The sequence below is a fragment of the Canis lupus genome, chromosome 1 (assembly GCF_011100685.1).
Source record: "Canis lupus familiaris isolate Mischka breed German Shepherd chromosome 1, alternate assembly UU_Cfam_GSD_1.0, whole genome shotgun sequence".
NCBI classification, from domain to species: domain Eukaryota; kingdom Metazoa; phylum Chordata; class Mammalia; order Carnivora; family Canidae; genus Canis; species Canis lupus.
Genome location: NC_049222.1, coordinates 102,207,214 through 102,351,066, shown reverse-complemented (window position 1 = coordinate 102,351,066; position 143,853 = coordinate 102,207,214). Strand labels below are relative to the sequence as shown.

General features: G+C 41.0%; 3 protein-coding genes and 4 long non-coding RNA genes across 35 annotated transcripts; 4 read left to right on the top strand and 3 right to left on the bottom strand.

Annotated features, from left to right (window-relative positions):
- Nucleotides 1-1,801: 1,801 nt before the first annotated feature.
- On the bottom strand, nt 1,802-18,866 carry ZNF583 (zinc finger protein 583). Of its 9 annotated transcripts, none has more exons than XM_038527623.1 (5): nt 18,334-18,866; nt 16,970-17,064; nt 10,772-10,898; nt 10,386-10,484; nt 1,802-4,791 (listed from the first exon to the last, which is right to left on the bottom strand). In XM_038527623.1, exons 2-5 carry the CDS (start codon nt 16,976-16,978, stop codon nt 3,317-3,319), a joined length of 1,710 nt encoding a protein of 569 aa, XP_038383551.1. In that variant the 5' UTR covers nt 16,979-17,064; nt 18,334-18,866; the 3' UTR covers nt 1,802-3,316. The 9 variants fall into 9 exon arrangements, with proteins under 9 accessions (XP_038383551.1, XP_038383548.1, XP_038383554.1 ...); XM_038527620.1 differs by having other exon boundaries at nt 18,428-18,866; XM_038527626.1 differs by having other exon boundaries at nt 10,386-10,481; nt 18,428-18,866.
- Nucleotides 18,867-27,428: 8,562 nt separating this feature from the next.
- Nucleotides 27,429-43,351, top strand: ZNF582 (zinc finger protein 582). Of its 6 annotated transcripts, XM_038527632.1 has the most exons (7): nt 27,484-27,585; nt 29,461-29,614; nt 30,078-30,166; nt 31,413-31,539; nt 31,798-31,893; nt 36,822-36,875; nt 41,230-43,351. In XM_038527632.1, exons 3-7 carry the CDS (start codon nt 30,158-30,160, stop codon nt 42,549-42,551), a joined length of 1,608 nt encoding a protein of 535 aa, XP_038383560.1. In that variant the 5' UTR covers nt 27,484-27,585; nt 29,461-29,614; nt 30,078-30,157; the 3' UTR covers nt 42,552-43,351. The 6 variants fall into 6 exon arrangements, with proteins under 6 accessions (XP_038383559.1, XP_038383561.1, XP_038383560.1 ...); XM_038527631.1 differs by lacking the exon at nt 29,461-29,614 and having other exon boundaries at nt 27,429-27,585; XM_038527629.1 differs by lacking the exons at nt 27,484-27,585; nt 29,461-29,614 and adding an exon at nt 27,629-27,809.
- A 4,812-nt stretch (nt 43,352-48,163) lies between these two features.
- On the top strand, nt 48,164-50,309 carry LOC119870890. The gene is made up of 4 exons (XR_005354434.1): nt 48,164-48,301; nt 48,809-48,882; nt 49,688-49,782; nt 50,273-50,309. It is a non-coding gene; the product is annotated as an uncharacterized LOC119870890 (long non-coding RNA).
- Nucleotides 50,310-59,989: 9,680 nt separating this feature from the next.
- LOC111097313 lies at nt 59,990-65,709 on the bottom strand. The gene is made up of 3 exons (XR_005354432.1): nt 65,288-65,709; nt 62,901-63,391; nt 59,990-62,036 (listed from the first exon to the last, which is right to left on the bottom strand). It is a non-coding gene; the product is annotated as an uncharacterized LOC111097313 (long non-coding RNA).
- A 50-nt stretch (nt 65,710-65,759) lies between these two features.
- LOC111097308 lies at nt 65,760-92,604 on the top strand. Of its 6 annotated transcripts, XR_005354427.1 has the most exons (7): nt 65,765-65,867; nt 72,428-72,609; nt 74,206-74,291; nt 74,867-75,020; nt 77,344-77,537; nt 77,913-78,372; nt 78,588-78,649. It is a non-coding gene; the product is annotated as an uncharacterized LOC111097308 (long non-coding RNA). The 6 variants fall into 6 exon arrangements; XR_005354430.1 differs by lacking the exons at nt 77,913-78,372; nt 78,588-78,649 and adding an exon at nt 67,377-67,446 and having other exon boundaries at nt 65,760-65,867; nt 77,344-77,639; XR_005354431.1 differs by lacking the exons at nt 77,344-77,537; nt 77,913-78,372; nt 78,588-78,649 and adding exons at nt 90,352-90,437; nt 92,429-92,604.
- Nucleotides 92,605-94,038: 1,434 nt separating this feature from the next.
- Nucleotides 94,039-139,449, top strand: LOC119875988 (zinc finger protein 28 homolog). 11 transcript variants are annotated; one of them, XM_038527602.1, is made up of 8 exons: nt 118,435-118,731; nt 119,544-119,632; nt 128,020-128,146; nt 128,324-128,419; nt 129,993-130,156; nt 130,739-130,853; nt 131,637-131,732; nt 135,466-139,449. In XM_038527602.1, the coding sequence occupies exons 2-8, from the start codon at nt 119,546-119,548 to the stop codon at nt 137,163-137,165; spliced, it is 2,385 nt and encodes a 794-aa protein (XP_038383530.1). In that variant the 5' UTR covers nt 118,435-118,731; nt 119,544-119,545; the 3' UTR covers nt 137,166-139,449. The 11 variants fall into 11 exon arrangements, with proteins under 11 accessions (XP_038383534.1, XP_038383540.1, XP_038383531.1 ...); XM_038527601.1 differs by lacking the exon at nt 118,435-118,731 and adding an exon at nt 118,860-119,067; XM_038527610.1 differs by lacking the exon at nt 118,435-118,731 and adding an exon at nt 119,713-119,766 and having other exon boundaries at nt 119,114-119,632.
- LOC111097314 lies at nt 112,854-118,311 on the bottom strand. Its single transcript, XR_005354433.1, has 2 exons — nt 117,676-118,311; nt 112,854-113,038 (listed from the first exon to the last, which is right to left on the bottom strand). It is a non-coding gene; the product is annotated as an uncharacterized LOC111097314 (long non-coding RNA).
- Nucleotides 139,450-143,853: the final 4,404 nt, after the last annotated feature.

Sequence of the window (143,853 nt, the reverse complement as noted above, 5' to 3'; positions counted from 1 at the left end):
TACCATGCAAATCTGCAGAATATGCTGTTTCAATGTCCTTTAGTCAAATCCATCCATGTCAGTCAATATCACCGGTCCATTCTTTCCAACTGCTACTAATATCTCTAGTCATCCCTCATAGAAATTTAGATTTTTTCCACAGTTTCATTTACTAACCATACTGCCCTCCACAGCGACTATACTGAACATGTGAAAAAATTTCATTGCCTCCAAAGTGAGTGAGGAGTACTCATTGCTCCATACAGCTATCACTTTTTGATGGTACGTTATTTAAATTTGCATCTCAAATACAAGTGAGGTTAAGCAGGGACTTCTATTTATCAACCATCTGTATTTCTTCTGTGATTTGCCTATTCTCGTATTTTCTCCATTTTTATACTTGCTTAGGTGTCCTTTGTTTTTTTATAGGTGTTCTTACATCTTTCCCTTTGTATTATATTACAAATATTCTCTTCCTGTTTTGAATTTTAAGAGCATTTTCTTTTTTAGAAACATGTTCAACATGAGTTAGTAAACATATCCTACTATACTACAATACTTTTACTCATTAGTTTTACATTTAGGATTTTATTTAACTGGATCTTTTTTTTTTTTTCTTTTTTTTTTAAGGTTTTATTTACTCATGAGAGACACAGGCAGAAGGAGAAGCAGGCTCCATGCAGGGAGCCCGACGTGGGACTCAATCCTGGGTCTCCAGAATCATGCCCTCAACTGAAGGCAGCGCTAAACCGCTGAGCCACCTGGGCTGCCCTAACTGGATTTTTGTGGATGGTGTGATGTAAGGATCCTATCCATTTACTCACAGAAGAGGGTAGACTGAAGAAGCTGTTGGCTTCCAAATAGAAAAGCATTTAATAGTCTTGTCATTGTTTCTCCTTATTTCCAACTTCCCTTCCCCAGCCTCTATACACGACCAGCTTGAAGCCTTAACTTGTCTAGGGATGTTCTGTACACAGCATTTGGGCAGAGTAGTTCCTCTTATTGAAATCCCTGTCATTCAAACATTTCAGGTCAAAGCAGCCTCTGCTACATTTCATGAATGAACACTTTTCCTCCATTTTGTCTTTTACTTGCTCAATTCTTTTCATCCATTGATGACCCTCTCCTTTTTGATCTTTGTTATCTCTTACATTGTTTTATCTACTTTATGGGATATGGAAAAAAGATAAATTTGTATGCTGTTAAGTGCAAAAAAAAAAAAAAAAAATCTTGGGTTTCCCCAGTGAAAATTCTGATATTGACAAGTTGACTTTCTGAAAATTTATACAAATTCATACTCCTACACATCAGTTCATACATGTATCTCCTTTCCTGCTTTTGCAGGAATCAGTATCAATTTGATATTGACAGATGGATAGTTCATTGATTTAACTTGTATTTCTTCCAAGTCTAGTGAGATATGTATTCATCATATATTCATCAGTCACCTGTTGCCTCTTTAAATCCTTTGCCCATGGGAATAGTAATGTCATTTTCTAAGTGATTTGTAGGAGCACTTTTATGTTAAGGGTATGAATTTCATATATGTTGTAATAATCATCTGCAATACTGATATTTAAAACCTTGTTTATACTGTCTTTGACTATAGTCAAAGTATAGCATAAAGTATAGCATAAATCTTATGCAGTCCAATCTAAATCTGTGTGTGGCTTCTGGATCTCATGTCTTGTTAGGAAGATTGTTTTCACTCTGTGATTATAAATTATATTATTATGTCTTCTAATAATTTTTTCACATTTGGATAAAAGAATGGAGGAATTGGTTTTGTACAGGACAGAATCAATTTTACCAATACTGTGAAGCCAGTGACAAATTACCTTTATGTATTTTATGTGTTTGTATGAATGTATGTGTGTGTATATTCACATGCACACAATGTTTCAAACCTTAAAAAAAATATTCTTAGGATTTTGTTAAGTACAGAAAATCTGCAGATTAATTTTGGGCCTCCAACATCTTGAGAATAGTCTTCCCCTGCAGAAGGATAAACTGTCTATTCAAGTCTTCCTTTTTATCCTCCATTTCATTATTTTATTTGTACCTATATTTATATGTGAATTGGTTACTGAATTGATTGTGTATTCAAAGCCTCCAGGACTCAGGCAGTAACATAAAGCATAAAATAAGTCAGATGTAAGGGAAGGAGTGGTTTTAACTGGATAACTGGAAAACACATACCCACATAAAGATATATATATTTTTTGTATTCATTTTAAACCTGATGAGTACCAAATAAGACATGTTTGTGGGGCTCCAGTTTATGAATAGTTTTCTTTAGTTTTGATCTATAGTTTTCTTTTCCCCTGTAGTTTTGGAATTACAGATTAGGACTAGCTTAACACCTTTTTCAGTTTTAAACGACATAGATTTCATACAGTTCAACCACCTGAAAGAGAGGGCATCAAACTTATATTTTCTATTCTTTGGTGGTTGATCTTTTTCTTTTTAAAAATACCTATTTTGCCTTTGTGTAAATGTAAATGAATACATCTCAGTAAGTTCAACTTCTCACTAGTAATTTTTAAAATCTGGCTTAGAACTACTGAGTATCTAATGAAGTTGGTTTTTCTTACGAACAAAGATAATCTTACTCTATATCATTATGGACTTTAACATCAATGCTACTGTATTAGATACACTTATTACCCACCTTTAGAACAATAACTACTGTTCCTAATCAAAAATCTTTATAATCTCTTAAGTGTTGAACTGCTGCTTGTTTCTCAGATGAATCTTGCTGAGATGATCAAGTCTTGTTTGTATACCACAGTATCTTTTCATTTTATGGTAACATTTATTAACTTTATGCTAGGCACTGTGAGCAATTTACATGCATTCTTTCACTTAATTCTCCCATCAACTTTTGAGGTAGTACCATTATTATTCCCATAATATAAATAAGAAGACTGAACCTTAAAAATAACAAAATGTTTCCCTGAAACTAGAGGGCTAGAAAATGGAAAGAGCAAGGATTAAAAGCCAGATCTATTTGATGCTGGAATATGAGTTAATTCTGGATACGTATCCAAAGAATTTGGGGCAGAGCAGTCTTTTAGGCTATTTTGAGAAATATATTCTTCAACCCAAGAACTATGGGGGAACCAATGAAGGGTATCAATGAGGAAGTGATATTATCAAACTTTTAAAATACAAGTTTGACTGCTTCATAGGCAACTGACAAAGGAAATGGTGAATACAGGGAGACCAATCAGAAAGGTATTTCCATAGTCCATACTGAAATAGGACTACCAATACTGTGTACTGGATAAAGAGGATGGGATGGAAACGGATTAAAGGAATCAGATTTGAGGCATATTTAGGAGATAAAACCTACAGGTCTTGGTAACTGACTGGACATGGAGGGTAAAGGACAGGAAGGAGTCAAGAATGACTCCATAGTATGAATTCTCTCGTGTTGGGCAAGATGGGCACGCTGCCTGAAAGATTTCCTGCAATCCTTACATTCATAGGGTCTCTCTCCTGTATGAATTCTTTGATGTAGAGTAAGAGATCCACTATAGCTAAAGGCTTTCCCACAAACATTACATTCATAAGGTTTCTCTCCAGTATGAATTCGCTTATGTTGAGCAAGGCCTGCATTCTGGCTGAATGTTTTCCTACATTCCTTGCACATATAAGGTTTTTCTCCAGTATGACTTCTCTGATGTTGTGCAAGTGATGAACTATTGCTAAAGGCCTTCCCACATTCAATACACTCATAGGGTTTCTCTCCAGTATGAACCCTCTGATGTTGATCAAGATATGCAATCTGGCTGAAGGCTTTCCTGCATACTTTACATTCATAAGGTTTTTCTCCAGTATGAACTCTTTGATGTTGAGCTAGGTGTGCATATTGGCTGAAAGCTTTTCTACATTCCTTACATTCATATGGCCTCTCTCCAGTATGAATTCTTTGATGTACAATTAGGTATCCACGATGGCTAAAGGCTTTCCCACATACATTACACACATAAGGTTTCTCTCCTGTATGAATTCTCTGATGCTGAGCAAGAAATGAACCATTACTGAAGGCTTTTCCACATTCAATACATTCAAAAGGTCTCTCTCCAGTATGAACTCTCTGATGTTGAGCCAGGTGTGCAATCTGGCTAAAGGCTTTTTTACATTCTTTACACTGATAAGGTCTCTCTCCAGTATGAACTCTCTGGTGTTGAGCAAGGTGTGCATTCTGGCTGAAGGCTTTCCTACATTCTTTACATTCATAAGGTTTCTCCCCAGTATGTATTCTCTTATGTTGAGCTAGGTTTGCACTCTGGCTGAATGTTTTCCCACATTCAACACATGCATAGGGTTTCTCTCCAGTATGAATTCTCTGATGAAGAGTAAGGGATGAGCTCTGGTTGAAAACTTTCTCACATTCATTACATTTCAAAAGTTTCTTTTGTATATAAACGTTATGTTTCATTTCAACTGATTTTTTCTGGTAACTTCTCTTTTGTGGTTCATGCTTATGTACTCTTTCTTTGGTGGGACAGGTCTTTTTTATATCAAATAGTGCATCCTGATGGAAAGTTTGCCAAGATTTAGTATATTCATTACTTTGATCTTCAGTGAGGATTTCTTTATGAGTGATGATCAGTTGTCTGGAATGTACCTTCTGACTTCCTAACTGGTTCTTAAGCCAGTCCTCACTTTTACAGTCTTCTCTCAAACTGGGGCAGTCAAGGCTATAAGTAAGATGGCTTCTTCCCATTTTTACTACTTTGGATGTTTCTTCATAAATAACTTGCTTTGATGAAAATTCATTGCTTTTCAATATATACTCCCAATCTAAAAGATATCAAGAAAACAAAGGTTTTTTGTATTTGTTCATCCGAAGAGAAGAACTTCCAAACAAAAATTGAAAATAGGAAAGTTAGGGACTTAATAGTTGTAAGATGTAGTCTAAAAAGTATGAGATTATAAAGAATAAAAACTTAAAAGTTAGGATATAAATAGGAACTGAAGAAGTTACCTAAAAACAATAATTTTATATCTAATATTACAGTTTCCAAACAACTGTCCTGTCTTGCCTCAGGTTATCCTGAATTCAAGCTAAGTTCATTATTTTTTAAAAAGCCAATTCCATAATGTCAATGTGACTAAAAAACTTCCATATAAGATCCCTAGACCCAAAGATATACCAGATAATATTGGTTGCCTTAGGTTGTACATGCAACTATGGCTAAACTTTTGTAGCCTAAAAACTGTCTTTTGGGGGCACATGGCTGGCTTAGTGGAGCATGCGACTCTTTATCATGAGTTTAGGCCCCACACTGGGCATGCAGCCTACTTTTTAAAAAGTCTCTTGCCAGGCTTTTTCTATGTGATATATTCCAACCAAATGTAAACTTTTAATTGATCCCAAAGCTAAAATGCCTTCACATAAAAGCAATTTTGATTAGGGGTGCCTGGATGGCTCAGTCAGTTAAGTGTCTGACTCCTGATCTCAGCTCAGGTCTTGATCTCAGGGTCATGAAGTTCAAGCCCCACACTGGGCTCCAGGGTGTGGAGCCTACTTAAAAAAAAGAAAAAAAAAATTTTTTTTTTTTTTTTTGTATCAAACTGCTTGATTTTTATTAACCTGCCACAGGTCTTAATTTGTTGCCTTCTTTCCATTCACCAGTCATCTATTCTGCTCGAGACTTTCCAATGGTTTCTCACATTTATAATAAAGCCAAAATTCCTATTATGCTTTACAAAACCAATGTAATACATGAACATGAATGTAAAACCTTTAATAAAATTACTGTAAATCCAATCCAGGAACTATGAAAGAAAGCATCATGATTACCAAGTAGAACTTATCCCAGGAATTCAAGATTGGTTTAATATGTGAAAAACAGTGTAATCCACCACATTAACAGATTAAAGGTGGAAAATCATATAATCATTTCAATATATGTAGAAAGAGTATTTGGCTAAATTCAACATCTATTTATTATAAAACTTGTTAGCAAACCAGGAATAGAAATATATATTGGGACACCTGGATGGCTCAGCGGTTGAGTGTCTGCCTTTGGCTCAGGTCCTGATCCCGAGATCCAGGATCAAGTCCCACATCGGGCTCCTTGTGGGAGCCTGCTTTTCCCTCTGCCTGTGTCTCTGCCTCTCTCTCTCTCTCTCTCTCTGTCTCTCGTGAATAAATAAAATTTTTAAAAGAAAAAGAAATATCAAACTGATAAAGGGCATCTATGAAACATCAACTTAATGGTGAAAGACTGAATACATTTTCCCTTAAGATTGAGAATAAGCAAGTGTATCTCTTCTTAATCATTTGATTCAGCATTGTAGAGGATGTCCTTACTATTGCATTGAGTCAAGAAAAAGAAGTTATAAGATCAGAAAGGAGGAAATAAACTGTTTGCAGATAACATGATGGTCTATGCAGAAAATCCTCAGAAACCTACAAAGTACTAGAACAGCTATTAAATAAACCTATAAGATAGTAAGATACAAAGTTAATATAAAAATCAATTTACAGGAGATCCATGGGTGGCTCAGCGGTTTAGTGCCTGCCTTTGGCCCAGGGCGTGATCCTGGAGTCCCAGGATTGGGTCCTGCATCAGGCTTTCTGCCTGGAGCCTGTTTCTCCTCCCTCTGCCTGTGTCTCTGCCTCTCTCTCTCTGTCTCTGTCTCTCATGAATAAATAAATAAATAAAATCTTTACAAAAAAAGAAAAAGACTAATAAATGGCTAAATAAACCATATTCATGAATTAAATTCAACTGATGTTAATTTGGATGTCTGTTCTTCCCAAGTTGATGTATATATAGATTCCATATAATTCAAATCAAAATCCTAGCAGGTTTCTGGGTAGAAATTCTCAACTTCATTCTAACATTTATTTGAGAATGCAAATGATCTAAGTAGTTAAAGTGATTTTACAAGTTGAACTAACTGATATCAAAAGTTACTATAAAGCTACAGTAATCAAGACTGGTACTGTTGAAATGATAGGCATATAGATTGATGTGACAATAGAGTTCAGAACTAGACCCATATAGATAAAGTCAACTGCTTTTGGTACAGAGGTACCAACAAGGTGGTATAATGTTAAGTCTTTTCAAGAAAAGATACTGGAGTTGGGGTGGTTGGGTGGCTCAGCTGGTTAAGGGTCTGCCTCTGGCTCAGATCATGATCCTGCTGTCCTAGGATCGAGCCCCACATCAGACTCCCTGGGGACTCTGTTTATTCCTCTCCCTCTGTTCCTTCCCCCGCTGGCTCATGTACTCACTCTCTCAAATAAATAAAATCTTTAAAAAAGGGGATCCCTGGGTGGCTCAGCGGTTTAGCGCCTGCCTTTGGCCCAGGGCGTGATCCCGGAGTCCCGGGATCGAGTCCCACGTCGGGCTCCCAGCATGGAGCCCGCTTCTCCCTCTGCCTGTGTCTCTGCCTCTCTCTCCTCTCTCTGTGACTATCATGAATAAATAATAATACAAAAATTTTTTTTTAAAAATCTTAAAAAAAAAAAAGATACTGGAGTAACTGAAATATCCAAATGTGGGGGGGACAGACACCTAAAACCTCAAACACAAAACTTAGCTCAATGGGTCATATACCAAAATGTCAAAGCTAAAACTACAAAATGTATAGGAGAAATCAGAAGAAAATTTTTGTGACTTAAGGAATAGCAAGAATTTCCTAGATATGTCACAAAAAGTATCAAAGATGACAAATTCATTGGACTTTATGAAAATCGAAAGCTTTGGATGTTCAAAAGACAGTAGCAGAAAAACCAAAACATAGGCCAGAGTTGGCACATGTATATCCTAATATATATAAATGGCAAAAAAAAAAAAAAAAAAAAAAAAAAACTTATATGAAGACTATATAAAGAACTCTTACAATTCAATAGCAAGAAAACCAACCTAATAAAAAACATGGGCAAAAGATCTGAACACTTCATGAAAGAATGGCCAATAAACACACAAAAAGATGTTCAACATTACATCATCAGAGAATTGCATATTAAAACCACAGTGAGATACAACACCATTATAATGAATAAAAGTAAAAAACTGACAAAGATGTGAGGTTATGGAGTTAACTGGAAGTCTTATACATTGCTATTGGGAATTAAAAATAACTGAATTAAAATTCAGTTACTTTGGAAAACTGGCAGCTTCTTAAGCTAAACCTATTCCTATTGTATAACTCTTTGCACTTTTAGGTATTTACCCAAGAGAAATGAAAACATACATGCACATACAAAGTCCTGTAAATGACAGCTTCAGAGCCCCTTTATTTATAATAGCCAAAACCTAGAAACCCAAATGTGCATGAACAGATGAAAGGAAAAATAAAATGTTTACACAATAAACTACTGCTCAGCAATAAAAGGCATAAAGTATTCATACATGCAAAAATATGTATGGTTTTCAAAACTATGAGTAAAATAAGCCAGACATAACAATATATACTACATGATTCCATTTAGTTTAGATGGAAACCAGTCTAAAATGACAAAGATCATTTATTGTTTGGAGCCAGGAGTGGAGAAAAATAAACTGCAAAGAGGCAGAGGCAATCTTTCAGGGTGATGGAAATGCTCTATGTCTTGATTCATGGGTGTATACAAAGTCAGAACTCATCACATTTTATGATGTACATGGATCTGATTTACTGTATAATTCCTTAATAAAGCTATTAAGAAAAAATAGATGGAAATAAGAAAGATAAGTAAAGACAGACTTTAATAACAATAAAAAAGTAAAACTCATGTAACAAGCTCTTAACACTGAAAATAAAGACACCTTGGAACCTATGGAACATTTTACAAACACCAACTACATATTATGCCATACAAAATTCTAAGTTTTCAAAGAATTAATGCTAATTCTTATCTGATCAAATATAATAGTATGTTAATAAATCCCAAACTTTTTTTTTTTTTAAGATTTCTTTATTCATTGCAGAGAAAGAGAAAGAAAGTGAGCAAGTGTTGGGGGAAGGGCAGAGGCAGAGAGAGAGAGAGAGAGAGAGAGGGACATGCAGACTCCCTGCTGAATGGGGAACCCAACTCAGGGCTCAATCCCAGGACTCTGGGATCACGACCTGAGCCAAAATCAAGAGTTGGAGGCTTAACCAACTGAACCATCCAGGTGCCCGCATAAAACTACACTTTTAAACAACTCTCAAGTAAAATAAAATTTTCAAAAGTAGGTTATCTAGGAAAAAGCAATAATAAAAACATTAAATATTAGAATCTTTGGAGGATAGCTGAAGGTATATTCCGAGGAAAATTCGCAGTCCTTCAAATATTTAGTGAATAAGAGAATGAAATGAATAGATAAGCATTTATTTCAGCAAACCAGAGAACAAAACTTAAGAAAACTAGAATGATAGAATTAATGAAAAGCAGAAAATAAAGAATTGGAAAAGAGAATAATGGTAACACTAATAAATCCATAAGCTGGATTTTTAAAATAGAATTAATGACTAACTTACCTAATAATTTAAAAAATAGCTATCTAAATTAAAATTGGAAAGTACAAATATAAAAAAAATCACTTTTACTTTTACTTTATGAAAATAAATTTGATAACTAAATGAAACTATAATTGTTTAGAAAACTTAAAGTTTATAAAATTTCACCCAAGACAGAAACTGTAAAGAGATCATTTACCAGACAGAACACTGAGAAAGTTGTCAAAGATCGACTTTCCCACAAAGGCCCCAATAACCAGGGTTTATCTCAAACTATAAAACTAAGTGATCTCATCCAATCATACTAGCATCTCTAAATCAGACTTTTTTCTGAGCCTCTCCCCACCTAGTGGCATGCTGCATTTCTTCACTCAGAAGTCTCCATCTTGTGCACTATTTTCCCCCTACCAGTATATTCTTCTGACTTATTTCTATTAAACTTATTTTCAGTTACCCACACTTGAATAACTGGAAATCTTTCTTTGATGATTAATAAGCTTCTGAATAACCTCAAGAATTTAACAGAATGATTTTGTCAAAGTAAAAACTCACTGATCTTGGTAAAAGAATAAGTGAATAAATGAATCAAACCTTCACTCTAAAAGGAATGAGTGACTGAAAAGGAAAAAAAAAAAACTGACATTGCTGTCTAGATTTTTAAAAAATATGATGGAGCAACCCCTGCAAAACTAAAAACCAAGAACAAACAGACACTGACATCTTGGACCCAGAGAATAGGAAAAGGTTGTCAGAGAAGACAGTAATTTGTGAGAGAATATATACAAAGACAGTAAGTTAGGGAGTTCATGCCAATGGCACCTCAGTGCTTCCTACCAGACCTTGAGCCTTTAAGAAAAATTACCCACAAAATATCAATTATAAGCTGGAACCTCTCAGAATAGTTGAGTTTTTCCTTGCAATGTCCTCTTCTACCTCCCTAGGTCTTTCTCACTCACCAGGGCATGGGCCTCTTGTCCCTTCCTTCTTCACCATCCAGGGTTCTTTTCCTTGTTCCAATAATGAGATCACATCTGGCTTAGAAACTGAAACTCCTGCTTATAAGAAATAAAAAGGGAATTAGCCAGGCCCATAAATCAGATCAAGGTACTTGGTCATCAGAAAGTCAAGGGTATTAAGAAGGGAGTAGAGGAAGAGGTGAAGTAGTCTCAAGAATGGGGAAGATGAAGTTGTATGAATAGTCCAATGAAGCTGCCAGTTCTACAACACTCAACCTATTTTGGGGAGCACAAGAAGGGGAAATTTATTGAAGTACATCAGAGGCTTCCCCAACACTGGAAAGCAGCCCTATGTGCAGATTCTGAATTCTGGGGAACCTCCTTACCCAGTGATACCAGGCTCCTATAGTTCTCCAACATCACCTTTCTGTACAAATTCCTCTGACCAGGGTTCAGCCATTCCCACTCCTCTTGAGAGAAATCTACAGCCACATCCCCAAATGTCACCAAATCCTGAAATGACATAAACATATTCTTTTATGCTCAACTAGTGTTCTTCACCTCAGACTGGCATAGTTTGAAGAGTTAAACTGTACTTTTCGAGAGAAATATTGTATATAGCGAAATCTTCTGGCAGTATCTTAGGTTCTGTGCAACATATATCAAGCAGTTGCTAAAATGACTTCTCTGTGCTTAGTTTTAATATTGTCATGGAAAGTATGCAGTTTCTAACAGTCTCTACTGAGGGGGAAAAGAGCAAGCAAGTAAACAAGAGCAAAATAATTGTTATTCATACTAAATGCTAATGCATTTGTCAATATGGAAAATCAGGATAGACTAGAGCAGTGAAGAAAGGCTTTAAAAGAAGCAGCAGGAATAGGAGTTTAGCCCTATGAATTTTATATGGTCTAAATCTACAATTTCCAAACTCCTCAATGGAATGGCCAATGTTCTAGCTTTATCAAGTGGGAACATAAATAAATGTTTATAATATAGGTAATAAAAACACGACACTACACTACAAGTATAACAAACAAGTGTATGCCGTAACAGAACAATCGGGGCAATAAAAGATGATCTAACAGCTCCTGATAACTCTGCTGAGTTTCAGACAGTTTGGTAATTTCTCATGTAGAGACAAAATAATAGTATTTTTAAGCACTATTTATGAACATTTCAGATGGGCACCAAAAAATCCCTATAGTTCTCACTAGAGGAACATACCCAATTGTGCGGATCTAATGAGTGAGAGTTTTTGGTAAAGGACAGTTCACAAGTAATACTATGTTGAATTAAGGATCTTTATAACATAGAATAAGACCAAAAAAATAAAAAATAAAAAAATAGAATAAGACCTAGTGTAAAAATTCCAAATGTGTGCTCTTTCTAATGAGGTAAATCTGCTCCAGACTTATCAGGGCTTGCATGTGGTTTGCTATATGCTTCTTAGGTTTGGCATGTCACAGAGCAAAGCCTACTCTTTATTTGAGCTGATACAATAGATGCACTTAATGGTACACATCTGAAGAGCTGAACTGACTTGTTAAATATTAAACTACTGACACAGTGGTTGGGAAACAGCTAGTGCACTGAGCCCTTCTAGTGACCATTCCAGATCTCCCCACAACCCAGCAACTTAAGGGGAATGCCCAGCACAGCAGAAGCCTCCAGTATCCCAGCTAGGGTAAGTTCTGGTGTGTGCCCTTGCCCTACTGGTTATCAAATATGAACATCACTCCTATTAAATGTGACTCTGCAGAGTAATGGTCCTATTGAAGATTTATTTAAGCACATCAATGATACTATGCAGCAATATTTTTATTTTTTATTTTTTAAAGATTTTATTTATTCATGAGACACACACACACACACACACACAGAGGCAGAGACACAGGCAGAAGGAGAAGTAAGCTCCATGCAGGGAGCCTGACGTGGGACTCGATCCCAGGTCTCCAGGATCGCCCTGGGCCGAAAGTGGTGCTAAACCGCTGAGCCACCTGGGCTGCCCCTGCAGAAATATTTTTAATGGAAAAAATGAGTCAATATGTGAACTGCTAGTGCCCAAGTAATGGATAAAAATATTTAAGGAGGCTATAAGGGAAGCAGAATTATGCCTTCAAAGAATGTCAGTTATGTCATCAGCTTGATTCTTACAGGCCTCCATCTCTAAAATACTTAATAAAGGGAAATATGGAAAGTGAGTAAAGGCTTCAGGGAAGGAGGGGAACACAGACCGAGTCTTAAAAGATAAAACTTGTCCTAGATAAGGCTGGGTACTGTCAATCATCAATGCTATTAAACACTTCAAGGTGGCTTAGTCAGTTAAGCGTCTGCCTTTGGCTCGGGTCCTGATTTCAGGGTCTTGGGATCATGCCCCATGTCAGGCTTCCTGCATCTCCCTATCCTCTGCCCTTCCATACCTCTTGTGCTCTCTCTTTTTCAAATAAATAAATAAAATCTTAAAAAAAAATAAAACTCAAACACTTCAAACTAACATTTTATTCAAATGAAAGTGTTCTACATACCTTTCCTTTGTAAACAGAGGTGAGGCAGCTTTTGCTAGGTAAAGTTCTTTAAAGACCTTTTTTTTAGGTGCACACATAAACTAATGGTTTCAACTGTCTGACCTTTTCCTCTTGGCCAATGGGACTTGAATATCTTTCAAATACTTTAATATTTATTTTAATTTGAGCAAACAGGTACTTCATACAATTTGTAATCATTAAAGAAGCTTAGCAAATAATGTCCAGTATTTCTACCCTTAGTGATTTTTTTCCTTTTTATAAAAGTTAAAAGAATTGCAAGTCCTCCATCCCTACAACTATCCACCATGTCACCCCACTTCCTAAAAGCAATCTAAATTTATAGCTAGTATATATTTGTCCAAATGTTTCCTTATACAGACATGTTGATGATTATCCATATTCACTTTAACATTTTTGTTAGATGGATAGCAAACATTACATGGTATAAATATGCTATATCTTATATACTAATGCCTTGTTTATTTTCATTTACATGAATCTTAATTTTTCACTATGATGTAAGAATAGTTGATGCTATTTATAAACATTAAAGTGCAGTTCTCATATACTACTACTTTATGTTAAGAATTCAACAGAGGTCTCTAATTATTTCCTTAAAATAAATCCTAGATCTTCTCTCCACTTAGACTGAGATTTCCCAAACTTACTTAACCTCATAAAAAATTTAAAATTACACTATTTTGACCTAGCAAGAATAGGAGCTAATGAAAAGTTCGTTCATGCTGGGGAAAAAAGTGTTGACCTGCCCTCAAAGAAATACTAATTGTTTTACGAGTAAAAGGAAACTGGAAGAAAATGGAAATGAAATCAATATGAAATCAAGAGCCCCAAAGGAATAACTATAAATATAATATCTACTACTAATAATAAATTAGAGTTGACAGTAAGACTATAGGGGTCCCATCTTGCTCAGAAAGTGTAAGAATGCTAATTATAGAGGGAAGATTACAGAAGGAAGAGAGAAGATAATTACATAATGAGAAACAGGTAAATATCCTATAATGGTAACTAAAAGAATAATAATGTATAATTAACAAGATAATAAGGAGAAAGTACTTGATTTAACCAAAAGAAAGCAAAGAAGAAGAAATAAAGGAACAAAGAATGATGGAATAAGTAGAAAACAAACTGCAATATTATAGACTTAAACACAAATATTCAGTAATTACATTAAATGTACCAGGCACTAATTAAAAGACAAAGATTCTTAGACTGGATTTCTTAAAAAAATCAATGTTTGAAGGAGACGTGGGATTTTGGGAGGCACAGGGAATCATGGAAGGTACACAGGCCACTCAAGTGCCTTGCTAGGAGTATAGAGAATCATGGCAAGCATAGAGATTATGACAGGCACACAGCTAACAACCAACAAAGTGCTGTTTTTAAGAGGTGCACTTTAAATATAATCTTTAGAAACAAGAGGCTTTCAAAAGTGCTTTAAAAGTATACTTGGATTTAATAAAAATGCAGTTTCCTGGGGCCTACCATCAGAGATTCAGAAGGTCTGGGGTGGGGTCCCAGAAATACCATTTGGACTGATGGTCTCTGTCTATTCTATACATTAAATACATCTATATACATCTATACCTCTGCTTTCTCTTTTTCCATTACCAATTTAGCAGCAGGAGAAAAGAGGTAGGTGGTTCTTCCCTCTCTGGTCTCACTCATAGATGAGGAATTCACAATCTTGTTCATTTATATATTAATTTGACAACGATTTGCTGAATGCCTAGTACTTACAATGCTCCAAGCTTTGGGAACATAGAGGTGAACAAAATATAGTCCCTCTGCTTGTGGAGTTAATATTCTAACAAAGTAGAAAGACATTAAACATCAGGTATACAATGTCAGGTAGTGTTAAACACTAGGACAAAAAACAAAGTAAGGTGATTTAGAGTGACAAAGTTGTTTGTTTTAGATAAGATGGCCACGGTAAACCTCAATGAAGTAGTAATATTTAAACAACAATCCAAAAGTGAGAGATAAACCATGCCAATATCTAAGGGAAGAGAATTACAGAAGAGGGAGGACCAAATGCAAAGGTTCAGAGATAGGAAAGAGCTTAGTAAGCTTGAGGAACAACTGACCAGTGTGACTGCAACACAGAAAGGTAAAGACTTGGAGAAATGGGTTCAGGAGTAGGGTAGCCAGGAGCTGATCATACAAGGGCCTTACAAACTGTGGAGAGGACACTGGATTTCATTCCTAGTAAAATGAGAAGCCAATGAGGTTCCAGGCAAAGGGAAACTCATCACTGTTCCACAGTCCTTCATTACTTTCTACCACCCTCTTCAAATTATCATTCACCATCATCTATTTATACTGACCCTCAACATATATTACAACTTCCTGCATCTGATATAATCACTAACTGGTGACATAGGCATGTCCTTTTCCTCACAGGCCTGTTTGTCCTCATCTGTAAAATGAGTGACATGGACAAGATCACTGACCACTGACCACAAGATCACTTCCACTAGGAAGATTCCTGGCTATTATTTTATTAGCCTAGATCTGTGCTGCCCAATACACTAGCTACTAGTCACATGTGGCTATTTTTTTTTAATATTTTATTTATTGATTCATAGACACAGAGAGAAAGAGGCAGAGACACAGGCAGAGGGAGAAGCAGGCTCCATGCAGGGAGCCTGATGTGGGACTCGATCCCGGGTCTCCAGGATCACACCCCAGGCTGCAGGCAGCGCCAAACCGCTGTGCCACCAGGGCTGCCCTACATGTGGCTATTTAAATATAAATCAAATATTAACGATTCAGTTCCTCAGTCACACTAGTATATCCAAGTGTTCCACAGCCACAGGTAGCTACTGTATTGGACAGTGCAGATATAGAACATTTCTATCATCAATCATCACAGGAAGTTCTACTGGACAGAGCTGCTCTAGTGGTTTTCTGCTTCTGGTTCATCTTCCTCTTTACAGCCATTCTCTATATTTTCATCCAACAGTTCATATGGTTTTATTTTTTACATTTAACCTACAGAATATATTTAACTCAATGTGTGTTTTCTAAATGAATAATCCATTCTGTCTCCACTGATTTGAAATACTATCACATCATATAATAAATTAGTAGACATTAAACTACATGAAAACAAAGACATTGTTTGTTTTCATTTACCACAGTACTGTCTGCATTTAGTATATAATAAGTCTTTAATAACTCTATGTTCAGTGAATGAATAAATATATTCCATTCTTATTTATACTTGTATTTGTTTCTGGACACTTTATATTGATCTCTTCATTTGTTTCTTCTGCCTCCCATTCCATACTATGTACTTTTTTTTTTTGTATTGTTTTCATTATAGATGTGTATGCCACCATTTAAAAATGTAGATTCAAGTACTCTCTTGTTTTTTCAGAAAATGTCCTATTTTTCCATAAGTAATTCCACTAATCTTAGCTGGATGACCTAGAATATGCTAGCTGTAGCCTACTATTAATTCAGAATGTCCCTATGTCAGGACCTTATTACTCCCATGGATCCCTATTCTTCAAAACCCAGAGTATCTTGGAAAAAAATCCGTGCCCTAGCTGACCCTCACTTTAATACTCAAAACTCAACACATACTCTTCTTCAAGATCACCTTGAGCAAAGGATCTTGTCATGTGCTATGACCAGGACTGTCCAATAGCCCTTGTCTTGCCTTCCTCCCAAACTTAAGTCTGTGAAGAAGCTCTAAGCTAATGGTCACATCAGAATACACCATGACCTCAATAAATCAAATCCCTTACATTGAAGGCTATCATATCCCACTAAGGAGTGCATTTTTGCTTCCTGAGAGCTCCTGACAGAAAACCTAACCTGTAGGAGTGCTATTTCTTGAATGAAGATGAAAATGCTGATTGAGGAAAAAAAGCTCGCTGGGCTTTGGGGAACCTCCTTTACTGGACTGGGAGAATATGAGACAAAGTCACTTGAATGGGGCTTTATTAGCTGGGGAATTTCAGAAGAAAAGCAAGATGTTCTTATGAAACCTAAAAAACAAAGCAGAAGGGAGAAGAAATCTTTCTTTACCTTGGACATGGCTTTAAGAATTTAAGAATTTATGACTTCCTCTGTCCTCCTACTTCAGGCTCCTCACTGGAAAGGCAGTGTCTGGAAAAATAGACCTGGAGAGAGGAAGAAACCATAAATGGTACTATCAAGTAAGGATTATTTCCCCCCTTCACATATGAAAGTTGCCTATCAATGACATTATCGAAATTTTCCGAGGTTTTGTGGTAATAAATGAGTCCAACTGGAATCTAGATCTGACTTTTTATAGTCTTCCCACCAAATAATGATGGTAAAAGAGAATATGTTACCACCCTTACTACAAAACAAGATAAAGCTACAAACAATGCCTCAGAAAAAAACATCTTTACACAGGGTAGGCATCAGTGGGGTCCTGTGGTCTGGAGGACACTGAGCAAAAGAGAACGCTCTGCTTGAAGTCCTGATTTATGACAAACTGCACCTGTAAACCAATCTCTTAACTTTTCTGAGCAATTTCCTCAAAGAGATGAAGGAGGGGACTATGCATTAACAGTCACAGAAACCCCTAATCATGAGTTATTTTCCACTAAACCTCTCTGCCTTGGAGACTAAGGCAGAAGCAGCATAATGGTAAGAACCACTAGGTTCTTAGGATCAGAACACCTCCCCTCAGATACCCTGTCTACCACTCACTAGTTCTGCAACCTCCATGATTTAGATAACCGCTCCAATCCTCAGTTTCCTCATCTGTGAAATGGTACCCATTCCCTATTAATGGTTGGGAGGATCCTGAGATGATTCATATGAAGCATTTAGCATAGTGCTTAGCACATCCTTTGGGCTCAGTAAACACCAGTCCTGTGTTTATGTTCATAAATAGCACACGGCAGGCCTCTCTTCTTCCTCTTCAATTCCTCACATAGGGCAGAACCTAGGAGAGGAAGGGAAAGACCTTCCTTCTGTGCCATGGAGGGCTAAAGTCCTGCAGCCTCCTCTGCTGTGCTCCAGAGCTGGGGCGGCTGCTCCCCTCTCCTTCCCACTCAGGTGTTCTCCATCATCTCGGCCCCTCCCAGGCTCTCCTAAACGACAGTCTCCCCAGGCACCCAGCATGTCGCCCTCTCACTGCAGGAGCCACACAATCCTGGAGCTGGCATCCATCACCTCACAGTGGGTCGCACCGTCACAGAACATAATGTCACACAACCTCACGGGGTCTCACGACCTTACAGCCGCACACTCACCGCCGCTGTCATATTCTCAGACGTTCGCACAGTCACAGGGGCACGCACACGGTGACACACACGGCATATACACGGTGTCACACGAGAACACACACACGGTGACACGGTGTCACACACAGAAGCACGGACACGGTGACAAGGGGGTCACAGGGGCTCACACACAGTGACACCCTCTCCCACGGTCATAGGCCCCTTCGCATATCCGCTCTTTTCCCGCAGGCCCGCCAGGGCTCACGCCCGCCCGCGGCGTGCTCACCGCCTCCTCCCTGCGGGTTGGCAACTCCCGCCGCGCCGTTGCCTCCTGGAGCCCAACGCCCCGAGGGCCGGGGCGGGGCCTCGCTCTCGGCCTCACCGGCGGGCTCACAAAGGCGCCGCGACGCTCGGGCGGGCAGCGGGGCCGGCCGCAGGGGCCGCTGGGAAATGGAGTCCAGGCCGGGCGCGGCGCGGGGCATCCTGGGGCGGCCCTTCGGAGGCGCGGACCCGGCCGGTGGTTCCTGCTTCCGCCCGCAGTCGTGTGACGCGTTCCCCCAGCCTGGGAGCTCCCACTTCAGAACCAGGGCCGCGTCAACCCCGTCCAGCCGACCGAGTCCCGCCCAGGCTTGGACGGGACGGCTCGGAGTACGCGGGCGCAGCGGGCCGGTCCCAGTAGGCGCTCAAGCCTGGGTACGCGCCGGACACGCGTGCAGAGCGGGGCGGGGATGCGCAGGCGCAATGGGCGAGGTGGGGGGGCTGCGCAGGCACAGTGGGCGGGGTTGCGCGGGCTGGGCTGGAAGGGATGCAGGAGTGGAGCTGGCTACTCTGCGCGAGCGTCCCGATCCCCAGCTGCAGGGGGCGGGGGCCTCTGGAAGGTGTGCGAGTGGGTCAGAGCATCGCGTGCCGGGGTTCTTAACGCTCTTTCCTTAGCGTCTTTCCTCCACTTATTGGGCGCTTACTGTATGCCAGGCACTGTTAGAGGCTCTGGGGACACACCTGAACACGTAATAACGATTCTCCATTCTCAGGCTGACATTTTAATTCAGGAGAAATTAAATAGAAAAGGAAAAAAAACAGAAAAGATATATACCTGGAAATGATACGTGTTATAAAGAAAAATAGCAGTTTATGGGTCATACTTTCCGTTCTACCTACCCTATTGTTCCTGTATTTCAACCTTTGAAATATTTCATTAACTCCTAATAATGTTTCAACCCTTCCGAAATTGGGTTATGCCTTTATGTGCTTCCATGCAACTCGTCTCGCCAGAGGCACGATGACAAAAAGCATAGGAGATGGGAACTTTTAAACTGAGGAAATTTTTAAAACGCAACTACAGTCTCAGAAGATCTTTGAAACAATTATAGTAATAAAACGTTGACTATAAACAATATGGCTATGAGTAGAGTATGATTAACAGTACATCTATAGGTTTGAAAATCATACAACGTAATAAAAATTGTGCGGTGATGAAGCAATATCTCCAAATACTTGAGTTCTGTGTTTTTTAAAGGAGGAACAAAGCTGTTACAGTTGAACTAAGACAGCAATATTGGAAAAACGTTCCAGTGTAAAAAGTAAAAGGAGGGGATCCCTGGGTGGCGCAGCGGTTTGGCGCCTGCCTTTGGCCCAGGGCGCGATCCTGGAGACCCGGGATCGAATCCCACGTCAGGCTCCCGGTGCATGGGGCCTGCTTCTCCCTCTGCCTGTGTCTCTGCCTCTCTCTCTCTCTCACTGTGTGCCTATCATAAATAAATAAAAAATTAAAAAAAAAATTACTGCTAAAAAAAAAAAAAAAAAAAGTAGAAGGAACACAGTCAACGAAAATGAAGTCGGTTTTGTGTTTGAATTTTGAAATTCTGAATATCTTCCTCATTGCTTTTTCAGACCGTAGAGACAAACCTTATGTAAGTTAAGACGTATCAGTAAACTTCCAGGTTTTTGCAGCCTTTTCCACATTTCACAAATGTATAGAGATAGAGTATCTTTTTTTTTAAGTTTTATTTTATTTTATTTATTCATGAGAGACACAGAGAGAGAAGCAGAGACAGAGGGAGAAGCAGGGAGCAGGAGGTGGGACTGGGTCCCAGGACCCCCCGAATCAGGACCTGAGCTGAAGGCAGACACCCAATCACTGAGCCACCCAGGCGCCCCAGAGATAGGGTATATTTTATCCGGAAAATTTGTGGTAAGTTTTCATTCCAGCCATTATCTTTTAGGTTTCTTCTGTTGGAAAAAACCCTCTACAAAGCTTGACAGTAGTCACTAAGTGAATCAAATTTATTTTGATATAAGAAATACATTAATTTCAAACGGTAATCAACAGATGTCTCCCCAGCAACTAAATTTAATGTCCTAATCTAATCACATAATCTTCAGAAGCAGAAATAAATATAGACTACTGAGAGATGGAAGGACCTACTTATTTTGTCTTTAATTGTCACAATGAAGATGCAATATATTTATTTTTTCATTGGTGATTACTGGAGCAAATTTAAGTCTAATTTAAAAAAATAAATAAATCTAATTTTTTAAGAAGCATGAGGTTAAAGTTCTCTCTGTCTTTTTTTTTTTTTTTTCCTTTTTGGCTATGGATGTCTAATGGCTCCAGCACTATTTGTTGGAAAGTCTATCCTTCCTCCATTAAATTGCTTTTGTACCTTTGTCAAAAATCAGTTCAGGGGCACCTGAGTGGCTCATTCGTTTAAGTGTCCAACTCTTGATCTCAGCTGAGGTTATGATCTCAGGATTGTGAGATGGAGCCTCGCATGAGACTCCACACTAGCCGTGGAGCCTGCTTAAGATTCTCTCTCCCTCTCCCTCTGCCCCTCCTCCTCTGGTTTCTCTCTGTCTGAAAAGAAAAGAAAGAAAAGAAAAGAATTAGTTCAGATATCTAACAAGGATTTGTATCCATAATATGTAAAGAACACTTACAGATAACACAAACACAAATAACAGTTTAAAAATCCGCAAAGGAATTGAATAAACATTTCTCCAAAGAAGATAGACAAATGCTCCATAAGTACATAAAAAAGTGCTCAACAGGGATCCCTGGGTGGCGCAGCGGTTTGGCGCCTGCCTTTGGCCCAGGGCACGATCCTGGAGACCTGGGATCGAATCCCACGTCGGGCTTCCGGTGCATGGAGCCTGCTTCTCCCTCTGCCTGTGTCTCTGCCTCTCTCTCTTTCTCTCTCTCTGTGACTATCATAAATAAATAAAAATTAAAAAAAAAGTGCTCAACATTCATAGCCCTTGGGAAATACATATCAAAACCACATTGGCATACGACTTCACATTCACTTGGATGGCTAAAATCAAAGTTAGATAACAAATATGGGCAAGGATGTGAAAAATTTAACCCTCATAACATTGCTGGTGGGAAGTTAAAATGATGCAGCTACTTTGGAAAATGTTCTAGAAATTCCTCAAAAAGTTAAACATAGAGTTACCGTATGATCCCAGCGATTTCAGTCCTATGTATATACCTAAGAAAAACGAAAACATCCATACATGCAAAAGTTAGTAGACAAATGTTCATAGCAACATTATTCATAGTAGCTAAAGAGTGGAAACAGCCCAAGTGCCCATATTATTCAGCCATAAGTGATAAGAATAAAGAAGTGCCAGTATACATTCTACATGGATGAACCTTGAAAACATTATGTGAGAGGAGCCAGTAACAAAGGATCATGTATTGTATGAGTCTATTTATGTGAAATAACCAGAATAAGCAAATTCACAAAGACATAAAGCATTTTAGTGGTTAGTTAGGGCTGAAGGGAGTAGATAAAGAATGACCACTAATGGATACAGGATTTCTTTTTGTGGCAACAAGCATTTTACAGTTAGACTGTGGTGAGTTACACAACCCTATGAATATACTAAAAAAATGTTAAATTGTACACTTTGAATAGGAAAATTGCATGGTGTGTGAATTATATCTCAATACAATTGTTAGAAAATGGCTGAGGGGTGTCTGGGTGGCTCAGTCAGTTATATGTCCCATTCTTGATTCCAATTCAGGTCATGATCTCAGGGTTGTGGGGATCAGGCCCAGCATGGGCTCCATGCTGGACATGGAGCCTGCTTAGGATTCTTTCTCTCGCTCTCCCTCTGCCCCTGCCCCATTTGCACTTGTGCACACACTCTCTTTCAAAATAATAATAATAATAATAATAATAATAAAAAGTAAAAAATTAGTTGAGCGTATTTATGTGGGCTTACTTCTAGATTCTCTTTTGTTCCTCTGACCGATGTTTATATCCCTTTGTCTATGCTTCATGGCCTCGATTACATGTCCATTTATACATTGCCTTGTACCAATAGAGTAAGTACTTATATTGGGTAATTTCGCCCACTTTATTCTTTTTTGTCAAAATTATTTTAGCTATTTTTGAGCCTATGCTTTTCCATGTTAATTTTATTATTTTTTAAAGATTTCATTTATTTATTCTAAGAGACACACAGAGAGGGGATCGCTGGGTGGCTCAGCGGTTTAGCGCCTGCCTTTGGCCCAGGGCATGATCCTGGAGTCCCGGGATCGAGTCCCACATTGGGCTCCCTGCATGAAGCCTGTTTCTCCCTCTGCCTGTGTCTCTGCTTCTCTCTGTGTGTCTTTCATGAATAAATAAATAAAATCTTAAAAAAAAAAAAAGACACACAGAGAGAGGCAGAGACATAGGCAGAGGGAGAAGCAGGCTCCTTGCAGGGATCGTGATGCAGGACTCAATCCTGGATCCTGGGATCACAGCATGAGCAGGATTCAGTCCCAGGACCCAGGATCATGCCCTGAGCCAGAGGCAGACGCTCAATCTTTGAGCCATCCAGGTGTCCCAATATTACATGGGGCTTGTGATTGGCATGGGTGGGGAGTGGGGAGTCTGGAGTCTGTTGGGACTGAGCCCTTAGTCTGTGGGATCTGATACTATCTTTGGGTAGATAGCATCAGAATTTAGTTAAATTGTAGGACATTCAGCTAGTGTTGCAAAATTGCTTGATGTGTGTGTGTGAGGGGAACTCTGACATATCTGGTGTCAGAAGTATACTGAGATGTTCTGTGTGAGTAGTAAAGGAGAAATACAAGAGGAAGAGTGTAAGTTGCCTTTACAATAACTTAACAAAATATGTCTGATGCATTTAAAACAGTGTTAAGAGAACTTTATAGCACTAAATTGCTTACATTAGAAATCAGGAAAGGTCTCAAGTCACTATTCTAAGTTCCTACCTCAAGAAACTAGAAGAGAGGGATCCCTGGGTGGCTCAGTGGTTGAGCGTCTGTCTTCGGCTCAGGGCGTGATCCCGGAGTCCCAGGATCAAGTCCCACATCAGGATCCTTGCATGGTGCCTGCTTCTCCCTCTGCCTATGTCTCTGCCTCTCTCTCTCTCTGTCTCTCTCTCTGTCTCTCATGAATAAATAAATAAAATTTCAAAATAGAAATATTACAGATAACATTGATTCATCACACTTTGCAGCATAACAAATTGGAAAGAGATTGAAGTAAATGCATTTTTTAACACCCAGATAAAATTCTACAGAAAAATAAAGGTATACATTTATAATTTAGGGTAGAAAAACAACTTTTGAGCAAAAAAAGTAGAGAGGATGAATGAATAATATTGATTTGCCTCTACATAACAGAATATAAACTAGCTACATGATAAAAATATTTCCTAGCTTAATATTTTAGCCCAGACACTGCCCCTAAAATGGTACTCAATATTTGCACCTCTTTGTCTCATAGACACTTCAAACTATCATACTCCCAACCAAATCCCCAATCTTATCTCCAAAGATGTACTCCTCTCCAGCTGTTCCTATCTTGGTTAATGACATTTGCCCTTCCAGTTATTTTAACTAATTAATATATTTTTTTGTTCTTCCAGTTATTAATCTCAGAATTCCCTGGTGTGATCTTTCACCACTGCTCTTTCTCTAGCTATTTCACCCAATAAATCAGCCAATCCTGTTACTACACTTCCACCTTTAAAATATATACAAAATCCTGGGGAACCTGGGTGGCACAGTTGGGTAAATATCTGCCTTCCAGGCAGATCATGATCCCAGGGTTCTGGGGCCAGGCCCCAAGTCAAGCTCCCTGGTCAGCAGGGAGCCTGCTTCTCCCTTTCCCTCTCCACATTGTGCTAGTTCTATCTCTAATAAATAAATAAAGTCTTTAAAATAAATAAAATAAAAAATTCCACCCCCTTTCACCTCCTTAATTTTGTTCCCAGATTAGGCCTGAGGTGGACATTCAGGGAAAGAATGAGATGGTTGGCCTGGAGCAACAGCCGCTTATGGGAAATGTAGGTCTTGACCCCACAAGTCAGGACAAGCAGAGAAAGCAGCTCAGTTTATATAAACTACCTGATATCTGAACCCAGTCTGGCCATAATGGCAGGCTATTGCACCTGTCCTATGTGGTGATCTGGGGCTTCATGCCTTCAAATTTGTTCCCAGTTAGGTCATCCACCTGCCTAATGCTAACGGCCTCCAGAGGCCCACCAAACCATCCACCCTACAAGCCTGACCAAAGGCCCTGATGTTAATTTCATCCTCTATGGTCATTTCTTGGAAATGTCTGGCCTACCACAAGCCTGAAAGGGCCCAGTGATCTTCTTCTCTGGGAACCCTCACACCCTATCTCTTTCAGGTCCCAGCCCAGATTCTTTGGTTCTGTTTCCATGAAGAGTCGTGAAGCAAATGTCTGTCTCCAAAGATGCTTTCCTCTAAGGTTCCACCACATTGGCTCCTCCATAATTCAGAGGGCAGAGGTAGAGTTTCTTCCACCCGCAGGTACTGAGGTCTTGTTTCATGGAAATACCAACTCCTCTTCCACACTCTGTCCCATAAATATAGTCACTTTGGTTTCCTGAAACTATTGGTTTGTGTCAACTTAGCTAATCAGTGCTCTGTCTTGGTTCCTCCTCTCTACTTTGTGGAATGTAATATGTCTTCAGAGAGAAAGCCATTGCAATTATAGGATCTCATTTATTTCTCTTCTCTCAGGGATCAAAGTCTTGTACTACTTGTCCAATATCTGAAAAGACTTGTTTCCTACACATTATCTAGTTTTGTTATCATGTGCTTTCCTTGCCCCAGTCCTAGAATCAGATACTTCAAGAAGCTTTGGTTTCTTTTCTTAGAGAACGGTATTTAGAAACCAAGGTCTGGGCACTAGGTTTATGCTCATTACTTCAAGGCATCATTCACCAAATAGAAACAGAAAATACAAAACCACATTTTTTGAAAAGAAATAGTTAAGACTTTAATGAGGAAATTCAAGTTTTATTTTAAACGTTTTTGTTTTACAGAAAAGCTGCAAAGATAGTACAGAGTTCCCAATTACCCTGTACCTAGTTTCCCCTATTATTAACATCTTATGTTAGTATAGTGCTTGTGTTACAATTAATGAACCAACATTGATATGTTATTATTAACTAATTTCCATACTTTATTCATATGGAGTTTTCCTAGGTTGTTTTCTTCGTTTTTAGATTTTGTTTATTCATGAGAGGCACACAGAGAGGGGCAGAAACACAGGCAGAGGGAGAAGCAGCCTCTATGCAAGGAGCCAGATGTGGGACTCCATCCCAGGACTGCGGAATCACGCCCTGAGCCAAAGGCAGGTGCTCAACCACTGAGCCACTCAGGCATCCCATTTTTCATAGTTTTTAATGTAATGCCCTTTGTCTGTTTCAGGATCTCTTTCAAGATACATTATTTTTAGCAGTCACACTCTCTTAGGCTTCTCTTCATTGTAATGGTTTCTCAGACTTTCCTGGTTTTTAAAAACCTTTACAGTTTTGAGGAGTTCTGGTCAGGTCTTTTTTTTTTTTTTTTTCTGGTCAGATCTTATGTAGAATGTTCCTGAATTGGTATTTGTCTGATGTTTTCTTATTACACTAGGGTATGTGTTTTGGAGAGTGAGACCACAGAGGTTGAATGCCATTTTCATAATATATCATCAAGAGTATGAACTATCAATATTGATGTTAACCTTGAGCACCTGAGTTAGATAAGACACTCAAATTTTAAATCATGAGTTTATATCAATCCAACATCACAGGTTCTTCCTTACCTTCCATCACCTTTATTTATATCTCTCTTGTGTCACAATAAAACACTAGTTTCCATCAATATGTTTATTGATGCATACAAAATAGTTTTTAAATCATTACACCTATGTTATTATGAGGACAAATCTAATTTTTTTTTTAAGATTTTATTTGTTCACTCATGAGACACACAGAGAGAAAGAGGCAGAGACACAGGCGGAGGGAGAAGCAGGCTCCATGCAGGGAGCCCGACGCAGGACTCGATCCCGGGTCTCCAGGATCACGCCCTGGGACGAAGGCAGCGCTAAATCGCTGAGCCACCCGGGCTGCCCCAAATCTTCTAAATTAATTCAGAAGTTGCTTGAAGTTTTTTGGCTGTTGTCTTTATATGTTATCTGAGGGATCCCTGGGTGGTGCAGCGGTTTGGCGCCTGCCTTTGGCCCAGGGTGCCATCCTGGAGACCCGGGATGCCACTGGAGACCCCCTCTGCCACTCTCTGTGTGTCTCTCGTGAATAAATAAATAAATAAATAAATAAATAAATAAATAAATAAAAATTTAAAAAATATTTTATTTCTTTTTTCATGAAAGGCACACACAGAGAGAGGCAGAGACACAGGCAGAGGGAGAAGCAGGCTCCACGCAGGGAGCCCGACATCGGAACTGGCTCCCGGGTCTCCAGGATCATGCCCCGGGCTGAAGGCGGCGCTAAACCGCTGAGCCACCGGGGCTGCCTAATTTTTTTTTTCTTTTTTTTTTCCAAAATTTAAAAAAAATATATTTTGCTCATTCTAGAAGCTCTCTCCTTCCGAACCTACATTTACTTCAACATAGATAACGTTTAAAATTAGTGACCAGGTAAATTCCGGCTTTTTCCTCCTCTGAAAATTCTGATAAAATGGCTGCTCCGCAGAAACAATGATTTAATAAACGAGAAACATTTTCAGACACTGACCGTCACACACCAGAGTGGACTGGTACCAATTATACCCAAGACGGTCTGAACCGAACCGCATAAACGGACAATGTTCCTGCCACCAGAAACGCGAACACGCACACCTTCCCGGGGGACCAGCCGACTCCTACGCAGTCCGGGGGCCCCAGACTGCCTGCCACCACCCCTGAACACGCCTGGCTCCCTCCACCCCCCACGCCCAAGTATCGCGAGAGCCGGCCTTGAGGCTTGGCGACCCCTTAGTGCCTGGAGACTACCTTTCCCAGAAGTGACTGCGGCGATGGTCCACTCGCGAGGCTGTATCGGCGGTGCTTTGTGCGCCTGCGCCGTCTTCCGGCTCCAGGCGGCTGGTCCGCCGATACCGAGGAAGAAGCGCACTCCGGGCTGCGGGAAACGCGGCCACGGTGGCGCTTGAACTCGAGGAGGCGGCAGGTGAGGGGCTCTGGAGCTTGCCAGGCGCACCGGGGTCGGTGCGGGAGGGGCGCCACGCCCGAGCCGCTCTCGGGCCTGGCTAGAACCGGAACGTTTCGCCCAGGCGTCTGGCTGCGACTTTCCGGGCTCTGGACTACATTTCCCTTCGGGCTCCGCGGCGCGCGGTCCGCGAACGCCCCCCTTTCCGCGCTCAGGCGCATAGCCCCGGTCCATGGACCCGTTAGGTGGGTATGAAGGGGTCCCGACTCCCCAAAATGCAGGTGGATGTTTTAGTCTTCCCTATGCATGCCTTTTTTTTTTTAATTTGGGACGAAATCTTTTTTCAAAACCTCAAAAGATTTAGCACCACTATTTTAGAAGCAGAGACTCAAATTTGAGAACACTTTATTTTTATTTATTTTTTAAAAGATTTTATCTATTTACTCATGAGAGACACAGAGAAGCAGAGATAGGCAGAGGGAGAAGCAGGCTCCTCGCAGGGACCCCGATGTGGGACTCGATCCCAGGACTCTGGGATCACGCCCTGAACCAAAGGCAGACACCCAACCGCTGAGCCACTCAGGCGTCCCTTGAGAACATTTTATTTTTTTTAAAGATTTTATTTCTTTATTCATGACAATACACAGAGAGGAGAGAGAGAAGCAGAGACACAGGCAGAGGGAGAAGCAGACTCCATGCAGGGAGCCTGATGCGGGACTCGATCCCAGGTCTCCAGGATCACACCCTGGGCTGCAGACAGCGCTAAACCACTGAGCCACTGGGGCTGCCCCCTTGAGAACATTTTAGATGATCATGTAAAAGATGTGTGTCCAACAATGGGGAAATGGTTGAATAAATCATGGGCCATTCAGTTAATAAGATACCATAAAGCTATTACAGATAATGCTAGAGCAGTGGTCATACTAAGAAAAAAATTTCTATCACATGTTATTAAGGGACGATTCATTACTTTATATACACATTATTTAAAATTAAATATTTGCAATATGTCTGGCGTTGTTCTGAGTTCCTTTTTGTTTTTTAAAGGATTTTATTTATTTATTAATGAGAGATACGGAGAGAGAGAGAGGCAGAGACATAGACATAGGAGAAGCAGGCTCCATGCAGTGAGCCTGATGTGGGATTCGATCCCAGGCCTCCAGGATCATGCCCTGGGTGGAAGGCAGGCACCAAAATGCTGAGCCACCCAGGGATCCCCTGTTCTGAGTTCCTTTATAAAATACTACTTGTTTAATGATGAACTCACAAAGTGGTTAAATGACATCAGTCTTAATACTTGGATTTTTGTTTCCAGTTTTTTTTTTTTTTTTTTAAGCCCAAGTGCCAATAGTGGGAGGTTTGCCCTCTTTTGCAGAATGTTCTCATGTTGTATAAAGAGAGCACTTGTATCTTTTTTTTTTTTTTTTTTTTTTTAATGATAGTCACAGAGAGAGAGAGAGAGGCAGAGACATAGACAGAGGGAGAAGCAGGCTTCATGCACCGGGAGCCCGATGTGGGATTCGATCCCGGATCTCCAGGATCGCGCCCTGGGTCAAAGGCAGGCGCCAAACCGCTGCGCCACCCAGGGATCCCCATCTTTTTTTGTCTGTTAATGTTGCCCCACATCATTTTATTTTAAAGATTTATTTATTCACGAGAGACACAGAGAGGCAGAGACATAGGCAGAGGGAGAAGCAGACTCCCCATGGTGACCTTGATATGGGACTCATGACCTGAGCTGAAAGCAGACGCTCAACCACTATGCCACCCAGTTGCTCCACCTGCACATTAGCTTTCATAGTTGGTTGGTGTTCTGTCATATGACTGGGCCAAAAATGATTCAACCACTTGCCTATTTCTGGACTGTTACATACTAATTTTTGTTCTGTTTTTCAGTAAACTTTGTGTATGCGGCTTTCCTCACTGTTAAATCTGTCCATGGGCATATTTATGTGATGATAATGGAGCCAACTAATTTGCCCATTGTAACCACATCCCATTTGTTGACTCAAAGCAGAGTCCACTCAAAGTGGTGTCCACCAGGCTTTAGGTAGGGCTGTAAGTTTCTCGGTGAATTTGGAAGTTGAGTAAAGAGCCCGGGAGACCTCTGAAGGTGTTTCATTGTGGACTTGAAAGAGTTAAATGCTCTGTTTCTGGGAAGGTTTCATTGTGGGCTGGGTTGATGCTGATGAAGCAGGCTGTGCTCCCTGGCCTGGGACACCACGTGGTCTTAGTCACTGAACCAGGACTGAGCATCCCCATCACAGATTTGCATCAGTAACAAGGTGGGATTCTCTGGATTTTTAGGGGAAGTGAGAGAGAAAGGGCCACTGGTTCCCTGTCTCATTGCAGCAGCTAAAGCAGTGTTTCCTGGACTTGGGTAAGGGCCTCAATGTTCCAATTCACTAGTTTTTGTGGGGAGTGGGGGCTAGAACGGTGGGGACTTGTAGCCATGGCATTCTGGGAGCTATAAGGCAAGCCTGGCCTTTCATGTTTGCTCTTTCCTCTCCCAGCTTTGTCATCTCAGGACTCGGCCCTCCCTCAAGAGAGGAACCAGGAAGAAGACCCATCAGCCCATGAAGTTCTAAAAGTCATGTCCCTTGTGAGTTTTCAAATCATGTAAATATTTGCTTTCTTTTTCTTGAAGCCTCCCACCTAGGTTTCAGCCAAGAATCTGGTTCTTAGAGGTTCTCACTTTAGGGACTAAAAAGACCAGGCAGCTGGTACCCTCTCTCACTGCCCCCTCCACTCGGACCAGTGCCCATGGGTTCATTCTGTATAGCATTCGTTATCTTCTGATGGTATGGTATTCTTCCAGAAGCCTAGACAGAGCAGAAATCCATCTCCTTGTATAAACTGTCAACCAAGGTTTGATGAAATGGAGATGAATACTTATGAGGGATATGACATAGAAAAGCGTGGGAACTGGTCTTGGTCTCAGGCACGATCTCCTGCTTTTGGAGGGATTAATGATTGGGTGTGTAATTGAAGCTTAGCTGAGTATATGTGAGAGGTTAGATGCCAGAACTAAGGTCTGGTTTGAGGTCAAACAGAGCATTTGAATGTGGATCATCCTATAGCAGCTTCTTTAGCTTGAGAGTGAGAGGAGCACAGAGGTAAAAGGATTGTAAGCAACTGAGCAGGTGGATGAATTTTTCAGAATCTGTATAGTCAGAACTTGGAAGAGCCTTCAGAGATCTGATCCAACGTTTGTATCCAAAATAAGAGAATGGTTGAGTCATTTTTTCACTTGATAGAAAATTGTACAGCTAATAAAAGTAATCTTTTTTTTTTTTAATAAAAGTAATCTTAATTTAAGATTTTTCTCATAAGGAAATATGCTTTGATATGTTCTGACAAAATGATAAACCGACATCTTCAACAAATTCTCAATTTATATGAAAATCCTCTTTTCTAAGAAAATGTTTCTTTAATAAAACTTGAGGGTAAATCTAACAAAAATTGTTGGTTTGGTTTGTTGTTATTGTACAAAAGTAGAAATTATAGTTCTCTCATTGAGAATTTTATATGCCAAGGACAGTAGTCAACACACTTTATTATACTGCTTGTCATAATTGGGAAAAGTCCACTTTGCTGAATTTTAATTTTCCTTCTAGATCTTTGTACAGAGCTTTGGTTTGTAGTAAAAAGGAATGATCCAGAACATTTCAGCACTGTTGTACTCATGCCCACCCTCTCTTGTCATCTGCTCACATTGGAGGCGTCCAGCCCCATCCTTCTCTTTTACCAAACACTCCACTCCTACAAAGACCTCCTCTACCTCCTCTCATCCCACCAAGAAACATTTTCTTGAAATATGCAAATAACATACCTGCCTGTTGTTTCAGGAGTCAGACTTGTTCAGGGATGTGGCTGTAGTCTTCTCCCAAGAAGAATGGGAACAGCTGGTACCCACTCAGAGGGATTTGTACAGAGACGTGATGTTGGAGACCTACAATAACCTGGTCTCACTGGGTAAGATGACCTGGTATATGAGTTTGGATGTTACCCTCAGCATATCTGTTCCTTATCCATTTCTGAGTACCTTTTGAGAAGTCAAGGAGCAGCTCCATGGGCTGATAGTACATTTTCCTCAGTCCTTAGGTGACTGTCACATTGGGTCTCACATTGGATTTCTTCTGCAACTGCCTCTCCTGGTCAATGCCAAGGTCCTAGATCTGAATTCTGGGGACCTGCGCCATAACTGGGTGGTGTGTTTTTTCTCACACCCAGGTCTTGCCATCTCCAAACCTGATGTGATCTCCTTCCTGGAGCAAGGCAAAGAGCCCTGGATGGTAGAGAAAGCAGCTACAGGCGGCCTGTGCCCAGGTGAGTGAGGCCTGTGGGGGAAGAGAGAAGTCCCCACAGATAGCCATCTGGTACGTGGACAAGGAAACAGGATTTTTGAGTTAGAAAATCTTCCCTCCAAGATACCAAACTTAGAGGTCAGGTCCCAGTTACCATCTTTTGTAGCTTATCAACAGCATTTCACAAAAGTGGATGTTCCTTTCATCCCAAAACATTTCTGTGTATTTGGGTCATTACTACCCCCTCATTAAACCATCTTCAGCCTCCTTTGATTGGATTTTCTCACTTTCTTTAAATGTTGGAGCACCCCAGAGCTCAGACTTGAGTTTCTTCTTTTCTGTTTATTTTCATTCACTAGGACCTTCTCCGTTACCATGCTTTAAATACCATTTGTACCTGTGTTGTCCAGTGTGGAGCCATTGGCCCCATGTCTGTTGTAATTTAAATTAATTATAATTAAATACATTTAAAAAAGCAGTACCTCGGTTGCCCTTGCCACATTTCAGAAGTCCAGTAGCCACTTTGTGGCTTGTGTCTACCGTGTTGGACAATACAGATACAGAATATTTCCATCATCTTCAGCTTTTCCTTTAAATTCTGGATACTTCTATCTAACTGCCTTCATTATATCCACTTCAGCATTCATTGGGGACTTTGAACTTAACAAGTCCAGAAAGGAGTCCTTGGTCCTCCCTAACAATTTGCTCTTCTCTCTCTTTTATTTTATTTTATTTTATTTTATTTTATTTTATTTTATTTTATTTTATTTTATTTTATTTTATTTATTTTATTTTATTTTACTTTATTTTATTTTTTTATTTTATTTATTTTATTTTATTATTTTATTTTATTTTATTTTATTTATTTATTTTTTTATTTTATTTATGAGAGACACAGAGAGAGTGGCAGAGACACAGGCAGAGGGAAAAGCAGGCTTCCCACAGGGAGCCCAATGTGGGACTCGATCCCAGAACTTGACCTGAGCCTAAGGCAGACACTCAACCACTGAGCCACCCAGGTGTCCCTCAAGTCAAAAACTCATTCTTGAGTTTTCTCTCTCACATACCTGTTCAGTCTGTCAGCAAATCCTATTGGCTCTACCTTGAAATATGTCCAGAATTTAACCATTTCTCACTGGCACCACTGCTGCCATTCCATCCACGCTACCATTGTCTTTGGCTTAGACTATTGCAGTAGCCTCCTCCCCCATTCCGCTGCTTCTATTGCCCACTACAGTGTATTGTCCACACAGCAGCCACAGGGACCTTAAAACTTCAGTGAGGGTGTATTGTCTCTGCTCAAGACTTACTAGCACATTCCCATCTCAAGATAAAATCCAAAATCGATACCCTAGCCTAGGACCCTCTATATGCTATCCAACACAGTAGCCACCAGCCACACGTGCTGTTTAAAATTTAGCTTTAGGGGATCCCTGGGTGGCTTAGCAGTTTAGCGCCTGCCTTTCACCCAGGGCGTGATCCTGGAGACCCGGGATCGAGTCCCATGTTGGGCTCCCTACATGGAGCCTGCTTCTCCCTCTGCCTGTGTCTCTGCCTCTCTTTCCCTCTCCTGTGTATCTCATGAATAAATAGATAAAATCTTTAAAAATTTTTTTTAAAAATCTAAATTTTTTTTTAAGATTTTATTTATTCATGAGAGACATACAGAAAGAGAGGCAGACACAGGCAGAGGGAGAAGCAGGATGTGGGTCTTGAACCTGGGGATCTGGGATCACGCCCTGAGCCAAAGGCAGGCATTCAATGGCTGAGCCACTCAGGCTTCCCTAACTAAAATTAAATAAAATGTGACATTCCATTCCATGGTAGCCTGTAGCCACATTTCAAAAGCTGAGTAGACTTATGTAGCCAGTGGTTACCATATTAGGGCAGAATAGAACATTTTGGCATCATAGAAAGTTCTGTTGGACTGTGTTCTATGATCCACTTCCTGCTTCCTCTCTGATTTTCCCTCCTGCTACTCTTCTTGTTCATTCGGCTACAGCTGCACAAGCCTCTTTGCTGTTCCTTTAACATAGGGATTGGTAAATGTTTTCTCAAAGGGGCCAGACAATAAATATTTTAGGCTTTGTGGGCCATATATGGTCTCTGTCACAACTACCCAGCTATGCTGTAGTAGCATGAGAGCAGACAGTACAAGTTTACCCACCCTAGCCTTGGTACAGCAAGCATGTTCCTGCCTTGGGGCTTCTTGCTCTGGGTGAAGGGTTCCTCAAGCTCAGCAGTGTTGACACAGGGTGGGGGTGGGGGCATTGGGTAGGCATCACATGTACTGTAGGATGTTCAGCAGCCTCCCTGGCTTCTACTCAACTGGTTGCCTGTATACTTGCCTCTCCTTAGTTGTGACAATCAAAAATGTTCCAGATATGGTCAGGTGTCCTCCAGGGGGCAGAATCTTCCCTGAATGAGAGCCAAAGTCCAGGTGTGATGTGAGACCAAGAATGTGTGTGTTGATAAAAAGAGTTTCCACCATATACAATGTACTGTAAGGACTTAACACTACAGATGTGGTGGATTCTTCCACACTGAATTGGGAGTTGGCCCCTAGAAGTAAGTGAGGTCAGGTGCAGAGTGAGCATCCAGAGAGGAGATGTATGCTGCTGCATTACCTGACATCTGCACAGGTTCTAGGGATTAGATGTGGGCATCTGTGGGAGGCCATTATTCTGTCAGCCACACCCATGATACCATTTTTGCTTTGGTTTTTGTCATTTGAAGGCATGTGTGTGTTTGATTGTTTGAGGTCCTGAGTTTTATTTACTTCTTAGATGATGTGGGTTTACATCATAATCAAAGAGGACTACCCCCTTTGACATTATACATGAGTCTCCTGTGGTTTTTTGCTAGTAGTATATTTATGGTGCTGCTTATGATCCCTGTGGAGTTTACCTGTGGAGGATGTGATTTCACACTATTTTCCAGGTTCTTATCCATTTATTCAAACAGCATTAACTAATTTTATCTTTTCACCACTAATCTGTATAGCCACCTTTATCATCTACTCTTTTACCCCTGGACTTTTTTTTTTTTTTTTTTTTTTTTTTTAAATTTTTGTTTCTATCTCAATCTCTTTGTCAACTATGTGTCCAATACCATACTGTTTTAATTATTAAAGGTTTTAAATATCTGGTAGACTAGTTCCTCCTCATTCTTTTTCAGAATTTTCCTGGCTATAATCATTCAAGTTTCCATCTGGACTTTTTTTTTTTTTTCAATCTGGTCTTTAAAAAAGAATATCTGGTTTAAAAAAATCATGTAATTATTCTTAGTGAGATCACCACAAATTTACAGATTGAGGAGAAAACTTATTTTTTATTGATTTTATCTATTTAAGGACATGGTAGGCTTTTCTCTTCGTTTATGTCCATCCCCTGGTGGTTTTAAAGTTTTATTTATATGAGTCTTGTACATTTTTTAAAAAATATTTTATTTAATTATTCATGAGGGACAGAGAGAGAGGCAGATAAACAGGCAGAGGGAGAAGCAGGCTCCATGCAGGAAGCCCGATGTGGGACTCAATCCTGGGACCCTAGAATCACATCCTGGGCTGAAGGCAGGCGCCAAACCACTGAGCCACCCAGGGATCCCCTACATTTCTTTATATGTTTATTCCTAGGTATTGTATATTTATTGCTATTATTGGAAATGCTCTTTTTAATTTAAAAAAATTCAAAAATATATGTAACAAAATTCACCTTTTAACCATTTTAACGTGTATAGTATATTGGCATCTAGTACATTGACAGCGTTGTGCAATATCACCATTATCTCGTTTCAGAATATTTTTATCACCCTGTGGTTTTCACTCCTGTTTTCTGGCACATGGCTCTTAAAACCCTTGGAATCTCTAAAGTAATAAGTGTCTTCTTGTATGCTAATGAGATGACTGTGTTTGGGGGTGCCTGGATAGCTTCAGGATGAGCTTGGATTTTGTAATTAGAGAATTGGAACACTCAGCCCCATCTCTCAAACTCTGGAGAGACCTAAAGGTTGAATCACCAAAGTGCAATGATTTAATCAATCCTGCCTATGTAGTGAAGCTTCCATAAAAATCTCTAAAGTACAAGGATTGGAGAGCTTCTGGGTTGTGAACACATGGAGGTACTTGGCAGGTGGTGTACTTGGAAAGGAATCTCCATTCTCTTCCTCTATACCTTATCCTTTGCATTTCTTTAATGTGACTGATACTGAGTTATGTCCTTTGTAATAAACTGGTAATATAGTAAGTAAATTGTTTTCCTGAATTCTGTAAGCCATTCTATAAAATGATTGAACCCCAGAAGGGGTTGTGGGAACCTCCAGTTTATTGGGGTGGGAGGTGAGGGGACTAGAGGTAGTCTGTGGCCTGAGCTCTTAACCTGTAGGATCTGATGCTATCTGCAGAAAGATAGTTTGAAAATTGACCTAAATCTGTAGGACACCCAATTGGTATCCAGAGTTGGAGAATTACCTGGTATGAGGGAGAAATCCATACACATTTTGTCATCAGTAGGGTCAGAAGAGCAGTATGAATAGTAGAGTTGTGTTGAAAGGGGTGTTTTTCCTAAACACACCTCAGAGGAAACCCCATATATACTCATTAAATAGTCACTCCTCATGCCCTCTCTCCCTCTCTTCTCCCCCCTCCCCCAGCGCATGCCTGGCAACAGGTAATCTGCTCTCCATCTCTGGAATGTCTTATTATTGGATATTCACATAAATGGAGTCATATAATATGGGGCCTTTTGAGTCTGACTTCTTTTACTTAGCATGATGTCCTTAAGGTTAATCCGTGTTTTAACATGTGACAGGATTTCTTTCCATTTTAAGGCTGTATGTATGTACCACAATTTTTTAGCCATTCATTTGTCAATGGACATTTGGATGGCTTCCACCTCTTGGCTATTGTGGGTAATGTTGCAGTAAACATGGGTGTGTAGGTGTCTCTTTCAGATTCTTTCAGTTCTTTGGGATATATACTCAGAAGTGGAGTTGCTGTATCATATGGTAATTATATTTTTAATTTTTTAGAACTCTCCATGTTGTTTTTTGTTGTTGTTTTTTTTATTTTTTTAAATAATCTACACCCAACATGGGTCTCAAACTCATGACCCTGTGGTCAAGAGTTGCATGCTCTTCCAACTGAGTCAGCCAGGTGTCCCTCTATCCTGTGTTTGTTCCCTTTTTTCTTTCTTTCTTCCTTTGTTTACTTCTTTCCTTTCTTTCTTTTTTTTTTTTTTTTTTTTTTTTTTTTTTTTATTTATGATAGTCAGAGAGAGAGAGAGAGGCGCAGAGACACAGGCAGAGGGAGAAGCAGGCTCCATGCACCGGGAGCCCGATGTGGGATTCGATCCCGGGTCTCCAGGATCGCGCCCTGGGCCAAAGGCAGGCGCCAAACCGCTGCGCCACCCAGGGATCCCTCCTTTCTTTCTTTTGAGAGAAAGAGCACATGCATGAGTAGGGGGAGGGGCAGAGGGAAAGAATCTTTCAAGTAGACTCCTGAGTGAGGAGCCTGACTCAGGGCTCAATCCCACAACCCATGAGGTCATGACCTGGGCCAAAACCAAGAGTCAGACACTTAACTAACTGAGTCCCCCAGGCACCCCCCCCCCCCCATACTATTTCCTGTAGTAATTGCACCATTTTATATTCCTACCATCAGGGCACAGTGGTTCCAATTTCTCCCAATCCTCATCAACACCTGTTGTTTTGTTTTGTTTTGTTTTGTTTTGTTTGGATAGAGGCCATCCTAATGGCTTTGAGGTATGATTCATTATAGTTTTGATTTGCATTTCTCTAAGTGATGTGGAGCATGTTTTCATATGCTTCTTGGCCATCTGTATACCTTCTTTGGAGAAATGTCTATTCAAGTCCTTTCCCAATTTTTTAATAGGGTAGTTTGTTGTTGAATTGTAGTACTACTTTATATATCCTAAATAGTAAATCCTTATTAGATATATGATTAGGAAATATTGTTTCCTATTCTTTTTTTTTTTTTTTAAGATTTTGTTTGTTTATTCATGAGAGATACAGAGGGGGGGCAGAGACATAGGCAGAGGGAGAAGCAGACTCCCTGTAGGGAGCCTGAAGCAGGACTCAATCCCAGGACCCCAGGATCATGACCTGAGCCGAAGGCAGACACTCAACCACTGGCCACCCAGGTACCCCAATGCATCAAAGCTTTTAAGTTTGATATTGTCTCTTTTTTTTTTTTAATTAATTAATTAATTTTTTTTAATTTTTTAATTTTTTTAAAATTTTTATTTATGATAGTCACACACACAGAGAGAGAGAGGCAGAGACATAGGCAGAGGGAGAAGCAGGCTCCATGCACCGGGAGCCCGACGTGGGATTCGATCCCGGGTCTCCAGGATCGCGCCCTGGGCCAAAGGCAGGCGCCAAACTGCTGCGCCACCCAGGGATCCCTTTTTTTTTTTTTTTTTTAAGATTTTATTTATTTATTCATGAGAGACATAGAGGGGGAGAGGCAGAGACATAGGCAAAGAGAAGCAGGCTCCATGCAGGGAGCCCGATGTGGGACTCAATCCCAGGACTCCAGGATCACACCCTGGGTGGAAGGCAGACTCTCAACCGCTGAGCCACCCGGGCGTCCCTCATTTGTTATTTTTGCTTTTGTTGCCTGGGCCTTGAGTGCCATATCCAAGAAATCATTGCCAAATGCAATGTCATGAGGTTTTTCCCCTGTGCTTTCTTCTAGGAACTTAACATTTTTTGGTCTTACATTTAGGTCTTTCATATATTTTAGTTAGTTTTTGTATATGTGTAGGGTAATAGTCCTGCTTCATTGCTTTGCATGTGGATATCCAGTTTCTTCAGAACCATTTGTTAAAGAGACTGTCCTTTCCTAATTGTGTTGTCTTGGTGCCCTATCAAAGATCATTTGACCATGTGCATGGGGGTTTCTCTCTCTGTTCTATTCCATTGATCTATACGGCTGCCTTAATGCCAGTACAACACTGTTTTGATTATGGTGGCTTTGCAGTGTGTTTTGAAATCAGGAAGTGTGAGACTTCCAACTTTGTTCTCCTTTTCAAGATTATTTTGGCTTTTGGGATCCCTTGAGGTTTCTTCATATGAGGATACTAAAATATCTTAATGCTAAGACTGTATGTAAGATTTTTAGAGGTATTTCTTTGGTTATCCAAAACAGTGACTACTAAGCTAAATAATTAACTTTAAAATGCTCTGCCAGTCCCTGTCAGAAAAATACCAAGTTAGTATAGAAGACCTCACTATTATTATTGCTATATTGCAACTTCATAGAGTGTTGGACAGAAGTCAGAAAATTATTATGACTGTCAGTGCTATCTTTGGATGCTTACAGTGCAGTGTATAATTAGAGATGGCTTAATTTAGATCAGTGTAAAAGGGGTTATGTAATAAACAACACTGTACTCTGCCATCAATCAACAAAGCTGTGTCAGGGTCTATGATAGAAAAATAGAAAAAGTGGCAGTCTGGACAGAGAATTGTTTTTTTTTTTTTTTTTTTTTTTAAAGATTTTATTTATTCATGAGAGAGAGAGAGAGAGAGGCAGAGGCATAGGCAGAGGGAGAAGCAGGCTCCTTGCAGGGATCCTGATGTGGGACTTGATCCCAGGACTCCAGGATCACAACCTGAGTCAAAGGCAGACGCTTAACCACTGAGCCATGCAGGCATCCCCAGGGAATTATTTTTAAGGCATGCCCTTACAGGCAACCCAGATTCTTTCCACATTGCCCAAAAAGCAAGTAATGTGCCTGCCTTTAATTCTATAAACTAGATTTCCATTTAGGCATGTTAAATGTTCACAAAGTAGTCTTCTCTGTCTGTGAAGTTGACTTTAATTTTCCATGTTCCCCTTCAGTCTTATGGTTGTTCTATATGGGATGGCAGTCAGGTGTTGGTAACTTTTGAGTAGGTCAACCACCAATTCATAGTGGCTGTATTTGGGACCTGTCTCACTAGAATTATCAGACCATAACCTTCCTTCTGAACAACCAAACATGGTGTCTGAAAAAACATCTGCAAAATAATCTTGAATTAAAAGAAAAATTGGAAACCTTACATTATAAATATTAAAATTTGTAATAAATTCACAAAATTCAGAAAATGTGGTATTGGCAAAATAATTTTTTTAAAAGATTTTATTTATTTATTCATGAGAGACAGAGAGGCAGAGACACAGGTAGAAGAAGCAGGCTTCATGCAGGGAGCCTGATGTGGGACTCGATCCCGGAACTCTGGGATCACACCCTGAGCTAAAGGCAGACTTTCAACCTCTGAGCCACTCAGGCATCCCAAAATAAATTGATCACTGGAAAAGAACAGATCCAGAATCAGAAACACATGTATGATTTGATTTATGACAAAGTCACTACAGTAATTCAATCGAAACAGGAGGTTCTTTTGAAGATTGGGCTAATTCAGTTGGCTATTTCTTGCAGTTTGAATAAGCAGCAAAGAATGTTGCTCTGGAAGAAGCCACCCCCATTAAATTGGGGCCTAATCCTCCAAACAAGGAACAAGGCCCTTCTTTTTCCATAGCCACATTTAGGCAATGAAAAGGTCCAGGAGAGACTGGTTTAGTAGACACTAGGTCTAAGCCATAGTATTCAGCTAAACTTCAGAGATAGAAAGCAGAAGAGATAGAAGCATGTGGTCTTCATGGCAGAGGACCACAGCTGTGTTGTTACAACTTCCAGTGGACATGTGAGAGACACACACACACACCCCAACCCCATCCTACTGAATACCCTGGCAAGCAGATGCACCAACCCGTACCTCTGGCCAGCCACCCTTCACCATTGTTTTTTTTAAATCTGCTTTATTGAGGTATATTTATATTCAACAAAATGCATGCATTTTAAGTACAATGTTTTGATGAGAATGGACGAATGTTCACACTTGTATAACTGTCACCACAGACTAGAGAACATTTTCACCATCCTGAAAAGTTCCCTTGTGCTCCTTTCCCACACAATTGCTCATATACCCAACCCCCGGCAACCAGTGATTTCTTCTGTCACTCTAGGTTATATTTGTGTTTTGGGGGGGTTCATAGAAACCTTTATTAAAAAAAATATGAAAAAAATAAAATAAAATAAATATGGTTCAGAGGTGATCCTGATCTACACTAACATTTTAGAACTATTCTTATAACCTCTCTCTGACTCTTCATTTCAATTTATGGTATTTCCTCTGTCTCTTCTACTTACCCATTTTCCAATTGCTTAGCCACATTCAAGAGTTTATAGGTATAATCATGAGTATAAGTTTTCTGATTTTCCAGAAAAAAAAGTTCCTTTTTCTGGAAAAGGAAAAAACACATACTTGCTTTTTTGTTTTGTTTTGTTTTCAGTATTGGAGTCCAGGCGTGATACCAAAGTATCATCTCCAGAGCAGCACCTTTATGAAATACAATCACCACAGTGGGAGATAATGGAAAGCCTTACAAATTATGGTCTTGAGTGCTCCAGGTTCCAAGATGATTGGGAATGCATAAGCCAGTTTGACAGACAACAGGGAAAATCAGATGGACATTTGAGTCCAGTGATGATCAATCCTGAAGAAATGTCCACTTTCAACCAACAAGCATCATTTCCTTTTTACCAGAAAATTCATACTGGAGAAAAACTCTATGGATATAATGAATATAGAAAAGACTTCTGGCAGGAGGACTTCCTTATTAGTCATCAAGGAATTCATACTAATGAGAAACCCTATAAATGTAAGGAATGTGGTAAGGCCTTTAAATATGGCTCACGACTCATTCAACATGAGAATATTCATTCTGGCAAGAAACCCTATGAATGTAATGAATGTGGAAAGGCCTTCAATTCTGGTTCAAATTTCATACAACATCAGAGAGTTCATACCGGTGAAAAACCTTATGAATGTAAGGATTGTGCAAAGGCTTTTAGTCGAAGCTCCCAGTTGATTGAACATCAACGAATTCATACTGGTGAGAAACCCTATCAATGTAAGGAATGTGGCAAGGCCTTCAATAGGATCTCACATCTTAAAGTACATTATAGAATTCATACTGGTGAAAAACCCTACGCATGCAAGGAATGTGGGAAGACCTTTGGTCATCGGTCTCAGTTGATTCAACATCAGACTATTCATACAGGCAAGAAACTCTATGAATGTAAGGAATGTGGGAAGGCCTTTAATCAGGGCTCAACTCTCATTAGACATCAGAGAATCCATACTGGTGAGAAACCCTATGAATGTAAGGCATGTGGGAAGGCCTTTAGGGTGAGCTCACAACTTAAGCAACATCAGAGAATTCATACTGGAGAGAAACCCTACCAATGTAGGGTATGCAGTAGGGCTTTCAAACGGGTCTCACACCTTACTGTACATTATAGAATTCATACAGGTGAGAAACCATATGAATGTAAGGAATGTGGTAAGGCCTTTGGTCATTGCTCACAGCTGATTCAACATCAGGTAGTTCATACTGAGGAAAAGCCCTGTGGCTATAAGGAACGTGGGAGGACTTTACATCATGATTCAACTACTTTTCAGCATCAGAGAATGCATAATAGGGAAACACAAGTGAATATCATAAATGTAGAAAAGCCTTCCATCAGCACTTATCCTTTATTAATCATTAGAGAATTGATGTTAGCAAGCAACCATATGAGTGGAAGTAATGGGGAGAGCCCATTAGCTTAGGCTAGTCACAACTTCTTATGTTTTGGGGAAAGACTTGAAGAATGTAATGCAAATGGAAATGCCTTCATTCAAGCTATCCTTTATCTTGAGTTCTAAGATTCATAATGAAACATTTTATGAATATAAATTGTTGAGACCATGATTATGAAAGAAGCAAGGAAAAGTTGGAAAAAAATTTGTCTCTAACACAATATGGGATCACATTTTCTAACCATGCTGTAATAATTTTAGCAACAGCCAAAAGTTTTAATTTTCTTAGCAATTAAAAAGGGGAAAAAAAAAAACCCAGCCAAATTACTCTGGGCTCAACTTCTTTTTTTCTTTTTTCTTTTTTCTTTTTTTTTTTTAAGTAGACACCATGCCCAATGTGGGCCTCAAACTCATGACCCTGAGATCAAGAGTCAAGTGCTCTACTGACTTAAGCCAGCCAGGCACTCCATTACTCTTGGGCTAATAAGGAAATAAATCATGCACATTTTCGTGCTTGATTTATGAATGAAATAAAAATAACAATCGAGAGATTTACATTCCAGGAGTTGTAGGATGTGGGCTAAAGTTACTGAGAAGAATTTTAGCTTTTAAATGCATGCAAAGCATGAAAACCTGAAAGATTATTCTGGAGTATATTAAATGTACTATTCAAGAAGCCAGAAAAGACAATACCAAACATCAGGGTGATGAAAGACAAATTGGTACAAAATAAAAATAAAAAATAATGAAATTAGAAAGTGGTTATTCTTATAATCTCAGTTTTTATTTCTTTCTGACCCCAAAATAAAATTTAAGATAGTATTACTCAATTTCCATCTTGTTTTAGGTTATCTTTCATAAATTTTGTCACAAAAAGGAGTTGGTTGCTTACATAGCCATGCCCAGTTCCCCTTTCTACTAGCAGTATCTGTGTCTTGCCTTAGTCTCTGAAGATACCATATGCTAACTTTCCAGCCTCTTCCACAGCTCAGGATGGCTCATATGTACCAGGGTAAGGCCAGTATATTCCAGGGATCTGTAGAGGCTTCTGAGAAAGATTTCTCTCATTTAGAAGAAACATCTATTAGGAAGACTTCTTTTCCTCTCCTCTGCTTTTAAACATTCTCCTATGAGAACATAATGCCTGGAGCTGTTGCAGCCATGTTGGAACCAAAAGGAGAAAACCAAGGACCTCAGAGAAGCTGACCCAGAGCCACAAGGCCAATTCTGGAGCTCTCCGAAGCCTTGTGTAGGAAAAAATAAACTTCTATTGCTGAAATTACTTTTAGTTGGATATTTTGTAAACTTGAATCCAAAACCATCCTAATTATGTAACACCAAATTTTATTTTACAATTAACTAAGATTGGTAAATATGGCCTGAAAATATCTACTTTTTTTAATTCAACATTTCTTTTGGTTAAATACAGGATTGATTTTAGTATATATTCTGTAATGTTGAAAAAATATATATTCTACTTTTCTTGGGTACAAGATTCCATTTAAGCTGGTGGATTAGGGATCCCTGGGTGGCGCAGCGGTTTGGCGCCTGCCTTTGGCCCAGGGCGCGATCCTGGAGACCCGGGATCGAGTCCCGCATCAGGCTCCCGGTGCATGGAGCCTGCTTCTCCCTCTGCCTGTGTCTCTGCCTCTCTCTCTCTCTCTCTCTCTCTGTGACTATCATATATAAAAAAAAAAAAAAAAAAAAAAAAAAAAAAAAAAAAAGCTGGTGGATTATAATGATAAAATTCTCCAGATTTATATAATTTGGTACACTGGATCAGAATTTCCTAAAATGATTTTTTTAAGCCAAAATCTTGAATTTTTAGATTTTTAATTTATGTTGCTTGATTTACAAAGACCTACAACTTAACTCCTATTGATGAATCATACTTTTTATCATTCTGTAGTATCCTACTCTGCCAAGTGTAGGAGTTGAGAAACCAAATCTGGCCTGCTGCTTGTTTTATAAATAAAGCTTTATTGGAACACAGCCATGCTCATTTATTTACACGTCCACTGCTTTTGTGCTGCAACAGCAGAACTAAGTGGTGCAACAAAGTCTGTAGTCGCAAAGCCTATGTTGACTTGCCAACCCTGGGCTAGTGTATGTAACCCCTTTGACATTTTATTTTCGTACTGGATAACACTACTGACAATGATTTTTCTTTGTTTACCTGGTATATTTTTGCTCATCCCTTTATTTTCAACCCGTTACTTTTCTTTCATTTTAAAAATGCTTATTTATTCATGAGAGACACACACAGAGGCAGAGATATAGAGGGAGAAGTAGGCTCCCCATGAGGAGCCCAATATGGGGCTCAATCCCAGGACCCGACCTGAGCCAAAGGCAGATGCACAACCACTGAACCACCCAGGCGCCCATCTGCTTTTGCTTTTGTCTTTGCACTTGCATTTTCCCCGGGAAGAGGACTGTAGTTGGACCGATTCTCTGAGGTATCTTTGCCCTCCCCCTGTCTGTTAACAAAACCAGAGCTGGACAGAAGTTAAAGTAATTGAAGGCAAATTTATTTTGGGGTTCCATCCCAAATACAAGGACAATGTGGATTTGTAGCCCAGGACAATGGTGAGGCTCAGTGGATGGAAAATGAACATCAGGGATCAGAGAGGATCATGACTGTAGCAAGCACTGCAGTAAGTGCTTTGCATGGTTTTAACTGCAGTCCTCACAGCAACCCTTCAAGGTATATGCTGTCATCAATCTCATTTTATTTTTAATATATTTTAAAAAAATATTTAGAGAAGGAGCAGGGGGAAGAGCAAAGGGAGAGGGAAAAGTGGACTCCCCACTGAGCAAGGGGCCTGATGAGGGACTCAATTCCAGAACCCTGGGATGACGACCTGAGCTGAAGGCAGGTGTTTCACCACCTGAGCCACCCACATGCCCTCATCAATCTCATTTTAAAGACTGGGGAACTGAGGCATAGGTAAGTGAAGGATATTGGGGGTTCCATTCCAACCCCAGGCAGTCTCACTGAAGTTTGGACTCCACCTCCACCTGCCACCAATGAAAAATTTGGAAATGGTCTAGAAGCAGATGTCTGTGAAAGACCTTAAGGTCTTGTCAGAGAGGAGTGCCCTACAATCAGCAATGACTTGGCAAATCATAGGATCTCCTATGTCCATGTGGTAGAATACTATGAGTTAAAAAGAATATCTTTAAGGTTTTTCAGAACAAGGAAAAATGTCCATGATCTAATGGTAAACATTCATAACTATGAACGTATTTTTAAGAAACCATTATATTGGGGATCCCTGGGTGGCGCAGCGGTTTGGCGCCTGCCTTTGGCTCAGGGCGCGATCCTGGAGACCCGGGATCGAATCCCACATCGGGCTCCCGGTGCATGGAGCCTGCTTCTCTCTCTGCCTGTGTCTCTGCCTCTCTCTCTCTCTCTCTCTCTCTCAATCTGTTTGTGACTATCGTAAATAAATAAAAAATTTAAAAAAAATTTAAAAAAAGAAACCATTATATTTGCGGGGTACCTGGGTGGCTCAGTTGGTTAAGCATCTGCTTTCAGCTCAGGAAAGAATTTAGGAGGAAAACCTGAAAAGCCTTGACCTGCCAAATGGATGAGCATTTTTCCCCCACAATGCCTTTCCCCTCCTTGCTCACCTAGGCTGCTCTTCACCAGCAATGGCTGCTCCATTGCTCCAACAATCACATTTGGCTTAGAACTGCTAAGCCCTGCATATAGGAAAATGAGTCAGACCTACATACTATTGCTATTCAAAAATTCAAGTCCAGTCCCTTGAGAAGACATTGATGCAGAAAAGCAAAGAGAATGGCTGGAAGAATCAAGAAGGTAAAATTTCAGATATTCAGCCCAGTCTATTTCCAGCATTATAAATCAGAAACGATTGCTTTCAATATTCAAACACTAGGAGTTCCCCGGAGAGTCATGATGGAGAAATTATGTTGCTCCAAATGAGAGCCAATGAATTTTGAGAAACCGATCTGAACCAGCAATTGAGACTCCTGTCATTCTCCATCCCTCTGGATCGATATGTGTGGGGTTGGAGGAGAGAGCCAGGGACCAGCCACCACACTCTGCTCAAGGATGGCCACATCTCTGTACTATCCTGATCTGAAAAACCAACATTTTTAGTTTTAAAAGCTGAGCAGGGATCCCTGGGTGGCGCAGCGGTTTGGCGCCTGCCTTTGGCCCAGGGTGCGATCCTGGAGACCCGGGATCGAATCCCACGTCGGGCTCCCGGTGCATGGAGCCTGCTTCTCCCTCTGCCTGTGTCTCTGCCTCTCTCTCTCTCTCTGTGAGACTATCATAAATAAATAAATAATTAAAAAAAAAATAAAAGCTGAGCAATGACATGGCTCTGAGGGGAGAAGTATGTGAACGGAAGGAGGCCACTGTAAAGAAACTGCAGACAGCCTTAATGTATTGAGTCCAATAATATAAACTAGCTATAAATTATCTAACATTCATAGAATCACCCATTTAAAACATATTTGAATGTAATCTTTGCAAATTCTTTCTGACTAGATGCAACTCAAATATTATGATTTTTAAAATATTCTTCTTTCTAGTCTCCCAAAATGTGGCAAAACTGAACCTTCAAAACATCTGTTACCTCAGCCAGTCAAGAGGTAGAGGTGCAGGAGGCTGCCAGAGGAACCATCAGCTCCCAGTACACATTCCTTTACTTGCAATCCAGGGATCAGATAAGATGGTGAAACCACTACCCACTATTGTCACAAATGCGTGGACACTGGAGTCTGGAGGCCAGCTCTGCCATCACTGCCACTGCCTTCTGGTAGCCAAAGCAGCAGGAGATGTTGCCTCTGTCATCCAAATTTCACACAAGGGCAACTAAAGGGTGGACTTTTATTTCTGTCCAGTCTTTCATGCAAAGACCTGGAAAGGTAGAGGAAGTTCAACCAGGAGGATGTAGGAATGGACATTGAGTGCCAGTTGATAAAATTAAGCACAATAACTTAATTTTTCTAGAATTTCTATTTAGTTCTTTCTCAACATCCTTTGGTTGGGTTGGTTTGCTTCCTTTTTTTAAAAAAATTATTTATTAATTCATGAGAGACAGAGAGAGGCAGAAACACAGTCAGAGAGAGACTCTCATGCAGGGAGCTTGATGCAGGACTTGATCCAGGGACATCTGGGATCATGCCCTAGGCCAAAGGCAGATGCTCAACTGCTGAGCCACCCAGGAGTCCCGGGTTGGTTTGTTTCCATTCAGCAGTGTGATTTTTGTTTCTTCCTTGAGCTCTTCATATAGCTGAAGCCATGCTTAGTTTATATTCTCTGTTTATGCTGTTTCCTTGTTGTTGTTCCTGGTTTGGGCTTGCACAACTTGGCCAGGGGCAGCCAGCTTCATCCTGCATGCTGCTCTGATGAGGTTGTGTCCGGTGCTTGGACCCATGGGGACAGCTCTGCCTGGTGAGAGTCCCACCTAGTATCTCCATTAACATATCAGGCATGCATTGGTCGCCTGGCTGGATCCTTCCTGGTGAAGCAGGAACTCTGGGGATTTGGAGAACTGGAATGGGTGGGCCACCTCATCCCTGTTTCCTCACTGGGGCTGGTGATAGTTTCTCAGGATTGGGGATGGCTGAGATATGTCCACAGTCTCCCCATCAACCTCAACATATTAGTTTTCTATTGCTGTGTAATAAATTATCACAAGCTCAGAGGCTTATAACAATAATTCTTTATGATCTCCCAATTTCCATAGGAGTCAGCATGGCTCAGCTGGGTCCTTTGCTTGGGGTTTCACGAGGCTACAATGAAGGTATTTGCCACACTGCAACTTTACCTGGAGCACAGGGTTCTCTGTCAAGGCTACTAGTTGTTGGCAAAATTAATTGCCTTTCAGACGTGGGTACCCTTTTTCTTGCTGGATCCACCAGGGTCATTCTCAGTTCCCGGGGCCACACCTCTCCATCAGCGGTTCAGAACACCTGTTTTCTTCCTTGGGGGCAGCAGGAACACCTCTCTTTCTGACTTCTGTTTTTAAAGAGCTTGTCTGATTAGATCAGGCTCATTCAAAAATAATCTTCCTTTTGGTAACTCAAAGGCAACTGACTAGTAGCTTAATTATAATCATGCAGGGCATGTAACATGGGAGGAACAGAATTTGGGGGTGGGGAACATTTTAGAAGTCTGTCTAAAATGCTCAGTGTTTTCATGAACACTGGAAGGTTGGCACAAGATGAGGAAGAAAATTGCAACATGTCCTTCTGGGAGGTAAACCTGACCTCTCATGTTTTCTCCTCCCTCCTTGCTTCTGCCTTTTAAGGACTCATTCTTCTCCAGGAAGGGAAACTGGAGGAGGATTCATTGGTCCTTGCTATTCAGAAAGCTGTGGCCTGAGTGAGTCATACTTTCTTTCTCCTTCCTCAAACTGTGCTCATGTTATATATATGTACAAAAATTTTCCTGAGATTTCCTGCCTGAAACTCACCCATGCACAAAAGGATCAAAAGCCCTAAACTCTCACTAATGATCCATCTCTCTTTGACCTGAGTTCACATGTTCACATCTCCTATGGACTCAGTTTTGCAGGAGCCTTGATGGACCAGATATGCATTGTTTCAGGGAAACATGAAAGATTCCTATGTGAAATATAATTTAATGGACTAATCAGTGTTTAAAGAAACCACACATAATAATGTTTTAATGGTCATCTACAGACCAGGTTTCCCAGTTAGACAAGGTGGGCAGTGGTGGTGTTTGGTTTCTACTATGATCTAAATGTGTTCCCCCAGTTCATACGTGATGGTATTTGGAGATGAGACCTTTACTAAGTGATTAGGTCAGGGTGAATAGGATTAGTATCCCTATAAAAGAGGCTCTAGAGAGATCATCTTTCACCATGTGAGGATGTAATGTGAAGATGACCATCTGCAACCCATGAGAAGGCCTTCACCAGAACCCATTCATGCTGCCACCCTGATCTTGGACTGCCAGCCTCCAGAACTGTGAAAAACAAACTTCTGTTGTAAATAAGCCACCCAGACTGTGATACTTTGTTACAGCATCCAGAAGGGACTAAGACAAAAGGTCTCAGCCTCAGGATGTAATAAGAATGCTTTCTGAAAAAGAAAGCACTTTTTCAGAACTTTTGATATGAAATGGATATGAATCTGTGACTCTGCTGCATTCCTTGTGTACACAGGTTTTTCTATTGCCAAGCCAAATATGAGCTCCATACAGGAACAAGGGAAAGAATCCTGGTTGACAGAAAGAGATGTAACAGGAAGCGTGTGCCAGGTAAGTGAAGGATGATTAAGAACAATATTGGCCTAGGATGATTAAGAACAATATTGGCCTATAGGTAATGGTCAAGAAGGTCAGCAAGTTGGAGCTCCTTTGAGACAATGCCTGGGAAGGTCCTGTAGCAATCCCTAGTGTTCAGATTAGAGCATTACTCCCATCAGCGTGAGCTCCTGGGGGGGCCTCTCTTGTACTCACATGGACCACTCCCTGTGCCTGCCTCCATTCTTTTTTTAAATGTATATTTTTAAATTGGAGTTTGATTTGCCAACATACAGTATAACACCCAGTACTCATCCCGTCAAGTGCTCCCCTCAGTGCCTGTCACCCAGTCATCTCATCCCCCTACCCACCACCCCTTCCACTACCCCTTGTTTGTTTCCCAGAGTTAGGAGTCTCTTATATTTTGTCACCCTCTCTGATTTTTCCCACTCATTTTCTCTCCTTCCCTTATAATCCCTTTCACTATTTTTTATTTTCTCCGTAGGAGTGAAACCATATAATGATGGTCCTCCAATTGACTTACTTCACTCAGCGTAATACCCTCCAGTTCCATCCACGTCAAAGCAAATTGTGGGTATTTGTTGTTTCTGATGGCTGAGTAATATTCCATTGTGTGTGTGTGTATATATATATATATCACATCTTCTTTATCCATTCATCTTTCGATGGATACAGAGGCTCTTTCCAGTTTGGCTATACAGTGGACAATGCTGCTGTAAACATTGGGGTTCAGGTGTCTCAGCTTTTCACTGCATCTGTATCTTTAGGGAAAATCCCCAGTAATGCAATTGCTGGGTCATAGGGTAGCTCTATTTGTAACTTTTTGAGGAACATCCACACAGTTTTCCAGAGTGGCTGTACCAGTTCATATTCCCACCAACAGTGCAAGAGGGTTCCCCTTTCTCCACATCCTCTCCAACATTTGTTATTTCCTGTCATTGATTTTCACCATTCTCACTGGTATGAGGTGGTATCTCATTGTGGTTTTGATTTGTATTTACTTGATGGCAAGTTATGTGGAGCATTTTCTCATGTGCTTGTTGGCCTAGTGTATGTCTTCTTTGGTGAAATTTCTGTTCATGTCTTCTGTCCATTTCATGACTGGATTGTTTGTTTCTTTGCTGTTGAGTTTAATAAGTTCTTTATGGATCTTGGATACTAGCCCTTTATCTGATATGTCATTTGCAAATATCTTCTCCCATTCTGTAGGTTGTCTTTCAGTTTTGTTGAATGTTTCTTTTGCTCTGCAGAAGTTTTTATCTTGATGAAGTCCCAATAGTTCATTTTTGCTTTTGTTTCCCTTGCCTTCATGGATGTATCTTGCAAGAATTTGCTGTGGCCAAGTTCAAAAAAGGGTGTTGCCTGTGTTATTCTCTAGGATTTTGATGGATTCTTGTTTCACATTTAGTTTTTCATCCATTTTGAGTTTATCTTTGTGTATGGTGTAAGAGAATGGTCTAGTTTCATTCTTCTGCACATAGCTGTTCAATATTCCCAGCACCATTTATTGAAGAGACTGTCCTTTTTCCAGTGGATAGTCTTTCCTGCTTTGTCGAATATTAATTGACCATAGAGTTGAGGGCCCATTTCTGGGTTCTCTCTTCTGTTCCATTGATCTATGTGTCTGTTTTTTGTGCCAGTACCACACTGTCTTGATTATCACAGCTTTGTAGTACAACTTGAAATCCGGCATTGTAATGCCCCTGGCTCTGGTTTTCTTTTTCAATATTCTCCTGGCTACTCAGGGTCTTTCCTGATTCCACACAAATCTTAAGATTATTTATTCTAACTCTGTGAAGAAAGTACATGGTATTTTGATAGGGATTGCATTGAAATTGCCCTGGGTAGCATAGGTATGCAATCAATCAATGAATTGATTGCCCTAGGTAGCATAGATATTTTCACTCTATTAATTCTTCCAGTCCATGAGCATGGAATATTTTTCCATCTCTTTGTGTCTTCCTCAATTTATTTCAGAAGTGTTCTGTAGTTTTTAGGGTATAGATCCTTTACCTCTTTGGTTAGGTTTATTCCTAGGTATCTTATGCTTTCGGGTGCAATTGTAAATGAGATTGATTCTTTAATTTCTCTTTCATCAGTCTCACTGTTAGTGTAGAAAAATGCCACTGGTTTCTGGGCATTGATTTTGTATCCTGCCACATTGCTAAATTGCTGTATGAGTTCTAGCAATCTTGGGGGGAGTCTTTTGGGTTTTCTATGTACAATATCATGTCATCTGCAAAAAGGGAGAGTTTGACTCCTTCTTTGTCAATTTGAATGCCTTTTATTTCTTTCTGTTGCCTGATTGCTGAGGCTAGGAGTTCTAGTACTACGCTGAATAGCAGTGGTGAGAGTGAACATCCCTGTTGTGTTCCTGATCTTAGGGAAAGGCTCCCAGTGTTTCCCCATTGAGAATGATATTTGTGGGCAGCCCGGGTGGCTCAGTGGTTTAGCTCCGCCTTCAGCCCAGGGCGTGATCCTGGAGACCCGGGATCGAGTCCCATGTCGGGCTCCCTGCAGGGAACCTGCTTTTCCCTCTGCCTGTGTCTCTGCCTCTCTCTCTCTCTGTCTCATTAATAAATAAAATCTAAAAAAAAAAAAAAAAGAGAGAATGATATTTGCTGTGGGCTTTTCATAGATGGCTTTTAAGATTCTGAGGAATGTTCCCTCTAACCCTACCCTCAAGAGTTTTAATCAGGAATGGATGCTGCATTTTGTCCAATGCTTTCTGTGCATCTATTAGGAGAATCATATGGTTCTTGTTTTTTCTCTTGTTGATGTGATCTATCACGTTGATTGCTCTATGAATGTTGAACCAAACTTGCATTCCAGGGATAAATCCCACTTGGTCATGGTGAATAATCTTAATGTACTGTTGGATCCTATTGGCTAGTATCCTGTTGAGAATTTTTGCATTTGTGTTCATCAGGGATATTGTTCTATCATTCTCCTTTTTGGTGGAGTCTTCATAAAACGAGTTTGGAAATATTCTGTTCCTTTCTATCCTTTCATTTGGTAGAAAGGATCCCCAACCTTACATTTAGTAGAATAGGTATTATTACTTCTTTAAATGTTTGATAGAATTCCCCTAGGAAACCATCGAGCCCTGAACTTTTCTGTCTTGGAAGGTTTTTGATGACTGCTTCAATTTCCTCCCTGGTTATTGGCCTGTTCAGGTTTTCTATTTCTTCCTGTTCCAGTTTTGGTAATTTGTGGTTTCCCAGAAATGCATCCATTTCTTCTAGATTTTCTAATTTATTGGCGTATAGCTGCTCATAATACATTTTTTAAATCGTTTGTATTTCCTTGGTATTGGTTGTGATCCTTCCTCTTTCATTCATGATTTTATTAATTTGAGTCTTTTTTCTTTTTAATAAGGCTGGCTAATGGTTTATCTATATTATTAATTCTTTCAAAAACCAGCTGCTGGTTTTGTTTATCTGTTCTACAGTTCTCCTGGTGTCTATTTCATTGAGTTCTGCTTGAATCTTTGTTATCTCTATTCTTCTGCTCGGTATAGGTTTTATTTGCTGTCCTTTCTCCAGTTTCTTTCAGTGCGAGGCTAGCTTTTGTATTTGAGTTCTTTCCAATTTTTGGAGAGAGGTTTGTATTGCGATGTATTTCCCTCTTAGAACTGCTTTTGCTATAGATACTGAATGGTTATATCTTCATTTTCATTAGTTTCCATGAATATTTTTAATTCTTCTCTAATTTACTGGTTGACCCATTCATCTTTTAGTAGGATGCTCTTTAACCTCCACATGTTTGAGTTTCTTGCAAATTTCTTCTTGTGATTGAGTTCTAGTTTCAAAGCATTGTGGTCTGAAAATATACAGGGGACAATCTAAATCTTTTGGTATCAGTTGAGACCTGATTTGTGACCCAGTATTTGTTCTATTCTGGAGAAAGTTCTACGTGCACTTGAGAAGAATTTGTATTCAGTTGCGTTCGAATGGAAAGTTCTCTATATATCTGTGGAATCCATCTGGTCCAGTGTATCATTTAAAGCCCCTGTTTCTTTGGTGATGTGCTCAGAATATCTGTCATTGACAGAAAGTGCTGTGTTGAAGTCTCCTACTGTTGGTGTATTATTATCTAAGTATGTCTTTACTTTGGTTATTAATTGATATACTTGGTGGCTCCCACATTAGGGACATAAATATTCCTTATTGTTAGGTCTTTTGTTGGATAGACCATTTTAGTGTGATATACTGTCCCTCTTCATCTCTTACTACAGTCTCTGGGATAAACTTTAATTTATCTGATATGAGGATTGCTACCTCAGCTTTCTTTTGAGGACCATTTGAATGGTAAATTGTTCTCCAACCTTTCATTTTCAGGCTGGAGGTGTCCTTAGGTCTCAAATGAGTCTCTCGTAGACAGCATATAGATTGGTCTTGCTTTTTAATCCAGTCTGATACCCTGTGTCTTTTGATGGGATCATTTAGCCCATTCACGTTCAGAGTAATTATTGAAAGATATGAATTTAATGTTATCGAAATATGTATTCAGTCCCTGTTTTTGTGGATTATGTCTTTGGGCTTCCCTCTTCCTTTTTAAAAAAGATTTTATTTATTTATTCACGAGAGACACTTACAGAGAGAGACAGAGACACAGGCAGAGAGAGAAGCAGGCTCCTCACAGGGAGCCCGATGTGGGACTCAATCCTGGTACCCCAGGATCATGCCCTGGGCCAAAGGCAGATGCTCAATTGCTGAGCCACCCAGGTGTCCCAGGCTTCCTCTTTCTTTTATGGGGTCCCCCTTAATATTTCTCACAGAGCTTGTTTGGTGGTCACATATTCTTTCAGTTTATGCCCATCTTGGAAGCACTTTATCTCTCCTTCTGTTCTGAATGAGAACCTTGCTGGATAAAGTATTCTTGGGTGCATGTTCTTCTCATTTAGTACCCTAATATATCCTTCCAACACTTTCTGGCCTGCCAGGTGTCTGTGGAGCAGTCTGAAGTTAATCTAATATTTTCTCTTGTCTCTTGCTGCTTTAAGGATTTTTCTCTTTATCTTTGGAATTTGCGAGTTTCACTATTAAGTGTCGAGGTGTTGAGTGGTTTCTATTGATTTTTGGGGGTGGGATCTCTCTATCTCCTGGATCTGAATGCCTGTTTCCCTCCCCAGATTAGGAAGTTCTCATCTATGATTTGTTCAAATATGCTTTCTGGCCCTCTGGCCCTCTTGGCATTTTCTGGAACCCCAACTATACGTAGATTCTTCCTTATGAATCTGTCATTTATTTCCCTTAACCTTTCCTCATCGTCTCTTAATTTTCTCTTTTTTCCTCAGCTTCCTTCCTTGCCATCAACTTTTCTTCTTCTTCTTCTTCTTTTTTTAATAGCATCAACTTGTCTTCTATGTCACTCACTCTTTCTTCCACCTCACTAACCCTCGTCGTTAGGACATCCAGTTTGGATTGCATCTCATTTAATTGATTTTTAATTTTGGCTTGATTCGATCTAAATTCTGCAGTCATGAAGTCTTTAGAATCCTTTATGCTTTTTTTCCAGACACACCCATAGCTTTATGATTGTGCTTCTGAATTGGCTTTCTGACATCGAATTGTAATCCATATTCTGTAACTCTGGCAGAGAGTACAGTTCTGAATCTTTGCTTTCTGGTGAGTTCTTCCTCCTAGTCATTTTGCTCAGTGCAGAGTGACTGTATGAGTAGGCCGAGTCAAGAATATCAACCACAACCTAAGTAAATTTCACCCTAGATGATTCTGATGAGGTCAGAGACCAGAAAATGAAAACAAAGATCAGAACAAAATAAAACAAAAGGACCACTAAAGTGAAAAACAAATTTTAAAACAGAGTAATAAAAAATGAAAGGCCAAGATTCCCAAATAAGAAGAAAAAAGAGAAAAAATTAAAAGAAAATAGAGAAAAAAAGCAAAAGTAAAGAGGACAAAAAAAGAAAAAAGAAAAAAGAGAAGAAAAAAGAAAACAAAGGTGGGGCACTGTGAGATTGTGGTGGTGAAGAAGTTGTAGTGGAGGGAGAATGTAGTCTATGTGAGGGGTCGTAGAGGGTGATCCTCTTGGTTTTGAGTGTATTAAGTTTTGTATGTTAGAAGATACTCAGTCCCAAATATATGTAAACCAGCAATACTTGTAGATAGAAAGCCCCAACATTGACCACCAAAATATAAATGAGATAAAAGAGAGGGACAGAATGGGAATGAAAAGAGACTGTAATCTCACAAAAAACTAGCACGGTATTCCATTTGGTTCTGGGTGCATGCTGGTCATGTTTTAGAAGATATTAACTTGGGCAGACCAGGTGGCTCAGGCAGTTTAGTGCCACCTTTGGCCCAGGGTGTGATCCTGGAGACCTGGGATCAAGTCCTACGTCGGGCTCCTTGCGTGGAGCCTGCTTCTCCCTCTCCCTGTGTCTCTGCCTCTCTCCTCTCTGTGTATTCTCATGAATAAATAAATTAAATCTTTAAAAACAATAAAAATGACTTCTACTGGGGATCCCTGGGTGGCTCAGCAGTTTAGCACCTGCCCCTGGCCCAGGGCATGATCCTGGATTCCCAGATTGAGTCTAAATTTAAAAAAAAAAAGACTTCTACTAAAGGAGATCTCTCTGAGATCAAGTTCTATCATTCAGATCATGTATCTCAGTGGAAGAAAATGGAAAAATGCAGAAACAAAGATCCTGAGGAACTCACTTTCCAAGATGACTGGGAATATAAAGGCACATTTAAGAAGCATCAAAGAAAAGAGGAAGGAAATTCCAGTGAAGTAATAATCACCCATGAAGAAATACTTACTGTGAGACAGCAAACATCTCGTAACCTACATCAGAAAGTTCTAGCTGGAAATAGACCCTGTGTGTAGTGAATGTAGAGAAGGGTTTTGGCAGAAGAGATCTCATCTTAGTCATCAGAAAATTTATACTGCTGACAAATCTTATGAATGTAAGCAATATGTGAAGATTCTCAATCACTGTTTTGACCTTCCTCAACATCATACAATTCAAACTGGGAAAGACTCTATGAATGTAAAGAATGGGGAAAGGTCTTTGGTTCTGTTTTACTCTTTATCTGACATCAGAGACTTCCTCCTGGTGAGAAAACCTATGAATGTAAGGATTAAAAAAAAAAGCTGTATTCAGTTCTGGAGACTTAATGTATATCATAGAACTCATTCTATCAATGTACTGAATGTGCAAAAGCTTTTAGTCACTTATCACTAATTATTCAAGATGAGAGAATTCATACTGGAGAAAAGTTCTATGACTATAAGGAACATGGAAATGCCTTTAGGGGTATCACACTACTTAATGAACATCGAATAATACATACAGTGAGAAGCCATATAAATGTAATGAATGTGAAAAGGCCTTCAATCATCATTCATGTCTTCCTCAAATCTGAGGACTCATACTGATGAGATACTTATAAATAAATGTGAGATTTGGGGGAAGGCCTTAAACAGGGCTCATAGCTTTCTCATCACCAGAAAATTCATCCTAGTGAGAAGCCATATAAATATCATGAAACCTTCTGATTGGATTTCACAATTTAACAAATATATGAGCAACTATACTGGTGAGAACCCATATCCACGTACTGAATGTGGAAAAGTCACTTAACACTAGTTATTCAACGTCAGAAAATTCATACTGGTGAAAAGGCCCATGAATGTAAGGAATGTGGGAAAGTCTTTAGTCAGTGTTCACAACTTATTCAACATTTTAAAAAAAGATTTTATTTACTTATTCATGAGAGACACACAGAGAGAGAGGCAGAGACATAGGCAGAGGGAGCAGTAGGTTCCCAGCAGGGAGCCTGATTTTGGACTCGATCCCTGGACCAGGACCACGCCCTGAGCCAAAGGCAGATGCTCAACCACTGAGCCACCTGGGCGTCCCTCAACAACATTTTTTTTTTCCTCAACAACACTCTTTATGTATGTAGTAATGTGAGAGGCCTTCAGATATTGTAATCTTTGTCAACCTTAAGGAATTCATGCTACAGAAAATTCCTATAAATATGTGAAGGAAAATAATTCACTGGCATCCCTCCAATATCATATTTTTATATTAACATACATCTTAACATGTCTACAAACAATATACTAATTTAGTATTTTCCAGTATTTATTCAATAGTGTAATGTTGGTATATAGTCATTCCTTATAATTTTATTGATACAAATGTGTATCAAGGTATCTCATTGTGATTTTAATCTGCATTTCCTCAATGAATAATGATACTGAGCATCTTTTTATGCACCTATTTGCCATTACTTAGGTCTTTGGTGAAGTATCTGCTCAAATCTGTTACCCTTTAATAAACTGGTTTGTTTGCCTTCTTTTTTTTTTTTTTTTTTTTTTTTTTTTTTTTGCCTTCTTTTGAGTTTTTAGTGTTTGGTATATATTCCAGATACAAGTACTATTTGCATATGTGATATGTAATTTTCTCTAAGCTGTTGTCTTTTTGTTATTTTAGTTGTGGTTTACAAAGGATAGAAATTCTTAAATTTTTTAAAAAGATTTTTTATTTATTCATGAGACACAGAGAGAGAGAGAGAGAGAGAGAGAGAGAGACAGACAGACAGAGACAGAGGCAGAGGCAGAGGGAGAAACAGGCTCCATGCAGGGAGCCCGATGTGGGACTCGATCCCGGGTCTCCAGGATCATGCGCTGGGCTGAAGGCAGCACTAAACCACTGAGCAACCCAGGCTGCCCAAAATTCTTAATTTTTTTAAAAGATTCTATTTATTTATTCATGAGAGAGAGGCAGAGACACAGGCAGAGGGAGAAGCAGGCTCCATGCAGGGAGCCCAATGTGGGACTCAATCCTGGGTCTCCAGGATCACACCCTGGGCTGAAGGCAGTGCCAAACCGCTGGGCCACCAGGGCTGCCTCTTAAATTTTTTTTTAAGTGGGCTCCACACCCAGCACAGAGCCCAGCATGGGGCCTGAATCCATGACTCTGAGATCAAGACCAGAGCTGAGATCAAGAGTTGGACTTTCAACCAACTGAGCCACCCAGGCAATTCTTAATTTTGATGACATTATATTTATCATTTTTATATTTTATGGATTACTCTTTTGGTGACATATCAAAATATTTGCCTAACCTAAGGTCACAAATACTTTTTCCTGAAAGTTTTGTAGATTTAGGTTTTACATTTAGCTCTACTGAAGAGTTAACTTTTGAATATGGTGAAAGAGATGGATCAAAGTTGTTTTCATATAAATATCCAGATGTTCAAGCACCAATTGATAAAACACTTTACAGTCTTCACTGAATTGCTTTTTTCCCTAAAACCAATTGACCATGTTATGTACAAGTTTATTTTTGGACTCTAGGCTATCCCATTAACCTCTTTCTCTGTCTTTTTTTTTTTTTTTTTAAAGATTTTATTTATTTATTCATGATAGTCATAGAGAGAGAGAGAGGCAGAGACACAGGCAGAGGGAGAAGCAGGCTCCACGCACCGGGAGCCCGATGTGGGATTCGATCCTGGGTCTCCAGGATCGTGCCCTGGGCCAAAGGCAGGCGCCAAACCGCTGCGCCACCCAGGGATCCCTCTTTCTCTGTCTTTATGCCAATACTGTTTGATGACTGTAGCTCTTACATTTCTCTATGAATTGTGGAATCAGGTTGTTGAATTCTATTTAAAGCCTATAGGGATTTTGATTGAGATGGTGCTGAACATATAAGTGAATTTTGGTGAGAACTGATGTCTTAACAATATTGAGATTTCCAATGTATGAATGTAACATATCTATTTGTTCAATATATCTCTCAACTGTGTTTTGTAGTTCTTAGTGTAGTATAGATTATTTAAGTATTTTATATTTAAAAAAAAAGATTCTGGGGATCCCTGGGTGGCCCAGTGGTTCAGCGCCTGCCTTTGGCCCAGGGCGTGATCCTGGAGTCCTGGGATCGAGTACCACATCAGGCTCGCAGCATGGAGCCTGCTTCTCCCTCTGCCTGTGTCTCTGCCTCTCTCTCTAATGAATAAAATCTTTAAAAAAAATATTTTATTTATTTATTCATGAGAGACAGAGAGAGAGGCAGAGACACAGGCAGAGGGAGAAGCAGGTTCCCTGTAGGAATCCTAATGTGGGACTCAATCCCATAACTCCAGGATCACGACCTGAGCTAGAGGTGGATGCTCAACCACTGACCTATCCAGGTGCCCTGAGTATTTCATATTTTTGATGCTATTATAAGTGGTATTTTAAATTCAATTTCTGATTTTTCCATGCTACTGTATTAAAATGTCATTGGTTTTTATATATTTTAGAATATGCAATCTTACTAAACTCATTTAGCTCTAAAGTAACTTTCTGTATAAAACAGGACTTTCTACATGATCGTGCCATCTGCAGAGAGTTTTACTGCTTCCTTTCCAATCTGCCCTCTACTTTTTTTCTTGCTTTATTACACTGGCTAAAACCTCTAGGACAATGTTTAATACAAGCAGTGAGAGCAGACTCTTTTTCTTTTTCTTAATTTTAGGAAATAAGCATCCATAAATACAATGTTGGCTGTAAGTTGTTTTAATCAACATGAGCTTATTATAACAAAATACCTGAGTGGATTGAACAGCAAACATTTCTCACAGTGGAGTTTGGGAAATATAAGATCAAGGTATCAGCGGATGTGGTGCCCGGTGAGCCAGGTCCTATAGCTCTTTTGCTGCCTAAATCCATCTCTTCTTGTAATACGCCTCAGAATTGAAACAGAGGACTTTCTTGTTTCTCTTACTATCGAGTGATCAATCATGGATTTTCCTCTATGCATAAGTAATCTATTTTTTCCTAGGGCTCTATCACCAGAGTATGTGGTATATATGTGTATGAAATATGCATTCATCTCTGGTCCTGAGTTTCATCTACTGAATCTCAGTTACACATTTACAGCTTATAGTTGAAGCTATAGCTCAACTCTAAATGATTCCTTAATAAAAGCATCACAAATGTGCTTTACTTCCTTACTTTCTATCAACGTATCACCAAGATTCAAAATTAAAACTATTTTCATCTTCTACATCAAAACAACCAATTTATGTCCTTTTTTGTTTTGTTTTAAGATTTTATTTATTTATTCATGAAAGAGAGAGAGAGAGGCAGAGGGAAAAGCAGGCTCCATGCAGGGAGCCTGATGCAGGACTCAATCCCAGGACTCCAGGATCAAGCCCTGAGCCAAAGGCAGGTGCCAAACCACTGAGCCACCCAGTGATCCCTTGATTTATGTCCTTCTAATGATAGTTTCTGGTATGCACAGGTCCATGGAAGCAAGTCTTAGTTCCTCCACTCAAAAGTAAAACTGAATGCTTCTATACTTTTAAACAAACTCTTGAGAGAATTAACATAGCAAGCCTGAGAATGCTCTCCTTAGAAGTCCTGCTTACAAAGTTGGCCCTCAATGCTCTCTAGGAATTTTGGTTTTGGGTGGTGAATTTCTGCCATTCCTAGAATAAAAGTGGATCCCTGTGCCTAAATTATTTGTACGAATGTAGCTTATGCAGAATACCTATCTTCGAAGACTCTGGAATTTTAGCATATTCTAGGTGAAGGGAATCTTTGTGACCAGCCAGCAATAAAACCCTTAGACAGTGAATCTCAAATGTTGTCTAGCCAACATATCATGCATATTTTAACAACTTTTGGCTAGAAGAATTAAGCACATCCTGTGTGACTCTTGTACCTAGTTTCCTCCAGGCTTTGCCCCATGAGCTTTTTACCTTTGCTTATTTTGCTTTTTATCCTTTTTTAAAATAAATCTTAGCTGTTGTGTAATAAAGAATTTAACCTTTCCCAAAGAGCTCTACTCTTTGCCCTTGGCTCCTGGGAGGTAATCTGACTCCTTGAAATGTTATGCCTGATAAAAGTAAAGTATCTTTCTTTAGGTAGGAAACTGAACCATACCAGATAGTCAGTGTGACTTATGATGAGGCTTTGCATCACAATATCAGTGTGACCTCCATAGGGTGTAGGGACAGAGGTGAGTCACATAAGCAACTAATCATATCTCTGACAGAGACCCAATAAAGAGCAGACACTTTTTATTGTCCACTTTATTGGATGTTTCTGGCCATCCAGAGCAAGTCAGGTCACCTCTGGATGGCCATACTCTGCATATCATCACATGCTGTTACTGGGAGGAGTTTACATTGTCCATGACTGCAGTGTTGTAAGACAAATGGAAGCTTTGCATCTAGAATCCTCCTGGACTCTGCCCTATGGGTCTCTTCACTTGGCCGATGTGTATCCTTTCATAAATCATAAACATGAGTAGAAAATTTTTATTAAGTTCTGAGTCCTTCTAGTGAATTATCCAACTTGAGGGTGATCTTGGGGACCCCTTAATGTGCAAATTGTATCAGAAATAAGGGTGCTCTTGGGGACTACTCCCTAACTTTAGGCTGAATCCTGTGACTACTCCCAGTGAGTCATCAAACCCAGAGGTGATCTTGGGGACCTGCAACACTTGGCCAGTTTTCTTTTTCTTTTTTATGATAGTCACACAGAGAGAGAGAGAGAGAGGCAGAGACACAGGCAGAGGGAGAAGCAGGCTCCATGCACCGGGAGCCTGACGTGGGATTCGATCCCGGGTCTCCAGGATCGCGCCCTGGGCCAAAGGCAGGCGCCAAACTGCTGCGCCACCCAGGGATCCCACTTGGCCAGTTTTCAAAAAAGAATAAATGTTTGTTAGTGAATAAATGATCAATTAATACATCCTTTTGGACAATCAGACAACTATACAGATGATTTTACAATAAAGAAACAGCAGTAGCAAAGAATATGTTTCTTAAAAATATAGAGCCATATACAAGACCAAAGAAATAAGGATGTGCTGGTGAGGAATAGGATCAGGAATTAAAAAAAAAAAAAAAAAAAAAAAAAAAAACCTTACCAAAGACTGAGGAAAAAAAAGACACACCTATAGTTTCTGAGGCTGTAGGCATTTATAAAAGGTCAATGTAAACATTGAGTGATGGCAGAAAATGACTAGTATTCCTGTAGAAACTCAAATTCAAGAAGCCTCAATTTCTGCACATGCCTGAAACATGTGATGAGACCATCTTTCATAACTTAAAGGTGCTGCCCTCTAGAATCAGCTGCCTTACCCTTACCTCATTCCTCTTAAGCACCTGGCATTGATCCTCTCATCTCTTCTTTCCCTATCATTCAGGGTACTTTCCCATGCTCTAATAGTGGAATTACATCAGACTAAAAATGAAAGACCTGGGAAAATAAGGAGAAAGAATTGGCCATGTTGTTGTTACTTAAGTGTTTGGATACAGCCACATTGTAATCAGGATAGAAACTATCATAAAACAAGAAAAAGTCTTGGTGAATATCTGGCAGATGGGATAAAGAAAGCTGCTCATTTCAATTTTCACATTTCAAGGAAAGTTAGAGCCTCACCAAATATTCCTAGTAGAAAACAGAGACACACCCAAGACCAGATGTTGAATGAAGGGCGGGGTGCACTTATCCACCCAGACCAAATTCTGATAATTCTCCAACATCACAGTTATGTACAAATCTCTTTGAGCAGGGTTTAGTAATCCTCATTTTCCTTGGAGAAACCAATGGACACATCTTTGAATGTCACTGATCCCTGAAATGACATTTAAAAGAGCCTAATTAAATAATAGGAAGTTGGGAGGCATAGAAAGTAGCTGATCAGAACTCTGTGTCTCTTAAGAGCAGCTTAGCTAAATCACTAAAGGGCAATATTGTGACATACTATTTGTTCATTAAAATTTGGGTTTAAGAAAACTTTTAATGATAAGGGAAAAGTTCAAGGTAAACAAGGTTATTAAAGAGAATTGAATACCTCTCACAGTTGTTTCTAGAACCCTACATATGAATATAGTGAACATACCCAGACTCTGTTGAAAGCTCCTTCTAATCAATTCTACTTTAGGCAATCTAAAGTAGATTACCTTTAGTGAATCTCTAGGAAGAATATCAGGCTAATTCACTCTTCTTGACAAAATGAAATGCAGTCTCCCTTTTCTTGAATCTGGGTTGGACCTACAACTTGTTTTAATCAACAAAATGTGACAAAAGTGACACTGTGCCAGCTCCAGGTCAGATACATAGACGGTTGTTTTGCCCTCATGGAAGCTCAGGGAAGGAGTCCAGCCATCTCATTGGAAAGGCCAGTAAGAGGTCAAATGAAGAGGGGTAGATTCTGAGACTACATGACAAAAAGCTGAGAAACCCAACTGACAGCAAAAATAGAGGTTAATAAATAAATAAAACTAATAAATATATTAGTTTTAGGTGTATCTACAGGCCTGGATACAGGACCACATATAGGACTTCAAGTTACGTATCACACTCCTGAATGAAGAGTCTTGGGTATTCCAAGGCAGCAGGTATTAAATAACATAAATCCTGCCCAGTTTGAATTCCTCACTGCCACAAACAGAAAGTAATAAAATGGTCCTTGCTCTAGCTAGTACTACATTTTAGGTAGAGTTTGTTATGCAGCAAAAAATGTTAAAGACATTTAAAAAGAAAACCTGTGGCCCAAAATGGTGTCACCAAAATGGCGTCACTTAGGGTAAGTCAACAAATCAGGGCTTACTAACCAACTTCAATGCACTTTTATCCTCTCCCAGAAATGTAGTCTTAACTTATCAGGCAGGAACTTTCTGGTCACCACCACAACTGTAATCTCACATGGGTCCTCTATCTTCCAAAGTAAGAAGAGATAATCCACCTAATAAGACCTGCCCTTCCCCCAAGGAAAGATGACCTTGTCTGGAACAACTCTATCTTTTCTTTTCCTAGTAACTTTCTCAACCCCTCTCTTTCCCATAAAAACCCTCCACATTATAGCACTCCTCAGTGCTCCCCTGTACTCACTAGATAGTTTACTACCAGATTCACGAATTCTTTAATAAAGACAATTAGAGGGGAACCTGGATGGCTCAGTCTGTTAAGCATCTGCCTTTGGCTCAGGTCATCATCTCAGGGTCTTGGGATCCAGCCCTACTTCTGACTCCCTGCTCAGCCAGGAGCCTGCTTCTCCCTTTCCCTCTGCCTGCTGCTCCCCCTGCTTGTGCTCTGTCAAATAAAGTCTTTTTAAAAATCAATTAGATCTTCAATATACTCAGCTGAATTTTGTTTTATAGCAGTGCCTCTGAAACTGGATAAGTTTGACCTCATCTGCTTCTATCCGAGCCTGCAACAGGAGCAAAGATTCGGTTCCATCTTGAGCTGCTTACGGAGCATGAGTCAGGGAAGGCCTGAGGATGCCTAGCTTACGGCTAGTCTTCCTTTCCAATAGTCATCACACTATGATGATACACAATGGTTTTAATCACCTATCCTCTCCAGATACACCTCCACCGCACCGTCTGCTTGTATCACTATCACAGAAAGACGACACTTGGGAAATTTTACTGGAACTTGGAATGTGCAGATCTGAGCACCCCACTCTCCCCCGCAGCCCCGCCCAAGTCTCATCCCGGTCTTTCTCCAAGGAGAGGAAGCCACGTACCGAACCCAAATCTCCCAGGTTCCGGGCCAACCGAGGGGCCCCTTCACAGCCCGGCACCACCCACGTGCCACGGTGGCTTGTGTGTCTCCTAAGCCGCGGCGTGCGCAGGCGTGCGTCTACCGCCGTAGTCCTGGAATGCTGAACACGACACAGACCTGACCAGTTAGAGGCCGAATTCGGCAGCGAGGAATGGATGTAGAACTGGAAATGCCTGGGTTCGTAAACGAGCTAGAAGCCTTTATCCAAAAAAGCTTGATCTCCTCTGCCGTGTGTCGGGGCTGGCATGGTGGGGGAGTTTTCGCGGCTAGGAACACGCTTGCCTCCTGCTGGCTGCGGAGGCGGGGCCTCAGCTCACTGGGTCTCCGGTGTGCGGGTCGGAAAGGAAGTCGTTTGCGAGTGTTAGTACGCGCATGCGTGCGGTCGTTGGGGGTGGGGGGTGGGCGTGGGCTTGGTTTCGTTCTCTTAGGAGCGTGGTGGGCGTGTGCTGCGCACGCGCACAGGGCACCAGGTCGCCGCTCTCGGGTGTGACGACTGTGGTGTTCGGGAGCTGGAGGTAGTAGGGGTATCCACGCTGTGTGAGGTGGGCCTTCTTGGGGGGCGCCCGTGGTGACGGGTACTGGGGGTTGCTGGGGGTCAGTGTTGATATGTGGGCGGCCTGTCCCTGAGCTAGCAGCAGCTCTCCAGGCGCCCTTGGGGGTGTTGCATGGACCAGTCTTTTAGCTGCAGAGACGCTGTGTGACTTTTCTTTTTTAAAGATTTTTATTTATTTATTGAGACAGAGAGAGGCAGAGACACAGGCCGAGGGAGAAGCAGGCACCACGCAGAGAGCCCGATGTAGGACTCGATCCGGGGTCTCCAGGATCAGGCCCAGGGCTGCAGGCGGCGCTAAACCGCTGCGCCACCGGGGCTGCCCGCTGTGTGACTTTTCGCTGATCATTCATCTTTCAGGGCTCCAGCCTGTGCATAATGGGGCGCTGCTTTTTTAAAAAAGATTTTTATTTATTAATTTGAGACACAGCAAGCTTGGAGGAGGGTCAGTGGGAGAGGGAGAAGCAGACTCTCCGCGGAGCAAGGAGCACCGTGCGGGGCTGAATCCCAGGACCCTGAAATCATGACTTGAGCCTAGGGCAGACGCTTAACCGACTAAGCCACCCAGGCGCCCCAGGGCGGCTGCTTCTTGAACAGCAGATAGTGTCCTGAGGATTGAATGCTTGAAACGGCACATAGCCCCAAATAAGCAGGGGCCTGGTTGGTGTGGAATGATTTTTTTTTCTTTTTTTGAACTTGGATCTGGGGTTTCAGAATCCAATCTGGCAGTTAAATCTGTCAGAGGAAAACTTAATCTCTGTTTTGTAGCAATTGTGCTGGTTAGAGAGATGACGTGCAGAGGGCTCACTTAAGTTATGACAGTACCGCTATTACTGTTACTAAATGTGGGGTAGACATAGGCATGGAGAAGTGAAGCTGTGCAATGGAGCATCTATGGAACATGCATGGAGTTGTACTTGCAGCCACTAGAGCTCACCGCTCCTTCAGATTCTGCCCCAGAGCTCTCTTTCCAGTTTGGTATCAGGCCTAGACCCAAATTAGGTTGATCCTGGTTCCTTTTCTGACTCTCACGGGCCGACGATACCAAAGTCCTTCAGTCATTAGTGTGTGGGTAATTATGTGTGGCGGTGCCTGTCCTGTCCCCAAGGATAGATGTCTTCATTTTTTTAATAGATGTCTTTATTTTTAAGAAAGTTTTATTAAAATAGTACAGATCTTAAGTGTTTATTGTAAAGGGTCATTTTTTAAAATTTTTATTTATTTATGATAGAGAGAGAGAGAGAGAGAGGCAGAGACATAGGCAGAGGGAGAAGCAGGCTCCATGCACTGGGAGCCCGACATGGGATTTGATCCCGGGTCTCCAGGATCGCGCCCTGGGCCAAAGGCAGGCGCCCAACCGCTATACCACCCAGGGATCCCTAAAGGGTCATTTTTTAATGAAGCAAATTTAATTTTAATATTCTGATTTATTTATTGCCTAATGTTAGCCTTAAAAATTGAAAATCACTTACTTTATGGGCAAAATTTTTTTTTTTTTCAGGAATAGCAGATACTCACAATTGGGGATGTGCAAGCTAGGGCAGAACCACAGGCAAGTCAGGAGAACAAAGGTGAGGAAGGAAAAAGAAAGAGAGGGACGCTCTTGTACAGAGGAAGGGGGAGAGTTGGGAGACTTATAAACACAAAGTCCATGGGAATAAACTTGGATTTGGGAGTACAGTGGCTTCTCAATGGCTGGGCTGTTGCTAGGGGAGGAGGAAAACCTTCCTTTCACCTGCTGAGATAGTAAAGTGATCTTTGAGTGCAAGGTCCCTCTTTATCTGTTAGGTCTGCAGTTGTCCAGGAGAGCTCCTCCTGCTAGCTTCCCAACTCTTTGTCAGTGAGGTTTCCTTTTTATTAATTTTCACACTAAAATAGCTAAAAAATGTTTTACTTGGTTCTCAAATGCTTTCATTAGCAACATCACGAATTCATGTGGTAAGATGTCACTTCCTTACACTTGGTTCAGAAACTCCTGGAGAAGAATGATCTTGACAAAAGTGCCATTACCCTGCAGGTCCTCTCTCTCCTTAATATATTACTTGCCCCTCCTGAGGATTTTTTTTTCCAGCCTAGAAACCCTCCAGCAGTTCATACTTTTACGTGATATCTAGCTTTACTGGTGGACTCTGGGTAGGCAGGCATAAAGTGTCCAATGCCCTTCTTCTTGAGCGGTCATTATACCTTCAGAAAAGTTTGTTTAGCAAACCAAGTCTTACTTGGAAATACTTTGTATACCTAATTTCTATAAGGAAACTTACTGTGAGAAACTTTTATACCTGGATGAATCACTTTCTCATCCATGTCTTTTTTTACTTTGATGGTTCCACTTTTCTTAAAAATAGAGGATAGAAGCAAAAAACAAAAGATGTGAAGACAAGAAGTTGGAAGGAATTGAAATGGTCGGAAGAACAGATGAAAATGATTTTATCCCAGTGAACTTGAAGTCATTTCCTTGCAGTATAAGCTGAGTGATGCCAGGTGGGAGTGGTGCCACAGCTGGAGTTCCCACCACATCTGGCAGACTCTAGGGATTCCACCTTTTCCACTACCTCATGGTGTTCATTTGAAAGTTCATAGTCCTCCTATGTCCTGTAATGCCTAGACTATAACAGGATTGAATTTGATACTGGGAGCAGCATTTTTTTTTTTTTTTTGAGCAGCATTTTATGAAGGATTTTAATAAGGTGGGAGGCCAGGATGATGGAGAGTCTGGAAATTCTGTCTCATGAGAAGGGGTAGAAAAACCTGTGTATGTTTGCCTGGAGAGGAGATGGTTGTAGAGATATGTGGAAGTATGTCTCTGGTAAAAAGAAATTTATTTATTTATTTATTTTTAAAATTTTTTATTTATTCATGATAATCACAGAGAGAGAGACAGAGGCAGAGACACAGGCAGAGGGAGAAGCAGGCTCCATGCACCAGGAGCCCGACGTGGGATTCGATCCCGGGTCTCCAGGATCGCGCCCTGGGCCAAAGGCAGGCGCCAAACCACTGCGCCACCCAGGGATCCCTAAAAAGAAATTTAAATTGCTGTTTTCTTCTATGGGTTCTAGAAGTAGAACCAGGTAGAAATAATAGAGTAGCAAAGTCTGACTAAAGTACTTTTCTTAATTAAAAAAATTTTTTTAAAAAGATTTTATTTATTTATTCAAAAGAGACACACAGAGAGAGGCAGAGACACAGGCAGAACGAGAAGCAGGCTCCATGTAGGGAGCCTGATGTGGGACTCGATCCCGGGACTCCAGGATCACACCTTGGGCCGAAGGCAGGCACTAAACTGCTAAGCCACCCAGGCATCCCCTCTTTTTTTTTTTTTTTTTTAAGATTTATTTATCTATTCATTCAGAGAGAGCGAAGAGAGAGGCAGAGACACAGGCAGAGGGAGAAGCAGGCTCCCTGTAGGAAGCCCGATGTGGGACTCGATCCTGGGTCTCCAGGATCACACTCTGGGCTGCAGGCGGCGCTAAACCACTGAGCCACCGGGGCTGCCCCAGGCATCCCCTCTTAATTAAAATTTTAAAATTGAAGTATAGTTGACAGAAAAAAAAAAAAAAAGTATAGTTGACGTGAAATGTTATATTAGTTTTAGGTGTACAACATAGTAAACAATTCTATATGTCTGTAATGTTCGCTGTAAGTATAGTTATGCAAAGTTATTACAATATTATTAACTGTATTCCCTATGCTATACTTTTCATGGCTGACTAAATACTTTTAACAAATTGTATTTAAAAAATTGAATAAGCTTCCCAATGAGGTTATTACATGGTTTATTATGATGATGATGACTTTACTTTTTGGCATATCTTCAAATTTTAAAAAATGGTACAAGAAAAGTACAAAGAATTCTCCTATCCTCCTATTTCAGTTCTTCAAATGCTAACCTTTTACTACCTTTGCTTTATTCATATATTTCTCTATACACATATTATTTTTTTAACCCTTTGAAAGCAAATTGCTGATGTGATGCTCCTCTACCTAACGCAAATTGCTGATGTGATGCTCCCCTACCTAACCTAAGCATTTCAATTTCTTCCATAACTACAGTGAAGTTATCAAAATCAGTTAATTCACATTAATCGTCATCTAATCCTAGGTTGGTTATCTTTGTGATGTCTTTTATAACAAAGGAATATTGAATGTCCTACATTGCAGTGAAATGTCATGTCTCTTTAGTTTTTCTGAATCTGGCCGACATTTCCTCAGTCTTCATATTTCATACATCCCTCTTTTAAAAATGTTATGATGGGGTGCCTGGGTGGGTCAGTTGGTTAGGCATCCAATTTTTGTTTTTTAAGATTTTATTTATTTATTCATGAGAGACACACAGAGAGAGGCAGAGACATAGGCAGAGGGAGAAGCAGGCTCCACAGAGGGAGCCTGATGTGGGACTCGATCCTGGGGCTCCAGGATCATGCCCTGGGCCAAAGGCAGGTGCTCAACTGCTGAGCCACCTGTGCATCCCTAGGCATCCAATTCTTAATTTTGGCACAAGTCATGATCTCAGCGTTGTGGAATCAAGCCCCACATCAGGCTCTGTGCTTAGCGTGGAGCCGGTTTGTTCCTCTCCTTCACTCCTCCCACTCTCACACATTCTCTAACTCTTTTTCTCTTTTTCAAATAAATAAATAAAATCTTTAAAAAACAAAAATGTTATTATAAATAATTTTGATCTTAGAGAAAATTTGCAAAAATGGTACAAAACTTCCACATTCCTTTCATCCAGCTGTACCTGAAGTTAACATCCTGCATAACCATCCAAAACTATGAAATTAATATTGATTAAATACTGTTAATTCATCTATTGATTTTATTCTAATTTGACCAGTTTCCCCACTTCTGTGCTTTTTTGTTGTTGTTTCAGGATCCAACCCACATTGCATTTAGTTGTCATGTCTCCCAGGTCTCCTCCAGTTGATAACAATGCCTTAGATCTTTGTCTTTCATGACCTTAACACTTTCTGGAGTCTAGACCAGTTATTTCATCTTATTATTACTATTATTTTTAAAGATTTTATTTACTTATTCATGAGAGACACACAGAGAGAGGCAGAGACATGGGCAGAGGGAGAAGCAAGCACCCTGTGGGGATCCCAATGCGGAACTCGATCCCAGATCTCTGGGATCATGCCCTGAGCCGAAGCAGATGCCCAACCACTGAACCACCCACGTGCTCCTAAACCAGTTACTTTATAGAATGACCTTCAACTTGGGTAGGTCTGATGTTTTCTCATGATTAGATGGAGGTTATTCATTTTGAAGATGAATACCACAGAAGTCATGTGCTCTCTTAAGTACATCATATCTGTCAGGCGGCACGTGCTGTCAGCTGGGAATGATGACTTTGGTAATATGGTTGAAGTGATGTCTGACAGGTTTCTCCATTGTGAAGTCATTATTTTAGTCCCTATAATTAACAAGTATCTTGAGAGGAAGTGCTCATAATTATTTGTTTTGCTCAAGCTGTCCCTAGTTTTGCTATTGGGAGCACCCTCTCTCTAGTTCCTGTGTGTTTTAGACATGTCCCATTAAGTTATGAGCACTTCCTTGCTTTCCGGTACCACAAGATGATAGAGGCACATTTTATACTTTTCTCTGTCCTAGCCCTGGAGTCTCTCTTTTTCCATGGCATTCTGTTTTTTTCTTCTTCCTCTCTTCCTCCCTCCCTCCCTCCCTCTCTTCCTTCCTTTTCTTTCTTTTCTTTTCTTTTCTTTTCTTTTCTTTTCTTTTCTTTTCTTTTCTTTTCTTTCTTCTTTCATGAGACTTGTACTTAGAAATCAAGAGGTGAGGCTGAGTAGGGGCTGAGTGTGCTTATTACTGGTTGGATGTTATTTCTAGACCCTATTGTCTTTAGGACAGATGAAATATCCTTTTTATTTAAAAAGATTTTATTTATTTATTCATGAGAGACAGAGTGAGAGGCAGAGGCAGAGGGAGAAGCAGGCTCAATCCCAGGACCCCATGATCATGACCTGAGCCAAAGGCAGACACTCAACTGACAGAGCCACCCAGGTGCCCTGGATGGGATATCCTTTCCTAATGGATATTCTAATGTATACATTCATATGCACATCTTTTATTTATTTATGTATTTTGAGATTTGACATTTGATCATATTTATTTGTTACTCTTAGAAAATCTCACTTGACAGGACTTAGAGGCAGAAGCTCTCAAGAGGACAACCTCCATCATCTCTTGGTGTTTTTCTTTGGCCTCTTCTCTTAGCCAAAAGTTTAGCACACTCTGCAGCCTCTTCCTTATTTTTCTTAGTATCGTATTTCTTCAGAGAAGCACACCAACGTTTGTATTGCAGGATGCGTGGAGTAACAAGACAATCTTGGAGGCTTTGATTCTAGATTTCTTACCTTCTTTGTTTAGGACTTTTCCACAACATACTGGTGAACATCATCTTTAGAGAGATCGGAAAGTTTGCATGGTAATATCAATGAGTCCAGGAGTATCTCTTTCTTTTTTCTAGTAACCAAGTTGAGAACACCCCAGTTGACATCCAAGTGCAACCCTGAACAGATTTGTATTTTCTTTCTCCAGTCCTCCTTGATCTGTAATGGGAATGCCCCTTACTCAGTATCCAGTGGATATGGCCATGGGTCAAGACACTCTGCTTCATGGAGAAATCTTGTTTGCTATTCCCAACACAGATTTGGACCACATAGCCCTTCCATTTCTCACCATCAGCAGCAACTTCTATGACCGTTGACTTCTCATGAAAGGTATGAAGTTTGCGTTCATCATCTAGTTCAATGAGATTCTGGCAGCCAGTAGCTGGGAAAGAGATAATCAGCTTCATCCTGAAGCAGGCAGTCACCCATATATCTGTTTTTTTGTTTTGTTTTGTTTTGTTTTTTTATTCATGATAGGCACACAGTGAGAGAGAGAGGCAGAGACACAGGCAGAGGGAGAAGCAGGCTCCATGCACCGGGAGCCTGACGTGGGATTCGATCCCGGATCTCCAGGATCGCGCCCTGGGCCAAAGGCAGGCGCCAAACCGCTGCGCCACCCAGGGATCCCTCATATATCTGTTTTTATATCTTGATTACATTTATTAAAACCAGTGCATTCACAGATAACTCCACAGAGTTCATTCTATAATTCTGTTTTGTTCTATTCTATATTCCTCTTCTGTGATAGGAGGAAAACAGACCCCCGGTAACCACAACATATTACTTACTTGCTTAGTCTCAGAATTACTTATTTGCACGGAGTATTGGGATTGCTAACACATAACCTATCTGGGGAGTATGGGAGCCTTCTTTCTTTCTTTTTTTTTTTTTTTAAGATTTTATTTATTCATTCATGAGAGATGCAGAGAGAGAGAGAGAAAGAGAGAGAGAGGCAGAGACACAGGCAGAAGAAGAAGCAGGCTCCATGCAGGGAGCCTGATGTGGGACTCGATCCCGGATCTCTAGGATCACACCCCAGGCTGCAGGTGGCGCTAAACCGCTGCGCCACCGGGGCTGCCCTTACTTATTTGATAGAGAGCTCACAAGTAGGGGGAACGGCAGGCAGAGGGAGAGGGAGAAGCAGGCTCCCTACAGAGCAGGGAGCCCGCTGCAGGACTTGATCCCAGAACCCTGGGATCATGACCTCAGCTGAAGGCAGATGCTTAACCAGCTGAGTCACCCAGGTGGTTAAGGTTAGGATGTTTTTTTTGTTTTTTTTAAAAAAATAGGGATCCCTGGGTGGCGCAGCGCTTTGGCGCCTGCCTTTGGCCCAGGGCACGATCCTGGAGATCCGGGATCGAGTCCCACGTCAGGCTCCCGGTGCATGGAGCCTGCTTCTCCCTCTGCCTGTGTCTCTGCCTCTCTCTCTCACACTGTGTGCCTATCATGAATAAATAAAAAAAAAAAATTAAAAAAAATTTATTTATTCCTGAGAGACCCAGAGAGAGAGAGAGAGGCAGAGACACAGGCAGAGGGAGAAGCAGGCTCCATGTAGGGAGCCCAAAGTGAGACTCGATCCCGGGACTCTAGGATCACACCTTGGGCCGAAGGCAGGCACCAAACCATTAAGCCACCCAGGGATTCTGACTAGGATGTTTTAAAGGGGAAATAGCAGCAGAGTTTAGGCTTTTTTTTTTTTTTTTTTTTTTTTAGATTTTATTTATTTATTTGAGAGAGAAATAGCGAGACCACGAGCAGTGGGGAGAGGGAGAAGAATAAATGTATCCATCCAGGAGCTGCTTAGTGGGGAGCCAGATGTAGAGCTCTATCTTAGGATCCTGAGGTTATGACCTGAGCCGAAGGCAGACCCTTAACCACTGAGCCACTCAGATGCCCCATTTTTAAAAATTGTTCCCTTCTTCTCAGCTCTGTACCTTCAGGACTCTGTTCTTCAAGAGAGCAGCTCCGTGAAGGGGAGGATAACCACTGGACTTCTAGAAGGCACATCACTAGTGAGTTTTGATTTCATTTTTTTCTTTCACACAATGAGACTATTACCAGTGTGAACTATAGTCCAACTGACCTGACCCCATGCTTTATAGTTCAGACTAGAACACAGCTACATGCCATGAAAGAGGTAGAGTTAGCAAAGATGCTGGGAAATGAAAAGAATAAAGTCATTTAGTGAAATGGAGAGCCTCCCAAATAGCACAGACTTTTAAGTGTCCCAAACTTTAATTCCATGTCCAAAGACAAAAAGAAGTGAGATTTTTCTTTTCTTCTTTTTTTTTTTTTTACTAGTTACAGCTTCCATTTCACACATACAGATTTAGGTAAGTCTGTTTCCCAGTATTTTAGAAAATTGTGAAATATGCTTACTAAAATTGAAATCCATACTCCCATAACCAGTTTTAACATTTTGGTGGATAATATAGTACAGTTGTTTCTATCCAAAGAGCTGGTTTTCACTGTCTAGATATATGTACATATACTTGGCCAAAAAAGATCTGGATCCTGTAGTACATGCCACAGCACCTATATACCATGCATGCTTTCTTTCAGCCAAGACTTTGTCCTTCTCTTCAAGGCCTTGTGAATAAGAAAGTGTTTATAGTGGTCTATAAGATTCCAAGATGTGGCCATTGACTTCTCCCAAGAAGAATGGGGATTCCTGAACCCTGCTCAGAGAAAATTATACACAGCTGTGATGTCAGAGAATTATCAGAATGTGGTCTGGCTAGGTAAGTGCACCGAGCCCTGAATTCAGCATCTGGTCTCTGGTGTAACTTCCTCCTTCTAGTGGAATTCTCTGGGGGAATTACTATGGCCTTTGCTTCATTTTTTTTTTTGTTCCACGTCTCATAAAGAACACTGTTGGTAGTATATAGCTCTCTCATACTGATCCTTCAGAAAACCTTTAAACTTTGTCCGGCCATTTTCATTAGGGCTTTTATTCCTGATTGCTGTGGTAGACTGGCTTAATTTTTGGGTAAAAATGGCATGGCCAGTTGGTGTCTCTTTTTCTTTGCTCAGGCATTTCTGTCTCTAAGCCTGATGTAGCTTTCCTGTGGAGCAAGGGAAACAGCTCTGGGGGATGAGGAGCAAGAAAGCAAAATCTCCTTGAGCAGATGAGATCAGAGGAGAGGTGACAGGTGCAAAAGGCCAGCAGCTCTGACTTACAGCAGCTTGGAGGTGTTTGGACACCTCCCTTCATAGGGCCCTTTATTAGTTCAACTCCATTGATCCTCATTGATCACTCTCTGCTCATATCTTTTTAAATAATTTTTTCCAGCCTCCAGATGGAAGTGTGTTTCCCCTCCCTCCTTCCACCCATTTATGATGAGCTTCCTACCTTTACTCTCCAGGTGGTTTTTCACCAGCTCATCTTCCTTCATTCTTTCATTCATACAGCTGTTCTTTTGAAAATATTCCTCTTCTTTATCTGAAATATACTCATTCTGTCCTCTGAGTAATTGAATAAATAAATGTATCCATCAAGAGTTATTCCATGAACAAACATATTTGATCTTTAATTCAGGACTAGAGTGGGGGTTATCTAAGAGAGTATAACTCACCAAGGAATTTACTATTTATTTATTTTTTAAAGATATTTATTTTTTTATTCATGAAAGACACACACACACACAGAGGCAGAGACACAGGCAGAGGGAGAAGCAGGCTCCATGTAGGGAGCCCAATGTGAGACTTGATCCTAGGACTCTAGGATTATACCTCGAGCCGAAGGCAGACTCCCAACCACTGAGCCACCTAGGCATCCCGGAATTTACTATTTAATAAAGGGAATGACGAGATGTTCTTAAGTACCTCATCAAAGTAGAAGCCAAAATTAAACAGAGTGATGACTGTACAGGCATTGGAATGGCCAAGGGTTGGCACATCAGTGGTAGAAGGTATGGGAGTCTGGATATTTAATGTGTACCGCTTACCTGTACCCTCTAGATCTGTTCTAGCCCAATCCTGGATGTACCTCTTTTTTTTTTTTTTCTGGATGTACCTCTTAACATCTCATGAAAGGATGCTGCTGGTCTACCCACCTGAGAGCTGGTGGTATGGTATGGTATGTTGGCAGCTTTGGCCACATAAATATAAGCATTTGATGTCTGTCTTAGTCTGTTTGAGCTTTTATAACAGAAAAAACACAGATGATATGGCTTAAAAACAAGCATTTAGGGGATCCCTGGGTGGCTCAGCGGTTTAGCGCCTGCCTTTGGCTCAGGACGCGATCCTGGAGTCCTGGGATTGAGTCCCACTTGGGCTCCCAGCACGGAGCCTACTTCTCCCTCCTCCTGTGTCTCTGCCTCTCTGTCTCTCTCTCTATGTCTATCATAAATAAATAAATCTTAAAAAAAAAAAAGAACAAACAAACAAGCATTTACTTCTCTCTCTCTCTTTTTTGAAGATTTATTTATTTTAGAAAGAGTGAGAGACCATGCATGAGAGTATGCAGTGGGGAGGGGCAGAGAGAGACAATCTTAGGCAGACTCCCCACTAAGCACAAAACCCTACCCAGGGCTCGATTTCATGAGATCACATGAACCAAAACAAAAGTTGGATGCTTAACTGACTGTGCCACCCAGGTGCCTCAACAAGCATTTACTTTTCATGGTTCTAGAGGCTGGGAAGTGCAAGATCAAGGCATGTATAGATTCATTGTCTGGTGGGCGTCTGCCTCCTGGTTCATAGATGTCGATCTTCTTAGTGTGTCCTCACATGAAGGAAAGGGAGAAGGAACTCTTTAGGGTCTCTTATAAGGGCACTAATCTCATTTAGGAGGGATCCACCCTGATGACCTGATCACTTCCCAAAGGCCCATCTCCAAATACTGTGCCATTGAGAGTTAGGATTTCAACATAAGAGTTTGTGAGGGACACAAACATTCTCTTCATGACAGTATCCCTCAGGAAGAGGGTCTCTCTTAGTACTGGTATCACGCTAAGAGATATTTTTAAAACGGCGTATAGTTGTCTGCTGTAGGTGGCATAAATCTAGGGTGTGAACTATGACTCCTGTTGATATTCCATATGGCATCTTTTTCTACCACAGATACCTCTAGTCCCATGGGATCTGCCCAGTGATGGCCCAGGCAGCAAGACTGCTCATAACACAACTTGGACTTTGTTCTGGGTCTCAATGGAAACTGGTCCTTTCTGCATTACCCTGTAAGGGGATCAGAACAGTATTTGCAAGATGGAATATGCTACCTCCTCTCAAGTACTGTACCTCTTTCTTGATAGAAGGTGTGAGGTATAAAGATGTATTCTTTACCTTGGCAGCAGTGGTCCACCATCCCTTGGACCATAGGACCCCTAAAATCTTTCCTGTGTGCTGGATCCCTGAGTCTTCATAGTGTTTTTTTTTTTTTTTTTTTTAATAAATGAAACTCTGTCCATGTTTTTTTTTTTTTTTTTAATTTTATTTATTTATGATAGTCACATAGAGAGAGAGAGAGAGAGGCAGAGACACAGGCAGAGGGAGAAGCAGGCTCCATGCACCGGGAGCCCGATGTGGGATTCGATCCCGGGTCTCCAGGATCGTGCCCTGGGCCAAAGGCAGGCGCCAAACCGCTGCGCCACCCAGGGATCCCTTCATAGTGTTTTTCTATCACCTTCCAGAGCAGATGTGTCCTACCAGGTCATCTGGATTACTTGCCACTTTGTGTTGTTCAGTTCTCATGAACATGATATCATCAACATAGTGGACCAGTGTGATGTTCTACAGAATGATCAGATACTCCAGAGTCTTCAGATTATGCTGTGATAGAGAGCAGGAGAATTGACTTCACTACTGGGCCAAGACCCTTGGATCAGTCTGTTTGGGCTGCCATAATAAAGCTCCCTAGACTGGATGGTGTAAGTAGAGATATTTATTTCCTCAGGCTGGAAGTCTGAGATCAAAGTGTCAGCAGTGTTGGTTTCTCCTGAGGCCTCTCTTCTTGATTTGTAGATAGGCCATCTCTTTCCTGTGTCTTCTGTGGTCTTCCCTCAATGTGTGTCAGTGTTGTAATATATTCTAAGAATACAGTCATACTGTATTAGGGTCCATCCTACTGACTTAATTTTATCTCTTTTAAAGGTCCTGTCTCGGGATCCCTGGGTGGCGCAGCGGTTTGGCGCCTGCCTTTGGCCCAGGGCGCGATCCTGGAGACCCGGGATCGAATCCCACATCAGGCTCCCGGTGCATGGAGCCTGCTTCTCCCTCTGCCTGTGTCTCTCTGCCTCTCTCTCTCTCTGTGACTATCATGAATAAATAAATAAAATCTTAAAAAAAAAAAAATAAAAAAAATAAAGGTCCTGTCTCAGGGCACATGGGTGGCTCAGTGTGTGGTCCTGGGGTCCTGGGGTCAAGTCCCGCATTGGGCTCCCCATAGGGAGCCTACTTCTCCCTCTGTCTATGTCTGTGCCTTTCTGTGTGTGTTTCTCATGAATAAATAAATAAAATCTTTAAAAAAAATAAAGGTCCTATCTCCAAAGATCTGCCTGTCTTTGAAATTTTGTATCACTCATTATCCATACCAATTGTATATGTACTCTTCTTGTGTTGTCAGTGTTTCATTGTGGAAATGATTGGATTGAGTGAGTAATGACTAGTTACAGCACGAGATGATAAAAATCTTCTAAACTTATAAAAATAAGATGGGTTTATTTTATTAAATATCCAGCGACATGCTGTAAAAAGAAAAAAATGATAACCTCTTTGTATGTTTTCATTCTCACTACCCTAGAGGACCAGTGCTGGTAATATAGTAGGTGTACATTCATGTTTTTATCCATGCTAATAAATAGTGCATGCACACACACACCCAGCCCCAGGGAGCATCTTACTATTTCTTGCTCTTAGAGAAGAGATATCTTTCTAGTTGTTACTCTGCAACCTGGTCTTTTCTGTCACCTTTCTCTTTTTCAGTCAACAGAGCTGAAACTCATTATTTTTAATAGATTCATGAATGAGCCAGACTATTGGACATATTATCAACTCAAATAGATACTTTTAATGGTTGTTCCAGCTTTTTTGCCAAATAGTGGGACAATAAATGTCCTTGTACGTGTATATCTTTAAGCACTAGAGTCTTTAAGCTTAGATTGTCAACAGTGGGAGTATGTGTGGTTATTCATTTTAATATATTTACATATTCATTTTTAGAGAGTGAGTCAATAGGGAAGAGCAAGGAATTGCCTCTAATGAAGACTATAAAAGAAGAAACATTCCAATGTGAAATAGTGATGAAAAGAATAGGCAACACGTGTAAAGAATATGCAGAAACTTCCTGTACCAATACTTGCCTTCTTGTCAATCAGAAAATTCTCAAGGAGGAGTGCTGCCGCTGCCAAGAGTGTGGGAAATCCTTTAGCTGTCGATCAACCCTCGAATATCAGAGAATCACGCAGGAGAGAGACCCTATAAATGTAGTGAGCGTAGTAAAACTTTCAGTCAGAGGGCATACCTTAACCAGCACGAGTGCATTCACACAGGGGAGAGGCCCTATGAGTGTAAGGAGTTTAGGAAAACCTTCAGCCAGATGACACATCTTCTTCAGCATCAGAACACACATACTAGGGCAGCCCGGTTGGCTCAGTTGTTTAGCGCCTCCTTCGGCTCGGGGTGTGGTCCTGGGGTCCTGGGATTGAGTCCTGAGTCGGGCTCCCTGCATGGGGCCTGCTCTTCCCTCTGCCTGTGTCTCTGCCTCTCTCTCTCTCTCTGTGTCTCTCATGAATAAATAAATAAAATCTTAAAAAAAAAAAAAAGAACACACATACTAGAGAAAAGTCCCATGAATGCCTTGACTGTGGAAAGGCCTTCAGCTGTTCCTCAGCTCTGATTGATCATCAGAGAATTGATAGTCGGGAAAAGCCCTACAAATGTAAGAACTGTGGCAGAGCCTTCACTCAAAGTGCACAGCTTATTAGACACCAGAAAATCCATTCTGGAGAAAAAACCCTACAAATGTAGTAAATGTAAGAAGTCCTTCATATGTCTGTCTTCCCTGATTGAACATCAGAGAGTTCACACTGGAGAAAAGCCGTATTAATGTAAGGATTGCAAAAAGACCTTTTGCCATATTATGCAATTTACCCTACACAGGAGAATTCGTACTGGCGAGAAACCCTATGAATGTAAGGAATGTGGAAAAGCCTTTACATATAGGTCCCCATTTTGTCATTCATAGGGGAGTCATGCAGGGGAAAGACCCTGTGAATGTCATGTTTGCGGGAAAACAACAGTAACCACTCCTCACTTGTCATGCATGATAGGACACATAGTGGAGTGAAGCCTTTGGCTGTGGAAAAGCCTTTAATACTTCCTCATCACTTTGTTTACATAAAAGGATTCATACTGGTGAAAAGCCCTTTGATTGCCATGAATGTGGGAGGCCCTTTAGATGCAGGTCACTGCTAACTCGACATCAGCAAATTCATGTTGAGGAATGTTAATGAAAGCTAACTGGGCATGGGAATGTTAATATTCTAGTTACTTAAGAGTCAAGAACTTGGTAACAAGCATAAATGATGTTGATTCTCTTAAAAAGCAGTTTATTCCGTGTCTTAAGTTCTCATTATATGGATGGAATAGCAATGAACCCACTTCTGAAAATGGAGAGGAACAAAGTACATTTGGTTTAAGAGCAGAGAGTGGTTGAGCATCTGCCTTTGGTTCAGGTCATGATCCTGGGGTCCTGGAAAGAGCCCTGCATCAGGCTTCTGGCAGGGAGCCTGCTTCTCCCTCTGCCTGTGTCTCTGCCTCTCTCTGTGTCTCTTATGAATAAATAAATAAAATCTTTAAAAAAAAGCAGAAAGTGAAACCACTACCCCGTGACATGGGCAGCTCTGGCCTCTTCCTCCCACATGAGGCCTACACTGTGCCATCAGTAATGAGCGGTAGTGCTCTACAAATGAAACTTTACAGGTCCTCAGTCTCTGTCATGTCACATTAAGTATTCTGAAACCAAGACCTCAGTGCTTGTGTCCTAACTAGCAGAAACTAGTCAAAGAGATCATCTCTTGGCTTTTGCTTCTATCCTAACAAGAAACACATTGTATCCTACTACATTAGCACACAATGGAGAGTTCCCCTCAAATGGGAGAACATTAGGCATCACACAACATGAAAGAACAAGCAGCTGCTACTTGCTTTGCATCCTAATAATAGCGCCCAAATATGGTTCCAAATGTAGGTTTGGATTACCTGACCATGGTGTCACCTGAGTTTTCTCCCACACTTCCTACAATTGCTGCATTTTAAAGATTTTGTCACTTTTTAAAAAAGATTTTATTTATTCATGAGAGACAGAGAGAGAGAGAGAGGCAGAGACATAGGCAGAGACATAGGCAGAGGGAGAAGCAGGCTCCATGCAGGGACCCCGACTTGGGACTCAATCTTGGGTCTCCAGGATCATGCCCTGGGTGGAAGGCGGCGCTAAACTGCTGAGCCACCTGGGCTGCCTGATCTTGTCACTTTTTATTGACTGTGAACAAGAATAGAAGGCAGAGACCAATACAGAGGGGGATCACCAGGGCTACCTGTAAGAGGTATCCTAGATAAATATTTGGGATAAATATTCCTAAACTGAACACACAGGATTTTTTCCTTGAATTTCTCTTAACTGCATATATAAAAGCATTTGTAAATTACATGTGCCAGTTTAGAGAAGAGTAAATATTCATGAATTCACCAACCAAGCTAATAGGGAGAATATTGCCAGTACCTCAGAATCCACCGAGTGCCCTTGAAATGCCATTTCTTTTTAATCCTCAGTACCTCATTAGTACCTAACTAATTTACAGAGTTAAGTTACAGTTCTCTGGCTTCTCATTATTGTTTTACTACCTGCTGATGTAATCCTAAATGAAATGTTCTAGTTTTGAACTTGAAAGGGAATCACACTCTGCATTCTTCTATGACTTGCATCTTATTTTAAGATTTACATATACATTAAACGAGGTTCCCCTTTTCCACTGCATAGCCACACTATACAAATGCACCAGCAGTTGTCTCCATTCCTCTGTTGCTGAACACCTGGGTTGGTTGCTTCTTAGTTTTTGCTGTTCCAAAAAATTCACTAATGATCTCCGTATCTTCTGGGCCCATTTACAAGATTATCTCCAAGATAGAGTTCTAACAGGGGACTTCTGGATTATGCACACATTCAGTAAGAAGTTTTTTTAAGTCCTTGCACTACTGTACGTGCTGTATTAGTTCATAGCAATATTTTGCAGTGGAAATGGTTCCCAGGGATGGATACATTCTAATGAATCTATGTGTACTCAGATGACACTAAGTGAGGCTTAGGTGAAACCCAACACATCTTGTGGTCTTGTGCTGACTTTCCTCCTCAGATCTTTCTCAGACATTGCCTCAGGTGCCATTAAAATAGGTAAGCAGTTACTGCATGACACCATCAGCTTTGTGATTTCAGTATCATGACACTATCTTACTTAATGACAAGACTCTGAAATATCAAGTAGTGGGGCACCTGGATGGCATGGTTGGTTGAGCATCTGACTCTGTGTTTCAGCTCAGGTCTGATCGCAGGGTCATGAGATCGAGTCCTGCCTTGGGCTCTGTGTTCAGTGCAGAGTCTGCTTGGGTTTCTCTCTTCACCTCCCTCTGCCCCTCCCCTTCATGCTAGCTCACTCTCACTTTCAAAATCTTTAAAAAATAACCCTCCCACCCCCCTACATATCAAGTGGTCATCTCATTTAAATTTTGTGCAAAGGACAAAGAATTAGATTTTATAGATTTCAAATTGCATATACAATTTTCAGTATAGGGGTGCCTGGTTAAGCGTCTACCTTCAGTTCAGATCATGATCCCAGAGTCCTGGGATTGAGCCCCACATTGGGCTCCCTGCTCAGTGGGGAGCTTGCTTCTTCCTTTCCTCTGCCTTCCCCTCTGCCTACTTGTGCTCTCTCTCTCTCAAATTAATAAATAAAATCTTTAAAAAGAATGGTATAGTGTGCAAAGTGGTACACGAAAATGAACCTTGTCTAGAGTTCATCAAAAAGAGAATGAGATCAATCCTGAATTGGTTTTGAAATCCAGAAAGTTTCTCAGAGAACTGTTATATGGGCTAGACTTTTAAAAATGAACGGGTGTTTTCAAAGACAAATTGAATAAATACATTCAAGTCAGGGGGGAAAGGCCTACAAAACTCACTGGGCTTGTGAAAGTCAAGACCTGAGTTTTACTCCCCCAGTAAAAATTAGATGTTACATTCAACCCTGTCAAGCAGTGTGCCCTGCTTTCCTCCCTGCATTATTTTTCTCTCTAACTCTTATTTTACTCATTAAGCCATTTAATATTTGTGTATTTCCCAGTGCCAGGATGTAATCTCCATGAGGACAAGAATTTTCCCCAGTCCTTAGAAAGGTACCTTAGGTGTTCTGTTGTAGGTTATTAATAGATATTTATCAAGTAGATGAATAAATGAGTGGAAAGCCTTAATTCAATGACTTTATTTCCAGGTTTTATGCAGATCTGTTGAAAGTATCTCCTATTGCCACAAGCCTTAGGGTTGTCATTGCTGTCAACTAAATTCAGACGATGGTCCCATGGTTTTCTTAGCTACACTAATAATTCAGATTATCTATGCTTGGTAGCTTGTGTGATGTTTAGAGCATTCAGTGGAAAAGAATTAGATCATTATTGGAATAAGTAAATCTGTCAGGATTCAGAGGGCCTAGAGAGCTTTCAGCCACAATGTGTAACTGATCCTCATGGAGGAGCCCCACCTCTCTTAGACCATCTCATTGTTTGTCTGGCTAGTAGTATCCAGGGTATAGTTATAATGCTGCCCAGAGTTTGAATTGTGGAAGGATAATATTGAAGATAAGAGTGACACTCAAGAAACATTAAAAGCATTCACTAGGACTTCTCATCCTAAGCAAGCAAGGAAATGTTTGTGGACATAAATTTGGAGGTGTTCATCTAAACAAAGTAGATCAAACTTTTGGCTTACCAAAATATTTTGACATGGGTTAAATCAGGAGAGTTACATTACAGTTTCCTGAGTGACTGATGTAGACACGTAGTAGATAATATATGGTATATTGAATGACATGACAAGTCCATTCCATACTCTCATGACAGGACTTGAAAGGATTGCAGTGCTGAAGTGGATGGTCCACTAAAATTTCTGGGACCTTTGCATGAGGCAACACTAGGAGACTCTTCAAAAAGCATTTTCAGGGATCTCTGGGTGGCTCAGTGGTTTAGCGCCTGCCTTCGGCCCAGGGTGTGATCCTGGAGTCCTGGGATCGAGTCCCATGTTGGGCTCCTTGCATGGAGCCTGCTTCTCCCTCTGCCTGTGTCTCTGCCTCTCTCTCTGTGTCTCTCATGAATAAATAAATAAAATCTTTAAAAAAAAATAACGAAAAGCATTTTCAGGGATAACTGTGTGGCTCAGTGGTTGAGCATCTGCCTTTGGCTTGGGGTGTGATCCTGGGGTCCCGGGATCGAGTCCCACATCGGGCTCTTTGCAGGGAGTCTGCTTCTCTCTCTGCTTGTGTCTCTGCCTCTCTCTCTCTCTCTCTCTGTCTCTCTCTCTCTCTGTGTGTGTCTCTCATGAATAAATAAATAAAATATTTTAAGAAAAGCATCTTCATAGAGAATGGCACTATTCTTGAAATGGGACCTCTGATCCCAGGAACTCCTCAGGTAGGGTAACTTTACTACACAGGTTTGATGCATGTTGGCAATAGGATTTCGCCCATGTAACAAATACAATCCCATCGCTCTCATAACTCCACCTTTACAGAAGACCACTTTGTTGTTTCTTCTTCCACATGGAAACAAGCATTGTGGGGTTGTACTGTTTATTTTGTTTGGCTTCCCTCACTGAACTAACATTTTGAGAGGTATTGATGTTGTATCTTTCAGTGTTTATTCTTTGCTGAGCAGTATTCTATTCTAATATACTATAATTTGTTTATCCATTCTCCTGTTGATAGACATTTGGGTTGTTTCTGGATGTTTGAATTATACAGTTCTTGTGTACATTTTTTAAAGATTTTATTTATTTGAGAGAGAGAGAGAGAGAGAGAGGAAGAGAGAGAGCATGAACAAGGGAAGGAACAGAGGGAAGAGAGGGAGAAGCAGACTCCCCGCTGAGCCGGGAGCCCAACATGGGGCCTGATCCTAGGACCCCAATATCATGACCTGAGCTGAAGGCAGATGCTTAACCGACTGAGCCACCCAGATGCCCTAAACATTCTTCTAGATGATCTTTTGTGGACACAAAATGAAGATACTGCAGATTGAGGTTTCTCAGCTTTGGCACATTGTAATTTTTTTAAAAATTTTTTTATTTATTTATGATAGTCACACAGAGAGAGAGAGAGGCAGAGACACAGGCAGAGGGAGAAGCAGGCTCCATGCACCGGGAGCCCGACGTGGGATTCGATCCCGGGTCTCCAGGACCGCGCCCTGGGCCAAAGGCAGGTGCCAAACCGCTGCGCCACCCAGGGATCCCGGCACATTGTAATTTTGGACAGATAATACAGATGGTACTTTATTGGCCAGGGGGTGAGGTGGTGGGGGCCACCCTGGGCATTGTAGGATATTCAGCAGCATCCTAGGTTCTAATCACTAGATACCAGGGAGACCCTCTTCTTCAAGTGTGACAACCACAATGTCTCTAGAGCTTGCCAGATGTCCCTGGGGTGTGTGTGTGTGCAAAAACCAGCCAGGGTGATAGTGGATACATTTGGGGAATATAAATAAATTAAAAAGAAATCTAAAAAAAATAAAAATAAAAAAATAAAGATTTCTTAAATATCTGAGATTAAGCCTCATGATCCAATGTAAGAAATGGGAAATCTCTGCTGTTTTTGCCCTAGGAAAGAGAAAGGAGCTTCCATGTCCCAATTTCATCTCTAACTATAAAATGCCATATACTGGCAAGAACTTTGACAGTACAAGTATATAACAGAAGAAAACAAAGGTTATCTGTAATCTCATAACTCAAAGAGCTACTTTTCACATTTTGATTTAAAACTTAGATACAGGGACACCTGGGTGGCTCAGTGGTTGAGCGTCTACCTTTGGCTCAGGTTGTGATCCCAGGGTCTAAGGATCAAGTCCCGCATAGGGCTCCCCACAGGGAGCCTACTTCTCCCTCTGCCTATGTCTCTGCCTCTCTCGGTGTGTCTCTTATGAATAAATAAAAAATAAAATATTTGAAAATAAATAAATAAAACAATAAAACTTAGATACATTTTTACCCCCATGTCTCTTTCACATAGTACGTGTGAGCATGGAATTTGCAAAACTGGCAATCTGTGTATATATGCTCATTTAAGCCAGATTTTTTTTTAAATTTTTTTATTTATTTATGATAGTCACACAGAGAGAGAGAGAGAGAGGCAGAGACATAGGCAGAGGGAGAAGCAGGCTCCATGCACCGGGAGCCCGATGTGGGATTCGATCCTGGGTCTCCAGAATCGCGCCCTGGGCCAAAGGCAGGTACTAAACCGCTGCGCCACCCAGGGATCCCAAGCCAGATTTTTTTTTAAGGATTATATTTATTTATTCATGAGAGACACACACACACACAGAGGCAGAGACACAGGCAGAGGGAGAAGCAGGCTCCATGCAGGGAGCCCAATGAGGGACCCGATCCCAGGACTCCAGGATCACACCCTGGACCGAAGGCCGGTGCTAAACCGCTGAGCCACCCAGGGATCCCCATAAGCCAGATTTTAAAAAATAGTAATAGAAAGTGATTTTAAATTAACATTTGGAAAAATGTGAAAATACGTATTTCTGCTACCATGGAGCACCTTGATGTTCATTGGGTTGACACAGCAGAAGTGTTTGGTGTGTTGGAGTCTGCTAAGCATTCACGATGGAGGCAGATGAGGTTTTCAGAATTATGTTGTCTTATTTATTGCTGCTTGCCAGACTACTCCAAACCATAGGAGCCAGAGCAGGAACCGTTTTTAAAAATAAATTTCTCATGATGCTGTGTGTGAAGCATTCATATTGTACTTGGGGGGATGGGTATCTAACCTCTGGTCTATGTGATTCCTGCCAGGACTGAACATCCAAGATGGCTTCTTCATTCACACATCTGACACCAGGCAGGAGTGGTTGAGATTATAATTATGGAGCTTCTATTTCCACCATCAGCTGCTGCTTTGGTCCTCTTAATGTAGTCCCAAAGCCCTTACCCCTTCACTGGTCTCATGTGGTCTGGACAGAATAGCTGGACTCCATACAGGGTAGATCAGAGCTTCCAAGAGTGCAAAACAGAACCTGCAAGGAACCTTTCATCTCTTTAAATAGCGTTTTATAGTTTTCAGTTAATAGATCTTGCATAACTTTTCTCACATTATTCCTTACATATTTCATATTTTTAAGTTCTATTTGTCTTTTTTTTTTTTCCTTCAGAAAACAGGGCAACAGCCTTTTTTTTTTTTTTTTAAGATTTATTTATTTATTCATTCAGAGAGAGCGAAGAGAGAGGCAGAGACACAGGCAGAGGGAGAAGCAGGCTCCATGCCGGGAGCCCGACGTGGGACTTGATCCTGGGTCCCCAGAATCACACCCCGGGCTGCAGGCGGCGCCAAACCGCTGCGCCATCGGGGCTGCCCGGCAATAGCCTTTTTAAAAGTATATTGCTACTACACCTGAGGCTCATTCTTCTTTTTTATTAAATTCAATAAGCTAACATATAGAACATCATTAATTTCAGATGTAGAGTTCGATAATTCATCAGTTGCATATAATACCCAGTGCTCATCACATCCAATTATCTGCCCCCCCCCCCCCCCCCCCCCCCCCCCGCCACCAACCCTCCTCTGCAACCCTCAGTTTGTTTCCTAGAGTTAAAGAGTCTCTCGGGGAACCTGGGTAGCTCAATGGTTGAGCGTCTGTCTTTGGCTCAGGTCCTGGGATCAAGTCCTGCATCAGGCTCCCCACAGGGAGCCTACTTCTCCCTCTGCCTATGTCTCTGCCTCTCTCTGTGTGTCTCTCATGAATAAATAAATAAAATCTTAAAAAAAAAGTCTCTCATCATTTTTTCTCCCTTTCTGATGACTTCCCATTCAGTTTTCCCTCCTTTCCCCTATGATTCTGTGTACTGTTTCTTACATTCCACATGTGACTGAAATCATATAATTGTCTTTCTCTGATTGACGTTATTTCACTCAGCATAATACCCTCTAATTACATCCATGTTGATATAAATGGTAAGTATTCACCCTTTCTGATTGCTGAGTAATAATCCATTGTAATCCATTGTGTGTGTGTGTGTATATATATATATATATATATATATATATAAAACAATGACAGATGAATGGATAAAGAAGATGTGGTATCTATACACATTGGACATCTCAGCTTTTTCCACAGTTTGACTATTGTGGACATTGCTGCTATGAACATTGGGGTGCAGGTGCTCCTTCACATCACTACATCTGTATCTTTGGGGTTAATACCCTCTAGCGCAGTTGCTTGGTTGTAGGGTAGCCTATTTTTAGCCAGAGGAATGTTGAAAAAGAAAACCCAAACTGGTGGCATCACCATGCCAAACTTTAAGCTGTATTACAAAGCTGTGATCATCAAGACAGTATAGTACTGGCACAAACACAGACACATAGATCAATAATTCTATTTGTCTTTAAAATTTCAATTTTGGATTGTTCATTGCTATGGTATAGAAATACAGTGGATGTTTATTCCATCTGTATCTCACAACTGTACTAAATTCAGTTATTCTCGTTTGTTTTGTTTTTGGTACCTTGTATATGTTGTTCAATCTAAGATGATCCAGTCTTCTTCAAAAATGGCGATTTTACTTTTTATTTCCCATCTGGGTGTCATATTTATCTTTCCTAGCCTTATTGCACTAGCTGAAGCCTTTAGTACAGTAGTAATTAGAAGTGAGGGCAGATATCTTTGCTTTGCTCCTGATTTCAGGGAAAGCAGTTTTTTTGTCATTATGTATCAAATTAGCTGGTTTTGAAAAATTTTTTTATCAGGATGAGTAAGTTCCTTTCTTTCTTAGTTTGCTCAGTCCTTATCTGGATTGGATGTTACATTTTGTGAAAAGCTTTTCTGCATCTATTGAAATGATCATATGTTTTTTAATTCTTTGAGTTTTTTAACATGGTAAATTATGATGCTTGATTTTAAAATACTAAAACAACCTTACATTCCCTGGAGAAACCTTACTTGGTTGTGCTGTATATGTATGTACTTAATGTTACCAAACTGTACACCTAAAAATGGCTAAAATGATAAATTTTATGTACATTTTACCACAATTAAAAAAAAATCCAAGCCCCCTACCCCCCAAGAAGAACAATCACACCTGCATTTGGCTACCTCAGTAAGTCAAACAGAATCACATTCCTTGAGGGAAAATCTGCAGACCCAGCTGTTAGGGAGAAAGGAGCACATGTTCCTTCACATTATGGGAGAGCCAGGTAAGCAAGGAGTAGGGACCTTATACCAGGTAGCCTAGTTTTGAACATTCTCTTAGGAATAGTGTCACCTTTTACTCTCTCTCTCTCTCTTTTTTAAGGATTTTATTTATGTATTAGAGAGAGAGAGAGAGAGAGAATGAATGGGGGGAAGGGCAGAGGGAGAAGCATACTCCCTGCTGAGCAGAGAGCCTGATGCTCCATCCCAGGACTCCAGGATCACATCCTGAGCCGAAGGCAGACATTTAACTGATTGAGCCCCCCAGGCGTTCCTCATCTTTTATTTTCTTGCATACAAATGTGTACCATGAGATTGGTTTTAGATTGTGAACTTGATGGTGTATGGTGGAATCAAATGTAGAGAAATGATGCCAGTCTTCCCTAGATAGGCCTTCAAGTGCCGGGAAATGAGCAGACTCTCTGGCTCACTCACCTGCCTCTTCCCCCATCTCCATCCTGCCACTAAGATAATGCAAAAGTCATCATGTCTGCGCCTGACTCAGAAGCCTTTGGTGTCTCCTCATAACTACAGGAAAGGATTCAAGCCCCTGAATGTGGCCCACAAGGACCTTGATTTGATATCTGACCTCTTGTAAATATATTTACCCCTTGCCCTTCTTACTTGTAGAATTCCAGTAATGCTACAATGTGTGACTGTTCCTTTGAGTCTGGTGTCTCCTTCACCTGGAAAGACATTCCTCATCTTATTGCTTGGTAAGCCCAGCTCAGATACCTCTCCTCTCAATGAATTATTTTATGCCCTCCCTGCACTTGGTACATACAAGTTGGTGGATTTGTCCCCCAAATGTGTGATGGTTAATGTTATGTGTCAAACTGATTGGGCCACAGGGTGCCTAGCTATTTGGTCAAACATTATTCTGGGTGTTTCTGTGAGGATGTTCTCAGATGAGATTAACTCTTTTAATTGATGGGTTTTAAGGACACCGGGGTGGCTCAGTCAGTTAACCAGCTGCCTTTGGGTCAGGTCATGATCTCAGGGTTCCAGGGATTGAGCCCCAGGTTGGGCTCCCTGCTTAGCTAAAAGTTTACTTCTCCTTCTCCCTCTGCCTCTCCTACTTGCTTGTGCGCACTTGCTCTCTCTCTCAAATAAGTAAAATTTATTTAAAAAAAGATTTTATTCATTTATTTATGAGAGACACAGAGAGGCAGAGACATAGGCAGAGGGAGAAGCAGGCTCCTCAAGGAAACCTGATGTAGGTGGGACTCAATCTCGGGACCAAGGGATCACCTAAGCTGAAGGCAGACGCTCAACCGCTGAGCCACCCAGGCATCCCAAGTAAATAAAATTTTTAAAAAATCTTTAAATTGGTGGGCTTTGTGGAAAGCAGATTGCTCTCACTAATGTGGGTGGGCCTCAGCCAATCAGTTAGTTGAATGCTTGAGTAGAACAAAAAGACCAGCCTTCTCCAAGCAAGAGTGAATTTTCCAGCAGATGGCCTTTGGGCTTGATCTGCAACATCAGCTCTTCCTGGTTCTACAGCAGACCGCTTTTAGTCTGGAATATCAGCTCTTCCGGATCTCAAGTTGGCTATCCCACCTGGTAGATTTTGGACTCTCCAGCCTCCATAATCATGTGAGGCGATTCTTTATAATAAATCTCCTTCTATGTCTATGTACATGCTATTGGTTCTATTTTTCTGGAGAGCTCTAATACTAAAATGCCTATCCGTGTTTCTAGCTTTATTATGAATTCCCTATGGGCAAGGATTCTATTTTATTGGCCTCTGCATACATGGGATCCAACATTTGTCCAGAGAATATTTGTTGACTAGAGTTAAATTGACAGTACTTTAAAACGATGAAATTTCATCTTCCTGGAGTGTTAAGTAGGACCCCATCTGTACTGGATACATTTTCAATAGAGACTTTGTAGGAACTATTGTTTTATATAAAATATATTTTCTGGTTCTTAGGGAGAAAAGGCCTCATCTATGAACCCAGTATTATTTTAACAGAAATATGTTTAGTGTGGTATTGATTTGCCTATCTTCTCTCTTAAAATCGGGCAATGCTATGACCCATCTTTCCCTCTTTTACACAACTGCTGTGATTTTTAAATTATGTAAAATTACTAATAAAATTAGTTGTCCTTTCTTATGTCTTTTGTCTGAGTAGTAAGCAGGCCACTGCTCTTCCAGATTCTTAGTGTTTGTAGGGTCTGGTCCTTAGAGTATTTTCTCTTAGCCTGTTCTGCCACCTGACCCAACTGCATTAGTCTGTGTAGCTGCTGCCATTGACAGATACCATTCACTTTCACTTACCTGAAACATTAATGAAATGCACCCAGGCACTTCAGGGGAACCTCTGTAATTCAAAATCCTCACTGAGCTAGTGGCTCTTTAGAGAGAAGGATAAAATTTCCCTGCAAGGGTGGCTGCCACTCCTTCAGGTAAAACTGAGATGACGCTAGGGCAAGGTTGGCTACACCCCTAAATAGACTATTTTCATTCGGCCAGCAAAGCCTTTTGTGTCCCTTGCTTGCTAATTATTCAGTCTAAATTAACTTCAAATTGGGATGTCAGGGTGGAGAACCCCCAGGCCTATCTGCGAGAAACTTTCTAGACGGAGCTGTTGTACTTGGGCCTGTGTCCGGCAGGCGGCGATGTTGTACCGTGAAACAGCCTCTGAGCACTTTGCGCGTTCATTTTTTCTTTGATTCTGGGATTTTATTTTATATTCTTTAGATCACCCGGGAGGGGACAGGAATCATCTCTACATGGGGTCATCTTGGCACGGGACAAGCTCTTTTGGTCCTTTGTGAGTATTCAGAGAATATGCATAGAACACATCAATTTTCAATGTTTTTTTTAAATTTATTTTTGTTTCAAGTTTTTATTTAAATTTTAGTCAGTTAACATAAGTGTAATATTGGTTTCAGGAGTAGAAGTTAGTGATTCTTCTACTCCTGAAACCAATATTACCCAGTGCTCATCCTAATAGCTATCACCCATTTAGCCCATCCCCCGCCCACCTCCCTGCCAACAACCCTGTTCTCCATAGTTAAAGAGTTTGTTTTACAGTCCCTCCCTCCCACCATTTGTTTTCCCCAATGTTCATCTGTTTTGTTTCTTAAATTCCACATATGAGTGAAATCACATGGTATTTATCTTTCTCTGATTGACTTGTTTCACTTAGCATAATACACTCTAGCTCCATCTACGGCATTGCAAATGGCAAGATTTCATTCTTCTTGATGGCTGAGTTAATATTCCATTCTATATATGTATACACCACATCTTCTTTTAGACACAGGAGGAGGGAGAAGCAGACTCCATGCCAGGAGCCCGACGCGGGACGCGGGACTCGATCCCGCGGCTCCAGGGATCACGCCCTGGGCCAAAGGCAGGCGCTAAACCGCTGAGCCACCCAGGGATCCCCTACACCACATCTTCTTTATCCATTCTTCAGTTGATGAACATTTGGGCTCTTTCCATAATCTGGCTATTGTTGATAATGCTGCTATAAACATCAGGGTGCATGTGCCCCTTCGAATCAGTTTTTTCTTTTTTTTTTTTAATTTTTATTTATTTATGATAGTCACACACACAGAGAGAGAGAGAGAGAGAGAGAGAGAGAGAGGCAGAGACATAGGCAGAGGGAGAAGCAGGCTCCATGCACCGGGAGCCCGACGTGGGACTCGATCCCGGGTCTCCAGGATCGCGCCCTGGGCCAAAGGCAGGCGCTAAACCACTGCGCCACCCAGGGATCCCGATTTATTTATTCGTGAGAGACATAGAGAGAGAGGCAGAGACACAGGCAGAGGGAGAAGCAGGCTCCATGCAGGGAACCTGACGTGGGACTCGATCCTGGATCTCCAGGATCCTGCCCCGGGCTGAAGGCGGCGCTAAACCGCAGAGCCACCCAGGCTGCCCTCACTTTTGTTTTCAATCCCCATTGCAAACATTGCTTACATCCTATCAGTTGAATTTGGGCATTTTACTTCTACAGATTGTAGACCCAAGGAGTGAGTTTGTTTGTTTGTTTGTTTGTTTATTTATTTATTTATTTATTTTTGAACCAAGGAATTTAACACATGCTCGGGGGTGCAGCAGCTACCAGGAGATTAACTGTTCTTTGATGGGAGCTTGAAAAGGGCAAGGAGTAAGAGTAAGAGAGGGTAGTCCGGATGGTGGAAGCAATGAGGAGGCTTTTTTTCCCCCTCCATTTTCAGCACCCAGCACTGTCTCCCGCCAGAGGGCCATGGACGAGGGATTCTGAATCCAACCCAACTGTAAAAGTTTAGGTCCCTTCTCTGCCTAAAATTCCTCAGCAGGCTCAACTTTTTGAATCTGTAATTTTATGGCTTTCATCAAATTGAGAAAATTTTAGTCATTATTCTTCATTTTTTTCTCCTTTGCTCTCTCTCTGATGCTTTCAGATAACTGTTTTTCATATTTTGTGCAGAGTTTATATTTTTATCTGTGGAATTGGCCTAGATCTAGTGAAAGATGCTAGAAGCTCTGGAGGGTAGACCAAGATGTCGGGGTAGGAGAATCTAATGTATTCCAACCCAAATGATTTCTGTAGTTCTCCAATAACAAATACAGTATACAATCCTCCGTGGTTCGTATATTCTCACAAATCTGAGCATCTCTGACCCCAGAAATGAATGACACTTAGTTACCAGGCATCCACACTACACCAACAGGAGGGTCAGTCGGCCAAGACTTGAGATGAAGAATTTCATCTTACAAAGAATTTGCTCAATATTCAGGACTTTGAGCCCAACAACAGCGGTTTGTTCAAATTACTTGTGGTAATCAATAATTTTGACAAGTATTTAAAAGTGGACTAAAGAATGCTTTTGGTATGGAACAATGTTCACCATACGATGTAGAAAAATGTTATGGAGTTTACGACATACTCCCGTTTTTCTTATCTGTTTATTTAGGTATGGAAATCGCAACCAGGGTGTGAAAGGAAAATATGTTTTATGCAACATGCTACAAATGTTAATAGTGTTAGCAGCAGTTCTGAATTGTGGGATTGTGGATGGTATCTTCTCTCCATTTTTACTCTTTTATTCATTTCTCCAAAGCAAACCTTCTAATTTCCTCTACTCTCTATTTCTCCACCCTGCTTTCTGTTTCTCCATAGCCTTTCCCATCATTTGGGAAACTATTTTATTTTACTCATTCCTTTGTGTTGTCCATCCACTTAATATCAGAACTCAAGAGGCTAGGGAATTTTGTCTTTTTTTTTTTTTCTCTGCATGAGTTTTCCTTATTCTAGTTTTCTTAGTCCCCCATAGCAGGGGGCAGGACAGAGTTCAATCAAGCCCAGCAGGCTGGCTGCAGAGCCGTCGTCTCATTCCTGCCTCTCAGCAGTAAGGATAATGATGACGCTCCCATTTGGCAGGAGAGAGATTTCCTAATTTGCTGCCGTCACTTTGGGGCTAGGACATCTTCGGGGTTCCTGGCCGCTGTTTTTCCTATTCTTTCCTGAAGAAAACCAGGCTCCCACGGAGGCACGAGGACCGCCCTCGGAGCCACGCCACGGTCCGCAGACACAGCGTGGCGTGGAGAAACCGCACCTGAGCGCGCTCAGCGAGCCCGCGACAGCGCGGGCCTCTTCGCGGAACCTGCCACCAGGTAACCAGGGACGCTACCGGTCTCTAGGCGAGCGGAGGTGGAGGGCGCTCTCTGCGCGCCTGCGCACACTCCCGCCGGCTCCGCAATGCCCCCACCTCCTGGGCCACGCCTCCGAGTCCCGCGGCTTTCAATCGCAGGCACGCACGCTCCGGCGCTTGGGTTCCTCCTCTCTTTCTCCACAACTCAAGGACACGCCCCTGCCCCTAGGCCCCGCCCCCAGCTCCTCGGGCTCCTCCCCCTTTACTCCGCCCGCCTCGGGAGGTTCACCGCCTGCGCGCTCGGAGCCTGGGCGTTGGCCCCTACGGCCCTTCGGGTGAGAGTAGTGGTTTCCGGGCGGAGGCCGTTGGGCTGTTACCGCGGGTCGCAAGTCGGAGCCCGGAGGCCGGGCCGGACAGCCGAGGCGGGCCGCCCTGATCCCAGCGGTGCAGCCCCAACGGGGACGGCGCTGCGGAGCCTTCCTGCGCGGACTACATTTCCCAGAGGCCCGCGCGGCGCGGTTCTGCGGCCCGCGGGGGGCGGGTGCGCGGAGGCCGCAGCTGCTGCCTGGCTGGGGACAGGTGGGTGGGGCGAGCTCGCGGAGTAAGCGTGTGAGGCAGGCTGGGCCCGAGAGGCCTGCGAGCGACCAGGTTATGCTGGGAAGTGTGAGAGCGAGAATGAGAGAAGTGGTGTGCATGTGTGTGGAAGGTGAGTTCGAGTGCGAGGCTCCAGGAGAGACGAAGTGGAAGGTGTGTGTGTGAGCTGCCAGATATGTGGGATATGTGTGTGAGAGAGAGTGTGAGCTGCTAGAGATGTGGGACGTGTGTGAGAGAGAGTGTGAGCTGCTAAAGATGAGGGGCGTGTGTGTGTGTGTGTGTGTGAGACAGTCTGAGCTGCCAGAGATGTAGGACGTGTGTGAGAAAGTGTGAGCTGCCAGAGATGTGGGACTTGTGTGTGTGTGAGAGTCTGAGCTGCCAGAGATGTGGGACATAGAGTGTGAGCTGCCAGAGATGTGGGACATGTGTGTGAGAGAGTGTGAGCTGCCATAGACGTGGGGTGTGTCTGTGTGTGAGTGCAAGATGCCAGAGATGTGGGAGGTATGTGTATGAGAGAAAGTGTGAGATGCCAGAGATGTGGGAGGTATGTGTATGAGAGAAAGTGTGAGATGCCAGAGAGGTGGGACATGTGAGAAGGTGTGAGAAAATGTGAGATGCCAGAGATGTGGGACATGTGAGAAGGTGTGAGAAAATGTGAGATGCCAGAGATGTGGGAAGTGTGTATGTGAGAGAAAGTGTGAGCTGCCAGCATGTTGGTGTGTGTGAGACTGCAGTATGTGTGTCTGTTCTATGAGGTGCCTGAGTGTGAGAGAGGGCACTATATTTGGTGTGTGTGAAGAGGGGGCAGCTACACAATGTGTTTCTGTAGTGGTAAAAAGAAAACTACAGGTCCAGTTTGGCACTTTTTAGGCCCCCTTTTTAGTCCTCAGATGGGCAGTTTTTACTCATCCTAACTGCAGTTTCACCCTACCCCAGAAATGGAGTTTTAACTGACCAGCCAAGAATTTTCTGGGTGGCACCAATGAGGTAACATGTCACAGGGGCCCTCTCCTAACCCCCAAAGGAAGATGAGGTAATCTACTTAAGAGAAAGTTATCTTGCCTGAAACAATCCTTTCTTTTCTTTTGCTCATAACTTCTTGCGCCACCCTCCTTCCTGTAAAAATGTCTGTTTTGTACAACTCCATGGCACTCCCCTCTACTTGTAGGATGGGAGGTAGCCCTGTTCTTGAATTGATGAATAGAACCAATTAGATATATTTTTTAATTTGGGATTTATTTATTTTAAAAAATGTTTTATTTAAATTCAGTTTGCCAACATATAGTGTAACACCCAGAGCCAATTGGATATTTAAATTTTCCTCAGTTGAATTTTGTTCTTGAACAGTATTTCTGTGTGACAAACCCAGGTGTCTTTGAAAGGGTCCATTGAGAACATATGTGTTTGTGTGTGTGAGTGTGGAGTATGAGAGACCATCAGTTGGTGTGTGAGAGAGAGGAAAGCTAGTGACATGGTTGTGTGTGAGACCAGAGAGCAGGAGAGAGACCAGGTGAACTGCCCATTGCCCCTGAAGGCTTGCAGATATAGCCTCTGTTAGGTTGTGAAGTGTGTTTGAGTGAGCAAAACAGAAATGGGAGGGCAGTAAGCCGTGTTATGTGTGAGAGAATAAGATTGCGGGGTGTATATGTGATGCTTGTATTTCACCATATATGTTTGTATCCAGGTCTCTGAGACCATGGTGTATGTGACTGCCTACGATGTGCCTGCCTTTGGGTGCTTGGGATTCTGTCCTCTGTGGTCAGGAAGTAGGTGAGATCTTGTGTCAGGGTTTGTGTGTCATGCTGTATGCTTGTAGCTGGCCCAGAGTGGCTGATGTGTGTGGGGAGACTACTTGGAAGATTGATAGCACTAGCTTCTTGATGTGTGTTGAGTTTTGGTACTGTGTCAATGAACTAAGAATCCAAGAGTAGAGTTCCCTGCTCCCAGTTCAAGAATTCCAGTAAAAAGCAGTAGGTGGGGTGCCTGACTGGAGCCCCTGACTAGAACACGAGACACCTTCAGTTCTAGGTAACAAAAGGAGGGGAAACCAAGGGACTTGAAGACAAAGGTGAGAGTGAAGGTGGCAGAATCGGATGCTAGATTGTCCTGTTGTCCGTTGTTCCAGCGTGAGAGGCAGGCGAGGCCTGTGGATATTTGGGTGGAGTGATAACCCTGGCCTCTGATGTGCTGAAGAGTCAGATTTCCAAATTGTAGACTGTGTCAAAGCATGAAGCAGAGATGCAGGAAGGGAAAGACCCACCTTTACTTGTACAAATAAGACCAAAGAAGGGGGAGGCAACTTTTAGGAGAAAGATTTAGGAACTCAAACGTAAGAGAAATAGAATTCTAAGTTACAGTCCTCAGCAGCCATCAGTGACCTAGAATCTTCCAGTTATTTGGGCAGTGGCATCAAGGAAAGCTGGGAGGAAGAAGGGGAAGACAGATTTTTAGGCTGATGATTCTGGGAGTAGAGAGCAGGCATCATCTTCTCACACCCCTTTCTCTCCCTCCACTCTGTCCTCTAGGACACTGCTGTTCTCCAAGAGAGAAGCCAGGAAGGGAAGGTGGAAATGACTGTTGAACTAGTAAAAGCCATATCCCAGGTCAGTTATTCCTTTCTCATCCGTGAAAGGCAGTCTTAGTCTTTAGGACTTAGTAAAGCCTTTTTTCTTTTGAAAATTCCTCAAGTAACAGTCGTCTTGAACTGGCCTGGTTCCCACTTTTCCCAGAGCACACTATCTAACTCAAACTGCCTAATGGGTAAGTAAAACTGAATATGATGAGGCATAGATGTCGGGCTCCCTTCCTGGAGCCTACTTCTCCCTCTGCCTGTGTCTCTGCCTCTCCTTCTCTCTGTGTCTCTCATGAATGAATAAATAAAATCTTTTTTTAAAAAAATGATGAGGCATAGAGCCTCCTCTGAGCCTCCTCCTCCCACTTCTTTTTTTTCTTTTTTTTTTTAAGATTTTACTTATTTATTCATGAGAGGCACAGAGGAGAAAGGCAGAAACATAGGCAGAGAGAGAAGCAGGCTCCCTGCCAGCAGCCCGATGTGGAACTTGATCCCAGGACCCTGGGATCACAATCTGAGCCACAGGCAGACCTCAACCACTGAGCCACCCAGCCATCCCAACTTTTACAAATTAAAAAAATTTAAATAGGTGAGATAGATAGATAGAATGAAATTTAAGACCTAAAACTGTCCTTTGCTTTTCAGTTCTTAGGAGACAGATACATCTTTCAGGGTTATTCTGTTCATATATAGTTAGTTTTTTCCCTTCACAGCTTCTGTGTTTTGGGGTTCTGTTTAAAAAACCCTTGTCCATCCCAAGTATGTAGATTAAGTTTAGATTTGATTTTTGTGATTTTTTTTTTTCCTGTGAGAGTAAGGTTCAAAATTACATTAAATTTAAATTGTTACATTAAATGTTTACCTATGATAAGTGAGGCAAGGGTTCATTTATTTCACCCACTTGTCTCTCCATTTGACCCAGTGACATTTATTGAATAATTCATCTCTCTCTTTTTTTTTTTAAAGATTTTATTTATTTATTCATGAGAGACACAGAGAGAGAGAGAGAGGCAGAGACACAGGCAGAGGAAGAAGCAGGCTCCATGCAGGGAGCCTGATGTGGGACTCAATCCCAAGACTCCAGGATCACACCCTGAGCCAAAGGCAAACTCTTAACCACTGAGACACCCAGGCATCCCTAATTCATCTTTCTTTCTTTCTTTCCTTTTTTTTTTTTTTTTTTTTTTTTTAATTTATCTCTTTCTTAACTGATTTCTTAACTTGATTCTGTTGCTGGACAACATTCAGTTTTTTTTTTTTTTTAAAGATTTAATTAATTATTTAATTAATTAGCACAAGGGAGCCAAGAGAGGAACAGAGGGAGAGGGACAAGAGACTGCACTGAGCATGGAGTCCATCTATGGGCTCGATCCCAAGACCTCCAGATCATTACCTAAGCCGAAATCAAGTATTGGAGGCTCAACAGACTGAGCTACCCAGGAGCCCTGGATTAAATTCAGTTTTATTTGTATTTCTATTTTCTTTTTTAATTATATTTTTTAATTTTAGAGAGCACATGGGCAGGGAGGTGCAGATGGAGAGAGAATCTTTTTTTTTTAGATTTTATTTATTTATTCATGAGAGACACAGAGAGAGAGGCAGAGACATAGGCAGAGGGAGAAACAGGCTCCCTATAGGGATCTGATGCAGAACTCAATCTCAGGACCCTGGGACCATGACCTGAGCCACAGGCAGATGCTCAACCATTGAGCCACCCAGGTGCCCCATGTCATGCTAGTTCTTTTTTTTATAAATATTTTTTTCTTTATTTATTTATGATAGTCAGAGAGAGAGAGAGAGGCAGAGACACAGGCAGAGGGAGAAGCAGGCTCCATGCACCGGGAGCCTGACGTGGGACTCGATCCCGGGTCTCCAGGACTGCGCCCCCGGCCAAAGGCAGGCTCCAAACCACTGCGCCACCCAGGGATCCCTGTCATGCTAGTTCTTAATGGCATAGCATGAGAAAATTGCATTCTAATTATACTCATTATTCTTATTGTGTAAGAAAAAATAAAATCAGCCCTATTAGTTCAGTGCCCCTTCCCTTCTGAAACACTGGGATCTCCTAGAGGACCATTTGCAAAATATCAACTTAGATAATCTTTTTTGTTTTTGTAAAAGTTTTTTTTTTTTTAATTTATTCATGAATGACACAGAGAGATGCAGAGACATAGGCAGAGGGAGAAGCAAGCTCCCTGCAGGGAGCCCAATGTGGGACTCAATCCCAGGACCCTGGGATCATACCCTGAGCCAAAGGCAGACGTTCAACCATTGAGCCACCCAGATGTCCCATCTTTTTTGTTTTTAAAGGTTCAATCACAGGTAGAAGTTATTCCTTGAGACTAGTATTTACTGCCCTGTGGCCACCTGTCCGTCATATTTCCACATGCTGAGAAATGGGTTAGCAGCCTTGCATACAGTGCAATTTAACACTTCAAGAACCATTATTTTAGGTTGGAACTTCATATTATAATGGTTTAATTTTTTTTCTCTTCCAAGGGCTATTTCTTACATAAAGAAGAAACAATTTAAAGGTTCAACTTGGGAGTTATGCATGAAAATGGGCATTGGTTGATCAAAAGTGTATTTATGTTATTTTAGGACTTGGTGACATTCAAAGATGTGGCAATAGACTTTTCCCAGGATGAATGGGAATGGTTGAACCCTGTTCAGAGGAATTTGTACAAGAATATGATGTTGGAGAACTATCAGAACCTGGTATCACTGGGTAAGAATATTTTCCTCTCTGCATAATTTAGAATTATGTTAGGGACTCTTATTATTAAAACATTTTTAAAAAAGATTTATTTATTTGAGTGAGAGTGACAGAGCACGAGTGAGGTGGAGGGGCAGAGAGAGAGGGAGAAGCAGACTCCCTGCTGAGCTGGGTGCCTGACACAGGGCTTGATCCCAGGGCCAGAGATCATGGGCGTCTGTCTTCAGCTCAGGTCCTTGAACTGGTGAGACACAAACTATAAAAATGGCTTCAGATATTCTTAGGAAACTTACTTGGACCCTTCTCGGCACTGGGCCACCTCACTGGCTATTAAGAGAACCCTTTTATTCTGCTTGTGGTTCACTGATCTTGTAACTAAATGTATGCCTTTCATCAAATTTGAGTAATTTTTACTTTTATTTTTTCAAATAATTTTTTCTGTTGTCCCTCCTACTATTTCAATTACAAGTATGTTAGAACCTTTGATATTATGCCCTAGGTAACTGAGGATCTGTTCATTATTTAAAATCTTTTTTCTTTGAACGTCAGATTAGATAGTTTCTATTGACTTAACTTCAAATTTACTTACTCTTTTTTTTTTATAAAGATTTTATTTATTCATGTGAGACAGAGAGAATGGCAGAGACACAGGCAGTGGGAGAAGCAGGCTCCATGCAGGAAGCCCAGTGAGGGACTGGACCCTGTGCCCTGGGATCACGCCCTAAGCCAAAGGCAGACGCTCAACTGCTGAGCCACCCAGGTGTCCCTTACTTATTCTTTTTGTGTCTTCAATGTCTTGTTAAGCCAATGTAAATTTTTTAAAAGATTTATTTGAAAGAGAGAGAGTGCGAACACAAATGGTAGGGGAGAGGCAGAGAGAATGTCAAGCAGACTGCACTGAGCACAGAGCCCAAAACAGGGCTTGATACACAACACTGAGGTCAGGACCTGAGCTGAAACCAAGAATTAGATGCTTAACTGACTGCACCACTGAGGTGACCCCAAAGTAGTGAATTTTTAAATTTCAGATACTAGATTTTTCAATTCTAAACTTTCCACTTAGTTCTCTTTTATAATTTCTATTTTTCTGCTGAGAAATTCTTTTTTTTTTATTTTTGTTTGTTTTGTTGTTGTTGTTGTTGTTTTTTATTTATGATAGTCACAGAGAGAGAGAGAGAGAGGCAGAGACACAGGCAGAGGGAGAAGCAGGCTCCATGCACCGGGAACCCGACGTGGGACTCGATCCCGGGTCTCCAGGATCGCGCCCTGGGCCAAAGGCAGGTGCCAAACCGCCGCACCACTCAGGGATCCCCTTTTTAAAAATTTTTTATGATAGTCACAGATAGAGAGAGAGAGAGGCAGAAACATAGGCAGAGGGAGAAGTAGGCTCCATGCACCGGAAGCCCGACATGGGATTCGATCCCGGGTCTCCAGGATCGTGCCCTGGGCCAAAGGCAGGCGCTAAACCGCTGCGCCACCCAGGGATCCCAATTGCTTATTTTCCTAAATGTGATTCACTTTTTCCTCTTTCTACTTAGTTGTAATAATTTTGGATTTTATCTCAGACATTGTTTTTTTTTTAATTTTAATAAATTTATTTTTTATTGGTGTTCAATTTACCAACATACAGAATAACACCCAGTGCTCATCCCGTCAAGTGCCCCCCTCAGTGCCCGTCACCCATTCACCCCCACCCCCCGCCCTCCTCCCCTTCCACCACCCCTAGTTCGTTTCCCAGTTAGGAGTCTTTATGTTCTGTCTCCCTTTCTGATATTTCCCACACATTTCTTCTCCCTGCCCTTATATTCCCTTTCACTATTATTTATATTCCCCAAATGAATGAGAACATATAATGTTTGTCCTTCTCCGATTGACTTACTTCACTCAGCATAATACCCTCCAGTTCCATCCACGTTGAAGCAAATGGTGGGTATTTGTCGTTTCTAATGGCTGATTAATATTCCATTGTATACATAAACCACATCTTCTTTATCCATTCATCTTTCGATGGACACCGACTCCTTCCACAGTTTGGCTATTGTTTATCTCAGACATTGTAAATAATACATTGTAGAGGCTGTAGATTCTATTATATGCCCCTGAAGAGTTTTGTTTTGTTTTGTTTTGTTTTTTTAAAATTTTTATTTATTTATGATAGTCACAGAGAGAGAGAGAGAGAGGCAGAGACACAGGCAGAGGGAGAAGCAGGCTCCATGCACCGGGAGCCTGACGTGGGATTCGATCCCGGGTCTCCAGGATCGCGCCCTGGGCCAAAGGCAGGCGCTAAACCGCTGCGCCACCCAGGGATCCCTTAAAAGCAGGCAGTTAACTTGACTCAGACTCCAAACTCTGTCTCTAGGGGTTCTTTTTTTTTTTTTTAAAGATTTTATTTATTTATTCATGATAGTCACAGAGAGAGACAGAGAGGCAGAGACACAGGCAGAGGAAGAAGCAGGCTCCATGCACCGGAAGCCCGACGTGGGACTCGATCCCGGGTCTCCAGGATCGCGCCCCGGGCCAAAGGCAGGCGCCAAACCGCTGCGCCACCCAGGGATCCCTAGGGGTTCTTTACAATACATCACTTACTGGCTGCCTAATGATCCTGTGAAAATACTGGGCAGAATTTCTGCCCCTAGCCTCTTAGAAAATCATTTAACTTATAGAGTTGACTGTTGGCAGTCCCACTAGACTATGCCAAAAGCTTTATGTAATCTGTGTCTAACATGTATTTTACCCCTTGGTAAATGCCTGGGTGGCTCAGCGGTTGAGCATCTCTGCCTTCGGCTCAGGGCATGATCCTGTGTGTCTCTTTGTGTGTCTCTCATGAATAAATAAATACAATCTTTAAAAAAAAATAGAATGTATTTTACCCTTTGATCTAATCATTCATGTTATGTCATTCCATTGGTATTAAGGAACTGGCTTATAGTTCTGAAATACCCAAAACATGGCCAATTTTCTGTCTTTTTTTTTTTTTTTTTTGTATGCAGGTCTTTGCATCTCCAAGCCATATGTGATCTCTTTATTGGAGCAAGGGAAAGAACCTTGGGAGATGAAGACTGAGATGACAAGAAGCCAATTCCCAGGTGAGTATGGGAGAACCAGATAGGGGAATCCTTTCTAGATAATGGCTCAACTATTTTCTTTTTTTTTTTTTTTTTTTTTTTGGCTCAACTATTTTCGAAGATGATACATTCTCCCTTCTTATTGTATTTGGAAACTCTTCTCACGCCTTTGAATCCTGAGGAGAAAACCGAAACTTTACTATGTACCATAGCTCCCCAAATGTCTTCTCTCTAATAGCTAACTCAATTTGTAAAAATCTTTATCTGGTCTCTCCCATCTTCTCTTTCCTTTTGCCATATAGACTTATATAAGCTTCTCTGTTTCTTAAATCTTAACTCCTAAAATAGGTGCTTGAAAATCATAACCTGTCCTACTGCTTTAAATCTTTATTTGTGAGGCACCTCGGTGGCTCAGTGGTTGAGCCTTTCTGGGAGGTTGTGGTATTGAAGACTACCTTCATGGGAGGAATCCATGATGTATCCAGCTTTCTGTTTTTCTGTCCAGTATTTCTCCTCTCAGTTGTCTATTTAATATAAACCATAGGTGATTGATTCATTGAACTTTTGTGTCCTCAATTCTAGAATTACTGAAGGCTGAGTGTTAGGAAGGAAAGAAACAAGTAGGAAGGGGTAGGAAGCTTGTTAACATCTCAAAGTCCTTCTTAACTGCTTTAGTACATTTGATCTCTTCTATATCTGAACTTTTATACGAGCTTTACTTTTTACCACATGGGCTCACACTTGATATTTCATGTTTTCATTTCTATGTTCCTCAAGAACAGTTGGCCTTTTATTATGTTAATGTCCATAATGCTTGACACATAGTAGAAAACTGCTTTAGGGAGCATTGGATTAGTCAGTAATTTGTTATGGATAAGATAGGAAAAGAAAGCACTTTCTCTTTTGCGTTTCTCGATAGCAACTTTTTCCCTGAAGTTTTCTCTTAGTATCATGTCTTCAATACAAATTTCTTCATTATGGGCAGCCCCAGTGGTGCAGCCGTTTAGCGCCGCCTGCAGCCCAGGACGTGATCCTGGAGACCCTGGATCGAGTCTCACATCAGGCTCTCTGCATGGGGCCTGCTTCTCCCTCTGCCTGTGTCTCTGCCTCTCTCTCTGTGTGTCTCTATGAATAAATAAATAAAAATCTTTAAATAAAAACAAACAAATTTCTTCATTATATATTTATTGAGAATTTATATATGCCTGAGTTTCTGTGATCTACGTTAAGTGACTTAGTAGCAGTGTTTAAAGCATTTTTTTATTTCTTCCCTGAAGCTTATATTCTAGCTCACAAGGCAAGAAAGGTATTTTAAGTGGCCATAAAAAGAACTTAATAATAGTAATACCCACCTACATACCATTATGAAAGTAGTTTATTCAAAAAGACTTATGGCAAAACTCCATTAAGATGTGGTCTGGGGGGGCAGCCTGGGTGGCTCAGCAGTTTGGCACCGCCTTTGGCCTAGGGTGTGATCCTGGAGTCCCGGGATTGAGTCCCATGTTGGGCTCCCTGTGTGGAGCCTGCTTTTCTCCCTCTGCCTGTGTCTGTGCCTCTCTCTCTGTGTGTGTCTCGCATGAATAAATAAATAAAATCTTTTTAAAAAATAAAGATGTGGCCTGGGAAGGGTGCCTGGGTGGCTCAGGTCCTGATCCCAGGGTCCTGGGATTGAGTCCTGCATCAGGCTCCCTGCAGGGAGCATGCTTCTCCCTTTGCCTGTGTCTTGCCTCTCTCTCTCTGTCTCTCATGAATAAATAAATAAATAAATAAATAAATAAATAAATAAATAAATATTAAAAAAAAAGATGTGGCCTGGGAAGTGACGCTCTTAGTAAGCTGGTGAAAATGAGAAGGTGAATGGAAAAATGCCTTACCATGCAGCCTGAAGTTCAAGGATCTCTGAGAAATGAAGAGTTCACTGTATTGAAACATATAGCAATGATACATACAAACACTATTTTCTAGTTATGAAAAGATTAGTCTAGGAGTTTACCTAAACCCCAAGGGAAGTCATGAAGCTTAAGGTGTTTATGGTTGCTGGGAATCTGTGGAGATTTTTGATCAGCAGAAATTATGTGATGATACTGATATTTGAGCAACATTAACCTACCCATATGTGTAAGTCAACTAGAAATGAGAAAGAATAGAAGAATGGGGCACCTGAATGGCTCGTCTGCTTCAGTTAAGGATCTACCTTCAGCTCAGGTCATGTGTTGGGCTCCCTGTTCAGCAGGGAGCCTGCTTATTCCTCTCCCTCTGCCACTCCCCCTGCTTGTGCTGTCAAATAAATAAACTCTTAGGAAAAAAAAGAACAGAGGGATGTTTAATTTATAGTCTGCTATGTTAATACAGTAAAAAATAAAATATTATTATTGCAGCCTACTTTTCTGAGACCTCATTATCCTACATTTAATTCTCTTAATCAGTTTTTCCATGTTTCCCTGAGCTCTGAAATCCACTTGCATAGTTTTCAGTTGATGTGCCGTTACATAATAGATTTTGTGGATTCACTATTTTTGTCCACATTAAATATTTCTTTTGTTATATCCCATGATAAAGGAAGCATTTGCTTTTTTGATATTTTTCAGATTTGGGATCTACATATGAGACACAAGAATTACCTCTGAAGCACTTTATGTATGATGATGTGTTAATGGAGAGAATTACACGCTATGGACTTGAGTGTTCTAGTTTCAGAAAAAATTGGAAATGTGAAGATATTTTTGACAGGCAGTTGGTAAGTCAAGAGACGTTTATCAGGCAAGAAGTAATCACTCATAACAAGACCCTTACTAAGGAATTAGATCGCAAATACAACAAATCTGGGAAATTTGTCTATCTAGACAACGTAGAAGAAAATGTTTATAATCATAAGTTAGATAAAAAAAGCTTTTCCCAAAATTCTGTGGTAGTAAAACACAAGAGAGTCTATTCAGGAAAGAAACTTTTTAAATGTAATGAATGTGAGAAAACTTTTACCCACAGCTCCTCCCTTACTGTTCATCAGAGAATTCATACTGGTGAAAAACCATATGAATGTAAAGAATGTGGGAAAGCTTTTAACCAGAGTCAACACCTTGTTCAACATCACAGGATACATACTGGAGAAAAACTCTTTGAATGTAAAGAATGTAAGAAAGCCTTCAGCCAAAACGTACACCTTATTCAACATCAAAGAATTCATACTGGAGAAAAACCGTATAAATGTATGGAATGTAGAAAAGCCTTCAGCCAACCTGCACATCTTGCTCAGCACCAGAGAATTCATACGGGGGAGAAGCCCTATGAATGTAAGGAATGTGGGAAAGCCTTCAGTGATGGTTCATCCTTTGCCCGACATCAGAGATGTCACACTGGCAAAAGACCCTATGAATGTATTGAATGTGAGAAAGCCTTCAGGCAGAACACATCCCTTATTCGTCACTGGAGGTATTATCACACTGGGGAGAAACCTTTTGATTGCATTGATTGTGGGAAAGCTTTCAGTGATCACATAGGCCTTATTCAGCATAGGAGAATTCATACTGGAGAAAAACCATATAAATGTCAAGTGTGTGGAAAAACCTTCAGTTATGGCTCCTCCCTTACTGTCCATCAGAGGATTCACACAGGAGAGAAACCATATGAATGTGTTGTCTGTGGGAAAGCCTTCAGCCATCATGCATCACTCACACAACATCAAAGAGTGCATTCTGGAGAGAAACCTTATGAATGCAAGGAATGTGGGAAAGCTTTTAGACAGAGTATACACCTTGCTAGTCACTTGAGAATTCATACTGGTGAAAAACCCTATGAATGTAAAGAATGTGGAAAAGCTTTTAGCATCAGTTCACAGCTGGCTACTCATCAGAGAATTCATACTGGAGAGAAACCTTATGAATGTAATGAATGTGGTAAAGCTTTCAACCAGAGGGCACACCTTGCCCAACATCATAAAATTCATACAGGAGAGAAACCTTATGAGTGTAATGAATGTGGTAAAGCCTTCAGCCAGACTACTCGCCTTATTCAACATCAGAGAGTTCATACTGGAGAAAAACCCTATAAATGTAGTGAATGTGGAAAGGCTTTTAGTGATAGCTCATCCCGTTCTCAGCATCGGAGACTCCATACCGGCCAAAGGCCCTATGAATGTGTTGAATGTGAGAAGGCATTTAGAACAAAATCATCCCTTATTTGTCATCAAAGATGTCATACTGGGGAGAAACCTTATGAATGTAGTGTATGTGGTAAAGCCTTTAGCCATCGTCAATCCCTTACTGTTCATCAGAGAATTCATTCTGGAGAAAAACCATATGAATGTCATGAATGTGGGAAAACCTTTAGTCAAATTGGACACCTTAATCTGCATAGAAGAATTCATACTGGAGAGAGATCTTATGAATGTAAGGAATGTGGAAAAGTCTTTAGACAAAGTGTACACCTTACTCATCATCAGAAAGTTCATGCCGTAGAGTCATCTCAGGCATCCAGCTCTTCCTCACCTCATATGTCACCAAGCCCCATGAATATATCTGCTAGGATATATTGGAATTCATCCACTTTTAATCCTCATTGTCCTACTCCAAAACACAGTCATTTCACCTGTACTGTTCCAATATAAAAACTTGTCTTACATCCTGTTTCATTCCCTTCAAGTTCATTCTTCACACTACTGTCATGGTGGTCTTTTTAAACACGTAAATGTAATCAAACTACTCGCCTCTTAAAACCTTGATTATGAAAATTTAAACTATCTGATGCGCATGAAGTGCTTAGCATGGTGCCTGACCCAGACTAAGTGCTTGGTAAATGTTAAGGCAGTATCATTCAGAGCCTGCTTCAAAATTACTTTTGAAGAGTGAATTCTGGAAAGCAGTATATCAGTACTGGGAGATTATAATAATTTTGTAACTGAAACATCTTAAGGTGGATAATGAGGATTAACATGTAGTATTTTTTAAAGTTTGCTACTAGAATAACAGTGGCTCTCTCATGACTCCAAGGCTGTGTTCCCTTGTTGGTCAGAAATTCAGTGTGACCTGGTACATAGAATATGTTTTAGGAAGTATCTAAAGCTCTGGATACGACTGAAACAATAGAATTAGAATTTATTGGGAAGAAGATAAGACTATAGTTAATAAAGGCAAAAAAAACTGAAAATTCCTTAGTATTTAAAACTGAAACAATAGAGAACTTGAATAGTTTAGCCCTATTTTAAAACACCCAGGCTCACAGACTTAATCTAAACTTTCAAGGAACTACTAATTAAAGTGTTGTAGAGTATAGAAAAAATACTTAAAATGTAATAATTTGAAGTATTTGGATATTTTTTTCATGAGGCTAATTCAGTTCTGTTATCAACCCCTCCCAAATGAAATGATAGATTAATTTACTTATGGTTCTATATAGAAAGGAAATTATAATCTGTACTGAAGGAAAACGGAAGTTCTGAATAAATGGAGATCCGTATCTGTTTCTAGATCTAGATGGAAGTTTCAATGCTATAAAGATGTCTACATTCATTCAGTTTCAGTCATGATAACTGTAGGATATGTTTACATCGACACTTTTGTTCTGAAGATCCTGTAGAGAGGTAAATAGGCAAGCATCATAGGAAATTTTTGGAAAAGATCATATACCCATGAATTCAACTTATTGTAAAAATAGTAATTTTTTAAGTTTCTACTTACTTAGTTTTAAGTAATCTCTATACCCAATGTGGGGCTTGAATTTACAATCCTGAGATCAAGAGTCACATGCTCCTCTGACTGAGCCAGCTAGGCACCCCACAAAAGTGGTATTTTTGATTATCAGTGGGGGAGATGGATTATTTAAATGGTGTTCAACAGTTAACCAACTGGAAGTAAAATCAGAGCCACATTTACTCCTTAAGGAGAAGTTCCCTGAATATGGATTAAAGATGTAATAGGAAACACAAAATTTTAGAAGAGGATATAGAATATTTCTCTTTGAGTTCAAGAAGACTTGGTAAGCTGGACACAGAGTCCAGAAGCCATGAAGAGAGAGTGACAGGAAGGGGCATGTAAAAGATTTAGATCTTTTCCATGGTATAAGGCTATGCAAAGTTAAAAGGCACATGACAGGCTATGAGATATTTTAAATGTATATGTATTGTGAAGGATATAGCCCTTATAAAAAATGCTGTTGAAAAACAGCAAGGATAAGATATAGTCTGACAAAGCACACCACCACCAAGCTACTCACAGTTGCAGAACATGAAATCGTCAAATAAAATAGAGGAAGTTCCTAACTTTAATAATGATCAGATAAATTAAAATTTCAAAAAGCCTTTGCCACCATTATAACCCAGCACAAACTTTATGGATAATATCCAGTACTGTTGCAGATGTGAGAAATCTATTTTTATACGTTGGGAGGATAAATTAGTTAAAAGCCATTTTAGAAGCTAATGTATTACCTGTCAACATTTTAAATGTAACTAATCACTTTGCTGAGATTTTAAATCTAGGAATTTATCTTCTTGCAAAGTACAAGTACAGAAATATAGATGTATAAGCACATTTATTATAGAATTGCAAGAAATTTGGAGCAGCTTAAATGTCTAGCACTAGTAAACTAGTTAAATTACAGAAAATTCAGTAGATTACTCAGTCACTAAAAAGACTGAGGTAGATTTTTCTACTCACAGAAAGACATAATTTACTAATTGAGGGTGTAATTTTCATAATTATGATTGCATGGTTATATCAAATATTTATAAAGTTAAACTTATGAAAATACATACACATCAGTTATTTGTTTTTGTCTATGATACAAATTAAACCCATGCACACAGAAACACACATAATTTTTTCCCTGATGTCATTAGGTGAGGTTTTGTGTTGCCAGTTGCACCTGGTTCATTTTAATCCAATCAGAAACTCCTTGGGACACAGGAGAAAGTTGAAAATGAGTCATTCTTTGGCCACAACTTAAAGATATTATGTTCCTGCTGCTCTGCTCACTAGAGCTGACCTGTTTCATGTTCTTTCCAAGTTGTAGCCTACTAGTTATGTTGTTTTCGTTTTAAAATTAGATTAAGGTCTTTTGCTATCAACCAAAGAAACCTAATCAATACAGAAGTTGGTATCCTTGAATGGATTTCAGGCAAAACATCCTGAGAAAATGTGCGTTATTATTAAAGATTGATTATAGGATGAAATGGAGCAAAGGATTATAAGGCTCCTATTCATATTTTGTGCCATGCAAATAGCATGCTTTGATAGCAGCAGTAAAACAGTTAATCAGCTATGGTTGAGATCATTTTTAGATCACTTAAAAGGACAAAAAATGCGTCTGAGGGGTTTGTATGATGCTTGTTCATCATGGAATTGGAGATTATAAAGCAAAAGCAATAATGACTTTTTAAAATCTTTGCTTAAAGCATGGACTAGGACACCAGCCATTTTTGTAACATAGTTAAAAGACTCTTAGTTGTAGTTCTTTGTCTATGATTGCTATCAAAGAATTAGCTACAATGCGAAGTGAATTCACAATTGTGGCAGATTTCGTAAGTAAAATGTTTGACATTAAGGGGCTGTTGGTATCCTGGTTATTGGAATGATGATTTGTGGAAGAATTTGGGGATTAAAACTCTTAAGACCGTAAGAAACCTTAAGAAACCATACCAACTAATTATCTGTTGCCTGAGATAGCTGTGGATGAAGGTTAAAGGTTAGCCTATTTCCCTTTTAGCTTACTGTGGCTCCATGATTTAAAAAAGAAAGGGAAAAAAAATCTGATTCTAAAGTGACCTAGAGGTAGATAAAAGAGATTAGGGAAAGGTTGAGAGACTCCCCAAAGTATCAACATTTATATCAAAGTCTAGAAAATGACTGGAAAAATGGGTTTTAATGGTGCTTGGCCTCAGATATTAAACAAAATTTTGAACTGGGCTGAATTTACGGTATACACACAGGGTATTACATATTTGATGTGGTAATTTATGCAGTTTATGCTCTTCTCATAGTTTTCTGGGTAGATTAAATACAAATCTCTTAAGTCCTAACTGAAACTAAATGATTTAAATTGCAGAAATGACCTTGCCTGATACGCAGGAAGGAACTGAAAAATTTGGGATGCTAACCTTGTTTTCTCATGCCTGAGTTTCTCTTACCTTGTCATTAGGCTCCCTGAGACAGGGCCAAAATGCCTTTCCTTGAACCTGTGCCACGAGAAAAGAAAGCATTACTATCTTTAGAGAGTACTTTACTCTCCAACCTTATGATGTCTGGCATGCTGGGAAGGGAGTTTGCTTTTAGAAAGGGATTTCTGATCTCTAGCAAGTGGAGCAGCCCAGGGAATGCTGAGCCCTAGCAGCAACTCATCAGAAGCAGAGCAGTTGATTTGGTGGCACACTTGGGCAGACTCATTCTGGCTCGCAAGAGCTAATTGTTATATTTTTAGGAGTTTTTGTGAACTGGTTGTTAAAAGTTAAATGTGTATGTGTGTTTATATGTGTGTAGACATATATACATGTAAATACATGTTTGTACTAGGTAATGTATAACATATTGTATATATATGTTTATAGTCTAAATTTATACTATAACCAGCAAGTTATATTAAAAACAGACAATAGTTTGGAATCTGAGTTTTGAGCATTTATTTACCATATTTTATTTATATGACTAAAATTTGTAGAAGAGACATATCACATAATAGTTGCTGCTGTGCGTCTTTCCAACTCTGCATTCAGTGACAACATGCTGGTAACTTTAACTCAAGTATGATGGGAGTATTTAACAGCATACACTCCAATTCAAGGCTGGTCGACTTTAAAAGTTGACAGAGAAAATGTTAGGAATTCAGGTTAAACTTAAAAATGTGTCATGTCTGTACATTGTGAACTGCACAAACAGTAGAGGAAATATTCTTCCAGTATTCAAAAGCTATTATTTAGCAAAGATAATAATAGTCCTATCATTGACATAACAAGTGAAGTGCTGACCTATGTCCTCCTCTTGTTTCACTTTGATCTTACTCTTTAAAGTAAACAAAAATATCAGCCAACATTGTCAGAATTCTACCCATTTGTCAGTTTTAAGCTTACATTAGCTAAAGTCAACAGAAAAGCATTCTAAGAGAATCAATTGCTATACAGAATTGACAATCCAAGAGTATTGCATTTTGCTATCATTTCTAAATGTGTGCTACACATCTGTAAAATTACAATAAATTTATTGCATATAGTATACACACACCTCTTTCCCTTGGGGAGCCTCGTGTCAAACTTTACCAGCATACCACTGATGGTCTGACAGATTGCTGGCTGTGATTACTAGCAAGTCTACAAATCAGTAGTCAACCACTGAAAGTTTACTTTATTTGCCTATTTAGCACTTCATTTCTGTTGTCTAAAAGCCTCACTCAGTCCAGTTATCACCCACACTAGAAACTGTCTGTCATCCTGTTCCCAGATCTGGGTTTATGGACAGGAGGCTTGGTACCCCTGAGGAAAGCCTTCCTATAACACCACTATGACCTTTACTCTTAGGATTTGCAAAAGAATTGCAGCCATTTACCAAGGTAAGTGCATACTAAGGAAAAGGAAATAGCCAGCATTTTTGGAAGAATTCTGAGCTATAGGGACATGTACTGCAGTCATTCTGGAGGACTATGGAGCAATTCTTGAGTAGGCCTGTGGAATCCTGTGACAGTCGTTTGCCTGTTCTATGTAAGATCCATTTTCTGCCTTATCCCCTGTTCTACACTCTATTGCATGTGTTTAAGCTCTGCAGGTGACATTTCCTAGAGTCCTTTGCCACTGGTTTTCTGTCTAGTTTACTAAGTTGGAGGCACTAGCAATATATGGAAAGGTGAGAGTTGGGGAGAAATCGGTATTTCTCTCTCACTTAATCTGCTTCGGGTGGTCACAATGATGATAGCTACATTGCCTCTACTTCCGTCCAGTCACCTCTTCTTACAGTCCCAGTTCCCGCTAGGGAATTCCCTGTGGATTGGTCTAGCTCTTCAGGTGGCCCTGATTCATGGCTATGATAATAACCCCTCTACCCTTTGGCCTTCAAGCTCTAGTGTTGGTAACTGCTCTCCCATTACTGATCTGAGTGGCCTCCCTGTTCTTCTCTCACTTTTCCCAGCAGCTTTGTCATTAGTTCCCTGCATTAAATTCCCTCTACTGAGCCCCATGGTGTATGTGTTTCCTGACTAAAGCCTGGTAAATAAACTCAAAACTAGTTATTCCTACTTGGTTTGGTAACATTCATGCTAGTCTGAATCAAATCCTAAGACAACACTGGGAGCTGCCACCTTAGTGATGTCCCTGTGTGCTCTGTGGTTGGAGGAATATTGAAGAGTTAGTTGCTACTCCTTGCACCCCCATCACTGAGAAGCAGATACACTAAGTATACTATAAAGAATAGTATTTCAACATTAGGCTATCAGACAAAGCACACTCACCAGTTTATGCAGCATAACAGTTTCTAGTCAGAGGCTATCATGTGGAACAAATTTGAATTGCATGCCATATGTACATGATCACAAATATTGTGCTTTTTAATGCATACTGGCAAGAGGTATGTTTTGTATCACTTCATTTAGACTATTTTTTGCTTTTTTTAAAAAAGATTTTTAAAATTTGCTTATGAGAGATATACAGAGAGAGGCAGAGACATAGGCTCCCCTGTGGGGAGCCCAATGCAAGACTTGATCCCAGGACCTTGGGATCACGCCCCAAGCTGAAGGCAGACGCTCAACCACTGGACCACCCAGGGGTCCCTATATTTTGCTTTTTTCTGTGACATGACTACTCTGAAGCAGAAACAAGTGAGATAATCTTAAGTCCCCCAAAAGGTTGAAACACTGGGGGGGGGGGGGGAGGAACAGAAAGAGGAATATTCTTCCTGAAAAAAATGACTCCTTTGCACCACCACCTACCAAGTCTTCTGTTTCCACTTTTTTTTTTTTTTTAAGATTTTATTTATTCATGAGAGACAGAGAGAGAGAGGCATAGACACAGGCAGAGGGAGAAGCAGGCCCCATGCTGGGAGCCAGATGTGGGACTCAATCCCAGGTCTCCAGGATCAGGCCCTGGGCTAAAGGCGGCGCTAAACCACTGAGCCACCCGGGCTGCCCTTCTGTTTCCACTTTAGCAAGTAAATGAATCTTCATTACATTACATTTTATGTGTGAACTGTATTTTTGCTCTCAATATTTTTTTACTCTTATAGACCTGTGTTCATTGTGCAGTTAATCTATTTTTCTATCTGTAAAAATTGAGTATTTAGGGTTGGGTTGTAAAAGCTTCATCATTTTTATATTAAATGTATTGGAAATCTTTTCTTAGCTTTTCACTTAGTGGCACTTTTATCAGGAATGCATTAAAAATCCTAAGGAATGGGTAGGTGTATGCTGAATGACTCGCACTAAAACTTTTGGTTCTTTATCTCATGCTTCTGGATTCTGGTGATACGGAGGTTTGTTTTTAGCACCAAACAGAGGAATTCTTCCATTAGGGCAAATGGTAATGATATTAAATCAGAAGCTGCACGCCACCTGGCCATTTTAAGCTCCTGCCATTAGGAGAGCAGATTTTTTTTAAAGAAGGGGAAAATATAGCATTTGGTTTTATAAAGTTAAAAAGGTGGGGGTGGGGATTCTTTATATACTGGAAATCTGAAAAAATATATATTGAAAAATATATATTTATAATACTGGAAAGACATTATGGTTGGGGCATTTACTTGTACTAATTGCCATGTCTGAGTATAATGTCCTATGTTCAAAATTGTTAGTTTCTCTTTCCCAATTCTGAATTATGGTTGTGCTAAAATTTTAATCCTGGGAGGAAATCTTCAATCAGGAATGACAATGGGTACAGTAATGACCTCTGTCCATTCCATACGTCTCATGCCACTAGAGGGATAGATAAGCCAGTGGTTGATCCTGACAGGCAAGAATAAAGAGAGCTGACGCTGACTAATGGGGCTTGGGAGGATTACGATGGTTCACTTCCTTGAACTATCATGCACAATAGTAAATGGAAATGGAAAACACTTGCAATACCACCCAGGCCATTGATGGTTTGGGTCTGGTTATCCCTGACAAAGAGGTTGGTCAAGCCTCAGAGAAGCATGGCATTATATAAAGTAGAAGTTGTACACACCAGTTATAACCCCAAGGCCAATTCCAGAAAGAAAAGGGACAGGCTATATTCTCTACCCATGGTTTTCTATTTGCTGGTTCATAATTGAGCTCCCTCCCCAGGGTCATTTCATTAATTTAAAGAAAGTCTTTTAAAGTGATTTATTTTTTTTAAAGATTTTATTTATTTATTCATGATAGACACACACAGAGAGAGAGGCAGAGACACAGGCAGAGGGAGAAGCAGGCTCCATGCAGGGAGCCTGACGTGGGACTCGATCCTGGGTCTCCAGGATCAGGCCCTGGACTGAAGGTGGTGCTAAATCGCTGAGCCACCAGGGCTGCCCAGTTACAGTGATTTAAACTCAGTTCTATTATGTCAATGAGGGCTTTATGACTTTTTAAAAAAAAAATTTTATTTATTCATTTGAGACAAAGATAGCAGGGGAGAGGCAGAGGGAGAGGGAGGAGCAAGCTCCTCCTGGTGCAGCTACTCTGGAAAACTGTGTGGAGGTTCCTCAAAGAGTTAAAAATAAAACTGCCCTATGACCCAGCAATTGCACTGCTGGTGATTTACCCCAAAGATACAGATGCAGTGAAAGACTGGAACACCTGCACCCCAATGTTTATAGCAGCAATGTCCACAATAGCAAAACTGTGGAAGGACCCTCAGTGTCCATCGAAAGAAGAATGGATATAGAAGATGTGGCATATGCATACAATGGAATATTAGCCATTAGAAATGACAAATACCCACCATTTGCTTCGACTGGATGGAACTGGAGGGTATTATGCTGAGTGAAAAAAGTCAATCGGAAAAGGACAAACATTATATGGTCTCATTCATTTGGAGAATATAAAAATTAGTGAAAGGGAATAAAGGGAAAGGAGAGAAAATGAGTGAAAATATCAGTGAGGGTGACAAAACATGAGAGACCCCTAACTCTGGGAAATGAACAAGGGGTAGTAGAAAGGGAGGTAGGTGGGGGGTTGGGGTGACTAGGTGATGGGCACTGAGGGGGGCGCTTGGCGGGATGAGCACTGGGTGTTATGCTAAATGTTGGCAAACTGAACTCCAATAAAAAAAAAAAAAGAAGAAGCAAGCTCTGCGCTGAGCCTGGAGCCAACATGGGCCTGGATCCCAGAACGGGAGATGAGGATGTGAGCTGAAGGCAGACACTTAACCATCTAAGCCACTCCAACTTTATTTTTTTTTCCAACTTTATTTTTAATGAGAAAATATTTACACACAGATATTAAGTATAAAATTTAATGAGTTTTTAAAAGCTAGTGCAGTAAAATGTACTCACCTTAGGTGTAGAATTTTGACAAATTCATAGCTGTGTAACGGCTCCGATCAAGATATATAAGACCTTTGTTTTGAGTCTCCTCCTCTTGCCCCCAGCCCCTGGCTACCCCTCATCTCTTTCCTGTCTTAAATGACATTACAAAATGCCCTATAAATGTAACAGGACGCCTGTTGGGTGTGTGATGCTGAGTGTCACAACCGCATTATGCCAGTGCTAAGTGAGGTTATGCACTGAGCCGAACGAGGCTCTCAGCTCCAGGGTTAGGACTGGCCCAACCGCGTGAATGAATAAAAACATCAATTAATTCAGGTAACAATGAAGGTACTGCAGCAGATTTCAGAAGGTCACGAGGCGACCGGCATTCGTGACTGCGAGTGACAGTTGGGAACGAGCCCCAACGACAGTGTGGGGGAAGGCCACAAGCAGAGGGGAGTGGCACATGCGAGGGTGGGTGTAGGGGCCGGGGGCCCGAGTGTCCAGGACACGGGCGCCACCTGGGGTCAAAGGCGCGCCGCGAGTCGGACGGGAAGGCACGCTGTGCTCACATGGCCCCAGCAGAATCACACTGCAGATGCCGCCAAGGCCCAGCGCTGCCCTGCGCCCACACTCGGTCCACCGGGACACCTGCGGGGCGCGCGTCTGAGGACCGCGCCACCTCCACCTCCCGCAGCCACCACGTCAGCCCCGCGGCTCCGCCCCTCACCGCCAGCCCCGCCCCTCACGCCAGCTCCGCTCCCCAGGGAACCGCGCCTGCGCGAATCCGAACCCAGCGCCGATTCCCAGAAGCCCGTGGGGCGTCGTCGAAACATCGGGGAGGCCTTTACTTCCGGCCAGGCCTGTGTCGGGTGTCCACAACCACCGGGGGCCGCGCTCAGGAAGAGCCAGAAGCGGCCGGCCCGGAGAGGAGACGACAGACGCTGGGTCGGCCCAGGGAGGGCCGACGCATTGCGGCTTGCGCTTCGCTCAGTTTTGCCTCCGCCCTGGCCGGGACTACGTTTCCCAGAGAGCGTTGCGGTGGCCGCCTACGGCCACTTCCGGCGGCGGTCGGCGGCCGGGGTTCGTGCGGCCGGCCGGGTCGGGGGGCTCGGCGGCCGCAGGGGCGCGGGGAGGGGAGGGGCGGGGCCCGCTGGACGCCGGGCGTGCCCGCGGTGGGTGGGGGCAGCGAGCGCGCGCGCCTCTACGACATGCAGGGAGCGGCGAGCGCGGGGGCCCGCGGGCGGGGGTCCCCGCCCCGCCGAGGCTCTCCCCGCACAAAGCCCGGGTCGGGCCGAGGCCGGACTGCGGGGACCCCGGCCGCCTTCGCCCGCCCTGCTCGGGGAAGGCTGCGCGCGAGGAACGGCCTGTCCTGCAGGGGCCCGCGAGCAGCGGTGACCATGGGGCCGGAGAACCGAGGTGAGGGTGACAGGTGGTCGGGGACGGAGTCACCCCCTCAGAGTGTGGGGAGGCTGAGGTCTGGGGCAGAGGCCTCTCGGGCCCACGTGCTGCTGAATGGGGGTCCCTCGGCTCTGGGGCTGGTATATGGAGGAATCATCCCTCGAAGGTATGGAAGTTTACCCTGAGTCCGAGCATCGAGCAGCGGTGCAGGGAGGGAGGGCGGCCTAGCCGGACACCATTCTAGTCCATGCTCCCGACAGAGGAAACCCCTCTCCCTCCTTGGAAGCCCCTAGGTGGAACGATGGTCGTGTACAGGTCCGTTCCTGCAAAACTGGTCCCATCTGCTCATGCCCGAGAGCATTTCATTCTTCACTTGTTGAAGCGCTTCCCGATGTATGGCTGTAGTTTAAGGCTCTGCAAGAAGGGGCCGATTTCAGGCAGGTGATGAGGAGCGCGGTGTAGACTCCTTCTCCAGCTCCTCTCTCTCCCCCCAGTTATGCCCTCTAGGGCCACTGCCCTTCGGGAGAGGAGGCACAAGCAGGAGGCAGCAGGGGCGAGAACTGAACTGAAAGCCATGTCTCAGGTGAGTTGGCATTTCCACTTTCTTGTCTGAAACGCAGCCGTGCTTTTCAGGACTTAATAATGTTTATTTTCTTTTAAAAGTTTTCCGTTTAAGAGAGCTGTCCTGGGAGCTGTTTCCCATTTCCTTACATTCTGGTGAGTGATGGGCTACAGGGGTAGCCCAGGGCTTCCTTCCCTGCTTCCTCTTCATCCCATTCAGTGTTCATTCTTCATTGGTGAAGTGATTCAGCACTGCGCTGTGCCAATGTTCTGAGACAGACTCTGAGAGGGGACTCTGATGGAGCCAAGAGGTTCTCCTTGGGGCAAGCACCACAGCTGTGTGTGCTATACCTGTTTTATTTGGTATCCACTTGGTGTCTGTCCCTGGAGAAACAGATGGTCAAGCCCAGTCCCTGCTCCCAAGTTGCTCACAGTCTGTTGGTGGAAAGTCATGGAAGCAAGCAAACAAGGTTCTTGAGGGCAGGTGAGAGCTGCCTAGAGGACCTCTTGGCTTCTGGCTGCCTGTGGGGGAAGGGAGGGGCTCTCTCCCCAGAAGGTGATTTTTGAGCCATGTTTTGAAAGGAGAGGGGATCTTTGGCAGGCAGAAGAGGAAAGGGCAGCACCGGTGCAATATGAGAAGCTGTCTTTTTCTTACTCAATTATGTGGCTTCTTAAAATACCATCAAATAGTTTTGTTTGTTTCTGTTTTCTATGCCTCATAAATATGATCACGGGCTCATAAATATGTGGACTAGGTTCCAGTTGTACCACCCAAAGTACTTTTAACCAAATTACCAGTAATCTCACATTACCAGATGCACTGCCCAGTCCTCAGTCTTTTTTGACTATCGTTGGCATTTGAAGCAGCTCAGGGGTTGGCAAACTTTCACTCTAAAAGGTAGATAGTAAATATTTTAGGCTCTACAGGCCATAAGGTCTATGTTGCAGCTGCCCAACTCTGCCTTCTATAACTGAAACAACCATAGACAATAGGTAAATGAATGGGCAGGGTTGTGTTACAATAAAACTTTATTTACAAAAATGGGGGACTGCCAACCCTTGACATAGCTCATCCCTTGCTATCCACAGGGCCCTTTTTTCCCTTGGCCTCTAGGACACAACACTCAACTGGCCTTTTTCCCACCTTCCTGACTTCTCAGTTTTCACTGCTGGTTCCTCCCCTGACCTACAGCTGTCGGTGTGCCTCCAGGTTGTGTTCTTGGCTCTCCTTTCTTGTCTGTGTGCACTTGTTCCCCTGAGGAGGTCAGTTTTTTCTCATCTGTAGAAACTGGCCACAGGAAGGCTTCTTCCAAATTCGCCTTTCCAGCTCGAACCTCTGCTCTGAGTTCCATGCCTGAGTGTCCAACGTGACTTCTCCTTGAGGAATATTGAATATTGAATAGGTAACTCATACCTAACACATTCACATTTGAATTCTAAGGTTCCCCCCAAACTGGCTGCTCCCACAGTTGTCTCTGTTTCAGACCATGGCAGTTTCATGCTGTCAGTTACTAGGCCAGAAACCTTTGCATCATTGTCCCCTCTTTCCCCACTCCTTGTGTTTACCTCATTGCAAATCCTGTCAGTGCCATTTTCACTTTATATTAGGAACTTGTCGATGATCATCACACCCACAGCGACCATCGCTGCTTGTTATCTTACTATTGGCCCCTGGGCTCTGCTTCTGTGACTTCCTGCTTCTACATGTACTCCCTGCAGTCACATCCCAGCACTGCAGCCAGGCAGGGTCTGTTCTAACTGCCATGTCACTCTCTGTTCAGAACCCTCCCAGGGCATCCCCGAATGAAGGACACATCCTTGATGTGCTGACAGCACCCTTACTGACCCTACCTGGCCCTTTGTTTTACCATCCTCCTCCATCACTCACTTTGCTTCCTCAAAAATTGCCTTCTCATTTTCCTGATTGCGCTCTCTGTACTTTCAAAGACTCCCACCCAAATTCTTCACATCTTCTCTGCTTTACTCTTTTTTTTTTTTTTTTAACTCTTAGCACATTTCAGCATACTGTATATCTACTTAATATATCTGTTTTTTTGCTTCAAGTACACCTAACACAGGCATGGATTTGGAACACTCTGATGCCTGATTCAGAAAATATTCGGTAGAAGAATGTGTAAACCTCTCTTATAGCCAGTGTTTTGCTATTTAATAGTATTATGGTAATCATTTTTATACCTGGAAATGTCCTTTATCCCTGATTATTTCCCATGAATACATTCCTAGAAGTTTTTCTTAACTTCGTGGGTTAAAGTTTATTAAATTTATATGAAATCCAAATACTTTATTTTTATTTTATTTTTTTAAAGATTTTTAAAAATTTATTTATTCATGAGAGACAGAGAGAAAGGCAGAGATACAGGCAGAGGGAGATGCAGGCTCCATGCAGGGAGCCCGACGTGGGACTCAATCCTGGGTCTCCAGGATGACGCCCTGGACTGAAGGTAGCACTAAACCACTGAGCCACCTGGACTGCCCTGAAATGAGAATACTTTAAAAGTTGTATTGGATGGAACAATAATAGAGCCTCAAAAGCTAGAATTTTTGGTGTAAAAAAAGTAGACTTTACCAAAAAAAAAATTACTGATTTTTCATTCACGTGCCTTAAAAATTAATTGAATTGGACCAAAAAAACCTTCTTTAAGATATTTTTTCTTACAAAAGACTTTCATTTTTTTTCCTATAGAGTATTAATACTGAGTATCTTTGTGTAAGGATAGACTTGTTTTCTGTTTGCTTTTATAATCTCTCTCATCTTTAAGATTAAGAGTGAGACCACCAGAACAAATTCTTATATTGAGTGTACCATTATGTTTTCTCTCCAGTATAGTGTAACGTTTGGAACCCTTTTGGAAATCTGCACATGTCCATGCTAACAATGGGAATGAGTATAGGACGTGCACATATGAGAGTATTTTGCATACCCTTGAATGAAGCAGGTTGATCTGGACATGAGTTGGAGAAAATTTGTTTTATCTGAAAGTCATGTTGCCTAGTCCATCTTGTTTCATCATCAGTGTGAATGGATATCGGGCGTTATGGCTGCCGTCTGAGTAGAAACTTTTATTTATTTTTTTAAAGATTTTATTCATGAGAGACAGAGAGAGGCAGAGACATAGGCAGAGGGAGAAGCAGGCTCCCTGCAGGGAGCCCAATGCAGGACTCAATCCCAGGACCCGGGGATCATTCTCTGAGCCGAAGGCAGAAGCTCAACCATTGAGCCAACCAGGTGTCCCTGAGTGGAACATTTTAATTGAGATATGATAGGGTCATGGTACAGGTGTGGACTAAGGAGTCAGGCTGCCTGGGTTCAGATGCTAGCTCTAGCATTTGATCACTGTATAATTTAACCTCAAGGCAACTTAAATGGCCACATTTTCTTCATCTGTAAAAATGGGGATGATAATGGTACTGGCTTAATATGGTTCTTAGAAGGATTAATTAAGTTAATGCATGTACAATGTCTAGAAAAACGTAAAGGTTCCTGGCACATAGTGAGATCTCAGTGTTAGCTGTCAGCATCCTCATGTCACTGTCATTTAGAAATTTACAGACCAGCCCTTTAGGTGACACGCAGTAACACAATATATGATGTTGGACAGGAGTTGGCAAACTAGCCTAATCTGGCCTGCCACCTCTTTTTGTATAGCTCATGAGCCACAAATGGTATTAACATTTTTCAGTGATTGAAAAAGAATGAAAAACAATGTGAAAATCACCTAAGTTTATATTTTGGTGCCCATAAATGATATCTTCTTGGAGCATGGCAAACATAGTTTAGCTGTTGTCTGTGGCAGCTTTTATGCTGCAAGAGCGGAGATGAGTCATTGTGACAGAGGCTCTCTGGCCTACAAAGCCTAAAATATTTGTCCTCTGGCCCTTTACAGAGAGACTTTGCTGACCCCTGATGTAGATGTTAAGGGTGTAGACAATGAAGCCAGACTACTGGGTTCAGAATCTTGGCTCTGCAGTTGACTGTGTGATCTTGGGCAAGTTACAGCTCTGTTTTCCTCATCTATAGAATGGGAATGGTGATAGTACCAACTCCCAGGGTCATGGGGGTTGAATAAGCTTCTATGTAAGTATATAGACTTCTGTCTGGAATAACCTAAGTCCTGTGAGCAATAATTGTTACTGTTTAGAGTAAAAGACATTTGCTAGCTCTTTTAGTCTGTCCGGTCTGCTATCACAGACAACCATACACAACTGGAGGCTGGGAAGAACCAAGATTGTGGTGTTGGCAAATTATATGTAGTGACTGATGCAGACCCGCTTCCTGTTTCATAGCTGGCACCCTCTCTCCGTGTCCTCATATGGAAGAAGGGGCTAGGGAGCTCTCAGGGGTCTCTTTTATAAGGACACTAAGACCATTAAAGAGGGTTCGCCCTCATGACTGAAGCACCTCCCAAAAGGCCCTACCTTCAAATGCCATCACACTGGGCGTTAGGATTCAAATGTATAGGTTTTGGGGGTACATAAAGTATTCAGACCATAACACTAACAGAAGTCATTGATTCTTTTTTGATCAGTTGCATTTCTTTTCTTTTCTTTTTTTTTTTTTTTTTTTATAGATTTTTTGTTTATTTGAGAGAGTGCACACAAGTGGGGAAGAGGGGAGGAACAGAGGGAGAAGTAGACTCCAAGGATCCAGACACAGTATGGGACTTGTTCCTGGGATCATGACCTGAGCCAAAGGCAGACACTTAACCAACTGAGCCACCCAGGAGCCCCCAGAGTTACTGATTCTATACATAAAAGGCAGTCTATATAACTGATAAAATGTCTTACCTGGAGGCACATACACCATTAATGCTGGGTCCCTCTGGAACATAGAAGTAGAGATAGAAGGGGACATTCTTATTAAGCAAAAAACCAGGCCCCCCAAAACTCAGTTGCCCAGGTATAAAAAAATATTGGAACTTATACTCTTCTTTGTAGCAAGAGCCTCAAATTCCAGTTTCCCCATCAATGACAAAGTAATAACAAGGGCTAGAAATGTGGGCATCATTTTCTCTTGCACCAACAGACTTCTAACATCATTGTAAAGATGCTGTAATTATATTGTAGATTTTAAAAAGGTATTGTAATTTGCATACAGTATATGTACTGTATACTGTATATAATACTGTATACATTATATATACTGTATATAATGTTTCATTTAGTAAACAATATGTGAAAGATTTTTGAATGTCTGAAAAAAATAAGTGTAAGACTCGCCAGGCAAGGAGCATGTATTTAAAACTATAGGGCTAGGGCAGCCCCGGTGGTGCAGCGGTTTAGCGCCACCTGCAGCCCAGGGCGTGATCCTGGAGACCCGGGATCGAGTCCTACGTTGGGCTCCCTGTGTGGAGCCTGCTTCTCCCTCTGCCTGTGTCTCTGCCTCTGTCTCTCTGTGTCTCTATGAATAAATAAAATAAAATAAATAAAATCTTTAAAAAAAAAAGAAGAAGAAGAAATATAGGGCTGGAATCTGTGAAAAGCCGGCTTTTAGAATCAGGTCAGAATAAAAGCATAGAAGTAGCATGTGTCTGAACATCTATATCTTTGGAAATATTTGCATTGAAATGTTTTTTTTGGGGGGCCTGGGCCCAGTCAGAAGAGCATGCAACTCTTGATTTTGGGTTTGTGGGTTTAAGGCCCACACTGGGTGTAGAGATTACTTAAATAAATATTAAAAAAAGAAGAAATGTTTGTGTGTGTTTTTTTAAGCCACTTTATGGAGGTATGATTGACATGTAGGAAGCTGCATGTTTTTAATGTGTATAACTCAGTGAGTTTGAGGATGGGTATATACTGGTAAAACCATCACTAACATCAAGGCCATAAACTTATCATCTTCCAAATGTTCCTCCTACTCTTATTATTATTTTTTCTTAGCAAGAACACTTAACATAAGATCTACCTTCTTAAAAAAAAAATCTACCCTCTTAGTAAATTTTAAGGAAATAACAGAATATTGTTAGCTATAGGCATAATGTTATACATTACATCTCCAAAACTAGTCATCCTTCATAACTGAAACTTTGTTCCCTTTGCCCATCACCTCCACATTTCCTTCTTACCCAGCCCCTGGCAACTGCCATTCTACCCTCTGCTTCTGTAAGTTGGACTATTTCAGCTTTCACATATAAGCAAGATCATGCAATGTTTGTTTTTCTGTGTCTGGCTTATTTCATTTATCATCTGCATTGAAACGGTTGAGTTTCAGGATGCTTGAAGATTTCCACTGAGTCTTGCACAGTGAATTTGAAGGCATTTAACTGCTGGTACAGATGAATATAAACAACCCAGGGAACCAGAGCTGAACCTTCACAGCAAAATGAGCACTCCTGCTACTTATTCGGCCAGCAGATCAGTTCCTTTGCTCTCATGACCAGATGCTCCAAGTTGACAGCATTACTGAGAGCAGCCAGCACCATCTGAGACTTGCTTGTTCAGGTCAACATACGAGCATGTTCTTGGCTCACGGCTTACAATATGCAGTTCTTGGCTGTTTCCTGCAAGTATTACCAGCAGTTTTCTATGACCTGGCACCTTTCAGTCTCCCATTTAGGAGATTTATGCTATCAAAAGTTTACTGTCTGCACAAATCAAAGATATCACTTATAAAACCCTTTTGACTTGTCTTTACATGGTTTGGTTGAAAATACTTTCAGAATTGGTGCAGGCTAAAGAGCATGTGATAGCATATCCCCTCACAGGGACTTTTGTTGCCACTAGGATTTTAAAATCCTAGGGCTGCTGGTCATTTAAATCTAGAATTATGTGGAGCTGAAAACAGGAAAGTTGGGTTGTTGGTCAGCAGTGTGGTAGCCAACATTTATTTAGAACTTTTGTGGAACCTGTGCCAGTCCCTAGTGCTGTGCCCGTGTTATGTTTGATCCATGATTTGTGAGATTTTGTTGATTTTTTTCCATTTTGCAGATGGGGAGGTGAGACAGGTTAAGTGAGTAGGTGAGATTGCAGAGCTAGTGTGTGCTACAGTCTGCATTCAGGTTTTGGGCTCTGCTGCTTATTGATTTCACTATTTACTTTTTTTTTTAAAGATTTTATTTATTTATCCATGAGAGACACAGAGAGGCAGAGACATAGGCAGAGGGAGAAGCAGGCTCCCTGCGGGGGGCCTGATGCAGGACTTGATCCCAGGACCCTAGGATGATGACCTGAGCCAAAGGCAGATGCTCAACCATTGAGCCACCCAGGGGCCTCTCACTATATACTTTTAAAATCCTAGGGCTGCTGGTCATTTAAATCTAGAGGGCAGCCACTCATAGGATTCCCAGGGTGAGAGTTTGAATTAAGTAAATATTTAAAATACATTGGAATGTATCAGAATTACACACTGAAATCCTAAAAATATGCTACATAAAAATTGGCCAGGAGAGGACGAGATGAGCTGCATGCTCACCATCACACATGGGTTCATGGTACCTTTCGACACTTCTGCTTCTCTGAGATGGCACCTTGATTCTTGAAAGTGTTCTGTAGTGTTTTTCCTTTTTTTTTTTTTGTAGTGTTTTTCTTAAACATCTTTATGTCAGAAAAAAGAGGATTTTGTTTAGTGTATTTTTTTTTCTTATTAACACGAATGCTCAACATCTAGTGAACACTGAAAGTGAAATAGAAATCCCTAGAACCTGCTTTGAGGGTTAGTCTTCTCTGCCTTTTGAGGCTCATCTTCACATTGATTTCCACATTCTTGTGCTGATCCAGGCCACTCGTGTGTCGTCATGTTGAAAAATGCTCTTATATGTTGTGCCTGGAGCAGTTGAGCCTCCATTATTTATGGTCTGAATTGCTGTGTGTACACCTGCACAAAATTGCCAGCTCTCTGAGGGCAGGGGCTGTTTGTGTATTTTTCTCTCTTTAGATATTATTCCTTATACATATAGTCTCTCACTCAAACTGAGGAGAAAAGTAGTCCTGAGACCCCTATCTGAGTCTGCTCAGGCTGCTGTAACAACACACCGTGGATGGGGATCTTGAACAACATTTATCTTCCCAGTCTGTTCTGGAGGCTGGGGGTTGGAGATCACAGTGCTGGCAGGCTTGGTTTTCCCTGAGGCTTCTCTTCGACTTGCGGATGGTCACCCTGTCACCATGTCTTTGCACATGCTTTTCTCTGTGTGGTAGCATCCCTGGTGTCTCTTCCTCTTACTATAAGGACGCCAGTAACATTGGATTAGGGTCCAACCACAGGACTTCATTTAACTTTTAATCGCCTCTTTTAAGGTTCCACTGCCAAATGAATCATATTCTGAGTTTCTGGGTGTTAGACTTCAGTGTATGAGTTTGGGGAACACAGTTGAGTCCATAACAACCACCTCCCCACCCCCATTGATGGGGCATGAGCACTGATTAAACAAGAGTGTGGTTTTGTCCTTTCAGAGCTTGGTGACATTTGGGGATGTGGCCGTCAATTTCTCCCAAGAGGAGTGGGAGTGGCTGAACTCTGCTCAGAGGAATCTGTACAGGAGTGTGATGTTGGAGAACTACAGGAACCTGGTTTCACTAGGTGAGGATGTTCCCTGCTCATTCTCCAACCTGCCCTGGTGGCTTCTGTAACTCGGAGCCCTTTACTCCTTCAGCACCATGCCCTGCCCTGCACTCTTTCATCAGGCCAGGGAGCCAGCATCTTCAGTCTGCACAGACCCACAGCATGACCACCTCCTCCCTCTTCTTGTGTACTTAGGACTTTGCGTTTCCAAGCCCGACATGATCTCCTCATTGGAACAGAGGAAGGAGCCCTGGATGGTGAAGAGAAAGTTGACAAGAGGCCGGTGCCCAGGTGAGCGTGGGAGGCCTGGCTGGGGTGAAGGCCCTGTGGGTCACGGCTCAGGACCCCAGGCATATGGGATCAGCAGACTTCCTGAGCCTCCAGGCCTGAAGGGAGAATTGAGGGCTCTTGAGCCAGGCTGCCCAAGATGTTCATCCTACCTGATCTCTCCACCTCTGCTCCCCTCCCTCTGAACATGACTTCTTTCCTCTGCTCTGGATTCCATTTTTCCTAGCTCCTTCTTAGACCCTTTGTCATGCAAGCTTACATTCCTGTACTTTAAAAAATCCTTGGCTGATTCCATTGTCTTTATTATCTTATTTCTCTTTGATTAAATGACTGTTCTGTGTATAGACGTCTTTCACTGACTTTTATTGTGACTTTTGAGTAAGGCCGTCGTGCTGATTGGTGGATGAGTGTAAGCTATTGAAGAATTAACCCTGTCTCTGGGGAAATAGGACATATCCGTACATAGCTTATGTGAAGTAGAAACTGCTGTCCTATGTATGGTGAGTATAAATAGGGACCTAAGAGGAAGAAGAAAAATCACTCCCAGTTTCAAGCCAGAGAAACAAGAATGAGAGTAGAGTCTTTAGCAGAAATGTTAGAATGACAAGAAAGAGATCAGCTGGGTCTGGGCGGGGCCGTCATTGATTTGGGCAGGTGGGCCTCCCAGTGCAGACAGGACCGGACAGGACAGTGGAGTGACTGGCTCTCAGAAGGAAAGAACACTGATTCTGATTTGACAGAGAAATCTTACAGATCTTGTGATGATATTTCTATCACTTGGGAATACAGTGGTTTCAACTACAGCATTATCTGTGGAACAACAAATTGACCAAGTAAGACAAGGGGTCAGAATTACAGACTTCTCTCAGGGGTTACTACAAGAGGAAATGGCAACGATTTCTAAAGAATTGAGAATCTTGTAAAACCTCTTTGTTTAAATCATACAAGGGAAGACTTTGTATTGACAGAACTGGACAGGCTGCTCAAAGATACCACTTCTGGCAAGATTCATGGGTTGTTAAAGGGTACAGGAGAACTAGCAGGGTGTATCTGTGAAACCTTTCCATTTCACATATTAGATCACATTCTCTGAATGAGTTTAATAAAACAAAATAGCTTTTTTCTTCTGGCAGTCCTTTGTCTCTTGTGGAGATTCTAGTTGATTATTGAAGACTTGCACTTTTCAGGCTGGGATTTGAACTTTTGTTAGTTAACATTGTAATAAAAGAGGCACTCTTAAAAAGAGAAAATAATTTTTTCTGAAAAACTGGAGAAAGATTCAAAGTGAATTTTACTTAATAATGTTGAGATAAGGATCATATAGCAGTTTTCTTCCTTAGCCTCCCCTCTCTTTTTGTTAGCCACATTTTATCTTAGATTTAGGTAATAAAGCTCATGTTGTATCCTTTAGGATGAAAGCTACACAAATATGGGAATATATGGTTGGTTAGTCATATAAAAAAAGCTTTTGATATGATATGTTTCTTTGAGAACTTTAATTTCTCTGATTATGTTTTGGAAGTTTTCTTTATACTGATACATAACGGAGAAAGCTTGCTTTTTTCCTATCTTTCAGATTTGAAGGCTGTGCTGGAGACCAAGGAGTTACCTGCAAAGAAGGACATCTCTAAAGAAACGTTATCCCAGGCAGTGATAGTGGAGAGACTCACAAATTACAGCCTGGAATGCTCCATATTGGAGGAACATTGGGATTATGGTGCTCTGTTTGAGAGGCAGCCGGTAAGTCAGGAGATCAGTTCTAGTCAAGACACAGTATCCTTCCAAAAGAAACCTGTCTTGAGGGGAGATATCATGACCACAGTGAGTTTGGGAGAAGGTTTCCTTTGAATACAGTGCTTCTGTAGACAGAGTATCCTGCCAGAAGGAAGAGTGTGCAGTCATGATGCCCACTAGAAGAGGGGCTGCAATTCAGTTGTAATGAGTCACAAACAAGTCTGTCTTAATCAAAAACACTCAACATGTGATGACATGAGAAGGCTTTGAGCAGGACCTCAGCCCTGCTCTGTCATCAAAGCTTACATTATGAGAGGGACACCTGGCAGACTTGAGTCTTGAAGGTGGGGAAAGCCTCAGTCAGCATTAGGAGATTCATACTGTAAGTTTGTTCTCCTCTGCAAAATTACAAATTCTTTTTTTCCCCCCCAAACATAGACATTATGCCTAGACCTGGTCATTATGTGACCTGCGTTGCTCAGAACCTGAGTGAGAATTCTTGCATAGGTTGCGTCTTTCACACCCTTCCCCACAGCCTCTGCAGGTTTGTGGGCACATTTGACCAAAAAGTGTGTTGTACCATTTCAGGGCTTAGTGACTATCACAAATATGGCCGTAGACTTCTCCCAGCAGCTGGACCCTGCTCAGAAGAGTTTCTGTAAGAATGTGATATGGGAGAACCGTAGTGACCTGGGGTCAGTAGGTAAGGATGTCCCTCTCCTAAATCTGAACCTGTCTTCAGCAACTGCCACTTTCATTTCTCAGGGGTTTTATTTATTTATTTATTTATTTATTTGAGAATGAGAGAGAGGGCAGCCCAGGTGGCTCAGCGGTTTAGCGCCTCCTTTGGCCCAGGTCATGATCCTAGAGACTCAGGATCGAGTCCCATGTCAGGCTCCCTGCATGGAGCCTGCTTCTCCCTCTGCCTGTGTCTCTGCCCCCGCCACCCCTCTCCCTTTCTCTCTCTCTCTCTCTCTCTCTTTCTCTGTCTTTCTCTCTGTGTCTTTCATGAAGAAATAAATAAAATCTTAAAAAAAAAGAAAAAAGAATGAGAGAGAGCATAAATGGGGGAAGGGGCAGAGGTAGAGGGAGAAGTAGGCTCTCCACTGAGCAGGGAGCCTGATATGGGACTTGACCCCAGGACCCTGAGATCGTGACCTGAGCTGAAAGCAGGCACTTAATTGACTGAGCCACCCAGGTGCCTTTATTCAAATGTCAGTTTTGAATTTAGAGGTGGAGGAGGGGTCTTCTGAAGTTTTGAGCTGAATTTTTGTTGTGATTCCTAAGATGAGAATTTGACATTTGTAGAGTTGAAAGTTGGTATGTTCATTATGCTTGAAGCATCATTTTTAATGTCTTTCAGATACTGCTCACTTTTCTTTCTGCTTCTTCCTGTAATAAAACACTTTTCTATCAAAACCACAGAACTGGTTCTTGATTAAGAATGTCCAGTGTATGACAGAACCCCATATCTGCCCATATGCAGGACCCTGTGTCTCTAAGCCAGATTTGGTCTCTCTGCTGGAGCACGGGAAAGAGCCCTGGATGGTGGAAAGAGAGCTGACAAGGAGCCTGTTCTCAGGTGAGTGCAGCAGGCCTGGATGGAAGTGCCACTGCAGGTTAGAGCAGAACTTTCGCCAAAGAGGCTGAGTCCTCACTAACGTATAGGAGAAGATGCACAGGACTTCACAAAGTCCTCCAGGTCTAGAGAGAAAATAGAGGTCTCAGATTTCAAAATTATTCTCTTTCCTCCTTTGCTACCTTCTCTTGAGTGATTGCTCATTCCCTGTAACGTTTCTCCTTTGGCCACTCATATTTGCTCAGCTCCTTACACGATTCTGTCCTGACCCCATGTACTTTTGAGCTATTTTTCGTGATCACATGGCCCACTCATTTCATTCTGCATCCATTCCTGTAAGAACCATGAATGGAAAGTTATTTGAGGGAGCCATTGTGCTTGGCATCGGCAGGTACTTGGAGAAAAAGGGAATTTACACATATGTTGTGATTGTAAATGGTCACTCCAGTGGAAAGGATGAAACATGTTTATGGATGAACTGGATGAAGTAGAGTTTGCAGAATTTCCAATAGGGCATTGCAGAGACAAAGGAGAGGATTAATTTCCAGTAGCTTCCTTGTTTGAGTCAGGGTGGATAGAAGTTGCATTGCAAGAAGATAGAAGTGGAAGGTCTCTTCTTTTTTTGAGGCGGGGAGTTCTTTTTTTTTTTTTTTTTTAATTTTTTTTTTTTATTTATTTATGATAGTCACAGAGAGAGAGAGAGAGAGGCAGAGACACAGACAGAGGGAGAAGCAGGCTCCATGCACCGGGAGCCTGATGTGGGATTCGATCCCGGGTCTCCAGGATCGCGCCCTGGGCCAAAGGCAGGCGCCAAACTGCTGCGCCACCCAGGGATCCCGAGGCGGGGAGTTCTATTCCTCTTTTGATACATAAGGGAAAGAAGAATTTCTTTAGAAAACAATGGTTTATAGAAAATGTAATCCTATCACCTATTTGGAAGCAGAATGTGAAACCATGACTGATAATCCCAATATGTTAACAGAGCAAGTGTAGACTTCTTCAAGTTGTGAAAAAACACATATTTTTTCATGTAATTGGAATTATAGTGTGTATTCCCACATGCACAGAGATGTTTTTTCACATGCATTCTGTGCCCTATATCTCATTGCTCAATTAGGATGCTTCACATTTTTTGGTATTAAAAATATACTTGCAACAGGTATCTTTATGTACATGAAAACCACTATTTTGGGATTGTTATATCCCTGGATGTGAACATCTGTTAGGCTCTGAAAGTTTTGTTTGCTTTCAGCAACTGCTGCAGTGATTAGATGACTTAATGTATAGGATTAATTGTATCTTCCTAGCAGTGGGTATTTTGATGAAAATAGTTGCTTATTTTTTGGTGAAAGATTATGCCCTAAAGTTATTTTTTTTTTATTATGAAAGAGATTGAATACTGTTTCTACATGTTTATCCTCTTTATCTTTTTGTAAAATATATCTCATATATTCATTTCTCTATTTGTGTGTTAAAAGCTTTCTTAACTGTTCCAGTGATTTTTTTGTTTTTAAATATCAACATACTTTCTCACATATGGTAATAGGAGTTTCTGTTTAATTAGACCTTTTTAGGGATCCCTGGGTGGTGCAGTGGTTTGGCGCCTGCCTTTGGCCCAGGGCGTGATCCTGGAGACCCAGGATTGAGTCCCATGTCGGGCTCCCGGTGCATGGAGCCTGCTTCTCCCTCTGCCTGTGTCTCTGCTTCTCTCTCTCTCTGTGACTATCATAAATAAATAAAAATTAAAAAAAATTAGACCTTTTTAAATTGTGATGTGTAAAGATTTTAACATTTTTATGTGAACAATACCTATTTCTAGACATCTTTACCAATAGTGAGTATTTTTTTTTCAATTTTTGCCAAGCTCTTGGGTGAAAAGGGGTGTTTAATTTGCATTTCCTGCAGTACTTATAATTTTGAGAAATAGTGCACTTTAAATCCATTTAGAGTTCATATTCTGTTAATGGTGTCAATATACTTATCACCCACATTTCCTTTGGATCATATTTCCTTGCCTTTATATTGTATGAATATAAATCCTATCTGAAAAATGTGATACATTTTGTTCCCACTTTCATGTAGCCTGTAAGTTTGCACATGGCTGTTTCTTTGCACTATAAGGTGTAGTTTAAGTTGGGTGGTATCTTTATAGAAGCCTTTACTTTGTTGACCTTTTGTTTCACTTACAGTTTTTTCTTTTTATTAATAGAGGCATCATTCCCATTTGTATCACTTCACAAATTTGGTCTTGTTTCCATTACTTATTTAATTCTTTCTTACTCTCTTCCTGTCCATGAACACAGGATGTCTTTCCATTTATTTATATCTTCTTAATTTCATTCAGCAGTGTTTTGTAGTTTTCAGTGTACAATGTCGTACCTCCTTAGGTAAATTTATTCTTAAGTAATTTATTCTTTTAATGTTATCCCTCATAGAATTGTTTTCATAATTTCCTTTTCAGATTGTTCATTTCTAGGGTATAGAACCAAAACTGATTTTTGTGTGTTGTGATCTTGTGTCTTGTAATTTTGATGAATTGATTTATTAGCTCTAGTACTTTTCTTGTGGATTCTCTGGGGTTTTCTATATAAAAAACATGGGATCATGTTATCTGCAAATAACAGTTTACTTCTTCCTTTCTAACTTGAATGTCTTTTATTTCTGTTTCTGATTGCTCTGGCTAGAACCTCTAGTACAGTGTTGAGTAGAAGTTGAAAAAGCAGGCATCCTTGTCTTATTACTAATCTAAGAAGGAAAACTAAGTGTTTAGATTTCGTGAGAAAAAACTATTTTCCCTTTTTTTAAGATCATCTTTTTGATAACTTTTGATTCTCTGCATCATCTCACCAAAACCACTTTCATCTGTATGTATTTATTGAGATTAACTACACATGCACAAATTTTTGGTGCATGCTAAGTGATTTAGCAGGAGGACTTTAGGCATGTACACTCTTCCCTGTAAGCATTAGAATCTGAGATAAGACACATGCTTGCTCAGTAGTGTGTATGATGTGATTAAATATAATGGCAGCACTCACTATTTTTAGAAAAACAGTTTTGAACTAAGACAGTAAATGGCAGGTCCTATTCATTAATATATGGCCAGAGATGTGAAGAATTAATAAAAGACCAAAAAAGTGTCAGGCCTATGAAAGCATGCAGGTAAATGTAAAAATGATATTATGTTGCTAAATGTATCAGTTGGTAATGTAGGTTTTTGTTGAAATTAAATAAGATGTGGTTAGCAGAAACCTTATTTTCTCATTTGAGGGGAAAGACCAGCTTTCAGATAATCCTAATAAATGCTAATGAGTACTTTGTCTTTTTTTGTGCTTTGGTGTGCTTCTTGGAACAGCTTTCATGATGTGATGACTGCTCTGGCATTGAAGCAAGACAGAGTGGGAGAGAGATTAAAGGCAATGAATGTCAGAATTTCTAGGTGGTGTGATTGCAGAAAAATTTCCCAGTTCCTTTCTTCTAATATGTAACTGATTCCACATGTATTTAATTCTTTTCTGCTCACCTCTTGTAGGCTCCTATATAAATTATGCTGGAGCTTGCTTACATACATTGTATACTGCATATTTACATGTTTTAGAGGCACATAGTTTATGTAGCTTAATTAGGGTTTATTTCACCAATTAATGAATTCATTCATAGTTTTCAAAAACTCATAGCAAATTCTTTTTTTTCTAGCACACAATAAAGAAATACTTGTTTTCTTGTTATCTTTCAGGCCAACAGTCTATACATGAGACCCAGGAATTATTTCCAAAGCAAGATACATTTGCTGAAGTAACAGATAGAACTTCAAACACTAATTTGGAGTGTTCCACTTTCAGAAAAAATTGGGATTCTGAGAGTGTGTTTGAAAGAAAGCTGGTAGGTCAGGAGACACAATTCAGGCAAGAGGCAATCACTCATAATAAAAGCCTCTCTAAGGAAAGAGAACGTAATTTTAATAAATCTGGAAGATGGTTTCATTTGGACATTTCCCAAGAGAGAGTTCATAATCGTGATTCAGTTAAAAATTTCCCCCAAAATTCAGTGGTAATAAAACATACGGGAATTTATGCGGGAAAAAAACTTTTCAAATGTAATGAATGTAAGAAAACTTTTACCCAGAGTTCATCCCTTACTGTTCATCAGAGAATTCATACTGGAGAGAAACCCTATAAATGTAATGAATGTGGAAAGGCCTTCAGTGATGGCTCATCCTTTGCTAGACATCAAAGATGTCACACTGGCAAGAAGCCTTATGAATGTATTGAATGTGGGAAAGCTTTCATACAGAACACATCTCTTATTCGTCACTGGAGATATTACCACACTGGAGAGAAACCCTTTGATTGCATCGACTGTGGAAAAGCCTTTAGTGATCACATAGGACTTAATCAACATAGGAGAATTCATACTGGAGAGAAACCCTACAAATGTGATGTATGTGACAAATCCTTTAGATATGGCTCATCTCTTACTGTACATCAAAGGATTCATACTGGAGAAAAACCATATGAATGTGATGTTTGCAGAAAAGCCTTCAGTCATCATGCATCACTCACTCAACATCAAAGAGTGCATTCTGGAGAAAAGCCTTTTAAATGTAAAGAATGTGGGAAAGCTTTTAGGCAGAATATACACCTTGCTAGTCATTTGAGGATTCATACTGGAGAGAAACCCTTTGAATGTGGGGAATGTGGTAAATCCTTCAGCATAAGTTCACAGCTGGCTACTCATCAGAGAATTCATACTGGAGAGAAGCCCTATGAATGTAAAATTTGTAGTAAAGCATTCACCCAGAAGGCTCACCTTGCCCAGCATCAGAAAACACATACAGGAGAGAAACCATATGAGTGTAAGGAATGTGGTAAAGCCTTTAGCCAAACCACACACCTTATTCAGCATCAGAGGGTTCATACTGGAGAGAAACCCTATAAATGTGTTGAATGTGGGAAGGCCTTTGGTGATAACTCATCCTGTACTCAACATCAGAGGCTTCACACTGGCCAAAGACCTTATGAATGTATTGAATGTGGGAAGGCATTCAAGACAAAGTCATCACTTATTTGTCATCGCAGAAGTCATACTGGAGAGAAACCTTATGAATGTAGTGCATGTGGCAAAGCCTTTAGCCATCGTCAGTCCCTTAGTGTACATCAGAGAATTCATTCTGGAAAGAAACCATATGAATGCAAAGAATGTAGGAAAACCTTCATCCAAATTGGACACCTCAATCAACATAAAAGAGTCCACACTGGAGAGAGATCCTATAACTATAAGAAAAGTAGAAAAGTCTTCCGGCAGACTGCACACCTTGCTCATCAGAGAATTCATAGTGGAGAGTCAGCAGCACACCCCTCTTTGCCTTCCACGTCAAATCCTGTGGATCTGCTTCCCAGATTTCTCTGGGGTCCGTCCTCCCTCCCATCAGCATAGTCTCAGCATTGTTGTTTCACCTGGACAACTCCATTAGTTTAAAAACTGTTCCCTCTGTTTGGTTTAGTTTTGTTGTCCTTGAGTTTGGTCTTCCCATTGCAGATTTTTTTCTTAAGTGTAACTATAGTTCATTCACTTCTTATGTAAAAACTTGTGTTGAGATCCTTTAAATTGGTTAATACATAACATGTGCTTATTCATTAGCACAGTGCCTGGTGCAGATCAAATATTGAGTAAAACATTATTTTGGGACATTAAGGGTTATCACAGTCATCTCTTGAATAAAAATGATGCATAGAAGGAGGCCAGGAGAAACCAGTTTAGATCAGGAACAGAAGTTTCAAAGTAGTCAATGAGGTTTTGCCAATGGTGGTTTAAAATTTGATTTCATCACGTTGAGTTTGAATTGTGGCTTTCCATCTCATCTGCATAAATGTAAGGTGATGTGACTTTATTGGTGAGAGAATTCAGCTTTCCTGTATGTCTAACATCAGTCTTAGAAAGTATGTGGAGAACATGGATGAGTAGGCCTCTTGGAACAAAAGAACTGAAATGATCAGAAAAAAATGCAAGATTTATTTGCCTAAAGTTAAAACTATGACATGTTACTAAAAAATTAGAAAATTTGGAAAGATTTGATTTAAAATCACTTGGGCTTATGAATCAATTCTATTAAACTTTTAAGGAACTGTCAACCTTAAAGTAAACCAGTCCAAATTGACCAAAGTCTCTAGTTTTGTATGGCCCATGATCTAAATTAAAAAAAAAAAAAAAAGGTTTTAAATGATTGAACAAGTGAAAAGAATATTTTGTGACAACATAAGAATTATATTAAGTTTAAATGTCAGTGTCTGCAAAGAAAGTTTTATTGGCATACAACCACACTCATTTGTTTACAGTTTTCTGTGGCTGCTTTCACACCACAGTGGCAGAGCTGAGGAGCCACAACAGAGCCAATATGGCCTGCAGTGCCTCAAATATTTATTCTATCCTTTTACAGAAGTTTGCCAACCCCTGCTCTGGTACAGAGGAGAGTATACAAAAGGTTCTAATTATTTCTAAGAGTGTAATACAACTCCCACTTCAAAAACAAGACAAAATTCTAAGGCAACTTATGAATAGAGTTGAAAAGGAATTATTAAACTATTGAAATACAAAAATATGTCAATAGAGGAGAAGTACTTTTTCTAGATGAAATACTCAATACTGTTAAAATGTTTGTAAATTGTCATTCACAACAGAGTCCTAGTAGGATATATTTACTTTGACAGTTTCAGTGGAAACAACACAAGGAAAGATAATTTGACAAGCATAGCAGGACATTTTTGAAATAGGTTCCTCTGCATTTCAGATTTTGCTATATCATAAGGCTGGTTTTTCATTAGTGGGGAAATATGTTGACAGTTGGTAATCCACCCTCTTTCAAAAAAACACACATACCTTATAGAGAAATATGCAATTGTATTTAACATTTCTAATTATGAAATGATATGTAAGAAGCAAACAGAAAGGAGGAAGGCTTTACTAAATAGGACATGGGGTCCTAGAAGACCTGGGCAAGAGAATAAGTTGGCCTGTACAAAGAATAAAAAGGTAAGCATGGTGGAAGGCACCAAAAAGATGTAAAAGACAATTGACAAATAATACAAGTCATATGAAAAATATGTCATGTAGGAACAAAGTGCCATTACACCTACAAAACAGTGGGAAAAAATTGGTGATGTATACCAAATAGGTATGTTGGTTGAAGAATTCAAATGATTAAACAAAGTCTGTAAATTTCTTAGCCTCACTAATCAGAAAATAACTAAAACAAGCTTTCCTGGCTTTCAGATGGATTAAAATCTAAAATTTAGATAATGTCCAGTACTGGCATCAGCACGAAGACAGATACCTGATCATTAGTAGTGTAAAATTGTCTTTTTGGATGGCAACATAGTATGACCTATCAACATTATAAATATGCATTCCTTTTGAAATAGTAATTCTAGATCTAGGAATTTTGTCCCAGTGGAAGAAATTTCTGTAAATAATGTTTATTGCAAAATTGTAATTATGATAAAATAAGATTTCACTGTCCTGCCAAGCAGGTTCATTAAATTGTGATTATTCAATACTGTATTGTCTGGTTAGTAGAAAGAGGTTAAATCCTATGTATGCTTCTATGGAGAATTGTCTGTCCACAATATATTAAATGAGATATGTGCAACTTGCAAAACCTAAAGTGTAAAATCATGTCATAGCATCAAAATTAATATTGAATATATATATGTGTGTGCGTGTATCTATGTGCATATTTTTTTCAGTATATATGGTGAAATCTAGTTTTGTCTTTGACACACACACTTATCCTAGCTCTTTGTTGGCACTTGACTTTCTTCATTCTGTAATAATCTACAGTCACACATGGATCCAATTAAGCCAAACAGATTTTTCATTCTTTTTATTTTGGTTGGAGACACAGGGACAGGAGCGGGGCCAATCAATATTCAGCCATATATGTGGCACAATGGATGTTTTCTTTTCATTGTGATTGGTTGGGGCCCTCTTGTAACCAACTGTTAAGAGCATGAAGTATCACTCCTAGGCTGAAGTATTGCAGTTGAGTTGAGGTAGTTGAGTCATCCTTTGGCAGCAGTCTAAAGATTTCTGCATCCCTCTGTACCACTCTGATCCATTAAATGGATCTTTCCTGCTTCTCACATCTTAGTTCAGTTCTTTATATCTGTGAGGTACTTGATATTCTTCCAATATATAACTTCTGATTTGAAGTTAAAGTCTGCTTTTGTTCTCAACCAAGCAATGCTAGCCACCATGGCAACTGATACTAGAGAATGATTATCAAAGGATAGAGAAGTGGAGTATTAAGGATTATTGAATGAGATAGATCAAAAGAAAAACTTGTAATTCTATTTTGTATTAGGAAAGGCTATTCTCTTTTTAAAAATTTTAATTCCAGTATAATTCACATACAGTGTAATTTAATTTTAGGTGTTCAATATAATGATTCAACACTTCTGTACATCACCCAGTGCTCATCACAAGTACACTCCTTAATTCTTTTTTTTTTAATTTTTATTTATTTATGATAGTCACACACACAGAGAGAGAGGCAGAGACCCAGGCAGAGGGAGAAGCAGGCTCCATGCACCAGGAGCCCAACGTGGGATTCGATCCCGGGTCTCCAGGATCGCGCCCCGGGCCAAAGGCAGGCGCTAAACCGCTGTGCCACCCAGGGATCCCTCCTTAATTCTTATCACCTATTTCCCCCAGCCCCCTGCCCAACTCCACTCTGGTAACCATCAAATTTCTCAGTGGTTAAGAGTCTGTTTCTTGGCTTCTTCCCCCCCCCCCCCCCACTCATTTGCTTTGTTTCTTAAGTTCCACATATGGAATAATATGGTGTCTCTCTGACTGACTTATTTCACCTAGCATAATACTCTAGCTCTATCATGTCATTGCAAACGGCAAGATTTCACAGTTCATTGTATATATATACCATGTCATCTTTATCCATTTGTCTGTCAATGGACAGTTACACTGCTTCCCTAAATTGGCTGTTGTAAGTAATGTTGCTGTAAAAATAGGGATGCATATATCCCTAGAAAAGGCTATTCTTGATACAGCAGGATTATGAGCTCATAGCACATTAGGGACTAGATAGCTCCTACCAACAACTACAGGTGATGAGGATTCCTAGTTCCAAAAGCATGTGTGATGCTTGTTTATAATTAAATTAGATAATTAAAAGCCTGCTTGAAATTCTGACCTTAAGCAAAAATTGAAATCAAGGTCTCTTAATGATTGTGTTGAGAAATCTTACTCTTTCTAACCATGGGGCTGCAGATGCTGAAAGCCAAATGCAACAGTAGATCAGTTAGTTGCTAAGCTAGCATATTTCCTGAATTCCCAACCTTGCCACTTCTTTTACATGAAATTTAAGTCTTAGGAAAGATCTGAATCTGCATTACTGAAATGGGGCTATCATGAGAGATTCAGTCATCTTAGAAAACCTACTCTCTCAAACATTAAGAAACCTCCCTATATCTCCCTTGTGACAGAAAACTCTTAAAATTGAGTCTGCTCTTCTAGTTCCACCATTATTGCTTGGTTGGTAAGCAAAATCTGAGTTTACTGTGACCTATGGTTTGAAATAAAGATAGGAGTTTAACCCCACCCTGAATATTTAATATTCTTTGCTAATTATACCATCAAAAATCTAGGCAATATTTTTGGGAGTGTATTTTGACAGTTAGAAATTACTTGCATAATACATAAGGAAGTGAGATAATTCAAGAGTTTATAATGCTGGCTTGGACCATTTATGTCCATGCCCCTTACTCATCTTTTGCAAGATTTCCTGTCTGGGCCCAGTAGCATTTCCATGTTCTTTTGACATGAAATGCTAGCATCTTAAAATTTTTCCTCAAATCTCCTTTAGGTACTGGGACTTCTCGTGAGAGATTGCATTTGAAAGGGTTATTGAAGGGGCACCTGGGTGGTGTAGTCAGTTAAACATCCAACTCATTTTTGGCTCAGGTCCTGATCTCAGGAGTCTTGAGGTCAAGTCCTACATCAGGCTCCACCCACAGAAGTGAGTCTGCTTGAGAATCTCACTCCTCCTGCCCCTCCTCCTTTTGTGCTCTCCCTCTCTCAAATAGATAAATCTTAAAAAAAAAAAAAAGTGTTACTGAACTATGGCATGTGTGGTAGCTGCATTAGAGTAATGGTTAACCACAGGAAGAAAGTGAAATGGTTGTGATAAACCACAGAACTCCAAGAATGTTATGATACCTGATATTTCCAGTGTGTTTAACAATTGGTCCCCAGGGTTGAAACTACATTAGGGTTTTGTTTTAATTAATGACATTTCATGGCTTGGCTACCAAGTCACATATTGATAAGTGTCAATAGAAAAGGGATCCAGTACTCCTGAATGATTGTAATTCAAATCACTATGAACACTTCAATGGAGTTCCTAAAAGACTTGCATTTATTCAAGTGAATGCTTAGAGGGGAATTATTATCTAGTGTAGTTTATAGCAGGTTCAATGACCAAAAACCCATTATGTGATTATTTGCCAAGGTCATGGGTATTTGTTAATATCTGTGTTATGAGTAGATGACCACTGAAAGTTTGTGCCTCTTTTTCTGTTGTGCCTACATTACTCAGCCATTACTGCTTCTAGTTATGGCTATTAGACTAATTTTCTTCAGTGTGTTTTGAATAGGAGTATGTCAGTTGGGGCTTTGTTAAGATGATCAGGCAGGCCAGGTGGCTCAGCGGTTTAGCCCTGCCTTTGGCCCAGGGTGTGAACCTAGAGACCCGGGATCGAGTCCAATGTTGGGCTTCCGGCATGGAGCCTGCTTCTCCCTCTGCCTGTGTCTGCTTCTCTCTTTCTGTTTCTCATGAATGAATAAATAATATCTTAAAAAACAAAAAGGACGTACTGTCCAGCTGGAAGAAGGAGAATCTTGATAATATGGAATGGCAAAACTGCAAGAAGGAATTCTGGGTCCCTACACCACTATTTGGAGGAAAGCCATCAGTTACCCAGGAACACCAGCAGTGGATTACTGTGTGAGTAGGAAATAAATATATGTGTTAAGGTAATGAAACTTGGATTTTGTTTGTAGTAGCTACTGTAATTCTAATCCCTGTGGTATCTTTGACTACTGATAGGATCCTTACTTTATTTTTTTTTAAGATTTTTTTTACTTGAGAGAGTGAAGAGTGAGAGAGAGTGAATAAGGAGAGAGAGGGACAGAAGGAGAGGGAAAAGCAGACTCCCCGCTGAGGAGGGAGCCCAATGTGGAGCTCAATCCCTGGGCCCTGAGATCATGACCTGAGCCAAAGGCAGACACTTAACTGGCTGAGGCACCTAGGTGCCCCAGGATCTTCACTTTAACTCATTGTATCATAGAGTAAGAGTTTTGTGGTAAGTTAGCTGTTGTGTAACAAATTACCCTAAAGCATAGTAGCTTAAAACAAACATATGTTTATTATCTTACAATTTCTTTGGGAACCTTAATGTAGAAAACTGTCAAATAGACCACAACAAAACATTATACATAACAGCATAATGTACATTATACACAATAGTACCTGATGCTCTCACTTGATACTAAGAATAGGACAGTAACATTCCTGTATTGCTGCTACTGATTTACATGGTACTGGAGGTCCAGGTATCCTCTAAGGAAAGAAGGGTTAAGAGATGTACTGGTAGGGGGCACTTGGGTGGCTCAGTGTTTGAGCATTTGCCTTTGGCTTGGGTCATGATCCCTGGGTCCTGGGATCAAGTCCCACATTGGGCTCCCCGCAGGGAGCCTGCTTCTTCCTCTGCCTATGTCTCTGCCTCTCTGTCTCTCATGAATAAATAAATAAAATCTTAAAAAAAAAGATGTACTGGTAGGAAGAGAGTAGATATAACTGTTATTAGTGGTAGATATGAGGATCTACCTGTAAAAGCCAACTAGAGCCTGTAAGAGTATTAGCAAGAATTCTAGATTGTCAGTCAACTCACATAATATTTTGTTTCCCCTTTTCTTTATGCCATCTTTGGTTTTATTTTTATTTATTTTTTTAAAAGATTTTATTTATTTATTCATGAGAGACACAGAGAGAGAGGCAGAGACATAGGCAGAGGGAGAAGCAGCCTCCATGCAGGGAGCCCAACGTGGGACT

What these genes read in the sequence shown, in the direction of transcription:
- ZNF583 (XM_038527623.1), bottom strand. An exon ending in TAGGAGCCTGGTATCACTGG is followed by an intron (nt 10,485 to 10,771) that starts GTAAGGAGGTTC and finishes ATTTCTTATAAG; the next exon opens with CAGGAGTTTCAGTTTCTAAG. An exon ending in GACAAGAGGCCCATGCCCTG is followed by an intron (nt 4,792 to 10,385) that starts GTGAGTGAGAAA and finishes GATATCTTTTAG; the next exon opens with ATTGGGAGTATATATTGAAA.
- ZNF582 (XM_038527629.1), top strand. An exon ending in CAATAACCTGGTCTCACTGG is followed by an intron (nt 31,540 to 31,797) that starts GTAAGATGACCT and finishes TCTCACACCCAG; the next exon opens with GTCTTGCCATCTCCAAACCT. An exon ending in TGGAGTTGCTGTATCATATG is followed by an intron (nt 36,876 to 41,229) that starts GTAATTATATTT and finishes TTTTGTTTTCAG; the next exon opens with TATTGGAGTCCAGGCGTGAT.
- LOC119875988 (XM_038527612.1), top strand. Translation starts at nt 95,421, where the DNA reads ATGCCCCCACCTCCTGGGCCACGCCTCCGAGTCCCGCGGCTTTCAATC. An exon ending in TCAGAACCTGGTATCACTGG is followed by an intron (nt 101,208 to 104,185) that starts GTAAGAATATTT and finishes TTTTGTATGCAG; the next exon opens with GTCTTTGCATCTCCAAGCCA. An exon ending in GACAAGAAGCCAATTCCCAG is followed by an intron (nt 104,282 to 106,848) that starts GTGAGTATGGGA and finishes GATATTTTTCAG; the next exon opens with ATTTGGGATCTACATATGAG.